Raw genomic sequence first — 144,179 nt, forward strand, 5'->3', positions numbered from 1 at the left:
TAGAGGTGGAATTACACCTGTAAGTCTGGGTTAAAAAATGAAAGACAGAGACTTGTATGTGTAGGTAGAGAACCAGATTAAATGTATAAGGATGGGTTAGAGGAAGGAACGTCTAAGCCTAAGTGGAAGAAGGGATTGGAGAAGACATAAGCATGGAGGGATTGGAGAAGACATAAGCATGGCTGGAGAAGACATAAGCATGGCTGGAGAAGAAAAGGAGGGACTTGTAAGTCTGTGTAAGACGGATGGAGGAAGAGAGGGGAGGAGATGAGCATGGTTGATAAATACTTTGTGTGCGCGCATATGATTTACTGATCAAGGAATAACTTCTGTACTGAATCATTCCCCCCAGTAACTTGTGTAGACACCGGCGAGACAGTTGATACTTGTAAGGACGCTCGCTGTATAATTTCCTCCACTGCAGTTAAAGGCTTATTTAAATAATGTTATCACTGGAATATTATAACTAATTAAAATCTGACTACACAGCTCATAATATTATACAAAAAATAGATAAATACACTTTAAAAAGTTTTTGGGGGCATTTAAATAATCACATCACCTGGCTGTCTGCTGAGCGCTCAAACTTCCAAGGAGCAGCTTTAAAAATATGTATATTTCATGTAAGTGCGGGAGGATCAATTAAAGAATTAAAGTTAATGCGCTTCATTTTCATCTCACATAATGAATATATTATCCAAACGAACCAATCTGTTTTCCAGAGAAAGGCATTCATTATATTAGCAATCAAAGTGTATACACACAAAATTCAAATTTATGAGTTTTAACATCCAGGCAATAACCGCAGAACTGGATTTGGAGGGCATTACCCGTCTCCCAAATGATTCACCGCTAACATGGAGGAAGGAATTTTTTTTTTCATGACTGTCATTGCCGCCAGAAAAAAATAATAATTAATATTAGTAATAATAAGGATGTTAGGAAGAGATGAGCACAAATATAAGTATTAATAGCATTGTAAGGGTTGTTCATATTTTAAAGAGATGAATTCATAGATGTGTAAGGAGTATGCCATTATTTCAATTATTTTATATTAATATTTTGTATTTATTATGTACATTTATTTTAATTTTATTAGGGTTAGTGTTGTTGGAAATATGCATCAAATTGATACTGAACTTATAAAGTATTTTTCCAGAATTTCCAATCTTCTCTTTGTTGGTCACTCTCTTCCAAGCATTAAGGGTTAAACATTGTGCTAATGAAAACTGTTATATATCATTCATGAAATACATTCTGTACTGAATGTCCACCTGTTAACTCTGCTTCATTTTTAAGGTCCAAGTTTCTGAACTGATTCCTGTGCATACAAGGCAAGCCAAAGATAGGTGTGGGAGGGAGGAGGCATACACGCTGCAGCTTAGCACCTCCTCTACCACTCTTAGTTTAGAAGGAAAACATGATTTTATAATTTTGCATATGTTATATATAATTTTGCAATAGCCATCCAATCATTTGTTTTATCCCCCTATGAACTAATTGGCCATGTCTGCATCTGATATTGAGCTAGCAGATTACATTTTAAAGGCTGGATGACCCCTTTGACAGAGTTCAATGTCTAATCTGTATGTAGTAAGCTCCGTGTAGTGGCAGTTGTGGGCAGCCAGGTTTTATCTCTGTGTATGTGGAATTTTGTGTCAGAAAAACACTATACACACCCCAGGACCCCATCTCCGCAAGCCCATTATTTCACACCTGCTGTCTTCCTTTTCCTCACTTTCCAACCGTGACCGCCATTAAGATTTCTCCTGGCCAAGACAAGTGTCCACAGAATGTGCCCATGACAAACATTTCAGGTTCCTTTCTCCAGCACAATGCGCACCTTTTTACAAACTACATGTATATTGCCCCACAGAGTAATAGTGTCTGGTTTGTGCCCCCACAAAGTAGTTAGGCCTCCTCTGTGCCCCCTAACTACTTTTATTCTCCCCAGCTTCGGTGCTCCACTGCTCCTCTGGTCCGGGAGCTACTGCAGTGGCCCATAGCAGTAGGTCCCCGGTCCAGAGGAGCGCAAAAGCTGATGCAGTAGTGCCCACCTTTCTTCTCTGCTCTCTTCCTGCTCCGCTTCTCAGGGCAGCAACATCAGATAGTATCAGCAGCCACTGCTCGCTTCTCTTAAAGTAGTTACTTCACTTTAGAAGCAGTGGCTGCAGACACAATTATGAATTTTTTTTTTTAGCACGTAGCCCCAAGAAGAACTGCTAGTATCTTTAGGAGCATACGTACCCCAGGTTGGAAACTGCTGCATTAGGAGGTTCTAAATCTTACTATATTTGCTCCTCTATGGAGGCCAGTGTATTGGGAAAGAGCTACAAGATGGAAGCATTCCCTTACTTGTGTCTCTTTGCAGCAACCGATGCTTGTGTAACTCCTTCACAGCCTGGCAGGTCCAGACAGAGGGAGCAAACATCAAGAATGCATATTTTCTTAAAATGGCCAAAGTCTCTGACACTTAACCTCAAAACTTGTGGTGGAACAACCTTAAAACTGAGGCCTTACAAAAGGCTTATTTGTGTGCATTTCTAACACTAGGCAACTTACTCCCTCATGAGTATAGGATGTAGCTGTGGTGTGAATGGGTGTTCAGCAGTATTTTGCACCTATATGAATGCCTCTTCGCATTCTACAGTGAACCAGTGTTATAATATTGTAGCAATAAGTATGGCCTTCTTTAGTGACATGTTAGAATGAGGCGTTTTCCAACTTCCCAACAGACTTTGGAAGGAATTTACTAAGAGCAGTGTATTCTCACGCTGATTTTAAAGGGGACGTCCCTTGTGGAATAAATTTATCTATCTATATATAAATAAATAAAAGGGGTAAGTATTCTCCTTAGGGAGGAGCACCACTTCCGGTGTAGAACAGAGATTCAAAAAAGCCTTTAGCACTGCGCAGGCTTTCTGGGTAAGGAATATGCAAAGCAGCTCATCACACCACCTTCTCAGGTAGCAGCCCTAAGATCAGCTCTGGCTCCAGTTACAAAGTCTCAGAAACTGATTGGGATTTATGCAAAGCCAGAATTCTCCCCAGAAGGGAAGAAGACCCATCTGCAGACAGCTGTTTCGGGGTACTCAGTTCTGGCATAAACATTTAAAGGGGTACTCCACTGCATCAGCGTTCAGAACATTTGGTTCCGAATGCCAAGTGCGGGCACCGGGGCTTGTGACATCACGACCACGCCCCCTTGTGACGTCACGCCCCCTCAAAGCAAGTCTATGGGAGGGGGCAGGGCATAAAGTCATGAGGGGGCATGTAGCCGTGACGTCACAAGCCCTGGCGCCCGCAGTCAACATTTAGGACAAAATGTTCTGAACGCTGAGGCAGTGGAGTACCCCTTGAATAAATTTCCCCTTCGTGTTTAAATTCCACCCTATTTCAGGATCTCTGCTTTTTGTCAGAGAGAAGGATCTTTCATGTTTAATCTCCTCAGGACATAGGGCGTATGGATACGCCCTGCATCCCGAGTCCTTAAGGACCGAGGGCGTATCCATACGCCCGTGGGAATTCCGGCCCCCACCGCTAGCCGGTTGGGGACCGGAGCCGGATGCCTGCTGAAATCGTTCAGCAGGCATCCCGGCATATCGCCCAGGGGGGTCATTATGCCCCCCCATGTCGGCGATCGACAATTCAGTCCAGCGATCTGCGGCGATTCCGGGTCAATCGGGTCTCCAGTGACCCGGTGACCCAGAATTACTGGCTGTTCGGGGCCGTCTCTGACGGCCCCGAACAGCCAGAGCCTGCAGGGGTGAGGTGGCACTGGTACCACCTCACGATCGCCCTGATTCGTCAGCCGGATTACCGGCCGACCAATCAGGGCGCCTGCTGCGGGTGTCACTCCCGCACCCGCTCCGCCCCTCTTCCGGAGGACGTGAGCGGGTGCGGGACGTGCACCCCGGGTGCTGGGGACCCCGATCCCCGGCATCAATGTTGGGATCGGGGCCCCAGGAGCAGCGGCGGCGACGGTGACGACGAGGGACTGACTCTACGGCGTGGATCGTTGGAGGTGAGTGACAGCCTCCTGCTGTTGCTTAGCAACAGCTCCCAGCATGCAAAAAGGGCATGCTGGGAGCTGTAGTTATGCAACAGCAGGAGGCAGACCACCACAACTCCCAGCATTCCCTTATGGGCATGCTGGGACTTATGGTTTTGCAACAGCTGGAGGCACATTTTTTCTATGGAAAAGTGTACCTTCAGCTGTTGTATAACTACAACTCCCAGCTTGCACAAACAGCTAAAGTGCATGCTTGGAGTTGTAGTGGTGCATCTGCTGGTTGCATAACTACAACTCCCAGCATTCCCGTTGGCTGTCGGTGACTGCTGAGAGTTGTAGTTTTGCAACAGCTGAAGGCACACTGGTTGTGAAACTCAGAGTTTTTTTTACCTAACTCAGTGTTTCACGACCGGTGTGCCTCCAGCTGTTGCAAACTACAACTCTCAGCAGTCACCGTACACCATGCACCGTACATGCTGGGAGTTGTAGTTTTGCAACAGCTGGAGGCACACTAGTTGTGAAACACTGAGTTAGGTCACAAACTCAGTGATACATAACCAGTGTGCCTACAGTTGTTGCATAACTACAACTCTCAGCAGTCACCGACAGCCAACGGGCATGCTGGGAGTTGTAGTTATGCAACAGCTGGATGTCCCCCCCCCAATGTGAACGTACAGTTTACACTCACATGGGCGGAGGATTACAGTAAGTATCTGGCTGCAAGTTTGAGCTGCCGCAAACTTTCTGCTGCAGCTCAAACTGCCAGCGAGAAACTACTGTGAACCCCCCGCCCGTGCGACTGTACCCTAAAAACACTACACTACACTAACAAAAAATAAAATAAAAAGTAAAAAACACTACATATACACATACTCCTACACAGCCCCCCTCCCCTCCCCAATAAAAATGAAAAACGTCTGGTACGCCACTGTTTCCAGAACGGAGCCTCCAGCTGTTGCAAAACAACTCCCAGTATTGTCGGACAGCCGTTGACTGTCCAGGCATGCTGGGAGTTTTGCAACAGCTGGAGGCACCCTGTTTGGGAATCACTGGCGTAGAATTCCCCTATGTCCACCCCTATGCAAGTCCCTAATTTAGGCCTCAAATGCGCATGGCGCTCTCACTTAGGAGCCCTGTCGTATTTCAAGGCAACAGTTTAGGGTCACATATGGGGTATCGCCGTACTCGGGAGGAATTGTGTTACAAATTTTGGGGGGTATTTTCTGCTTTTAACCTTTTTAAAAATGTAACATTTTTGGGAAAACAAGCATTTTAGGTTAAAAAAATTTTTTTTTTTACATATGCAAAAGTCGTGAAACACCTGTGGGGTATAAAGGTTCTCTTAACCCCTTGTTACGTTCCCCGAGGGGTCTAGTTTCCAAAATAGTATGCCATGTGGTTTTTTTTTTGCTGTCCTGGCACCATAGGGGCTTCCTAAATGCGGCATGCCCCCAGAGCAAAATTTGCTTTCAAAAAGCAAAATGTGACTCCTTCTCTTCTGAGACCTGTAGTGCGCCAGCAGAGCACTTTTCACCCCCATATGGGGTGTTTTCTGAATCAGGAGAAATTGGGCTTCAAATTTTTAGGGGTATTTTCTGCTATTACCCTTTTTAAAAATTAAAAATCTTTCAGAAAACAATTTTAGGTAAAAATTATTTTTTTTTTTTTACATTTGCAAAAGTTCCCCGAGGGGTCTAGTTTCCAAAATGGTATGCCATGTGTTTTTTTTTTGCTGTTCTGGCACCATAAGGGCTTCCTAAATGCAACATGCCCCCCAAAAACCATTTCAGAAAAACGTACTCTCCAAAATCCCCTTGTCGCTCCTTCCCTTCTGAGCCCTCTACTGGGCCCGCCGAACACTTTACATAGACATATGAGGTATGTGCTTACTCGAGAGAAATTGGGCTACAAATACAAGTAAAAATTTTGTCCTTTTACCCCTTGTAAAAATTCAAAAATTGGGTCTACAAGAACATGTAAGTGTAAAAAATGAAGATTGTGAATTTTCTCCTTCACTTTGCTGCTATTCGTGTGAAACACCTAAAGGGTTAAAACACTTACTGAATGTCATTTTGAATACTTTGGGGGTGTAGTTTTTATAATGGGGTCATTTATGGGGTATTTCTAATATGAAGACCCTTCAAATCCACTTCAAACCTGAACTGGTCCCTGAAAAATACTGAGTTTGAAAATTTTGTGAAAAATCTGAAAATTGCTGCTGAACTTTGAAGCCCTCTGATGTCTTCCAAAAGTAAAAACACGTCAATTTTATGATGCAAACATAAAGTAGACATATTGTGTATGTGAACCAAAAAAAATGTATTCGTAATATCCATTTTCCTTACAAGCAGAGAGCTTCAAAGTTAGAAAAATGCAAAATTTTCAAATTTTTCATCAAATTTACGGATTTTTCACCAAGAAAGGAAGCAAGTATCGACAAAAATTTACCACTATGTTAAAGTAGAATATGTCACGAAAAAACAATCTCGGAATCAGAATGATAACTAAAAGCATTCCAGAGTTATTAATGTTTAAAGTGACAGTGGTCAGATGTGCAAAAAACGCTCCGGTCCTTAAGGCCAAAATGGGCTCCGTCCTGAAGGGGTTAAATCCAGAGCTAAAATCCTGTACATACCGAATGCTTCTCATTGCTGAGGGTCTGCACCCAGTCTAGGCATGACCTTTGCCTGTACTCAAACATAAAAAAGGCTACAGAAATGAGATAAACACTGTAGCAGATTAAGTTAGTATTTTAACCAAGACCAGGAGTGGACTTGACACATAGGAAAAACTAAAGTGGATTGATTTGCACCTTTCTCATTGTTTTGCACCCACTCCTGGTATTGGTAAATATACTGATCAAACTACTGTGTGTGAACCCAGCCATACACTACACTGGTAATTTGCCATCATGGAGCCGGAGAGCGATTCCGCTGCAGATGTGTTCAGTTCAGAGGATTGTATAATATAAAAAAAATAATAATAATGTCAGCTCTTAGAACTATTAAAGGGGTTATACAGGAATAGAAAAACAGAGCTAATTTCTTTTTCAAAAACAGCTCCACGTTTATCTCCAGTTGTGTGTTGTATTACAACTTGGCTCTATTCACTTCAATGGAACTGAGCTACAGAACCACTCCCAACCTAGAGACAGACTGGGTGCGATTTTAAAATAAATTAGCTCTGTTTTTCTATTCTGGATAACCCCTTTAAGTCTATGGGGCTTTTTATTTACATTCACTGACTGGATGCAGAGATTTTGAAAATGGTAAGGAACTAGGACTCGGCTCTGCTCACATGGTTTGTAGCAATGTAACAGTACTCTTTTGTAAATAGCCAGATTCCTAGTCATTGGTTTGCAGTCGTTACCAATAATGTTCACCATATTCACTATACTGGCTTGCTGGCAGTGAATGAAAAGTAAACGAAAGTTGAACTTCTCATTGCACAACGATTGGTTTTGTCTCCCATTCCCTTCTACATAGTCCAATCACACATACAACAAGTCTATACTTAAATAAACTTTCCCAAACAGCCATCTAGGTGCAGGACCCGGATATACATTTCCCATAAAGCCCTTTACGGTTCTTTAGGAAACTCAGCCACTCTCTTATCACTAACACTAATATTTCGGGTCCCATTAAAAATAAATAAATAAATAAATACAAAAGAAATCGACCCATAAAATGTTTTACACCATCATTCAGCCGTGGTAATACTGGCCGAGATGTAGAATTTGCATTTTTATAACCCAATTTGGTGGTAAGAAAGGCCCCGCGTCGGTGCTCACTGGGTCCTTTAATCCCAGCCAGGGCTTTTTTTATGCCTGAGAACACCTTATGATGCTGTAACTAACCTCAAACCCCGAGCAGCGGGAGGCAAGCAGACCTCCAAATCCAGCAATGTCATGCTTTACAGGCTCACTCTCTGCAACAGCATGAATGAAGCATAAAAAAAAAAATGTGGTTGCCTTGGAAACACTGGAGTCTTGGTAATTATTACTGTAACTGTGTCTGCACACCCCACCTATAACAGAAATTAATAATAAATTCTAATCACTGAATGGCAGCTTTCTGTTCTTTCACTGTGCTCTCTGCTGCACCCTCCTGGCCAGATGTGGAAGCTGCAGCCTAGAAATATTTGTGTTTTTTTTTCTGACCCTACTCAAAAAAAGAAAGCAGCTTTGTAAAATGACCAATAAATAGGACACATGATATGGAGCAGTGGGCTCCAAGCTGCAGAGAAACTACAGCTCCCACCATGTCCAGACAGCCTGCAGCTATAACACAACAGGTTAGAAGTGACTGATACAGAACATAATAATCATGATCTTCTTGCTCTACTTTACCAATATCTGTATATCTCAAACAGCAGCAAATGACAGATGAGATATAGCAGAGCAGAGTAATTTTACAAACACACACAAACTTTTCGGCATGTGTCTCAAGCCCTTGATTTATTTTTATTTCCAATTGCACTTTCTGTAGTTTGTAACATTTTGTACATACAGTGGTCCCTCAGGTTACAATATTAATTGGTTCCAGGATGACCATTGTATGTTGAAACCATTGTATGTTGAGACCATAACTCTATGGAAACCTGGTAATTGGTTCTAAAGGCACAAAAATGTCATCCAAAAATAGGAAAAAGTGAGAAATAAAGAAAAATAAGTAGATAACTAATATAGATAAAGCAAGTCCTTACATATAATAGTAAGAAAGATCTGCTGGGAGCTGTAATCACTGTCTATGTCAGTGTTTCCCAAGCAGGGAGCCTCCAGCTGTTGCAAAACTACAACTCCCAGCATGCCTGGACAGCCAACGGCTGTCCGGGCATGCTGGGAGTTGTAGTTTTGCAACAGCTGGGGCCACCCTGCTTGGGAAACACTGGTCTATGTAGAGGACAGGATCTTCTTCAGGGTCCTGTACAGTACACTATGTCCTAAAAAGTAATGGAGTCACCCTCACCTGTTGTCCAAAGGAGCAGCTAACCCTGGTACAGGTAAAGAGTACAGAACATGTAATACCTCCCTGTACTGTAGGGGGCGCTACTAGACACTCTCAGTGCATACGCTTCAGTAATACAGATGTTTTACCAGTGAATGCCCATTCTGATTGGTCGGTTCTTCCAGCCATTGACAGGTATCACAGATCTGGGCTGTCTGTACATTGTATGTTGAGTCTGGTTTCAACTTGTATGTTGAAACTATTGTATGTTGAGACCATTGTAAGTTGAGGGATCACTGTACATGTTTCCCAGACTTCTCTGGACACCAAAAACTTTTTTGCTTAGATTGGCAAACTCCTAAAGAGTCATGGGAGTTCAGCAATAAAAACAGAAAATACATGTTGAAAAAGATAAAAAGTGAACACACCCTACGAAATGATACCTGGCAAAAACACCCCCTTTTAAAAAAAAAAAAAAATGTAACAAAAATACCAAAAATCAAAGCTGTGTGTGTAGACTATGGGACATTCCAGTATGGGCTGTGTAGAAAATGGAAGAAAAAAGAAAAAGTGATACTCACCTACCCTGGTCCTTTGCAGCTCCTTCAGATTCCTTGCTGATCATCTCTTCTCCCTGCTTTCAAGATGACACATCTCAGCAGGGCCAATGACTGGTCGAGACCTTCTAAAGGAGGGAGATGAGATGAACATTTCTACAACAGCAACCTATAAAGTTCTCCAGAATACCCCATTTTCACTATAGATTTGGAAACAGCATTTCTGAACAAATCAATTGTGAGCAAAACAGCACCATCAAAAACAGAACAACCCTTTTCTTCCTGTGGTGTATGGTATTACAATTCAGCTCCATCAAGATCAATGGAACTGAGCTGCAATACCTAACACAAACTGAGGACAAGAGTGGCACTGTTCCAGGAGGAAAACAACTATATTTCCTCTAATCCTGGATGTCTTTAAGGGGTTATACAACAAATAAGCTCCTGTAGATTCCTGACAAAGAAATTCTAACATGGCTAAGAGAGATCTGCCATAGAAAGAAAGCATACCTTTGTGCATGCTTATCCATAAAATACAATTACTGGTGGGCCTAACTTTTTGCTAAAACAATATATTTGAAATGTTTATTTTCCATGAAAAGGAGAGATACCTTGGATTGAAGGAATATCCCTTTAAAAGGTAATGCAGTAGGTTTACCATGTCACGATGTCACCACAAATGCCAAAGTCCTCTCTGCTGCATTTGAAATGACTGTGTATTCTGAACTAAAAATCTTATTGCTGGATAATCAGACATTAGCGCTTCTCCGTTTTCTAGGAATATGTAATACATGTCTACTACTGTAGTGGAGATTTGATGTTATGTTTGCTCTTACACAGGACTGCAGGTAAACACACTTCTTGATCGGTATCATTATGTTGTGGAAGAGGACAAAAATGGAGAAAAGTTTTTAAATGGGTACTGTCAGATTCAAACACTTTTTATAGGTTGTACATCTTGGCAAAATATTAACCTTTTTAATATACTTCATAAGAAGCACAGGTATGGACAAAGTCCAGTACGTGAGGGTGGGCTAGTACTCCTCTGTGCTCTCTCCTATCTGATAGTACTCCTCTGTGCTCTCTCCTATCTGATAGTACTCCTCTGTGCTCTCTCCTGTCTGATAGTACTCCTCTGTGCTCTCTCCTGTCTGATAGGACTCCTCTGTGCTCTCTCTTGTCTGATAGTACTCCTTTGTACTCTCTCCTGTCTGATAGGACTCCTCTGTGCTCTCTCCTGTCTGATAGTACTCCTCTGTGCTCTCTCCTCTCTGATATGACTCCTCTGTGCTCTCTCCTGTCTGATAGTACTCCTCTGTGCTGTCTCCTGTCTGATAGTACTCCTTTGTGCTCTCTTCTGTCTGATAATACTCCTCTGTGCTTTCTCCTGTCTGATAGGACTCCTCTGTGCTCTCTCCTGTCTGATAGGACTCCTCTGTGCTCTCTCCTGTCTGATAGCACTCCTCTGTGCTCTCTCCTGTCTGATAGCACTCCTCGGTGCTCTCTCCTGTCTGATAGCACTCCTCTGTGCTCTCTCCTGTCTGATAGCGCTCCTCTGTGCTCTCTCCTGTCTGATAGCACTCCTCTGTGCTCTCTCCTGTCTGATAGCACTCCTCGGTGCTCTCTCCTGTCTGATAGCACTCCTCTGTGCTCTCTCCTGTCTGATAGCGCTCCTCTGTGCTCTCTCCTGTCTGATAGCACTCCTCGGTGTTCTCTCCTGTCTGATAGCACTCCTCGGTGCTCTCTCCTGTCTGATAGGACTCCTCGGTGCTCTTTTCTGTCCTGTCTCAGGTGGACTACTATTTTTTTTTGTGAGAATCCCATCGGGTTTGATTATGGTTGTCTAGTTTGTACAGATCTCCAAATGATAGGGTGCCTGCAAGCCCTCACTTCAGAAGCAATGGGTTGTGCTGTTTTCTGCTCTAGAAAAATGAGGCCCTAAGTGAGAACCCATTTCATTCACCAAGAAAAGGAGGATTCAGTCTTTGGGCACTATGTATAAACTACCATATGCAGATGGGCTTCTATTTCCCTGATTTACAACCCCATCAAATATTCTGGAATTCCCACACTTTGCAGAGTAAAAAAAGCTGTCTGATTCTCACAATGGGGGAAATAATAATGATTGGCTAATTCTTACAAAGTCTAAACTCAGACTAGGACGTCTAAGATTGCACCAGATTTTTAACAGTGGCTCACACTATTTAAAAAATCTGAAGCTCCTATACTGACTGTACTCTGAGGCTGGGTTCACATTACTGAACCTCCAAGGGCATCAGATAAAGACTGAATCAGTCGGTTCTAGGACGGCACAGAGATTGCCACCCCCATAGATGGCAATAGATAAATTTTAGCAATGGAACATTCTGCCACTGAAGTTCCATTGTGTGCAATGTGTTAGTGTGCAACAGAATCCGATTTACATTAATGGGACTCTGCTGCATCAGAAGTGGAATTTCAAAGCAGAATTCCACTCGAAAATTCCGTAGTATGAACCCTGCCACTCTTAAAAGGGAGTGCTCCTAATCTCAGCTTGTTACCTGTATAAAAAACACCTGTCCACAATAACAATTGGATTCCAAACTTTCTACCATGGCAAGGACCAAAGATCTGTCCAGGGATGTCAGAGACAAGACTGTTAAACCACAGACTGCTGGTATATGCTACATGACCATCGCCAAGCAGCTTGGTGATAAAATTGAAGAAAACCCAGAATACAGTGGATATAAAAAGTCTACACACTTTTAAAATGCCAGGTTCTTGTGATGTTAAAGAATGAGCCAAAGATAAATATTGTCATAACTTTTTTCCAATTTTAATGCGACCTATAATATAAGCAATTCAGATGCAAAACAAACAAATGTTTTTTGAGGGACAAAGAAAAACAAATAACACACTATAACCTGGCTGCATAAGGCTACGTTCACACGACAGAGCTTCTGCACATAATTCAGCAGAAATTAATTGCCCATTCACTTCAGTAGCAGAAATTCTGAAGTGAATGGGACAGAGGAATCCTATTAAAGTGTATTGGCTATAAATTCATGCAGATGTTTTTATGCAGAATTCCATGTAGAAATTCTGGCATGTGAACATAGCCCAAGTGTGTAAGTGGGTAATGACTTTAGGAAACGTACCTTGTTTCGAATTCTACCTAGCCTTTTAGTCGTGATAGAACAGCAGGGAAAGCGTCAACCACCTCACTAGAAAAAGATTTCTTTTTATGCCAGGCTCTAAGAATGCTAGAGGACAACAACTCCTGTGTAAGCCATTATGGCAGCCTTATAACTAAGCTTTCCAGAAACACATCCTAAAAGATAACATGGTCTTCGTATCTTTGTAACAACTTGACAAAAGGGGTGTGGGTGACAGAACGTTTTATGGTGGTGGTGCAATAATAATGATCAGCAGTAATGGTTAATAGATAATCTGACTGGTTGTAGAAATACACGGTGCGCCCCTTGGTTGCTGTTAGATTGATGGAGACTCCTATTAATGTGTTGGCTGAGAGTGAACAATTAGCCCAGGCATCTCCCTGGACGCAGCACACGCGTTTCCATCCAGCACAGTTTATTTAGAACTAAGGGCACTTGCAATGATTTAGTGGCCATGATGGAGGAGGCTCAGCAGGAACAGGCAGTGTTCACGTATCAAGGGTTAATACGGGTGACCAGGCAGCCATTTATAAGGCAGATATATAGCTGTGATCAGAAACTCTATAGCCCCGCAAGTTCACCCATCAACTAGAACACTAGGCCCATCGCTGCCAAGCGTCCCCACTAATTAGACAGTAGTTCTCAAGAGATCCATACACTGACCTGTAGTCCATATATGTTCTGTTCATCTCCTGTATTCCCTACCAAAGAACTGCAGGGCCCAAAACTACAAGGTGGTAATGAATTTGTCTCCACGTTCCAGTCTGCTGTAAAGAGCTGGTTATAGAATGAAATGTTTTGCAACATTTTGTTATACTGTGTGCTATATCCTCATATTTAAAATATCTGCTTACAGTTAGTGAGGATAGGGGATAAGTGTTTGATCGCAGGGGGTCCGAACGCTGGGACACCCCGTGATCTCCTGGAAGGGGCCACGGCCTTTCCGCAGCCGACACGCCTCCTCCATGTATCTCTATGGGAGAGGTGGGGAGGCAGCGTTCCTGCCTCGCCGCCTCTCCCATAAAACTGTATGGGGAGGGGGTGTAACCGTCGACCTCTCTAGGTCGATGCTACGCACATTAGCGCTCTCACTGAGCGCTAATGCGGGAGCCCCATTCAGGAGATCACGGGGGTCCCAGCGATCAGACCCCCCGCGATCAAACACTTATCCCCCATCCGGTGGATAGGGGATAAGTTGTATAACGCTGCAGTTGTCCTTTAAAGGGGGACTCGGATACTTAATTTCTCCCATATCCACAGGAGGATAGGGTGTCCAGTTCTTGGATCACTTATCCCCTATCCGATAGGAGATAAGCAAGTACTGGAGTAGCCATTTAAATTCACAGAGGTAAGAGTTCTCACAGCTGCTACATTTGTATTTACCTCACAGAGGATCGTTTAGACAGGAAAAAATCAGCACCACAAATCTCTCCCGTCATAATTTGGTTAAATGTACAGTATCAGCTTATCGTCCACAACATTCAGCTCAGAGGATTTTCCAAAACTTTAACAGAATCCTGAGTTGTGTATCTAAAGGACACAGCTCCATGGCTCTATTACAGTGTGTAGGACAAGTGCCTCATTCACTCATAGCAGGTGAGAATTCTATTATAAAGTTGTTAAATATATTTATTTCTCTCTCTAGCAAAGACTTGGAGGTCCCTTTATTGAATTCTCCCCAAAAGAAAATGTAAACCTTTTTGTAGCCCTCACTTAGTTTATGTTTTACAGTACCAAAACTAGTCGATCAGATGTTTTATATCGGTGGTCACAGGCTGCCAGGGTATGCTGAGAGTAGTAATTTCACAAAAGCTGAAGAGCCACAGGCTTCAGACCCCTATGAAGACAAAAAGTATTCTGATCTTTAGCAGGACCCCGTCAGATACTGGTACACTGTATTTCATTGCCTGCAGTAAAGGTCAGGCAGGGAAGGAGTTAACCAGGCCACATGTTTATTATAACCGAACACCCAAATTTATCGATCATCAATCATCCATACATCACAGGCCGTCCTGCCTGGCATTTGCTTCTCGCTCAATTTCTCCAAATATTCAAAATGTACCTGCAAATAAAATCCGCTAAGTGCTCGAGTCAAGATTATCGAAGTGTTAAAGGTCGTCATTTCCTCGAAGAAGGAATCAAAGCTCGGCCACAACATCTCCTGACGAAGCCTAATTGGTCTTGTTATTTTATTGAAAACAAAAATGCTTTCTGCAGCCGCTCGGGGTACGTGACTTCTGAGGAAGTGACGGGAGGTGACAACTTTTGTCAGTCAAATGTGGGTCGGAGTAAATGGGATATTAACATCTCGCCGCTTGTTTACTAGAACCCGCCACTGGGAAGCCAGTGATTTGTTTAGCAATGCAAGAAGCAAATACTTAAAGAATTGTCACATTTCCCTTTTCCTTCATGGGGTATTCCACTTTCAGCAAGTAAATTATATTCATTGTATTAATACAATTTATTCAATTTTCCAATAAGCTTTCTGAATCATACATTCTGTTTTTAACCTGTTTAGGACGTGGGGCGTATGCATACGCCCTGCATCCCGAGTCCTTAAGGATGTGGGGCGTATAGATACGCCCGTGGGAATTCCGGTCTCCGCCGCTAGCCGGTTGGGGACCGGACCGGGATGCCTGCTGGAATCATTCAGCAGGCATCCCGGCACGTCACCAAGGGGGGTCCTGAGACCCCCCCCCCCCCATGTCGGCGATCGCAGGAAATCGCATGTCAATTCAGACATGCGATTTTCTGCTATTCCGGGCTGATCGGGTCTCTGGTGACCCGATCACCTGGAAAATAGGGATGATCGAGCTGTCAGTGACAGCCCCGATCATCCTGAGGCATAGGAGCGAGGTTGCAGTGCTGCAGCCTCCTCCTATCCCCTGCCATTAGTCAGCAATGAGTGCTGACCAATGGCAGTTGAAGACGGGGGGTTGCCATGGAAACCCCCACTCTGCCCACCCCTGGATGTCGGGCAGAACGGGGGGAGAAGATGGCGGCCGGTACCTGCAAGGAAGATGCCGTGGGGACCGCCGATCATCGGTGGCATCAGCGGCGCAGGTAGGGAGGCGACGGTGCGGAGCATCAAGGAATGTGGCAGTAAAGCGATCTTTACTGCTGCATTCCTAGTGGTTGCCAAACTACAACTCTCAGCATGCCCAGACAGCCAAAGGCTGTCTGGGCATGCTGGGAGTTGTAGTTTTGCAACATCTGGAGGGTCACAGTTTGGAGACCACTATTACAGTGGTGCCCAAACTGTAGCCCTCCAGATGTTGCAAAACTACAACTCTCAGCATGCCCAGACAGCCTTTGGCACACAACGTCCACTCATCACATGATACTTTAGTTAACGTTAAACTGGAGAAACCCTTAAAAACTGATTTTTTTTTTTTAGGACAGAGATTCAACTGGCTACCTGGACCCACATAAAAGGTAGGACAGGAATGATCTCGAATTATTAAGGCCTAAAACTCCACTTGATAAAATATATGTTGCATGCCTCCAACACAAAACACACACACACACACACACAAGAAAGGTCCCTGTCCCTGTTTTTGCTTCACCCTCACATGGAGTAAAGGATTTCAAGTAACAAGTAGAAACATTCACAGTAAAAACTTTATTTTTTTTACACTTAGACATTGTTTGTGAAAATAGAGGAGAAACAATTCACAAGAAAATTTTCTTTGGAAAAAATACTATTAAAAATACTAATTTCCCCTGACAAGCTTCTTTGTGACTGTCTGAGATGCAGAAAAGAACATTACAGAAAGCTCCATTACCGCATATTGGGGGAGTGAGGTTGGTGTAAGGGGAAGAAAAAATTATATTCAATGGTCTGCAATCTGTAGGACAAAACAAAAAAAACTAAACCGGAGTTTGCAAACATGTATACAAGCACAAACTTTTAGTACCCTACTGTTAAAGTCCTAAAAACCCACCCCAAAAATCAGACATTGCTTTAGAATTGTGGTTTAACAGAATCCTTTAAAAAAAGAAAATAATGAAACTGTCCTGGACAAGTACCTTGAATTTATATTTTGTTGTACAACCTTTTGAGACAGTCACTACAGTCCAGTGATTTCTGACACTCTCAATGAGACTTCTGCACTTGTCTACAGGTATCATGACCCACTCCTCATAAGACACTTCTCCAGGTTTCAGCTCCTTTTATAGGAATCAGATCAGGGCTTATAGAATAGTCCAATATTTAGCTCTTAGCCATGATTTTAGCTGTGTGTTTCGGGACCCATGGCCTGTGACCAGCCTTCCTGACACTGGGCGGCACATTTTGCCTTGATAATCTTGATATTTCATTGTATCCTGTACAGGCTCAAGACACCATGTACCAGATGCAGCATAACCAGTAGGTACACAGAAGAAACTTTGTCAAAATCTGTACAGAGGAAAAGTGGTGCAGTTTCCCATAGCAACCAGATGTTTGTTTCTAATTTTTTAAAAGGCCTCTGAAAAATAAAAGAAGCAATCCAATTGGTTGCTATAGGCAACTACACCCCTTTTCCTTTGCAAAAGATTTGAAAAATCTCCCCCTTTTCCTTGTAGGCTTCATTTTTGTGTCTGCAAACAGAATTGATGTAAATTGCCAAAAAGCTTGGTTTAGCTCAGCTGTCCAAAAGGACATTCTCCCAGAAGCCTTGTGGCTTGCCAATAAGCATTTTGGCATATTTCAGTCTAACTTTTTATGATTTGCATTCAGCAGTGTTTTCCTCTTCCATTGAGTTCACTTCGACTCAAACAGTGACGGACGGTGCGATCTGATACCTTGACCAAGGAGTTCACCATTAACGTCTTTGGAAGTTGTTCTGCGCTCTGTGGATACCATTAGTATTTTTTTGTTTCTTCGTTTTGTCATCAATTTTCCTCTTGCGGCCAAATTCAGTGAGGTTGGCTACAGTCCCGTGGACCCTAAACTTCTGAATAATATGTGCAACTGTAGTCACAGGAACATCAAGCTGCTTATAGCCTTTACCTTTAACATGCTAGTCTATAATTTAACAACTCCCTACTTGGCTTTATGTGGTCCATGTACAATGTGGTACACACTACGATACCAAAACAGCATAGTGACTACTTTCACCCTTTTAGGCAGACTGACTTATTACTAGTTTGGAGACACCAGTGATGCCAATTGCAGGACACATCTTCGTTTAACATGTTCCTATTGTCAAATTATTTCTAATCATTATCTAAGGGGGTACCACAGTTTCATTATTTTTTTGTTTTTATAACGATTCTGTTCTACCACAATTCGATTTTCATCAGTTAATTTTCAGTATATTTTTACTCATTATTACTTTTGCCAGTTTTATGTTATTTCAGGCAGCATTGTGGGTTTTCTGTCTAATCAAAGGGTACCAACAATTTTGTGACTGTTTGGTCTACAGTTATTATTCTATGTTAGAACTTGTAGATGCCACAGTCATTGGTCTAGGGAACAATGCAAGGAGGACTCTTTAAAGGGAGTCACATACCACAGGATGGTGCTTACTGCTTATAATAGCCTTTCTCCAAAGCTTCTAAAAGCAGGCAGAGTTTAGTTTTACTGCCCTTGGATATGACATAGGCAGCTGTATGGAAGCTGCTGGACCCAACAGAACCCAAAGTTGTGTTCAAGGTCAACAAACAACTATGTCTATGATTAGGACTATGTCATGGGCATTACTATTAAGCTGGACTTGTAAGAAATAGTCTAACGTAGTTTTGTAAAGAAACAGAAAATTCCAATTTCTTAGAGATTACGAATACAGCAGCAGTGAAAACTAGTACCCTAAAGGATGATTTTGGTGATAGCAATGCTGCTGAGCTGGGGTGTGCTGCCATAAGAGGGGGTGATGCTCAAAACAACCAATATTTTTTGTAATAAAGTCTGAAAAAAAAAAGCTTAAAGTCAACAGAAAATTAACTATTGTTTAAATTGTAAAATAAAACATTTTAGCAATGTTCTGTCATTCTGTTTTCTAATTTTCCATGTTACTATGTGGCCACTGAGCCTTACAGTAGGCAGACTCTCTCACCACAGGCAGGATTACAACGAAAAACAACGCCTATAAAAGAAGTGACTGGATAAATTATTCACAATAGGTGATGGTCACAGCTCTCTCCTCCCCATCTATGAACAGGTAACATAGCATGGCTAGAACACACTCCCATAAAAATAAATGGGGCAGCTCCAACCTATAGGTTAACTTGGCCAATGTGGCTGCTGTAAAGCATATTAATAGTAGATCTCAGGTTCCATTGTGAGAGGAATCAATTTGCTCATCAATAAAAAAGAAGCGCTGTTATATGGAGCTGAATGATAATATACACAAATACATCTAGAGAACTCAAAATGTGGCTGCTTAAGCATTAACAGATATGTAAATCTGTAACCAGGAATTTATAGCATCATTTTACATAAGCTAAAGCATTGTCATTAAAACCAACTTTTGACATGTCGAACAGAGATGTCAAGTGTGTCGATTGCACCGGGTCTCACTGCTGATCTCAAGTTATTAGCCAGGGAAGCAGGTGGCATTGCCCTCCGCTTCCTGGCTGGTTGAGAGATCTATACATTTCTATGCATAGACTATGCAGAGAAATGGGGGATCTCTCGGGCAGCCGGCGTGTGGAGCACAATTGCTGGCCGCTTCCCTGGGCTAATAACGAGTCTCAGGAGTGAGACCTGGTGGGATCAACAACTTTTGACTGACATGTCTGAGCGACATGTTAAAGGAGTACTCCGCCCCTGGCATCTTATCCCCTAACCAAAGGATAGGGTATAAGATGTTAGATCGCCGCGGTCCCGCTGCTGGGGACCCAGGGGATCGCCACTGCGGCACCCCGCCATCATTACTGCACAGAGCGAGTTCGCTCTGTGCGTAATGACGGGCGATACAGGGGCCGGAGCAGCGTGATGTCATGGCTCCGCCCCTCATGACATCACGGCCCATCCCCTTAATGCACGTCTATGGCAGGGGCCGTGACGACCACCACGCCCCCCCCCCCCCCCATAGACTTGTATTGACGGGGGTGGGCCGTGACGTCACGAGGGGCGGAGCCGTGACGTAACAATGCTCCGGCCCCTGTATTGCCTGTCATTACGTGCAGAGCGATCTTGCTCTGCGCAGTAATGATAGCGGAGTGCTGCAGCAGCGATCCCCGGGGTCCCCAACAGCGGCACCGCGGTGATCTGACATCTTATCCCCTATCCTTTGGATAGGGGATAAGATGTTTAGGGGCGGAGTACCCCTTTAAAAGTTATCTTAATGATCGTAACAATTTAAGCCACTTTGGAGTCTACTACAGGCTGTAATTCAGCATCAGTACAGGGGCAAGTATTTTTATGAATTTACAGACCTGCAGCCACAATTCTGCAGGCTTTAAAGTTGAAACCTCACCATAGTTGCCGGATGTTCAGCGTCTGCTTACAGCTTACTCTGGAAATTTACTGACACAGAGAGTGGTTCGTTTTTCTTACATTATAAGATCTCTCCGCTAACCTGGTAAAGAGTGTGTCAACTAGTGACTGTGTTCAGTCTATTACCCAAATTTATACACGTTCAAGAAATAGACCAAACATAGTCACTACCAGACTACATTGGGTAAGAGACCAATGCTGTATGCGGAAGAATACTTTGTGCCCCAAAATATGTTGTAAATGGGGAACAAGTTATATAATATGTGCTCACATTGACTCTACCAGCACAATAGTGACTATAGTTGAAGTACAATGCAGACTAATTTAAAATCAATACAAGATAAGAAATTTATTTACACAGCGACATTTAACCTGCAGAAGTAGTTACATTTATTCTAAGCATATGTATTAAAGAACCTTAGGAAAAGTTGGCACTACTAAGGCAAGGAATGGATGGTTACTTTTGCTTTGCTAGCTTATATAAAAGGCACTACTGATGGGTGACAAGTTACCTTTCTGAGGGAAGCATGTACTATATTCATTCTACTTAGGAGTCATTCTTTAAAGTGAAATTCCCCCCTAAGGGCACACAGGGCGTATCCACAGCGTATTACATGCTGTGGATGTGCCAACGGCAGTCACAGAGGGGCCGAGTTCCCGGCTGTGGACAGGTAGCTGGGTGTCCGCTTGTAGTGGCGGATTTCCCGCTGTATAAATTCGCCTCTAAGAGCGGACACACAGAGCTACCTGGCTGCAATTCAGAATGTATGAAAACCTGATCCTTTGCTGCAATTATGTTTGGAGACAAAGCACATTTTACATGTGAGAAATACTATACTATTGTCCCAAAAGCATCGACTTCTACACCTGCTTGTAGTGTACGAAATGTTTTTGGAACAATAGCCTTTTCTATCCCCCTTATCTTTCTTAAAAGGAAAAAAAAATACAGAAAAACCTGAGAGTTCTGTAACAATGATTTTAGAATTCACCCTTTCCTCATTGGTATACGGCTCTAAACATGGCTGTACATGCCCATCTATTGCATTAGTTTAGGGAACAATAAAGTGTCTGCACTGTCCTTTGGTGTTGCCATTGGCACAATGCATCTCCTTCCTCCATTATGGAAATCCCTGTTTTAGTGCAGGTGTGTCACTATAAATGACTGCACCTATAAAAGATTCTCCTGAGCTGAATAATCCTAAAGGATTCAGGTCCAGGCAATACAAATGAATGACAAAAAAAAATACCTCTATACAGGTCTTAAGAAACGTTTGACTAAAACCTCTATGATTGTGTGCAGAATAGGATGTAGAGGGAGAACGAGGGGAATGGGGTCTCCTCTCTGCCACTTCACATGTAAAGGGTTCAGACAGTACTACTCAAACTAAAAACCGTGAAAATTGCATATTTATTCCAAAAGAAAAAACTTCTCAAAGTGATTGTGAATTCACCTCAATGATTAAAAGTTAACGAGCAAATTATCCGGCACAGAGCGAACGAGTAAACGTGATCCAGACCTAAACACTTGCTCAAGAAGCAGGATGAAGGTTACTTTTTTTGTTGTATTCTGGCTGCTTTGAATTTTGAGACTCTTTTTGGTGCTTCCTCAATTAATTCTGTTGTGACTTCTTCAGATTTTACTTCCTGGATGGTGGGCAGACCTGGGTGGGCAATTCCGGTCACTGGCACAGATATAGAGAAAGGCTCCTTTTCTATTACAGTTCCAGAAAATGGCTGCAAAATAGTAATATTGATAAAGTTATTGTAGGCAGAGAACCTTAACTCTTGGTAACATCTACTGTACATTTATGACACTAGCACAGAGTGCCTGGCATGCAGCACTGTCTCTCCACAGTCAAAGCCTAGTAGGCAGAAGAGAGGGGTGCTTCACAAACCCTGTATCACATGGGGTGAGATACATGGACAGATTTTCTTTGTCTTCTGGGGAGACCGGAAATGTACATTATCATAGTAAAAGACTGATGCTTTGCTGGGACCTAGGGCTGGGCGGTATGACCAAATGTGTGTATCACGGTATTTTTTACCGGTTTCACGGTATATAACGGCATTTCCTAGCCTCCACCCCCCATATTAATTATCAGCCCACATCACCATCGGGGTAAATACTCACATGTCACCCGCATGCGCTGCTCTCCTCGTCCTGTTTGTTGCGGCCGCCGGCGTTGACACTCTATATTGTATCCCTATGCCCGGGATGCAGAAGGTAAACAAAATAAACTTTTAACGCACCTACGTTGGCCTTACGCTGGGGACGGGAACGTCGGAGAGCTGTCAGCCTATCACCGGCCACAGCGATGTTTTGCCTCGGCCGGTGATAGTCTGAGCCCACTGTCATGTAAGAAGCCGGACAGAGCTTCTTACATGACAGTTGGCTCAGCCTATCACCGGCCGAGGCGGAACATCGCTGCGGCCGGTGATAGGCTGACGGCTGTCAGACGTTCCCGTCCCCAGGAAACAAGTGAGACCGGTACCGAACCAATGGGAGGTGAATTAAAGTTTATTTTGTTTATCTTTTTGCAGCCCGGGCATAGGGATACCGCACAGTATAGAGCAGTGGTCTCCAACCTGCGGACCTTCAGATGTTGCAAAACTGCAACTCCCAGCATGCCCGGACAGCCAACGGCAACATCTGAAGGTCCGCAGGTTGGAGACCACTGGTATAGAGTGTCAGTGGCTGCAACAAACAGGACGAAGAGGGCAGTGCATGCGGGTGACATGTATTTACCCCGATAGGGACAGCGCAGTGCCGGGCTAATAATTAATGGGGGGGGGGGGGGGGGCAGAACAGCGCTTGCGGGTCACATATGATTAGTTCCCCGATGTGGGGACAGCGCAGCACTGGGTTAATTCATTCCCGAGGGGGAGGGGCCAAACCAGTATTGCGGTATGGGTTAAAATTCATATCGTGCAGCACAAAAATGTCGGTGTTCGGTATGAACCGGTATACCGCCCAGCCATACTGGGAATTGTTACTCTTTTGTTTAAATACACATTTATCATAGTATAATAGCATTTAACATCTTTCTATACTTGCCATTAGGAACATTCTTGTTTACATACAGAGGCTAAAATCATAGGTAGACACCTGTCTTGCTTGCTCGGCTGCTTGAGCTGTTTCAAAACTAAGTTTAGATAACTCTTTAGGATGTGGATATTAAATGGTCACTGTCAGATCAAAGACTTTTTATGTCGTACATTATGGCAAAACCTTTTTGATATACTTCATAAGAAAATTTTCTTTTTATAGAAATAGACTACTTTGGGTTCCCATACTATCCAGAATATAATCCTGTCCAGCTGCAGCATCATCTTTGTTCAAGCTAAAGCACAGGCTGGGACAAAGTAAGTAAGTAATGGTGAACTAGAACTTTTCTGAGCTCACTCCTGTTCTATCAGACTGCATGAAAACAGAGAAGATGGGGTTACATAGCAGCCTGCAGAGGTTGCAGCGATTGCCACCTCTAAAGCATGAAAAAACAAGTAATAAACAGAAAGAAGGTATTTATAAGAGAAATATAGATGCCAGGCAAAAAATCTTATGTGCATGGTCAGAATTATGTAATGGGTAACAACATTTTTTTTGTGGAATGATTCCTCCCTATAATTAGCAAGCAGAGATCTTGAAAATGGTAAAAACAACGTATATTTGAAAGCTGTAAAACATTTAATGATACAATGGCTAATTATATATATTATATATATATATATATATATATATACACATATATATATACAGACTAGATATAAAATCCCAGTGACATCTGCCTTCCAATTATTGTAAAAGAAAGCCGCACAGTAGTTTGCATGGTGCAGATTTTTTCTATTGTGGATTTGAAATTTGCATCACGGAAAAACTAAAAAGTACCATGTCCCTTATTGACTTGAGAACAATGGCGGATAGCTATACATGGATTAGCCCCATTGAATAGGGGTAATCTGCATGCAAATCCACAGTATATCAAACTGCAAATCCATTGCAGATATCCAAAGATCTGCCTCCGATTTAAGCCACAGATTCTTTTCCACATCTGCAACATTCCATCATTTGAACATACCCTAAAGACAAGAACACTTAGAATTTACTATAACTTCTAATACGGTCACGGATGGCTAGGACTACAATGAACTCCTGGATCAGGCCTCCAGCCCTGCCCCTTAAACAATAGGTATTTTATGTCTTATCAACATATCATAAAATATAGAGGCAATGACTAAATGATAACAGGTTATAATGTAGAAGACTCATCTGGTAAAGGTGTGGCTTCTAGAGATGAGCGAACTTACAGTAAATTCGATTCATCACGAGCTTCTCAGCTCGGCAGTTGCTGACTTTTCCTGCATAAATTAGTTCAGCTTTCCGGTGCTCCGGTGGGCTGGAAAAGGTGGATACAGTCCTAGGAAAGAGTCTGCTAGGAAAGAGTCTGCTAGGAAAGAGTCTGCTAGGAAAGAGTCTGCTAGGAAAGAGTCTGCTAGGAAAGAGTCTGCTAGGAAAGAGTCTGCTAGGAAAGAGTCTGCTAGGAAAGAGTCTGCTAGGAAAGAGTCTGCTAGGAAAGAGTCTGCTAGGAAAGAGTCTGCTAGGAAAGAGTCTGCTAGGAAAGAGTCTGCTAGGAAAGAGTCTGCTAGGAAAGAGTCTGCTAGGAAAGAGTCTGCTAGGAAAGAGTCTGCTAGGAAAGAGTCTGCTAGGAAAGAGTCTGCTAGGAAAGAGTCTGCTAGGACTGTATCCACCTTTTCCAGCCCACGGAAGCACCTGAAAGCTGAACTAATTTATGCAGGAAAAGTCAGCAACCAACAAGCCGACAAGTTCGTGACGAATCAAATTTACTGTAAGTTCGCTCATCTCTAGTGGCTTCATATAAAGCTCCAATCTTCACCTCTCCAGCTGTTGCAAAACAACAACATGTGGTGAGCGTTCATGGTATGTCTGTAGTGTTCACATTACAAGAGCAAGAGATCCAGCAATTGGAGATCACTGATCTAGAGAACGTACATTAGAATGTAAATGGAGAATAGTTATGTCTAGAGCTTCCTTTTCTCCACCTCTATTTAGAAAGCAGACTGTCTCACCTCTAATGGTTCAGACACAGGGGAAATCTTTTTATGGCCCCGGTCATCATCTTCACTGTAGTCACTGAAGGGGTTGTCCTCTAGGCTTATGTTCCTTATAAAACCTCTTCTTTCCTCAAATTCGTGGGAGCTGTGATCACTGGCGTCACTGCACACGCTGTTCTCACGGCTTCGAGACTTCATGATAGATTTCCGGGGCACATATTCTCCATTTACAACATCCACAAACACTCTGCAATGCAAAGTTCATGGCTCAGGCAGGGTTAAAGACCAATAAAGTCATAACATTCCGTTTACCCAAAATCTCTACAAGGGTAGGTTAACATCAAGATTAAGGCTCTGTTCCCACAGTGTTCTGGGCAGTGTTTCTAATCCCTAAATGGCCGTAACAATCATTAAAACATCTTATATAAAACCAAAGCACAATGTGTGAACATAGCTTATACAGCACTCACCAATTTCTGCTCAAGTCATTATCCGTGAGCTAAAAGTCTCCTTTATGATTTTCATATGCTCTAGTAAGGTACGGTTACAGGTGTTGTTGTATTATGTGGGGATAAGAGAAAACTGTACCGTGATGGGATGAAAAAGGAGATTTTTTTTTTAACACATACCGTAAAATCTCTCGAAGGATCCATTGGGGAACACAGACCGTGGGGTGTATCTTGCTGTCTCTAGGAGGTGTGACACTATGGTAAAAAATTAAGGCAGCTCCTCCCAGCAGGATATACCCGCCTTCAGGCTCTGAGCTAGTCAGTTTAAGTTCCAGAGCAATAGGAGGAGACCAATAAGTCAAAGAAAGACCCAAAAACTGTCCGAGAACCAGAAGAAAAAAAACATAACAGAACACACCCTCGGACAGAGAACCAAAGGGAAAAAAAAACAAAAAGGGCGGGAGCTGTGTCCCCCAATGGATCCTTTGAGAAAGAGATTTTACGGTAAGTGTTAAAAAATCTCGTTTTCATTGGGGGGACACAGACCGTGGGATGTACCAAAGCCTTCCCTTGGGTGGGCAGATAAGTAATCAGGCAGACGGCCAGTCCACTGCCGCATGCAACACTTTACGGCCCAGACTAGCATCAGCCGATGCGAAAGTATGAACTCGGTAAAAACCTCGGGAAAGTATGCAAAGACGACCAAATCTGCGAGGCCGAGGCTCTATTCTAGAGAGCCCAGCATGCCCCAACAGAACGTGTGGAATGAGCCACAACCCTGAAAGGAGGAATCTTCCCCTTACAGCGAAGGCTTCCGAAATAGCGGACCGAATCCACCGAGAAATGGTGGCCTTGGAAGCAGGTTGTCCATTGCGATGACCTTCCGTAAAGGCGAAAAAGGAATCACACTGACAAAACGAAGAAGTGATGGAGAGATAAGACCGAACAGCCCGAACTACGTCCAGCTTGTGTAGTAAGCGCTCTTAAGAATGAGAAGAAACCGGACAAAAGGACGGGAGGACAAGGTCCTCATTGAAATGAGAGGCTGAGACCACCTTAGGTAAAAAGGAAGGATCTGGCAGGAAAACGACCTTGTCCTGGTGGATCACCAGAAACTGAGAACAGCAGGAAAAAGCTGCCAATTCAGACACCCTCCGGATGGAGGTGATAGCCCCAAGAAACGCCACTTTTCAAGAAAGGAGGCGGAGAGACACCTCTCTAAGGGGCTTAAAGGGTGCACCCTGGAGGGCACCCAGAACCAAATTCAAGTCCCAAGGGAGAGAAGGTGACCGATAAGGAGAAACAGCGTGCGCCACTTCTTGCAGGAAGGACCGGACATGAAGATTAGAAGCCAGGGGCTGCTGGAAAAGAACAGTAAGTGCCGAAACCTGACATTTAAGAGAACTGAGAGACAACCCCAGTTCCAACCCCGACTGCAAAAAGGAGAGAGGACGGGGAACCAAGAAGGTCACCGGGGAGAAGTCCTGAGCTTCACACCAACGAAAATAAGACCGCCAAGTACGGTGGTAATTCTTGCGGAGGAGGGCTCACGAGCCTTGAGCATGGTGTGAAAGACTTGGGAAGAGAACCCGCGGGCCCTCAAACCGCCACGCCGTCAAATACAGCGAGTGTAAATTAGGGTGGCAAAGAGGACCCTGAGAGAGTAGATCCGGGCGGGGTGGAAGGCACAGAGGAGCGTCGTCCAGGAGGTTGACCACGTCAGCGTGCCACGACCTTCGGGGCCCATCTGGAGACGTCCTCTGCCTTAAGCTTCCTCAGCACCCTGGGAAGGAGCGGAAGAGGAGGGAACAGATTAGGTAGGGCGAACCCCGCCCAAGGAATCACTAGGGCGTCCACGGCCAAAGCCTGAGGATCCCTGACTTGGACACAAACGGAAGAATTTTCCAATTGTGCCGAAACGCGAAGAGATCCACGTCAGGAATGCCGCAGAGCTGCGTGAAGACCTCCGGATGAAGAGACCACTCGCCGGGGGCGGGCGAGGACCGACTGAGGAAGTCCGCTACTCGGTTGAGCACTCCCGGTATGTGAATTGCAAAAATGGCCGGAACCTTGGTCTCCACCCAGTTGAGAATCTTGGACACCTCGGCCATGGCTGCCGAGCTGCGAGTGCCGCCCTGTAGATTTATGTACGCCACGGCCGTAGCGTTGTCCGACTGAACACGGACAGGACTGGACTGAAGACGTGACTCCCAATGAAGAAGACAAAGAAGAATCGCCCGTAATTCCAATATGTTTATCGGAAGAAGGGTCTCCGGAGGAGACCAGAGTACCTGAACCTTCCAATCCCTGAACACGCCGCCCCAGCCCGACAGACAACCTGCCAGTGAAGGGGAAGAAAGGAGCGAAGCCACCAGAGCAGAGACTGACGGACCCTGAGAGGGAGAACAATCGGACGATCGAGGGACAGAGGAGACCTGTTCCATCGAGAGAGAATCGCCAGTTGAAGGAGACGGTAATGAAACTGTGCAAAGGGTATGGCCTCCATAGTTGCCACCATCCGACCCAGGACTTCCATACAAGTGCGGATGGAGACTGATACCTGGGTCCGAAGGGAGCGGACCCCCGCCCGTAGCGCCAGACATTTGTCCGGTGGAAGACAAATTTGGGCAGAGGCAGAGTCAAATTGAAATCCCAGAATGGTTAGAGACTGGGTAGGACGCAGGACTGACTTGTCCCGGTGGACCATCCACCCGAAGGGAATCAGAGTGTGGAGAGTGACGCCCAGATTCTCCAGAGTCTGGGCTCTGGTTGGAGCCTTGATGAGAAGCTCGTCCAGATAGGGTATCACCGAGATACCCCTCGACCGTAACAAGCCCATCACTGGTGCTAGACCAAAGGGGAGGGCTACGAATTGAAAATGCCACTCCGGAACCGCAAAGCAGAGGCACCGATGATGGCCCGGAAATATTGGCACATGGAGGTAGGCATCCCTGATGTTCACCAATGAAGGAACTCCCCTTGTTCCAGGGACACCACCACCAAGCGGAGAGATTCCATTCTGAAGTGGCGGATGAGAAGGAGACAGTTGAGACGCTTGAAGTCTAGGATTGGTCGCACAGAACCGTCCTTCTTGGGGACCACAAAAAGATTTGAATAGAAACCCCGAAAACGTTCCCCCGAAGCGATGGGAACGATAACCCCCTGGAGAAGCAGAAACTGGAGAGCCGCACCAAATTGCTTCGCCAGAGGAGGAGACCGGGGGGCCCGGGATAGAAAAAAGCGATCCCTCCGAAGGGAAGCAAATTCGATCCGGTAACCGTTGGACACCACGTCCCTGACCCAAGGGTCCTGAATGTGTGAGGTCCAGATGTCTCGGAAAAAACAAGAGATAACCTCCCACCCGAAAAGAAACAGCGGGTGGGGGGGGGTCTCACTTCATGCAGAAGTGGGTTTGCGGTTGCCCGATTTGGGCGGTTGGAGTCCGACTTCCAAGACGGGCGTGCCCGGAACGAGGGAGCCTTCTTGTCCCGCGAGGGTGCCTGCCCGGACCCTTTACTGGGGCCAGAGGTCCGAAAGGACCAAAAGGAAAAGGACTTCTTTTGGGAAGTAGGGAGAGTCTTATATTGAAGTAACAAGGAACACTTACCTCAAAGATAATCTCATCAAGGCGTTTGCCAAAAAGACGGCCGCCCGTAAGGGGAAGCTCAGTGAGAGACCTTTCGGAAGCGGCATCCGGATTCCAAGCTTTAAGCCACATAGAGCGGCGGAGGGCCGCTAGGTGACCCACAGCAAAGGCAGAACAACGGGCTGACTGCACGGAAGCTGCGCACAGAAAGTCCATAGCTTTAGCGCATTGGAGAGCCAGAGCAGATAGATCCTCCAGGGGGGGGGGGGGGATCCCGCTAAGATATCCTGATGGAGCCTTTGGTACCACTCCGACAGGGCCTTGGACACCCATGTCGAGGCGAAGATGGGAATAAGAGAAGAGCCAGCTGCTTCAGAAGCGTACTTCGCTAAAGATTCTACCTTCTTGTCCGCAGAATCCTTGAAGGCAGCGGCATCTGCCAGAAGCAGTGTAGTCGCCTTAGAGATCCGGGAGATTGGTGGATCCACAGAGGGAGGGAAAGCCACCTTAGCGACAAAGTCCTTGTTAAATGGATAATGTTCTTGAATTGTCTTGATTCCCGGGAATCTCTTGTCTGGATATTTCCATGCGGATTCCAGAATGTCATCAAAGTCAGCGTGAGAGCTGAACCTTTTAGGTGCTGGCTTAGTATGATGAAAGGATACTTCTGGATTGACATCCGTAGATCCTGGGTCCTCCAAGTGAAAGGTGTCTCTTATGGCAGTCACCAATGAGTTCACCGTTGCAATTGAGTCAGAGCGGTCCTCTGGATCAGTTGCCGGTTCGGAAGCCTCGCCCACTAGTTCACCAGGGGAAAGTGAATGAGTAGAGGCAGACCTGGAGGGGGGCTACCCAGACCGGGTACACGGCTCTGGCGTGGCAGAGCAGAGACTCCAAGAACGTTCTCTGGAGGAGCGACGTTTGTGCCCAGATGATGGGGGGGGGAGCGGGACCCGCGAGGGGAATGCTCAGGTCTATCTGAAGACTCAATGGAAGAGTCAGACGAGGCACCCCTAGCACACTTGTGAGAGCGTGAAGTACGAGGAGACAGAGCGGGCCCTCTCAGAGGTCCTGCGCAGGGAAGACCCCTTCAAGGTGGACACCATTTCCCGGGAGGCCTCAGCCACCGAACGGGAGACTTTGGTCAAGTCATCCATATACTGGGTCAGGGAAGAAACCCAGGCTGGAAGAGCGGCTGAACCCACTGGACCAAAGGGGCATCAGGGGGCATCGGGGGGTCTGGGGGAGCAGTAGAGCAGGCAGGGCAAGTGGGCTCAACGGAGCCAGACATCTTGGTATTACAGTGCTTTCAGACATAGTAAGTCACTGAGCTTCCAGGTTTCTGAATAGAGGGAGGAACAGCCCTGGGTACGGACATAAAGAGAAGAGGAAAAAAAAAAAAAAAAAAAAAAAAAAAAAAAAGGTTGTGTCCCCTGTCAGCTGCAGAGAGGAGAGCTCGCTCCGTGCAGCTATAGTGGAGGAACAGGCCAGCCAATAGGAAGAGAGGGGCGTGCCCGAAATCAGGCACTAACTGACCCCTTCATACTGAAATTGGCGCCCACGGCGCTGATTGGAGGCTGCTTCGGCGCCTCAGAGCTCCCAGCCCTGTGGGCGGAGCTATAGACCGGCCTAGAAGAACTGTCATGGCGCCTGCTCCTCATCCCGAGCGCACCTGTCGGTCGCATATGCACTCGGGGGGGAAGAGTGGGCGGCCTAACGCCGGCAGAGACTGCCGGAACAAGAGAAACTAAGCCGGTGCTAAAGTTCGTACCAGCGCCGCGGCCGTCAGCCGCATATAAGGCGCTGTGAACAAAGTGAAAGTAAAGCCGGCGCTGAGAGCGTCCGACCCGTAGCAGCGCCGCGGCAACAGCCGCATATAAGGCGCTGAGGACATAGTGCCCTAACACACACACACACGACAGATATAAAGTGAAGAGCCCCAATTTAATGCCCCCTTAGTGCTACTGCTCCCCCAGAATAAAAATGAAGCCCTTGTAAAAGCCAGCTCCATAAGAAGGGTGGGCCAAAAACAGGGGGTCTCCAGAGGTTGCAAGTCCGTACCTGTGGAGAAACGTACTTACCTCAGTCAGAAGAACTTACCTAATGGAGTGTTCAGTGAAGACTTCAGTCAGCTTTTTATCCCTGCATCACGCCTAGCTGCTATGCGCGAGCGAGGCGAGCAGAGAAAAAAGGGGGACCCGGACCCCTAAGGTACCACCCAGACGCTGACCATTGGCGAGAGGGGGTTAACAGCGCATATACGCAATGTCTGTGCCCCCTTACTCGCAATGGGGAAACAGTGAACCGCAGTTCCTGAGTCCACACCTGAAAACAGAAAAGAAAGGGAATAAAAAAAAAAAAAAAAAACTAACACATCCTATATTAGGAAAATAAAAAACAGAAGACCTGGACTGGAGAATCCAGCCCATGTCCACCTCCTTCAGACACTAAGCTTAAACTGACTAGCTCAGAGCCTGAAGGCGGGTATATCCTGCTGGGAGGAGCTGACTTTTTTTTTTATTACCATAGTGTCACACCTCCTAGAGACAGCAAGATACACCCCACGGTCTGTGTCCCCCAATGGAGCCAATAGAGAAATAACTCTTAAGCCAAGCGGCTCGTGCTAAGTGGGTAATATTGCCCTCAGAAATGGTTCTCACATTAATTCAGCAGTAACGGCAGCCTGTGGCAATATAGTCAGCTCTGGCATAGACTTGGGCACGTCTACATAGCTATCTTCCACCATGTGTCGCATAAGTATTGTATGTACACGTAAACAGTCTGCATATAGGTCACATACACACAACCTCTACCTGTAAATATCTGCCGGAGTCTTTATCACTGGCAGATCTGGTACAGAGTGACCATTTCCGTTGCTGTTTTTCCTTTTTCGTTTTGCTTCTTCTTTCTTTTCACTATATTTCAAAGTTGTATTTTTTCCAGTGTTAATTCTCACCTGATAAAATTGATATTTTGCACATTTACTGATAAAACAATCATTAAAGAATAAAAAATTCTGCATCATGTTCATAATTTGTTTGCCATCAGTGAATGGACTTTTTCTTCAAAACCTAAAGCTTGAAAACAAATGGTGATCTAGTTTTGCTCCCTAGATTTGTTGGCATGCATTTATGAAATAGGGCAGGATTTCAATATAAAAATGCCAGTGAATGAAAACCAGAGGCTTAGGGCTCATTCACACTGCGGTCATTTCACTGGCAGAAACATAGGTGGTGTCGGCAGATATGAACCATTTGGCCCATCTAGTCTGCCCAATAATCTGAATCCTATGAATAGTCCCTGGCCCTATCTTATCTAAAGGATAGCCTTATGCTTATCCCATGCATGCTTAAACTCCTTCATTGTATTTGCAGCGACCACTTCTGCAGGAAGGCTATTCTATGCACCCACTACTCTCTCAGTAAAGTAAAGCACTACTCTCTACATGCATCCACTACTCTCTCAGTAAAGTAATCCACTACTCTCTCTATGCATCCACTACTCTCTCAGTAAAGTAATCCACTACTCTCTCCATGCATCCACTACTCTCTCAGTAAAGTAAACCACTACTCTCTCCATGCATGCACTACTCTCTCAGTAAAGTAAACCACTACTCTCTCCATGCATGCACTACTCCGTTATGTCCGCAGTGTGAACAAGCCCTTAAAGTTTGTAGAATCCCAGTCCTGCTTTTACAGGTGCATAGCTCAGTAGAGCAATTTAACCACGTGATCAGATGTATTTTCAAAGTTATAAAATGTTAAAAGTGAGAAGATGAAACAAACCACGGAGAAGTTGCAGAACTGTTCATTACCTAATCTTTGTTTTAATAAAAATATGTTGGTTTGTTTAGACTAGGGCTGCTATTGGAGTTGAACGCGCTCACCCTTTTTGGTTCAACCGTATGAGAAAATCGGATTGTCGCCACAGAATTTTTTCCACTTTCCAAATAATCTTCCTCATCGCTGTGATTTAATATTATTGAGCCATTGACTTGAGCTTTGTTCTGAGTGGACTCAAACTTTATGCAATTGCCTTGAGCTTGATAGTCGTGATCTACATTCAGATCGGTCTTTAGATTTTCTTTGTTTTCTTCATTACCAAATAGAATCGTTTCACGTATTCTGCAAAGATACAATAAAAAAACAAACATTACCCTATAACCTACATTTCTTTAATCTCTTCATTAATAGTTTATGTACATGCAGCACAATAATTGTGTAATGAAACTATTCCAACATATTTTGTGCTTCAAATCCTCCTCAAATACTTATGTATCCAGTCTAGATTATATCTTTCCTGATTGATTGGATGCAACTGTAACAACCCCTCAGTTGTGAGAAGTTATAGATATGTACAATGGTTAAGAGCTCCATGCTGGAAATATGAATGTCCTATATCACTATGAAAAGCAAAGCTTTTGAAAATGGTGAGGTAAACAAACACACTGTTTATTAGAGAGTTGTACATCATTTACCTTTACTATGATTAAGTCTTGTGAATAAATACTTTTTAAAACCCCTCTGACCATTGAGTTGGTTGCTTCAGTGAACCCCTGTACTAATATGCCATTCCTACCCGTATAACCCCCCTAAATTCTGAAGTCAATAAACTTTATATAAAATGAAATAAATTGATGCCACTTCATCTGCAACAACTTGTACTATAAAAACAATAAACAAATAAACAAATTGATGCCACTTCATCTGCAACAACTTGTACTATAAAAACAAAACATAATTTGTACACAGTAAAAAAATTAAAAAAATTGTCATTTGCAAAAAACTTCTAAGGGTATGTTCACACTACGGACTCTCCACTCACAGAATTCCACGAGCGGAGATTCCATTCTGGCGGCCGCAATACTTGGGCGGTAGGACCCCGCGGCACTGCACTGTCACCATTGACGGCTATGCAGTGTTCGTGGACTTCCACGCAAAGAATGAACATGTTCTTTCTTTGCGCGGAACAATTTCACCGGCGGAATTGTCCGCCGCTGAAATTCTGCAGTGTGAACAGGTCTATCGGAAGACCCATTCACACTGATGTTTATGTTCACAGCACATAATTCCATTCGCGGCATTCCGCTCCCGGAATTCCATGGGAATTACGTAGTGTGAACATAGCCTAAGTGTTCAGACCAACAACCCCCCCCCCCCCCACCCCGATTGGTGCCATTATGGGGAAAAAAAAGTGTCTTACTTCAGGAGAAGGGTCCAGAAGTGAGACGGAGATCACAGCAAGCCGGAGGGTGAAGCACACAGCTGCAAACTTCTCCCAGGTCATTTTAATATTTTTTGCATGATTTGAATGAAACAAACAGAAGAAACTATGGGGGAATTGCTGTTTTATTCCGATTACACCTCCTGCTGGATAATCACTATAAAGTTGTTAAACACATATTTCTGAACACCGTGATGGAAAAAATGTTTGCCTCTTGCATAGCCCAGTGCCAGCAAAGCTTCCGAATAAGCTGATATACATACAAGTATGGCTGTCACAGATTTCCCCCACCACCATGAGGGCATGCACAGGACACTTACTCTTCCAGCTCTCCTCGTATTTGTTCTTGCTTCTCTAGTTCCTCCAGCCTTGCCCACAGCTCTGCATTGTCTATAAAGCCATCTTTATGTTCTCCTTCCCGGAAATCCACCTTGGTGCTGTCTGCAGCCTTTGGTTTTGAGTGAGGTTTGTGAGCTGTACGGTGTTTGCCTGAGTAAAAATTGACCACCATTAGCAGAAGATCTGTAAATCTAAAGTGTATTCCAATCACCAAGACACTTTGGAGTAGTACAGAATAGGTCATGTATTTACAAGGTAACAGTCTGTATTATACTCCAGAGCTGCACTTTCTATTCTGCTGGTGTATGCATTACCTTACTTATCCTACACAGGATCTTGAGTTGCATTTACTATTCTGCTAATCCTGACTTCCAGCCTGTAGTCATAGTTTTGTTGGTTTTGTTTGGATCCCCCAAGTATGTCCCCACATCTAACAGCTGAACTGAGCTATTACATTGTTTTATGAAAAACGATTTCGCAAACCAGCACTGTACCATCTATTATAAACTGTAGGCAACTCTCCTCGTATGTACATATGACAATTTCAAAACTCCTGTCAGCACTGTGGTGCAGTTGTCCTATTTGCTTTATTTTGTACATTAGGCTACCTTAACATTTTAAACTCCGATCACATCTAAAGCAGCATTTATAGTTTTCCTGTTTTGCAGCATACTTGTGCTTTTATAGTGCACCACAACACTGCATGTTTTGTGACAATGAACCAGCACTGCAGTCTTTCAGCTGAATGTAGACCGCAACATTTTTAACTAAGCTTTGAATGTGACAAGAGGATGCGACATGACTGAACAGTACTACACACATACATCAGTACTACACACATACATCAGTACTACACACATACATCAGTACTACACACACACATCAGTACTACACACACACATCAGTACTACACACACACACACATCAGTACTACACACACACACACATCAGTACTACACACACACACACATCAGTACTACACACACACACACACACACATCAGTACTACACACACACACACACACACATCAGTACTACACACACACACACACATCAGTACTACACACACACACACACACATCAGTACTACACACACACACACACACATCAGTACTACACACACACACACACACACATCAGTACTACACACACACACACACATCAGTACTACACACACACACACACATCAGTACTACACACACACACACACATCAGTACTACACACACACACACATCAGTACTACACACATCAGTACTACACACATCAGTACTACACACATCAGTACTACACACATCAGTACTACACACATCAGTACTACACACATCAGTACTACACACATCAGTACTACACACATCAGTACTACACACATCAGTACTACACACATCAGTACTACACACATCAGTACTACACATATCAGTACTACACATATCAGTACTACACATATCAGTACTACACATATCAGTACTACACATATCAGTACTACACATATCAGTACTACACACACACACACACACACATCAGTACTACACACACACACACACATCAGTACTACACACACACACACATCAGTACTACACACACACACACACATCAGTACTACACACACACACATCAGTACTACACACACACACACACACACATCAGTACTACACACACACACACACACACATCAGTACTACACACACACACACATCAGTACTACACACATCAGTACTACACACATCAGTACTACACACATCAGTACTACACACATCAGTACTACACACATCAGTACTACACACATCAGTACTACACACATCAGTACTACACACATCAGTACTACACACATCAGTACTACACACATCAGTACTACACACATCAGTACTACACACATCAGTACCACACATATCAGTACCACACATATCAGTACCACACATATCAGTACTACACATATCAGTACTACACATGTAAAGCAAATGTTGCTACAGTAACTGTTTAGATTTAACATATATAACTGTAGTCACCAACAGTGGTTCTCTAAAGGTAGGTTAAGCTAGAATGCTATAATAACCTATAGAGCAGCTAGGAAAATGGAGGACATAGTAGAGAGACTGCACTGTATGTTGACTTAAGTAAAGATTGCGAGGTTGTGAAGAGAACACAAACCGGTCTCCTGCCCTCCTCCTCCAACATGATTATGCAACTCGTTTATTTCTATTGCCATCTGAAATCTTTACTCTCATTACAAGTATCCTGCTCTGGTAATAGAAGATGCAACACAGAATCTTCTTTCGGCTCCGCTATGAATTTTAATCCCTCTTAAAACAATCGGCCTTGATGGCAGAGAGCAAGAGATCAATGCGGTAAACAGCAGCGGCTGACATCAGAGCAGGCGGTGGGGAGAGGAGTTACCAGTCTGATGATGTACATGTGTGTGTTCTACAATTTTATAGGGGGGGTGTATACTGGAGCAACTTCCCCCCCCCCCCTGTTCCAACATATCTTAAAGGATACCTGCTGAAAATTATTTTTTCAGTCCTATGCAGAGGGAAAAAATGGAGCAGTTTCCTATAGCAACCAGATTGCTTCTTTAACTTTTAAAAAGACTGTTTGGTTGCTATGGGCAACTGCTCCATTAGTGCCTTGCTAAAGAATGGTAAAGGTGATTGCCTAGCCAAGCATGTCTTCAGACATGAGCATCTGTAGGGCGTCCTCAAACGGAAGGTGGGGGAACAAAGGTCTATAACATCCACCAGCTCTGTAAAGTTGTCCTAGAGGAGGGAAGAGGACTCCAGTGGCAACACGTGAAGTTCTGGTGCCCAGCTTTTTGAACAAACTGTTCTGAACTGCTGTCACGCCCCTGCCATAGACTTGCATTGAGGGGGCGGGGCAATGACATCAAGAGCTCCCGCCACTGACTCCAGCATTCGGGACAGTTTGTTCCAAACGCTGAACAGCGGAGTACCCCTTTAAGGCAGCGCTGGAAAATAATGGGGCCACACAAAATATTGTCACTTTGGGCCCAATTGGAGCATTTTCACTTAGGGGTGCAGTAACTTTTGTTGCCGAGTTATTGACATTAAAGGGGTTATCCAGGAAAAAACGTTTTTTTAATATATCAACTGGCTCCAGAAAGTTAAACAGATTTGTAAATTACTTCTATTAAAAATCTTAATCCTTTCAGTACTTATGAGCTGCTGAAGTTGAGTTGTTCTTTTCTGTCTAAGTGCTCTCTGATGACACCTGTCTCGGGAACCGCCCAGTTTAGTAGCAAATCCCCATAGCAAACCTCTTCTACTCTGTGCAGTTCCTGAGACAAGCAGAGATGTCAGCAGAGAGCACTGTTGCCAGACAGAAAACAACAACTCAACTTCAGTAGCTGATAATTATTGGAAGGAATAAGATTTTTTTATAGAAGTAATTTACAAATCTGTTTAACTGTCTGGAGCCAGTTGATATATAAAAAAAAGTTTTTTCCTGGAATACCCTTTTAATGGCTGTGTGTTGAATTATTTTACATTAAACACTGTTATACAGGCTGTGCACTCACTACTTTACATTGTAGCAAGGTGTAATTTCTAGAGATGAGCGAACTTCCAGTAATTTGATTCCTCACAAACTTCTCGGCTCGGCGGTTGCTGACTTTAGACTGCATAAATTAGTTCAGCTTTCAGGTGCTCCCGTGGGCTGGAGACTCTCTCCTAGGACTGTATCCACCTTTTCCAGCCCACCGGAGCACCTGAAAGCTGAACTCATTTATGCAGGATAAGTCATCAACTCCCGAGCCGAGAAGTTCGTGACGAATCGAATTACTGGAAGTTCGCTCATCTCTAGTCATTTCTTCAGTGCTGTCATATAAAAAGATATAATAAAATATTTACAATAATGTGAAGGGTGGACTCATTTAGCAACACTCTCTCTCACTGGAGGAAGTAGTAATGCAATGATTAAAATGCATATCACAGTCAAGAGGATTGCAGGTAGGATACCTTTGGTGCACACTGTGTCCATGTTCACTTCTTCCCTGATATCAAAGAACTCGCTGGATTCCTGAAGTGAAAGCAAGCGACTGCAGATCAGTAATATCAGATCTTCATGTACCCCTCCCCCCCTCCCTCCACCCGGCTTTCCCTGACCCTTACATTGCTCATTCTTTGCAGGTCCTTAGTGAACTCCACCCTGGACTCAAAGTTCTTCATGGTCTGCTGAAATTCTTCCAAGGCTTTCCTGACATCTGGAATACAAGAGTCACTCGTGTCACACATACATACAGATGACAATTACAAGTCAAGTGCTTTTATATGGACTTTTGGGTTCCCCAACATGACGCTTTTCAGTGGTTGAAAAACTACAACTCCTATCATGCCCTGACAATTTTAGGATGGAATTTATTTTGACACAGCTAAACCACATAAACAACGCCTTGCTCAAGTGAACCCAAACATATAAAGTAGAGCAAAGATTAGCATCACTTCTTCATTTTGCAAGACATTCTTACAAAGGGCTAGTTTTGATAATTCTTATTTAAAAAAAAAAAAAAAAAAAAAAAAAAAAAAAAAAAAATTGCTCCCATGGTACTCTGCTGCTTTTTCAATTGCTTATTTTTAAACCCTCTGCTTGATGTCAGTGAATATGAGCAATCACATTTACATGCAGATTCTCATAAACCCATCCAGATCTACTCTAGTTCATACAGCTGAGGATTTTATTTCTGGTCTTAATCTTCTGGAAACTAAACAACAGCACAAGTAGGTCCCCTGTACAGTGATCCCTCAACTTACAATGGCCTCAACATACAATAGTTTCAACATACAATAGTTTCAACATACAATGGTCTTTTCTGGACTATCGTAAGTTTAAACCAGACTCAACATACAATGTACAGACAGCCCAGATCTGTGAAACATGTCAATGGCTGGAAGAACCGACCAATCAGAATGGGCATTTTACTGGTAAAACATCTGTATTACTGAAGTGCATGCACTGACTGGTGTCTGGTAGCGCCCCCTACAGTCGGGGAGGTATTACATGTTCTGTACTCTTTACCTGTACCAGGGTTAGCTGCTCCTTTGGACACCAGGTGAGGGCGGCTCCATTACTTTTTTAGGACACCGTGTACTGTACAGGACCCAAGAAGAAGCTCCTCTCCTCTACATAGACCAGTGTTTCCCAAGCAGGGTGCCCCCAGCTGTTGCAAAACTACAACTCCCAGCATGCCCGGACAGCCTTTGGCTGTCCGGGCTTGCTGGGAGTTGTAGTTTTGCAACAGCTGGAGGCTCCCTGCTTGGGAAACACTGACATAGACCATGATTACAGCTCCCAGCAGATATTTCCTACTTTTATATGTAAGGATTTGCTTTATCTGTATTAGTTATCTACTTATTTTTCTTTAATCCTCACTGTTTCCTATTTTTGGATGACATTTTGGTGGCTTCATAACCAATTATCAGGTTTCCATAGAGTTATGGTCTCAACATACAATGGTTTCAACATACAATGGTCGTCCTGGAACCAATTAATATTGTAACTTGAGGGACCACTGTACTTATATATTACTACAAAGTATCTGTCTGTAGTCCAGGCTTATATGGCCACGTCCACACGTTGCTGCAGGTAATGCTAAAGTCAATCGGCAGTAGAACTACTCGGACATGCAGTCTCCATAGACTGCAATACACTTGGGAGGCATTCTGCCCAAAGTATGAACATGCTTATTCTGTGGGCGTTCATCCTTTCCCCGGCGGAATTCTGCTACAGAAATTCCACAGTGTGCACAGAGCAGCAGAAACCCATTAAAAACAATGGGACTCTGCTGTGAGTGGAATTTCACCGGCTGAATGTCTGCAGTGTGGACAACGTCTAAATCTCACAAAAGAATTGTCTAGTTTGGACTGCGGCAAACATTTAGCTGTTAGAAGTATTTGGCAAGACAGGTTCTCAGTCTCTGCACATAAACACTGATCCCATTGACAGACAGTAAGCAGGGATTTAAATTTGATAAGTAACCGAAAACACAAAATATATTAAGGTGTATGCAAAAAAAACAAAAACAAAAAAAAAACAATGTTTTAGAAACTTGAGACCCATACTAGAGCTCAGTTCTCTTCTGTGTTGGAAGCTCCTTAAAGTTTAAAGGGGTTATCCAGGAAAAAACATATATATATATATATATATATATATATATATATAAACTGGCTCCAGAAAGTTAAACAGATTTGTAAATTACTTCTATAAAAAAATCTTAATCCTTTCAGTACTTATGAGCTTCTGAAATTAAGGTTGTTTTTTTCTGTCTAAGTGCTCTCTGATGACACGTGTCTCGGGAACCGCCCAGTTTAGAAGCAAATCCCCATAGCAAACCTCTTCTAAACTGGGCGGTTCCCAAGACACGTGTCATCAGAGAGCACTTAGAAAAAAACAACCTTAACTTCAGAAGCTCATAAGTACTGAAAGGATTAAGATTTTTTAATAGAAGTAATTTATAAATCTGTTTAACTTTCTGGAGCCAGTTGATATAAAAAAAAAGCTTTTTCCTGGATAACCCCTTTAATTCTTTAGGGCTAGGTTTCCAAACAGGCTTTTTTCTGGTGTTTTTTGGAATACTGCCACTGCAGTTTTTGAGCCAAGGCCAGAAATGTATTCAAAAGGAATAGGACATATAAGGGAAGGAATTCTACTTCTTATGGGATCCACTTCTGACTTTGGCTCAAAAACCACACTGGCAGTTTTCCAACAAATGCCAGAGAAAAGCCTGTGTGGAAGGTTATCCACCATAAGGTGATTTTAGTACTTACCTGCCAGAACTGGGTATTTCCTGTTGGATTTTGTTCTCTAAACTACACATCCCACAGTTCCAAGCTTACAGGTATGAGGACACTTTCCTTCCTTTCACACATCTGCCACCATACCCATTGTTTTCTAACCAGGGGGCCTACAGCTGGTGCAAAATTGAAGCAGGACAGGCTCCCTCTGATCACTTGACTAGGGATTAGGGCTGGGCGGTATGGCCAAATGTGTATGGTGGTATTTTTATGGCGGTTCCACGGTACCGGTACCGGTATCCCCCCCCCCCCAAAAAATAAATAAATATTTTTTTTATTTTTTTTAATTATTAGCTGGCACTGACACTCTATAGCTGTATCCCTACACCCGGGCTGCAAAAGGTAAACAAAAATAAACTAATGCATGTTCCTACGTCGGCCTTATGCTCTTTCTGGGGACGTGAACGTTTGACAGCAGTGAGCCTATAACCGGCCGCAGCGATGTTCCGCCTCAGCCGTGGATAGGCTGAGCCCACTCATGTAAGAAGCCAGACTGCTTCTTACATGACAGTGGGCTCAACCTATCACCAGCCGAGGCAGAACATCGCTGCGGCCGGTGATAGGCTGACGGCTTTCAGATGTTCCATTGCCTAGGAAGCTGGTCCGGACCGACGGGGAAGGGGAGTTAAAGTTTATTTTGTTTACCTTTTGCAGCCCGGGCATAGGGATACAGTATAGAGCAGTGGTCTTCAACCTGCGAACCTCCAGATGTTGCAAAACTACAACTCCCAGCATGCACAGACAGCCATCGGCTGTCCGGGCATGCTGGGAGTCGTAGTTTTGCAACATCTGGAGGATGAAGACCACTGGTATAGAGTGTCAGCGCCGGCGGCCGCAACAAACAGGAGGACGAGGAGGGCAGCGCTTGCAGGTGACATATGTGAGTATTTACCCCGATGAGGATAGCGCAGCGCACGGCTAATTAATTAATTGGCGGGAGGGGGGCAGAACAGCGCTCGCGGGTCACATATGATTAGTTCCCCGATGTGGGGACAGCGCAGCGCTGGGCTGATAATTCATTCATTCCTGAGGGGGAGGGGCTCATATTGTGCAGCACAAAAATTTCGGTATTCGGTATGAACCGGTATAACACCCAGCCCTACTGGGGATGTCAGGTCTCGGCCGCATTGCAACCTGGGAAATCCTGAGACAACAGTTATTTTGTATGCTGTTAAAAATATTGGGGCGAAAAACACATTAGAATTGCGAGAAAACAGTCACAGGTACAGACACTATATTATGAACTACACTAACTTTACAGCCCCTGTATCATAGTCAAATAAAATAAAAAATCCTGGAATACCCCTTTAAAAGGCCCATGAAATGATAGACAACTTGAGGCAACCCAATAAGCCCCATTATCTGTCAGCAGAGTCTTTTGCCATGGCATGGCTTCCATTTATAACATAAGCCACAACATAGATGTTAAAGCCTAACCCACCCTGTGCAGTAGTTTTATACTGACACTTCAAAGCCATGATCGAACAAAGATCTAACAAATTTATTTGGGGGGGGGGGGGGTATAACAGAGCTGGTCTACCTTGCACCTACTCTGCTGAGCCATTTCTCGTCTATCTTTGGTTGACAACCAGCACAGCAGCCGCCATAGGTCCCATAAGGAGTTGTCACATAGCTTTCCTAGTCTCCTGAAAAGGACATCCGTAGCCATCCAGAGAATGGTGGATGTGTGACTTTATATGAAACATTCTGAATAGACATATTACATACACATTTGGTTTTCACAGTTGCAGATCTATATAGAGCGGTTCAGGAGAAGAGCCAAATAAAATGTACATAGAAACCTGATTAGCAGGCGACGTTATTGGAAGGAGTTGGGAGTTTGCAGCGACTGCTCCCCAGACGGAGGATAATGTGTCACTTTACAAATACATTTCAATTGAGCATTTGCAAATTTTGTGTAAAATCTACAATTTTCTCAAAAATAAAGCACAATCTAATCTCTTTAGCTGGGCGAATGCAGCATTTGTTCCTACAAAGTAATCAGTGGTTCAGGCGCGTTTCAGGCCCTTCAATTAGATTTTTATGCTACACAATGGAACTTTTTTGTCGCTGGTTTTTCCCCTGTGTCATGGATTGAAATGGAAATATTTTGTAACTTGCATCCGGTAACTTTCTATTTATTAATGTATGGGAAAATTTCTAAGAGTTTGGGGAGGTTATTTTACAACCTGTTGAGTTGCAAACTTTGTACAAGGTAATAACATGGATCAAAGAAGCCGGTGCATACTACAGCAATATAAATAGAGAAACATGTAAATCCTGGAGCTGTGTTTTACCTATCTACAACTGCTAATACAAGTGTAGATGTTAAATTATATTTGTATTAAAAGCGTTAGACTGAATTACAAAAACATCGCTGCTTTTGTTCTGGGGCCGACGCCACACAACCACTTAAGTGAATGGAGTCTGGTCGTAATACTACAGAAAAACTGAGAACAAAAGTGGCACTGTTAGCAGCTATGCGTTTCTAATCCTAGATAAACCCATTAAAGGGAGCATTTCATCAGCAAAACCGTGGGCAGCATAACACTGGTGCAGGTCTCGCAATGCCTGGACGCTTAAAAGGGGTACTCCGCCCCTAGACATCTTATCCCCTATCCAAAGGATAGGGGATAAGATGTCAGATACCCACGGTCCCGCTGCTGGGGAGCCCGGGGATCCCCGCTGCGGCACCCCGCTCTCATTACAGCACAGAGAGAGTTCCCTCTGCACGTAATGACGGGCAGTACAGGGGCCGGAGCAGCGTTACGTCACGGCTCCGCCCCTCGTGACATCAAGCCCCGTCCCCTTAATGCCCCTTTCAATACAAGTCTATGGGAGGGGGTGTGGCGGTCACCACGCCCCCTCCCATAGACTTGCATTAAGGGGGCGGGCCATGACATCATGAGGGGCGGAGTCATGACGTAACGATGCTCCGGCCCCTGTACTGCCCGTCATTACGTGCAGAGCAAACTCGCTCTGTGCTGTAATGAGAGCGCGGTGCCGCATTGGGGATCCCGGGGGTCCCCAGCAGCGGGACCGCGGCGATCTGACATCTTATCCCTTATCCTTTGGATAGGGGATAAGATGTCTAGGGGCGGAGTACCCCTTTAAGTGCCCAGAGGGCATTCTCCATGAGCAACAAGAGCCAAGGCTAGTCCAGCCCATGTTCACTTGCATCTTCCTACCCTGTAATAGAGATAATCACTAGATAAAGAGGAAATGGGCTGGATTTAAAGGGGTATTCCAGGAAAAAACTTTTTTTTTTATATCAACTGGCTCCAGAAAGTTAAACAAATTTGTAAATTACTTCTATTAAAAAATCTTAATCCTTTCCGTTGTTGTTTTCTGTCTGGTAACAGTGCTCTCTGCTGGCATCTCTACTTGTCTCGGGAACTGCACAGAGAAGAAGAGGTTTGCTATGGGGATTTGCTTCTAAACTGGGTGGTTCTCGAGACAGGTGTCATCAGAGAGCACTTAGAAAACAACAACTCAACTTCAGCAGCTCATAAGTACTGAAAGGATTATGGTTTTTTTCATTGAAGTAATTTACAAATCTGTTTAACTTTCTGGAGCCAGTTGATATAGATAAAAAAAAAAAAAGTTTTTTCCTGGATAACCCCTTTAACTGGGCACTTGGGGGCTTATTTACATATTAACAAAAATGCTTATATCTTACCGAAAGAAAAAAAGTATTCCTAGCATCAGCATGTCTAGCCCTTGTCTTATTTACACCACTGTTTTTCTGCTGACAGGTCCACCTTAAAAGCCAAGAAGACATTAAATGGGTTATTTCAAAAATAGCGCCACACCTGTCCTCAGGTTGTGTGTGGCATTACAACTCTGTTTTCAACTACCAGCATGCTATTGGACTTTATGTAAAACCTCCCTACTTTTCATTTCCTCATCTTAATGAAGGTATTTAAAGTAATGCTTTTTCAGAAAGCTCTTTAACCCCAATTTTTCCAGTTTAAAATGTAATACCAATGCGATATGTAACGAATAATGCTAATGCACTTTAACTCCACCAATAAAGAACTCCTCTTAGACATATAGGAGCTTACAGGCAAAGTGGGTCCTAAAAAAATAACAAAAAAATGAGTAAAAGAGCGGATCTCTCCTCGGGCACAGGACAGTGATCTGCGGCATTCAGAAAGAGACCTTCTCATCGGCTGTGTTTTCTTTCCCGTCTGGTGCACTAATTCCAGCCATTGTTCTACTCTATTAAAGACTCTGTCCCCACATACACTGTGAGACTGGCATGTCATTGCTGATAACCTGCAAAAATGCCACCAGACACTTCCTAACCGCAGCTCCCCCCTTATTCATCTACTGCTCCCCATTACATTTCTAATTAAGGGGCATTAATGCAAAATAATCCGTAATGGTCAAGAGGCAGATTCAGCTCTTTTTATTTCTGGAAGAATCTATTTTTTTTATTTTTTTTCTTAAGTAAGGCACTCAGGGCTTTTCGGTATCGCCTCTCCTTAATTAACATTGCAAAAACCTAAGCGTTAATAATATCTGGCAGCAGAAAGCGCTCCCAAAATACACCCACTCTGCAATCATCTCAATAAAGCCACAGCTGATTTTTTTATTTTATTTTTTTTTTTATCTCCCCCCCCCCTCCACTTATCCTATGCACAGACAGCTGTTGCTGTGATAGAGACGAACGGGTTACAATAAGGGGAGAAAAAGAAGGAGAAAAAAAAAATGGCATTAACAAAATGAAAATTACGGTGTAAACAGTTCATAAAATCTCACAGCCCTGATGTCGCTCTAGATCATTAAATTTCTGCAACAATTAGACCTTTTCTCACGGCAGCAAATTGGACCGGTTGCCATGGCAAATCTGAGCCCTTAAGTCATATATCTTTGATTGCAGAAAGGTCAGACTCAGACAGCCTAATAACTCAAGAAGCTGTTTGACAGATTTCATCGGTGCATGGTCACATAACAGCACAAAACTGTGTCGGCAGTTGTTAAAAGCGGAGGGTCAGGGAAAAGGTTGAGGTTGTGGAATGTTTTTGCTTCACTGAACCCAGCAAGATAATGTGTCTAACCAGCTTTAGATCTAAAGAACATTATTTTAGGTAGGAGGTCAAATCAATAACTTTTTTTCCCCTCGCTTAAACACCCCCCCCCTTTCCACCACCACCTTATTCGAGACAGTTGCTAAATATTAATACACGATGGATGACAAGTAAAGAGTCGGCATGTATTGGTTTGTATGGAGTTTTTGTGCGTTATTTGTAGATTACATTTTTTGCTTTATAGATATTTTTTCCTGCTTATAAAATTTTTAGGGGCTGGTGGGAGTTATGGGGGGGGGGGTCCCCCTAACTTTCTCAAGATATTAACAACACTTTATTCTGATGTCTTACACAATTCTGTATGTATCACAAGAAAAGGTTTTACTCCTTACTTTTCCCTACTGTAAAGCTATGGTTAGAGGATCAATGCACCCACTTTACCCAAGACAAATGGAAATAAAATAAAAACAAACAGACTTTCCTTTTCTAATAATGCACTTTTTTTGTCATTCAGGAGATAGGATCCTGATCACAGCAGTTACAGGTAGAAATGTTTTTTTTTTCTTTCTTCTACTCCACCTTTTTGGTAAAGAATGGAGAGTAAGCAATTTGTGAAGAAAAAGTATATATTAAAAAATCCGGATGAGGTCAACCTGTTTATAAAACTGTGGATAATCTGCAAGGAAGAAGAAGATGTCTTAAAGGGGTACTCCAGTGGAAAACTTTTTTTTTTTTTTTTTTTTTTAATCAACTGGTGCCAGAAAGTTAAACAGATTTGTAAATTACTTCTATTAAAAAATCTCAATCCTTTTTAGCTGCTGAATGCTACAGAGGAAATTATTTTCTTTTTGGAACACAGTGCTCGCTGCTGACCTCTCTATCCATAGCAGTATATTTCTATGGGGATTTTCTCCTATTCTGGACAGTTCTTAAAATGGACAGAGAGGTCAGCAGAGAGCACTGTAGTCATGATGTCAGCAGAGAGCTCTGTGTTCCAAAACAAAAAGAAAATTTCCTCTGTAGCATTCAGCAGCTAAAAAGTACTGGAAGGATTAAGATTTTTTTTAATACAAGTAATTTACAAATCTGTAACTTTCTGGCACGAGTTGATAAAAAAAAAAAAATAAAAATAAAAATAATAATAATAATAATAATAAAGTTTTCCACCGGAGTACCCTTATAAATTGTAAGGAGTAAGAAAACCAAAAAGGGTCTGCAACTACGTTTTAAAAAATTTCGGATTTTTTTTTTTTAGGCCTGCCATAATATGTCTAACATAAAAGTGTACCTAAACTTTCACACAGTTTCTAACATGTCACAGAGACCTGTCAAAAGTTGTAAGAAGAGGGGGTTCAGTTACTGAGACCGACACATAGGACTAGAGCGAATGGAGAGAAGCGCCTGCCTGAGTGTTGTGTCCCTATTTTATCCAGAAAGCAGAGTGTATGGAGTATGGATGTAGTAGTGAAAGGCTCAGGCTTACACTATCCATACACCACATGCTCAGCTTTCCAAATAAAGCAGAGGAGAGACGAATGTAACACAGAACTTCTGTTCCGTCTTTCTAGTGATCAGTGGGGCACTCAGCAACTGGACTGCCACTGATCACAACTTCAGACATGTCAAAAGTTGTGTGGAAACTTAGGTAGGCTTTAAAGGGGTATTCCAGGCCAAAAACTTGTTTTTATATATCAACTGGCTCCGGAAAGTTAAACAAATTTGTAAATTACTTCTATTAAAAAATCTTAATCCTTCCAATAGTTATTAGCTTCTGAAGTTGAGTTGTTGTTTTCTGTCTAACTGCTCTCTGATGACTCACGTCCCGGGAGCTGTGCAGTTCCTATGGGGATATTCTCCCATCATGCACAGCTCCCGGGACGTGACATCATCATTGAGGAGTCCTTGCAGTACTTATGATCTGCTGAAGTTAAGGTCGGTATTTTCTGTCTAAGTGCTCTCTGATGACACGTGTCTCAGGAACTGTCCAGAGTAGAAGCAAATCCCCATAGCAAACCACTTCTTCTCCGTGAAGTTCCTGAGACAAGCAGAGATGTCAGCAGAGAGCACTGTTGCCAGACAGAAAAGAACAACTCAACTTCAGCAGCTGATAATTATTGGAAGGAGTAAGATTTTTTAATAGAAGTAATTTACAAATCTGTTTAACTTTCTGGAGCCAGTTGATATTTAAAAAAAAAAGGTTTTTCCTGGATAACCCCTTTAACTCTCAAAGCAGGCGGGGAGTGGTAGTTTACCAACTGGTAAGCAAATGGAGGTTACAAACCGCTAACCGAAGCCAGTGTTGTGGAAGGGAGCATACACAGACCAGTTAAATAAAAACCCAGTATAAGGTCTTCACCTACAAGATGAATTTGTCCCGTATGCGGTGCTCACAAGGGGCCGTCACTGTAACAGGGGTGTACTGTAATTTGTTTCCTACTGAATGAAGTCACTAGGTAGCAAAATATGCAAAAGGATTTTGCTACCCGTTGGCTTCAAGTAGGAAAATACGCAGCAGCAAATACGGCACACATGACCCTACCCCAGTGTTTCCCAACCAGGGTGCCTCCAGCTGTTGCAAAACTAAAACTCCCAGCATGCCCGGACAGCCTGTGGCTGTCCGGGCATGCTGGGAGTTGTAGTTTTGCAACAGCTGGAGGCACCCTGGTTGGGAAACACTGCCCTATCCTAAAGGACTTACACTGTAGCAGGCTATTTTGTGCTAGCACTTTATTTTAGACTTCCTGAATGTTCACTATCCACAATCGATTTTATATACTATTGTACGGCAACAGTTATTCAGAATATCTAATATTCAGAATATCTAATAATCTGGCACCAGTTAGGACCCTTTGGATTAAAAGGAATTATTTTGCTCCAAATACTTGCGGTGACCCTGGACCTCTGGTGACTCTGAAGCTGCAGCCGAGGAAACCTCTGTACAACTGCTGCACTTAAAATGTACAGGGTAAAATATTGCTGACCTATCCGATTCACCTCTCATTAAGCATAACCTGGGGGTAAAAAGTTGTGCAACAGTCAATGATACGACAGTTCGAGATCTGCAACCCACCTGTATGGTCAGCCCCGGTCTGAGTTAAAGGGGTTATCCAGCATAAGGTGATTTTAGTACGTACCTGGCAGACAGTAATGGACATGCTTAGGAAGGATCTGCACTTGTCTTGGGCTAAATGGCTATGCTGTGAGATTACCAGAACACTGTGGCTAGCTTTTTGTGAACTTGTATTTCCTGTTTGACTTATTTTTTTACCCACAATTCCATCTTCCTCCCTCCCACACATCAGCCACCCTACCCATTGAACATAAATGAGCTGCATCCATTCAAAAGACCTGTTGTTTTCAATCAGGGTGCCTACAGCTGTTGCATTAGTTGCAGACTAATCCCTCCACCCATTGAAGCAGACAGGCTCCCTGTCATCAGCTGACTAGTGAGTCAGGTCTCGGCCGCATTGCAAACTGGGAAAAATCCAAGACAACAGTCATTTTGTATGCTGGTAAAAATAAACATTGGGGTGAAAATCACAGAAGAATTGTGAGAAAACCGTCACACACAGGTACAGAGACTACATTATGAACTAAACTAACTTTACAGCCCCTGTAGCATAGTCAAAAAAATAATAATAATCCTGGAATACTCCTTTAACTACTCACACTAAACAGGATAACAAGTAGACTGCAGTGATATTCTGAGATCATGTCAGTGCTGTGATTTTAAGAAAAAATCAAAAGGAAAACCAGCCAGCACAACAACCTAATACACAGGTGCCCGCTGCTGTGGCAAATACAAAATGTACAGGAAAGAAAGGTGCAACAGTACTCTAGGTCAAAAAATGGAGGCTCTTAGCGCACTTTTTGATCAAAATATGAGGCCACCTCCGCGTGGTGGATGGGGGGGGGGGGGGGGAACACATTTTGATCAAAAAGTGCGCTTAAGAGCCTCCATTTTTTTACCTAGAGTACTGTTGCAACTTTCTTTTCTGTACACTGTGATTTTAAGTGTTGCTTTCCAGTTAAAATGCAACTCCAGAGTCGGATTTGTGACGTCTCACTATCGTAAGGGAGAGACTTAGCAGGGAGTATCTCATTCATCAAAATATACAGAATAATGTTACGTCTCATAATAATTCACCCTACATTAATACAGAGCATACCAAGCACCAGCCTGCAACATTTATCGCACATGCAACTTAATAAGTGCTGAATTTTATCTATTTTTCTTCCACCATTGTCTTACAAAAAAAAAAAAATCTATAAAATTAGAAGCTATGGCAATTTACATACTTTAAGCTCTTCTCTCCCCACCCCTTCTGGCAGATCTATCAAAAATATCAATACTTGAGCTGCAGAAGCCTTGGCCTGTTCTAAACGGAGAGGTTATTAAATAGGCCGTCTCGTGGCCGCACGCTGCAGCTGACAGCTGTTTAGCATTACCATTTAACCTTTTCCCTGCTGGTGAGGCTTGGCGTCAGGGGGCGGTCTATATTTATGCACAAGGATAAAGTGGCCAGGAGGGTTCTGCAATGATTATCAGCAGAATATTGTCACGTCCAGTGTTTGGTTTCCAATTAACAGAATGTGGTGGAATGGTGCGAGGTTGTCTTGTTATGATTCCTCCGCGATCCGACACAGGAAAGCCGCTGAAGAGTCATCTGCGATTCTCAAGATCAAACCACAAGTGTCTGGCAACAGCTGGGAATTCTCACGAGCCTCAAGTGTGGATATTAGAGCGGCAAGGTTTAGTTTCACATCCAAAAGAGTGCTTGATGCTAAGGACACCTTGAAAAGGGCTCTCCCTCAAAAAAAACGGATAGTTTTACCAAGCTAGGCAGGCTCTGGGCATGCAAGGGTTCACAGCAAATACAATCATTGGGGATACATAGAGGAGGATCTGAAAAGAGCACCAGTCAGTTTCAAGGAAAGCTGAGTGAGAAACCACAGTTACTTTTAGTCAGGGCTGCCACCCAGCTCTCCTTGACTTTAGCACGGAAAATACTTGCAAGAACATAAGAAATTATACATTGCAAAACTATGGAAGTGGCTTCTCACACCTCATATAGCCACAAAGATCACACATTTCATGCTGAATTTCACACAAAAAAAAGTAACCTCCCATTTATTCAGCAACACAGTGCCATATACTTCCAGGGCCAGGGCCTCTTGTATGCTAAGCAGAATCATGCTCCTGTCTCAAGCTTGCGACATGTAAACTAAGTGGCCCGTTTTAAGCCAATGCATAAGCGGAGGTGCCTGGCTCTGAAAAGTGGAGCACTGCACATGATGTAAGAGCACATGCTGGACAGACATGCCATTAAAGCTACCAGGATTTTGGCTGCTCTAAAAAGAATTTCATAGCGGAGGTTTCCTGGCAAATCCTTCTGCAATGATAAAGACAGCGATATGTGACATTCCTGGTGTCTTAATATAACTTAAAGGGGAGGAGAGTAGTCCTGACTCTCTAAGGGTGGCCCCACTCACAGCTGTATACAAAAGCACCAAGCATAAATATACACTGTGTTAAAGAAACCGTATTATTAGTTCTGAATGAAATGGGTGCCAGCTGTTAATACTGCAACAGCACCATCCCTGTGAAAATGTATTTCCAGTGCAAAATAACTTGACATATGGCCGTCCTTTGCCATGCAGAGATCCTGGAAAGCTGGGTGACAACTCCTGTAGGTGATGTATAGGATTGGCCACGTTGATTCCCATCCAGCTTTCCCCAAATTTGAGCACTTGAGGAGTAGAGTTTCATTTCTTCTCCACAATCACTGCTCCCATGTGGATTATCATCCATGTTGCCTTTAGAAATGTAGAGGACAAGACAAAGATGTAACTAGGGGAAGGCTCATTTTGTACTGGCTTCTTGAAAAACTGTTTGACAACCAATATAGCTCAAATACTGGACATTATTCAGCTTTTCCAGACCACTATCACTGTCCGATCACCCCATCACAGGGACAACATCTACTGGATGATCATGAATTCCATATAATGGGGTTCCAGATTGAAAGGTACTTGACTATATATCGAGCCAAAAGAACTGATTTGAAGGAGGACCTTATATTCGTGTTTATCAGCGCTGCCGATTACCCTTCCAAATGATTCTGGTTTGTATCTTATATCAATCAATGAAGAAGTGCGAGCGCCTTGAGATCCCTTATTTCAATAATCCTGATAATTTGCTCTTTTATAAAAAAGGTCCCCCCCCCCACCCATCTCTTCTCCCAATGATTTCTTTTCTTATGCTAAGCAGCTCTGAATACTTTTTTTTGTTATGCCAGGATATTTATGCCGCCTTGTGAGACGCATTATTGCTATTTTTGGTGAGTAAAAAATCAAAGTCTTTTACAGAACTTAAATGGCTTAATATGTGCAATGCGTTTTGGAAAGCAGCACAATGGAAAGGAGGTAATTATGACCCCCCCCTCCAATCCCCCCCAAGTTTATTATTGCCAGGCAAGAGGAAAGAGACAAAAAAAAAAAAAAAAAAAAAAAAGATATAAAATAAGACAATGCTGAGATATTAGCAAATGTCTTCCAGATAGACCTGGGAGTGCCAGGACGCCTGAAGAAGTGAGCTGTATACGCTGCACAATCAGGATTCTGAAGTTGGAGCGATGTACCGGAAACGCTACAAATAACCTGTGATCTGCCGTCCTGGTCCTTCTGTCACTATGATCATCCAGCAGAGGAGACTGGTTACCTCAGAGCCTGGCCTTGTATCATGGCCCAGCAAACACAGCGGCCACTGTTCAATACAATTCCCCTCACTGTACGATGAGAGAGCAATATGACAAAAAACTCCATGCCGATTGTTTCTCCGTCAAGGAAGCAATAGTGAGAATTTCCCCACAAAATGAAAACAAGGCTTTGTTGTCCTTCATTCAAAATTCTGTTAAAATCATTTATTAGCGCCATTTGTTTGAAAGCTGGGTGACGGCCGCCATTACAGTTCCAACAGCGGGCTGTTTCTTAGACTAGTGAACAGCAAATATGCCAGGCAGATATTATGGTATGATAGGTATGATACTAGCAAGAGGCAGAATGGTACTCAGGACAGTAGGAAATATGGCCAACATGTGTTACCACTGTTACAGTTCTGACTGGGAAGGGGGGGGGGGGATCTCCCTGTAGTGCAGAAACAACTAGACAAACCCGGGTATTGAGGACTGTGACAAACTATATTGCTTGGTAATTCCACAGAAATGTCCCACATGACTGTTCCCACAGTCTTAACCCTGTATTGTAAAAAGGCATTAAAGGGGTACTCCGCTGATCAGCGTTCGTAACAAAATGTTCTGAGCTCTTAGAGCCGTCGTCGGGGGCCTTGTGACGTCACGACCTGCCCCCACAATGCAAGTCTATGTGAGGGGCGTGACGTCACAAGGGGGCCCTCTCGTAGACTTGCATTGAGGGGGCGGGGCATGTCATGAGGGGGCGTGGACTTGACGTCATGAGCCCCCGGCACCGGCTCTAAGTATTTGGAACATTTTGTTCCTAACTCTGAGCAGCTGAGTACCCCTTTAGAACTACCTAGAACTGTCTTTTGGAGAAGACCCTAGGGATCCAAGAGGAGAGTGCAATGGCAAAAGAAAATGACCTTATGGTCCAGTACATTTAGGGTAAGGACCTAAAAGTACTAAGTAACAGCAAAGGAATAAGTTACACTGAGCATTACTATAGTGACCAGGCAACCATCTGTGAGCTCCATACAACCTCAGAACAAATCTTAGGCTGGGTCCACACCACGTTTTGTTAAATATGGTTCCCGTATACGCTGGGAGTCGGGGGGGGGGGGGGGGCTTAATCGCGGCGCCTGCACTCAGCCGTATTCGGGAACCGTATTTAATGTATGTCTATGAGCCGACCGGAGTGAACCGCAGCCTCCGGTCGGCTTCTTTTCGGCCATATGCGGTTTCCCGACCGCAAGCAAAAACGTGGTCGACCGTGTTTTTGCCTACGGTCGGGAAACCGCATACGGACGAAAACGAAGCCGACCAGAGGCTGCGGTTCACTCCGGTCGGCTCATAGACATACATTAAATACGGTTCCCGAATACGGCTGAGTGCAGGCGCCGCGATTAAGCCCCGCCCCCCTCCTCCCAGCCGTATACGGGAACCATATTTAACAAAACGTGGTGTGAACCCAGCCTTACTTCTGTGCGGACTGTTACAATGTATTAGTGCAGGCAATTATTAAACATATCCGTTAGCTCCCATTCACCCAATGGGAGCAAAAAGTGGGTTCTTGTAGCCGCTGTTGGGCTGGTATAACTTATTTGCTAGGTAGAAGACAATGGTTGACTACGCATTTCAATGGAGAGAAGAAAAGGATGCTACACGATTTCCACCTCTGGATATGAACTATAATGTTTCCATTCATTGACAGCAAGCAGTGTTTATTCTTTGTATCGCCACATATTTGCAGGTACATGCTGTGTGGAATTGGTCCTTAAGCAATTCACCACCAGGGAATAGAGACAATACAAACAGCATCTGTGTGACAGAGAGCAGGATAAGGAGCGGCTGGGTGCGCTGCATGCCAAGGTGGAAGACGACAAAGAGAAATTTCAATCCCAGGAGAATTCTAAAATACAAGTCATTCATCGCAGAGGAGAAAGCAACTTCAAGCTGAATGGAAGAGGCGTCCGTGCGTGTCTGGGGATTACGTTACAGAACTGCTCATATCATTCTAACCTGAGGGTCCCCTGAGGCGCCTCCAGCACATCTCTCCAGAAACACAGTTAAATATCATTTTCTATTACAATGTAACTTAAGTCTAATCAATTGTGCTGTGAAAATGTCAGAAGTGATGAGAGTACAGGCAGTGTGGGTCTTGGGAGCACCAATGAGGGCACATGACAACCCAAAACTAAAACATCACCAGCAGGTTCTCAAGAAAGCTGGGTGAAAAACAGATCTCATTAAAACTCATACCAGGCTGTCACTCAGCATTGTCTGAACTCCTGAACTGGCAAATCAGTTTAGTTTTGCAGCTATGTGGCAGCAGGGGTGATCTTGGTTACCGAACTTCTCAGTCACCTGGATGGCAAATCTGCCAACCTTACTTTTTTATGGGAGACAAGGCTGTATCATTACACTGCTAGGCAGATTTGCCATTCACATAAAGAAAGTTAAGTGACAGCAATGTATCCCATATACTTCCTTTGTTACCACCCGAATAAACAGAGGTGCTATTTGGTAGTATGAGAAAGCTCTGTGAAAGCACCGTTAAGAACTGTAAAAGCCACAATATTGTTCATCACCCAGCTTTTCTAAACTGTAATTCTGTCTAATCATATAGTTATTTGGAAGAGGGGAATGAATCACTGCATAACAAGGTAGATTAGCCATTTAGTCTAAACCACACTGGGGTCCTGTTTCAACCAGTGACTGACTGACAGCAGGCAGGTGCTGCCCACTAAGCCAGCCACTCAGAAGGACCGAAGCTGCCGCAGAACCAGTGGTAGGCAAGTATATGTTTTGTTTTTTTTGTTTATTACCATTTTTGTACAGCAACAAAATGACATACATTTTTATTTAAACGCCAGACTACCCCTTTCAACTACATGAGAAAAACACACGCACACACACGCACACACATGCGCACACACGCGCACACACACACACACACACGCACGCACACACGCACACACGTGCACGCACACACACACACGCACAACTTACATCTTTTACGCACACGCACATTTTACATCTTCAGAATGAGTCCAAAAAACAATGAGTGTGAACATAACTAAAGACATCTGTTTCTTCAGGGTTTTTCTTCATTAAAGAGGTACTGCCCAATAAAAACATTGTATGTTCTCTTTCAGTACAATTTACCCCTTTATCTCTACCTTGCTAGGCTATGGAGGTCTCACTGCAGAGAAGGATAACTCCAGTTTGTAGTTTATTAACATATGACAAAGTCAAGACCTTAAAATAGCAGTAAAACAAATCCGAGTCCTGACATCGCATCAGCAGAGCCCTCCGAGTCTAACTTTAGTTGGGAGATAAACTGTGTATTCCCTGGTGCCAGCTCCATCATTGGCAGTGCCGGATAAGGATTGAACGTGGAGAATTTAGGCTCCTGATTAGCATCTCCCCCCAATCAGTATGGGAAGGTGAAGTGCGGGCAGTGCCATTCCTCAGCAGACTTTCTATGCCATCTGTAATGACTGCTCCTTCAGAAGGTGTGTAGACTGCAACCATTTTATTACTTACAGGCATTTACATTTAATAACATTTTTTTTTTAAAAAGCAGCTTTACAAAAAGGTTAAAAAAAATATATATTGTACTGTACTGTGTCTACAGCCAGGCTCCACAGAAACAGACTGGTCTGCAGTCAGGTGTTACTCTTGTCCGTGTACCATATACATACTGTCTGTAGGTTAGAGGGATAAGAGAGTAAAACCTGACTACAAGAAGTGTGTTGGTAGTCTGTAACCATGGAGACACACAGCTTTACACTAGAACTTTAGACACTGAACAGTAGAAATTTTTAATTTGCAATATAATATAATTAAAAATAATTAGCAAATATGCTGTATTTTTTTGGTTTCCTATGCATTGAATGATGAAAAAATGGTTGCAAAAATGTACAGACTTATGTTCTTCATGCTATTTTACATTGATTATCTGAGAGCAGAAAAGGCATAGCTTTTCCACACTTCCCAGGGTCCACTTCTGCCATGATGTCATCTCAGAAATAAAACTTCCAAGATGTTGCAGCAACATCGTGTGGCCGTTAGCTACCTCGTGAAGGCTTTGTTTCGCCTACATATGATGACTGCAATAGAATAGACATTAAAGGGGTACTCCGGTGAAAACCTTTTTTCTTTTAAATCAACTGAAAGTTAAACATATTTGTAAATTACTTCTTTTAAAAAATCTTAATCCTTCCAGTACTTATTAGCTGTTGAATGCTACAGAGGAAATTCCTTTCTTTTTGGAACACTGATGACACCACGAGCACAGTGCTCTCTGCTGACATCTCTGTCCATTTTAGCAACCATGCATAGCAGATGCATGCTAAGGGCAGCATGGTGGCTCAGTGGTTAGCACTGCTGCCTTGCATGGGTTCAAATCCCACTAAGGACAACAATAAATAAAGCGTTATTATAATAACGTCAGCAGAGAGAACTGTGGTCGTGATGTCATCAGAGAGCATTCCAAAAATAAAATAATTTCCTCTGCAGTATTCAGCAGCTAATAAGTACAGGAAGGATTAATATTTTTTAATAGAAGTAATTTACAAATATGTTTAACTTTCTGCCACCAGTTGATTTAAAAGAAAAAAGGTTTTCACCGGAGTACCCCTTTAATATACACAACCAGGAAGACAGTATTACCCAACCATCAATAAATAAATCAAACTTCTCAAAAAATTTCCACAATCTAGCTCCGATTCTGAAGGGCTAAAAATGACAATGAAAAACTGCAGCTCATGCAGAATCCCTGTAACCCCCTAACTGCCATAAGACTAACTGCAGACCAGTGGGTGATGACTCCAAGTAACAGCCAGCAGTATTGGAGTGTGACACCAGGACCCCATACCACTCCACTAATTTAATGTTGATGTATCCGTAACAGTCGGTATAATAATATAATAATGGAGAAATATTTTCACAATAACAAAGTTGTGGACTTCCCCCCCCTTAATTTTCCTCCAGAGAATAAAAAGCTAAAAATGTTAAAACCAATAAGTTACATGTAGCTTGAATGGTAACCAATGAAAACTATAACTTGTTCTGTAATAAACAAGCACTCACGAAACTACGTCAATGGAAAAATAAAAATGTGGCAATGGAAAAATGTTTACCTAAAATGCTTTTATTATGCACAAGAGGCAAAGTATAAAACAAAACTGTAAAATATAGTAAGACAAATGTACAGTGGTCCCTCAACATACGATGGTAATCCGTTCCAAATGGACCATCGTTTGTTGAAACCATCGTATGTTGAGGGATCCGTGCAATGTAAAGTATAGGACAGTGGTCTACAACCTACAGACCTCCAGATGTTGCAAAACTACTACACCCAGCATGCCCGGACAGTGGGAGTTGTAGTTTTGCAACATCTGGAGGTCCGCAGGTTGAAGACCACTGGTGTTGGAGGTTATACACACGTGTCCCCACTGCTCCGGACCGTCACCGCTCGTCACCGTTGCCCTGGATGTCGCTTTCCATCGCTGTCGCCGACGCTCCAGCAAGGCCTCTGATTCCCCAGGATCCTCGCTCTCCATCATGTCGCTACGCACGCCGTTTCTATTGGATGACGGGACGGCGTGCGCAGAGACGGGATGATGACGATGGAGAGTGCGACGATGCAGCTGATCCTGAAGAGGACGCGCCGGAGCCCCGAGGACAGGTAAGTGATCGTCTGCGGACAGCAAGGGGCACCGTAAACGGCTATTCGGCGGCAGCTGAAGAAGTCTGCGCTGCCCGATAGCCGTTTATGCGATGGCCCCGACATACAAAAGCATCGTATGTTGATGCTGCCTTCAACATTTTCCAATGATAGCCTGCAGAGGGAGCTACACAGGAGTGATGTCTAACAACTTGTAAAAGGAATAAGTGATGGTGTAGTCGCGTGTCCCTACTCTCCTATGTTCTATATTTTGCCATAAACATCTGTGTATTTATAAAAATTTATTTTATTAAAAGTGTAGTCCAAAGTATAAACAAAATGTAATACTTCAAGTTATATAATTTTGTAATATGACTTTTTTTTGTGTTATAGTTATCACGCCCCCTCCCGTCGGCTTGCATTGAGGGGCGGAGCATGACGTCAAACGGGGGCGGAGGCGTGACGTCACACGCCGCCGGCCCTGTAGCCGCCCGTAATCAGACCCGGAGCGAACACGCTCCGGGGACTGATTACAGACGGGGTGCCGCGTGCATAATCGCGGGCATCCCCAGCTGCGGGACTCCCGCGATCAGGCATCTTATCCCCTATCCTTTGGATAGGGGATAAGATGTGTAAGCACCGGAGAACCCCTTTAACACTCAATCTAGAATATTGATAATCCAGTACCTGTCACATTAAAGGAACTGTACTATACACATAATGAAAAATTCTATTCCATGGATATTTCACTACAGATTGGTGTCAGGGTGGGGCAGAGGGGGTGCAGTTAAGTTAAGAGTAGTTACAGTCATGGCCGTAAATGCTGGCATTTTTCAAGAAAATGAAGCATTGCTCACAGAAAAGGATTGCAGTAACACATGTTTTGCTATACACATGTTTAGTCCCTTTGTGTGTATTGGAACTAAACCAGAAAAAGGGAGGATAAAAAAAGCAAATTGGACATTATGTCACACCAAACTCCAAAAATGGGCTGGTCAAAATTATTGGCACCCTTAACTTAATATTTGGTTGCACACCCTTTGTAAAAAAAAAAAAACTGAAATCAGTCACTTCCTATAACAATCAATAAGCTTCTTACACCTCTGAGCCGGAATGTTGGAACGCTCTTTCTTTGCAAACTGCTCCAGGTCTCTCTTATCAGAACGGTGCCTTTTCCCAACAGCAATTTTAAGATTTCTCCACAGGTGTTCAACAGGATTTAGATCTGGACTCATTGCGGGCCACTTCAGAACTCTCCAGCGTTTTGTTGCCATCCATTTCTGGGTTATTTTTTACGTATGTTTGGGGTCATTGTCCTGCAGGAAGACCCAAGATCTCGGACGAAAACCCAGCTTTCTGACACTGGGCTGTACAGTGCGACCCAAAATCCATTGGTAATCCTCAGATTTCATGATGCCTTGAACACATTCAGGCAGCAAAAGAACCCCAAAATATCATTGAACCTCCATCATTTCTTTGTAGGCCTCATTCCATTTTCGATAAACAGTAGAATGATGTGCTTTACCAAAAAGCTCTATCTTGGTCTCATCTGTCCACAAGATGTTTTCCCAGAAGGATTTTGGCTTACTTAAGTTCATTTTGGCAAAATGTAGTCCTGCTTTTTTATGTCTCTGTGTCAGCAGTGAGGTCCTCCTGGGTCCCCTGCCATAGCGATTCATTTCATTTAAATGTCGATGGATAGTTCGCGCTGACACTGATGCTCCCTGAGCCTGCAGGACAGCTTGAATATCTTTGGAACTTGTTTGGGGCTGCTTATCTACAATCCGGACTATCCTGCGTTAACACCTTTCATCAATTTTTATCTTCCGTCCACGCTTAGGGAGATTAGCTACAGTGCCATGGGTTGCAAACTTCTTGATAATGTTGCGCACTGTGGACAAAGGCAAATCTAGATCTCTGGAGATGGACTTGTAACCTTGAGATTGTAGATACTTTTCCACAATTTTGGTTCTCAAGGACACAGACAGTTCTCTTCTCTTTCTGTTGTCCATGCTTAGTGTGGCACACGCAGACACACAATGCAAAGAGTGAGTGAACTTCTCCGTTTATCTGCTTTCAGGTGTGATTTTTATATTGCCCACACCTGTTACTTGCCCCAGGTGAGTTTAAAGAAGCATCACATTCTTGAAACAATCTTATTTTTCCACAATTTTTAAAGGGTGACAATTATTTTGTCCACACCATTTTTGGAGTTTGGTGTGACATTGTGTCCAATTTGTTTTTTTCTCCTCCTTTTTTGGTTCCGTTCCAATACAAACAAAGGGAATAAACATGTGTATAGCAAAACATGTGTTACTGTAATCCTTTTCTGGGAGAAATACTTAATTTTCTCACAACATTTACGGCCATGACTATACAACCTTCGGGTCCAAAGCAGAAAGGAACAATTTTTTGTCCATTGGGGAAAAAAAATAATAAAAAAGAGAATGGACTTGCCCCCTCTTCGATGATGGGAGGGAATGCAATCTGTGTACAGTGCTGTGGAATATGTTGGTGCTATTATTAGTTTTATTTTTTTAAGGTTTTAAATTTTTGTACTCACGTTTTTTCCTGTGATCCACTAAACTCATTGCTTGTTTTGCTGAACATTTGGCAAACCAGTTATCCCCGAGTAGTACGGTAACTTCATTGGTGTGGACGAGACGCCCTGGCATGAAAGCCAAAGGGCCAAAAGGTACCTGAGAGAAGGAGGAGATTTAAAAACAATGTACGATGTAGCAAAATACAAAAAATTATAAAATGTAAACACATCCCATTTATACACTCGCTGCCCACTTTATTAGTTACACCTTGCTAGTACTGTGTTGGACCCTCTTTTTCCTTCTTTCTTTGGGACATACTTTCTTCACGGTGCTGGAAATCTTCCGCAGAGATTTTGGTACATATGGACAGGATGGCATTACACAGATGTAGCAGATTTATTGGTTGCACATCCAGGACATGAATCTTCTGTTTCACCACATCCCAAAGGTGCTCTACTGTATTAAGATCAGGTGACTGTGGAGATCATTGAAGTACAGTGAACCCATTGTTATGTTCAAGAAACATGTATGATATGATGTGAGCTATCATGAGGTTAAACATATTTGATATTGTCGCGTGCATAAAAGTCTGATCAAAATATAATGTTAATCTTGTACAGTGAACGGCGTAAAAATTTAGAAAAAATAAATTAAAAATAGTTCACAATTGCTGCTTTTTGGTCAAATCATATTGCCCAAAAAATTTGGGCAAAAAAAAATTTAAAAATTAAAAAAAACTACAGGCCATGGTGCAAAAAAAATTAGCCCTCCAACAGCCATGCATACAAAACAAATTTAAAGTTATAGGTGATCAAAATATGGTGATTACATACTTTTTTGTTTAACTGCTTTTTTTTGACGCACACACAAAATAAGTGTTTGAAAACACGGGTATCATTTTAAAGGAGTACTCCGGCACGCACTTTTTTTTTCCCTTTTATCCCGTCCGGGCTGCAAAATATAAGAAAAAAACACTTTCTCTTACCTGCCAACGAGCCCCCGGAGCTCCGGTACAGGTGTTCGGTCCCCGGGCTGTATTCTTCTTACTTCCTGTTAGCCCGGCACGTCACACGGAGCTTCAGCCTATCACCAGCCGCAGCGATGTCCCGCCTCGGCCGGTGATAGGCTGAAGCTCCGTGTAACGTGCCGGGCTAACAGGAAGTAAGAAGAATAAAGCCCGGGGACCGAACACCTGTACCGGAGTGTACAGGAGCTCCGGGGGCTCGTTGGCAGGTAAGAGAAAGTGTTTTTTCTTTTATTTTGCAGCCCGGACGGGATAAAAGGAAAAAAGTGTGCGCCAGAGTACTCCTTTAACCCCTTAAGGACATAGGGCGTATCCATACGCCCCCGTTTCCAAGTCCTTAAGGACCGAGGGTGTATGGATACACCCTGAGCATTTCCGGCCCCCGCCGCTAGCCGGAGGGGAGCCGGGGCCGGATGCCTGCTGAAATCGTTCAGCAGGCATCCCGGCATATCGCCCAGGGGGGTCATTATGTCCCCCCATGTCGGCGATTGCCGCAGATCGCTGGACAATTCATTCCAGCGATCTGCGGCGGATTCCGGGTCAATCGGGTCTCCAGTGACCCGATGACCAGGAATTACTGGCTGATCGGGGAACAGCCAGAGCCAGCAGGGGTGAGGTGGCACTGGTGCCACCTCACGATCGCCCTGATTCGTCGGCCGGATTCCCGGCCGACCAATCAGGGCGCTTGCTGCGGGTGTCACTCCCGCAACCCGCTCAGCCCCTCTTCCGGAGGATGTGAGCGGGAAGACGACCCCCGGTGCTGGGGACCCCGATCCCCGGTGTCCCTGTTGGGATCGGGGCCCCAGGAGCGACGGCCGCGGCGAGGGACTGACCTGTGCGGCGGCATCGTGGAGCAGCAGCAGGAGGTGAGTGACAGCTCCCAGCATGCAAAAAGGGCATGCTGGGAGCTGTAGTTATGCAACAGCAGGAGGCAGACCACCACAACTCCCAGCATGCCCTTATGGGCATGCTGGGACTTGTAGTTTTGCAACAGCTGGAGGCACATTCTTTCTATGGAAAAGTGTACCTTCAGCTGTTGTATAACTACAACTCCCAGCTTGCACAATCAGCTAAAGTGCATGCTGGGAGTTGTAGTGGTGCATCTGGTGGTTGCATAACTACAACTCCCAGCATGCCCGTTGGCTGTCGGTGACTGCTGAGAGTTGTAGTTTTGCAACAGCTGAAGGCACACTGAGTTAAGTAGCAAACCAGTGTGTCTCCAGCTGTTGCATAACTACAATCCCCAGCATCCCCAGCCAATGTAGTATGCCTCCGGCTGTTGCATAACTACAAGACCCAGCATGCCCTTCCGCTGTCCGTACATGCTGTGGGTTGTAGCTTTTGCAACAGCTGAAGGCACACTGGTTGCAAAACACTGAGTTTGTTACCAAACTCGGTGTTTTACAACCTGTGTGTCTCCAGCGGTTGCAAAACTACAACTTCCAGCATGCACTGATAGACCGTACATGCTGGGAGTTGTAGTTTTGCAACAGCTGGATGTTCCCCCCCCCCCCCCCCCCCCCAATGTGAACGTACAGGGTACACTCACATGGGCGGAGGATTACAGTAAGTATCCGGCTGCAAGTTTGAGCTGCGGCAAATTTTCTGCTGCAGCTCAAGCTGCCGGCGAGAAACTACTGTGAACCCCCGCCCGTGCGACTGTACCCTAAAAACACTACACTAACACAAAATAAAAAGTAAAAAACACTACATATACACATTCCCCTACACAGCCCCCCTCCCCAATAAAAATGAAAAACGTCTGGTACGCCACTGTTTCCAGAACGGAGCCTCCAGCTGTTGCAAAACAACTAATCCCAGTATTGCCAGATAGCCACTGACTGTCTAGGCATGCTGGGAGTTTTACAACAGCTGGAGGCCCCCTGTTTGGGAATCACTGGCGTAGAATACCCCTATGCAAGTCCCTAATTTAGGCCTCAAATGCGCATGGCGCTCTCACTTCGGAGCCCTGTCGTATTTCAAGGCAACAGTTTAGGGTCACATATGGGGTATCGCCGTACTCAGGAGAAATTGGGCTTCAAATTTTGGGGGGTATTTTCTGCTATTACCCTTTTTAAAAATGTAAAATTTTTGGGAAAACAAGCATTTTAGGTAAAAAAAATTTTTTTTTTTTACATATACAAAAGTAATGAAACACCTGTGGGGTATTAAGGTTCACATTACCCTTTGTTACGTTCCCCGAAGGGTCTAGTTTCCAAAATGGTATGCCATGTGTTTTTTTTTTTTGCTGTTCTGGCACCATAGGGGCTTCCTAAATGCGGCATGCCCCCAGAGCAAAATTTGCTTTCAAAAAGCCAAATGTGACTCCTCTTCTGAGACCTGTAGTGCGCCAGCAGAGCAATTTTCACCCCCATATGGGGTGTTTTCTGAATTGGAAGAAATTGGGTTTCAAATTTTGGGGGGTATTTTCTGCTATTACCCTTTTTAAAAATGTAAAATTTTTGGGAAACCAAGCATTTTAGGTAAAAAAAATAATTTTTTTTACATATGCAAAAGTTGTGAAACACCTGTAGGGTATTAAGGTTCACTTTACCCCTTGTTACGTTCCCTGAGGGGTCTAGTTTCCAAAATGGTATGCCATGTGTTTTTTTTTGCTGTCCTGGCACCATAGGGGCTTCCTAAAGGTGACATGCCCCCCAAAAACCATTTGTCGCTCCTTCCCTTCTGAGCCCTCTACTGCGTCCGCTGAACAATTAACATAGACATATGAGGTGTGTCCTTACTCGAGAGAAATTGGGTTTCAAATACAAGTAAAAATTTTCTCCTTTTTACCCCTTGCAAAAATTCAAAAATTGGGTCTACAAGAACATGCGAATGTAAAAAATTAAGATTTTGAATTTTCTCCTTCACTTTGCTGCTATTCCTGTGAAACACCTAAAGGGTTAATACACTTACTGAATGTCATTTTGAATACTTTGGAGGGTGTAGTTTTTATAATGGGGTCATTTATGGGGTATTTCTAATATGAAGACCCTTCAAATCCACTTCAAACCTGAACTGGTCCATGAAAAATAGCGAGTTTGAAAATTTTGTGAAAAATTTCAAAATTGCTGTTGAACTTTGAAGCCCTCTGGTGTCTTCCAAAAGTAAAAACTCATAAATTTTATGATGCAAACATAAAGTAGACATATTGTATATGTGAACCCAAAAAAAAAAATATTTTGAATATCCATTTTCCTTACAAGCAGAGAGCTTCAAAGTTAGAAAAATGCAAAATTTCCATTTTTTTCATCAAATTTGGGGATTTTTCACCAAGAAAGGATGCAAGATACCACAAAATTTTACCACTAAGTTAAAGTAGAATATGTCACGAAAAAACAATCTCGGAATCAGAATGATAACTAAAAGCATTCCAGAGTTCTTAATGTTTAAAGTGACAGTGGTCAGAATTGCAAAAAATGCTCTGGTCCTTAAGGTGAAAAGGGGCTCGGTTCTTAAGGGGTTAAGCGTACCAGAATAAAGAAAACATGTAAACTGTACAGCGTGAAAACTAAACCCTCAAAAATTTGCTAACATTGTGGTTTTCATTTAAAATTTACTCACACAAAAATGTTTGGGGGTTTGTCGTACATTTTATGGTAAAATGAGTGATGGCATTACAAAGTACAATTGGTCACACAAAAAACAAGCCCCATATATGGGCCTGTGGATGGAAATATAAAAGTTATGGATTTTAGAAAGTGAGGAGGAAAAAAAGAAAATATTAAAACTGGCCTGGTACTTAAGGCCAAAATGGGCTTGGTCCTTAAGGGGTTAAAACGTGTGTGTATTTTCAATAAAGCTTGTGGGTTTTTAGTATATGGAAACCAAGGGTTCTTTTGGATCCCTCATAGAAGTGATCTAAAGGTGATAAGAAAATGTCCCCCACACCATTACACCACTACCACCAGCAGCCTGAACCATTGATACAATGCAGGATGGCCCATGCCTTCATGTTGCTTACGCCAAATTCTGACCGTGTCATCTGAATAGAGCAAATGAAATACAGATGTGTTGTATGTTTAGAGATGTATTCTCTATACCGTGGTTGTAATGAGTGGGTATTTGAATTACTGTCATCTCAAACCAGTCTGTACATTCTCCTCTGACATAAATAAGACATTTTTGACCACACAATATCTGCTTACTGAATATTCTCTCTTTTTCAGATCAGTCTTAGTAAATCCTAGAGATGGTTGAATGTGAAAATCTGAGTAGATCCACAGTTCCTGAAATACACAGCCCAGCCCACCTGACACCGACAACCATGCCAAAGTCAAAGTCACTGAATTCCATTTCTTCCCCATGCTTCTGCTCGGTTTGAATGTCAACAAGTTGTCTTGACTACACCTACATGCCTAAATACATTGAGCTGCTGCCATGTGATTAGCTTTATCTGTTAACAAATGATTGAACAGGTGTACCTAATAAAGTGGCTGGTGAGTGTATATAGTTATGAGAGTTTGTAGGTATTAGACAATCAGCTGTTAAGCTGAGAAGGGTAATATTGGGGTATTAGGGGGTAGCTATCCTCAAACACCCATAATACATTTAGAACATAACAATTATGTTCACTAAAAAGTGGTCATAAAAGCCACAAACAGAAAGGTCGCTAGAAAATCAGTCAGCGACAACTTTTCTGCTTGATGATTATTTCTATGCAGTAGGAAAAAAATTAGCATTGAAACAAATGGAAACCTCAGCTTTCATTTTATCAGAGCTTGTTAGGATACGAAAGCCAAGCTGTGATTGGTTGTTACGGGCAAAGTCTAAGAGTTCAGATCTCAGGCAGAATGATGAATCTTGGCCTATACGTGAGATTTTTCAGCACTCACCATAATATCATAGGACAACTTATCAGGCAAGGTTCCCAGTCGTTCTTGAAGTGCATCATAGTCTTCTTCTACCTTCTTCCTGGAAAAAAAATAATAAAAAAAATAAGAAGAAGATCAGCAATGACCTGTTTGCCTTCTCAAAATCTGATTAGCTCCTTTAAGAATGTCTGCACTATATAGTATCAGTAATGGAAAATACACGTTCGGTATTAGTTTGTGATATTTATTATTTGGCTATTATAAGCATCTTTTGTTACCATTGTAACTAAGGTTATTATTGGCGCTCTTACATGATTATTTTATGATTATTGTTACAGCTTTTCTGGTAATTGGCATTGCTGTGGCTTTATTATTATTTCTCTCTTCTAACTATTATTATACAGATATTTTATTAAACTATCCTTTAATATATTATATTTGTTGCTATGACATATTTATTTTATTTTTATTTTTTGTTTTATAATTATTTCCATCATAGGTATTTTTGCTAGTATTATTGTGCTCTGTGTACATTATGGTTATTTATGGTTAACAAAATGCTTGCCATATACATTGGGAAATGGTCACAACTGAATCCGCTTATATTTTCCTAAAATGCATTAAAAATAAAAATGGTAGACACCTTTAACTGTACAGACAAAATGAATAAGTCTACAGCTTTATGTATAGCATAGCTGACTTGAAACATTTCCCCTAAAATATTTTTCTCTCATTGCAGTTTTTATTTGAAAGGGATTATCTACAATAAGGTGATATTAGTACGAACCTTCCAGATAGTAATGGATATGCTTAGGAAGGGTATGTGCTTGTCTTGGGGCTAAATAGCTGTGTTGTGAAAATTACCATTTCTTTTTGTGAACTGGGTATTTCCTGTTGGAGTTTGTTATCTCAAACTACAAATCCCATAGTTCCTTGTTTTTAAGTGTGAGGTCACATTCCTCCCTCCTACAAATCAGCGACCCCACTTATTGAAACACAAATGAGTTGAATTCCATTCAAAAGACCAGTGTTTTCTAACCAGGGTGCCTACAGTTGTTGCAAAATTATCTCCCACCCAACTGACGCTCCACCCATTGAAGCAGGACAGGCTCCCTCTGCACACCTGACTACTGATTTCCTGTATTGACGCACTGCAACCTGGGAAAACCCAAGACCTGAGTAATTTTGTATGCTGTTAAAAATAAATATTGGGGCGAAAATAACATAATTGTGAGAGCACAGTCACACAGGTACAGACACTAAATTATGAACTACACTAACTTTACAGCCCCTATAGCATAAATAAAAAATAAAAAAATGGAATACCCCTTTAACAGAAGATACAGAGGGATTGTGAAAGTCCTTCTCAAAAATAATGACGCCATATCCTCTTCTCCTGCACTTTAGCATCATTTCTAGGAAAACACATATGGTGCCGTAAATGTTGGCACCCTTAAATTTTTCAAGAAAATGAAGTATTTCTCACAGAAAAGGATTGTAGTAACACATGTTTTGCTATACACATGTTTATTCCCTTTGTGTGTATTGGAACTAAACCAAAAAAGGGAGGGAAAAAAAGCGAATTGGACATATTGTCACACCAAACTCCAAAAATGGTTTGGACAAAATGATTGGCACACTTAATATTTGGTTGCACACCCTTTGGAAAAAATAACTGAAATCAGTCGTTTCTTATAACCATCAATAAGCTTTTTACACCTCTCAGCCGGAATGTTGGACCACTCTTCCTTTGCAAACTGATCCAGGTCTCTCTTATTGGAAGGGCGCCTTTTCCCAACAGCAGTTCTAAGATGTCTCCACAGGCGTTCAATGGGATTTAGATCTGGACTCATTGCTGGCCACTTCAGAACTCTCCAGCGCTTTGTTGCCATCCATTTCTGGGTGCTTTTTGACGTATGTTTGGGGTCATTGTCCTGCTGGAAGACCCAAGATCTTGGACGCAAACCCAGCTTTCTGACACTGGACTGTATAGTGCGACCCAAAATCCGTTGGTAATCCTCAGATTTCATGATGCCTTGCACACAAGGCACCCAGTGCCAGAGGCAATAAAACAACCCCAAATCATCATTGAACCTCCACCATATTTCACTGTAGGTACTGTGTTACTTTCTTTGTAGGCCTCATTCCGTTTTCGGTAAACAATAGAATGATGTGCTTTATCAAAAAGCTCTATCTTTGTCTAGTCTGTCCACAAGACATTTTCTCAGAAAGATTTTGGCTTAAGTTCATTTTGGCAAAATGTAGTCTTGCTTTTTTTTATATCTCTGTGTCAGCAGTGGGGTCCTCCTGGGTCTCCTGCCATAGCGTTTTATTTCAATTTAATGTTGACGGATAGTTCGTGCTGACACTGATGCTCCTTGAGCCTGCAGGACAGCTTGAATATTTTTGGAACTTGTTTGGGGCTGCTTATCCACCATCCGGACTATCCTGTGTTGACACCTTTCAACAGTTTTCCTCTTCTGTCCACGCCCAGGGAGATTAGCTACAGTGCCATGGGTTGCAAACTTCTTGATAATGTTGCTCACTGTGGACAAAGGCTAATCTAGATCTCTAAAGATTGACTTGTAACCTTGAGATTGTTGATATTTTTCCACAATTTGGTTCTCAAGGCCTCAGACAGTTCTCTTCTCTTTCTGTTGTCCATGCTTAGTGTGGCGCACAAAGACACAATGCAAAGACTAAGTGAACTTCTCTCCTTTTTATCTGCTTTCAGGTGTGATTTTTATATTGCCCACACCTGTTACTTGTCCCCAGGTGATTTTAAAGGAGCTTGAAACAATCTTAATTTTTCCACAATTTTGAAAGGGTGCCAATAATTTTGTCCAGACCATTTTTGGAGTTTGGTGTGGCATTATGTCCAATTTGCTTTTTTCCCCTCTTTTTTGGTTTTGATCCAATACACACAAAGGGAATAAACATGTGTCTAGAAAAACATGTGTTAGTGCAATCCTTTTCTGTGAGAAACGCTTTATTTTCTAGAAAAATTTCAGGGGTGCCAACATTTATGGCATGACTGTATATACATTTCACTTACCAGTGCTGGATTTTCTCCTGGCAGCCACTGACCACCTGTCAAAAAAAAAAAAAAAAAAAAAAAATGTAGATTTACATAAAACAGAAGCAGGTGACACTGTAATATCAATATATCAGCAACATGTACGGGGAACCTCACACCTTGTGTGTAAACATTTGTATCTGTCACAGTAAAGGCTGCAGAACATGTGTTCCCAACCAGAACAGCTTATCACAGCTAGAAAGGAATAGTGGCAAAATATTTATTATTTTCCACTTCAAATTATGAAATGACAAACAAGGTGCTTGTTGGACACCACAACCCATCTGAGATGAAGCCAAATGCCACATTTTACCTCTACTGTTAGAACCATGGGGGAATATGCATCATTTACCCCTTTTCTACACCCACTTCAAATATCTCAACACTACTTATCCTGCCTCCCTTTCCGCCTTTCCTTACTTCGTTTTGTTTGAGAAAAAAAACATTGTGCTATTCATGTCAATATTCACATACAGCACATTTTATATATACTACCATGTGGTAGGGTCAAAATAATAAAAGTAGTGATACTTGTCTACCCCGTGCCCCAGTTTTCACTCACCACCGATACTTCCTGGTGATGTTTTGCCCCCATGGCAATCCCCAATCACCGGCCATGTCTTACCTTCGTTGATTATTGGATAAGCTGGGAACTTCTTGTAGGGACTTGTGCAGAGGAAGAGCTGAACAGTTTTTTTTAGAGGCCTTTTAAAAAAATTAAATAAAGCTATTTGGTTAGTTGCTATGGGCAACTTGTCAACTTTTCCTCAGCACAAGCTTTTATGAATCTCCCCCTCTGCATAACTAGAAGGTAGTGGCGACAAGCAGAAACCGGGGTGTCGGTGCAGCAGCTGTAAGGTTTCAGGGTAGGAGACCCCAAGTTATACATAAAAATGGTTTTAAAGGGGTACTCCACTGGCCAGCGTTAAGAAGTAAATGTTCCAAACGCTGTTTTCGCGATGCGGTTGTCGGCGACGGGAGGGGGCGTGACGGCAGTGTTTGGAACATTTACTTTCGAACACTGGCCAGTGGAGCACCCCTCTAACCCCAGACAACCATTTTAGGTCTTATAAGTTGTGATGTGGGGCCCCCTGAATCGGACTCTAACTTAGCCTACAACACTGTTTAGTTAGGTGTTAAAGGGGTATTCCAGGCAAAAAAATTAAAAGTCTTAATCCTTTCAGTACTTACGAGCTTCTGAAGTTAAGGTTGTTCGTTTCTGTCTAAGTGCTCTCTGATGACACCTGTCTCGGGAAACGCCCAGTTTACAAGAGGTTTGCTATGGGGATTTGCTTCTAAACTGGGCGTTTCACGAGACAGGTGTCATCAGAGAGCACTTAGAAATGAACAACCTTAACTTCAGAAGCTCCTAAGTACTGAATGAAAGGATTGAGATTTTTTAATAGAAGTAATTAACAAATCTGTTTAACTTTCTGGAGCCAGTTGATATATATAAAAAAGTTTTTGCCTGGAATACCCCTTTAAGTGTTAAAGTAACGCTATGTTCACATGAAGTTCTTTTTCCTTACATTGAATGTAGCCATGGGACCCTATTGACTAAGGGTCATGCCACTTCACTCCCAGAGAGCATCCTGGTGCCATCATCCAGCGAGTGCCACACAAGCACCTGGCTGTTTGCATCATGTAGAAGAAAATGGTTGATCTGACCAGTGTGCCTTCTTTGTTCCATGTTCCAGTTGTGAGGTTCATTGTAGTCACTTTTGGCAGCGGTTAGCAAAAGAACTCGACAGCTCTGGGGCCCCACACACAGCAAGCTGGGAAGTGCAGTTTGTTCCCAACACCTTTCTATCATGGCCAGCAGTAACTTTAACAATTTGTGCTTCAGTGTGACTGGACCAGAATGGCTAGCCTTTACTACCCGACCCCATCAATGAGCCATTGGTGCTAATGAGTTACAGGTTTAACAGATTGTGTTTCCTTGGAACACTTCACAAGACCTGCCATTTTAAGATGCACTGACCCAGTCATCGAACCATCACAATTTGGCCCATCTCATAGTCACTATAGTCACAGATTTTTACACTTGCCCATTTTTCCTGCTTTCAATCCATCAAAGTCGCTGCTAAAATAGATCTCACCCCTTGACAGGAGCCAATGTAACAAGATAATGTTGCTATCCACTTTAATCTTATGGCTGGTGGGTGTTTATAGCACTGTTATTCCTCCTTATATTTTGGCAAATTAATAACATATTTTTAATGTTCTAGTAAATAAAAGCGAGCAAAGTAAAAAATCATAAAAAGGTTAACTCTGTTATTAAAATACAAAAATAAATAAATAAAATAAAAAGGAATTCTATAAATATTAACCACCACAGACCTATTAGAGAGACATACGGCCTAATTATATCTTTATAGAGGAGATTTTGGATAAACACTTCCAAACAAATGAACATAATATCTGCAGCGAGCAAAACAAGACTGTGCCTCCAAAAACAGCAGAGGGATGGGGGAGGGATGGGGGTTCCCATTTTTATCTAACTTCAAACTTTACAGAAAAAGAAATGCTTTTTGTAGTATTAGAATTCTCTAGTCAAGCTCGCTAAACTGCTCTAAAAATGTTGACCGTGCCTCCAACTGGAAGACCTATCAGGGATTCCTTTAAAAGGTCATGTCTTGGTTTTCAGTAGCCATACAGATGCCATAGTCAATGGAAAATTCATGGAGCCTTTAGTGAAATGACGCCTGCTTTTAGGCTCACTCTGGGCCAATCAACTCCATTCAGCTTCTACCAGCACATATTTCTTCATAATATTACTGCAAACAATACACATCAATACATAAAATACTACTACAGCTTGTCTGACATAACATTCCAAAATCACCTGGTATCAGATTCTTCTGACTATTAGACAAATCCACATAAGAGTTATCTAGTGCACTCAACATCCTTTTAGCTTCACATTCCTTTTAGCCACTCTAGAAAAACATTGGCCCATGTTGGCAGGATAACATTTCGCAAGAACTTCTTCAGATGCTGTAAATGGCCCATTTTACCTTAATGCAGGTAAGCTCCCTAAGATTAAAGGGGTACTCCGCACCCAGCCATCTTATCCCCTATCCCAGCGATGGGACCCCCACGATCTCCCTGCTGCACCCGGTGTTAGTTTAGAACGTCAGGTGCAGCACCGGAGGCTTGTGACGTGATGGCCATGCCCTCAATGCAAGTCTATGGGAGAGGGGGTGACGAAAGTCATGTCCCCTACCATAGACTTGCATTGAGGGGGCATGGCCATGATGTCAGGAGCCTCCGCCGGTATCGCCAGTCATCCGGCATGGAGCGAAGTTTGCTCTGCGCACCGTATGTCTGGGGTGCCTTTAGCCATGATCGCGGGGTCCCTGGCGGCGGGATCCCCACTATCAGACACCTTATCCCCTATCCTTTGGATAGGGGATAAGAGGTCTCAGGGCCGGAGTAGCCCTTTAAAGGGGTTCTCCACCATAAGGTGATTTTAGTACGTACCTGCCAGACAGTAATGGACATGCTTAGGAAGCATCTGTGCTTGTCTTGAGGCTAAATGGCTATGTTGTGAGATTCCCATTACACTGTGGCTAGCTTTTTGTGAAACGGTATTTCCTGTTTTCATTTTTTCTTTTTTTGCCTACAAATCCCATAATTCCATTTTCCTCCCTCCCACACATCAGCCACCCCACCCATTGAAACATAAATGAGCTGCATCCATTCAAAAGACCTGTGGTTTTCAATCAGGGTGCCTACAGCTGTTGCATTAGTTGCAGATTAATCTCTGTCCCACCAAGCGATCCCTCCACCCATTGAAGTAGACAGGCTCCCTGTCATCAGCTGACTAGTGAGTCAGGTCTCAGCCGCATTGCAACCTGGGAAAAATCTGAGACAACCGTCATTTTGTATGCTGTTGAAAATGAATATTGGGGTGAAAAAACACATAATTGTGAGAAAACCGTCACACACAGGTACAGAAACTATATTATGAACTTCACTAACTTTACAGCCCCTGTAGCACAGTCAAATAAAAAATATTCCTGCAATACGCCATTTAAGATCTGGGGACTACAGATGCCAGAAAAATGAGAAAGCATCATGTCTTGTTCCTGGAACCAATCCATAGGTCATTTGACCTATAGCCTTTGAGAAAGCCATTGCTTGTGGGGAAACTTGGGAGGGCGACGCGTTATTAAGTTTTAATAATCACCTGCTAGTCTCTTATTAGGTAGTTGTGGTTTAAACTAACCCTCCATACATAGGTCCTGTAGTAGTGTAACATGCCAATTTCCACACAGGGAAGTGGCCATTGTCTTTAATAAAAAAAAATAAAAATTTTTTTTTATATATATATATATATATATATATATATATATATATATATATATATATATATATATATATAATAATAATAATAAATAATAATAATAAAGTTACCATTCATTGCATAAGGGGCACTGCTCCTTCTTGCAGCACTGGGAAGCAGGTTTGTATCCGATCAGTGGCATATGCCTGAACCATGTGCCATTCCTATAGGGCTCCAAAAATACTGGTGGGCTAACTGACTGCCTAAGAAACTGACCCAGGAGGGTGCAAATGAGGTGCATTAAAATGAGCTCTAAGGCTGGGTTTATATGTTGGCATAGCACTACTAAAGCATGACATGGAACTGTATTTGCTGCAAGACTGTGGCAATTCACAATAATCTATGTTTATATTCGCGCCACAGTTCTCAACTGTACACCACACTACAAGACCGCAGCCTATCAGTGAACTCAGCCACAGGGAATGAATGATAAGCAAGATTACATGTGCACAATGCTGTGTAATATGGCATTTGACACATAGCATACAATGAGTCCAGCTCCCCTCCATGTCTCTGTGCGCCCGGACCAGTGTGGACTACACCGTGGAGTAGATAAGAAAGCAAGAAAAGGTGTCCAGCGCAGCTCCCTTTAAAAGATATCTTTATTGCATATTCATCCACAGGTACACAGAGAGCATAGACAGGTGACACGTTTCGGTTCAACAAGGAACCTTAGTCATACAAAGAGTGCATAGTGAATCTTTATATAGGGAGAGCGGGAAGAAAAACTCCACCTCTGTTTCCAGAGGGATAGTTAACGGCCACTTTCTCCAAGTCTCCGTCTACAGGTGTAATCCAGGGGTGATCAACTCCTAGACTTAACCCTGCACAGCAGGGACTTACAAGACTCGGGCATCCTCTAACAGACATAGGTAAAGAATGAACGTGTACATATAAAAATAAGAGTAATTATAAAAACAATTCAGACAACATTGATTATAATGCGTGCATATATTCCTCTGATGGCCATCAACAGAGGAGCAATGTATGTTCAGACCTATAACGGTTATTGTAGCATATATTATATATTAATGACAAACGCATAAATATATAATATATGCTACAATAACCGTTATAGGTCTGAACATGCATTGCTCCTCTGTTGATGGCCATCAGAGGAATATATGCACGCATTATAATCGATGTCTGAATTGTTTTTATAATTACTCTTATTTTTATATGTACACGTTCATCCTTTACCTATGTCTGTAAGAGGATGCCTGAGTCTTGTAAGTCCCTGCTGTGCAGGGTTAAGTCTAGGAGTTGATCACTCCTGGATTACACCTGTAGACGGAGACCTGGAGAAAGTGGGCGTTAACTATCCCTCTGGAAACAGAGGTGGAGTTTATCTTCCCGCTCTCCCTATATAAAGATTCACTATGAACTCTTGTCTTTGTATGACTAAGGTTCCTTGTTGAACCGAAACGCGTCACCTGTCTATGCTGTCTATGTACCTGTGGATGAATATGCAATAAAAGCTGCATTTTAAAAAGGGAGCTGCGCTGGACACCTTTTCTTGCTTTCTCAGCCACCATGTTGTATGTAGTTAATAAACAAAAAAGCTCCAGACCTTTGGAAGCTGGACAATAAAGGGGAAGGCTCAATAAAGACTAGTGTTCCATTGCAAGTATTTATAAGGTAATTGGGAGGTGCTTGATGGGAACTATGGTTTGCAAGAGGTATAGAACCATAGGTTGGTAAAATCTGCATAATGCTAGGAACACGCATTGTAGATATGATGCAGAAGCTGCCAAAGGCAAAAGTGGATCCAGCAGGAAGGGGAAATCTAAAAAGACAGGTTATTCTTCACCCTTCCAGCTGGATCCACTTCTGCCTCTGGCAGACACACAGAAATTCTGCAACGAACATACAACACAAGGCCCTACCCTTAGGACATCTTTTATAGTGAAATAATATGGCTTTTAGGTGCCCCCTAAATAATGAAAATTGACCACAGTAATGAAAAATGTCACCACAGTGGATCTCCAAAGTTGCACGGACATTATTGTCATGGTCACCTCGCACGTAATGGTAAAAAGTTCCGATAAGTGAATAGAACCCTATGCAGGAGTAAATGGCCTTTAGTCCTGCTGTCCCATGCTTTCCTTCAAACCAACAAAATTCTGGTCCTTTACTTAAATTTACATGTATATAAAGTTAAAGTCTGAACAGATCAGAAACTTTACAATTTCTACTCTGCAAGGAGGGGGAGCACTCCATTCTTCAGGGGAATGATCCATATGTGACAGTGGCGTGCCGTGCCACACATGCCATAAATCTACATTGATCTTTGAAGCTGCCATTTTACTCCGGCACAAAATGATGCTCCGGTGCCCATTTCACGTCACAGAGCAGAGATTTATGTGCGGCTGGCGCAACATCTGCCGGCACATTTGTACTTGCATCCGAGAAAGTACACAAAGCTTCCACAGCTAAACAAACACTTTCCCGCTTCCTAGAGCAGAGCTGGAATAATGCAAGGAGACGACAGGAGGGGCCAACAGAACGTCACCCTCTTTCATCTTGATTAGAAGTCGCCCCATCATGAAATATAGTGTACTCCACTCTGATAAGGGGATATGGTAATACAACCTTGAAGAGTGCAGGCTGCGACAGTTACCTGTGTGTGAGACGGTGTATTCATCTATCATAAGACGGCGGGCAATGGAAATGAAATGTTTTTGGCACTTATTGATCAGCTGCTTTTTTCAGTATATACTCAATGGCATTATCAAAAACAAAGACCAGGAGTATAAGAGATGGGGGAAAAGCAAAGTGATTTGGGACGTAGCCATTTCCCCCCACGACCCTGTCTCCCCAAACACATGCATGTTAAGATTGGCAGTAGACCATCTTCCAGGAAAACAAAGGCAGATTAACTTTAAACATGTTTAATTTCAGATGTTAATAGATGTGAAGGGACAATTGTCCCAATTCCCCAATATATTTTCTGCTCATCTTTAAACAAACATTTGTCATTGTGTAATATAAATGGGCAATGGTAGATGGCATGAGAGGGCGCACAAGGGGGTGGTACTAGGGGAGAGTGGTAGTGGTCAGACTCACACACACACACACTAGGGCTGGGCGGTATGACCAAATATGTGTATCACGGTATTTTTTTAACTTACGGCGGTTCCACGGTATATAACGGTATTTTCACCCCCCCCCCCAATCATGTGACCCGCGCGCAGTGTTCAGCGCCCCCCCCCCCCCAAATCCTGTTACCCGCCATCACCGTTCTGCTCCCCACAGTTAATGATCAGCCCAGCGGGTTACTACTCACAGATGTCAAGCACTGCCCTCCTCCACTTTGTTGGGGGCCGCTGGCACTGGAACTCACTGTACGCCAGTGGTCTCCAACCTGCGGACCTCCAGCTGTTGCAAAACTACAACTCCCAGCATGCCCGGACAGCAGTTTGCTGTCCGGGCATGCTGAGAGTTGTAGTTTTGGAACATCTGGAGGTCTGCAGGTTGGAGACCACTGGCGTACAGTATAGAGTTCCAGCACCCGGCGGCCCCCAACAAAGAGGAGGAGGGCAGTGCTTGAAGGTGACATCTGTGAGTAGTACCCCGCTGGGCTGATCATTAATTGGGGGGGGGGGGGGGGGGGGGGGGGCAGAACAGCACTGGCGGGTTACATAGGATTAGTTCCCCGATGTGGGGACAGCGCAGCGCTGGGATGATAATACATTCCCGAGGGGGAGGGGCCCAACCGGTATTGCGGTATGGGGGAAAATTCATATTGTGCAGCCCAAAAAATTTGGTATTCGGTATGAACCGGTATACCGCCCAGCTCTAACACACATTATATAATTTTACTTCTTTTCTTTATAAAATTATATATATATATATATATATACACATACACTTTTTATTCTCTTTTTTTATTATTTTTTTTTTTTAAACATGGCAGGAATAAGAAGTCAGAACTAATCTTCAATATCAGCTGGTCTCCAGACATGAGGCAGGACCAGAAAGGCTGCAGCTATAGGTAGATTTCTGTCTCATGTCTACAGACACCTGGATAAGGATATACTGTACAATAGGAGATGCATTTCGATCCTTTAGGAGCCACTGGGTGGTTGGATCACGCGATACACATTAAGCACATACATTGCACATGGGTTGTAATGAGTATCTGTCTGCTCATGCATGAAGCGACTTCTCCTGCATCCTCTAAGAGCAGCACATTCATTAACCTCAACATGATAATCCTTTCACGGCTGCATATTAACTAGTTACATATTCATAATCATTTACATTATTTAAAGGGCCGTCTATGAGATTTGCTCGACTATATCCATTAACTGCGGTGATAAAGGTTACAGAAGATATTTTACTTAATGTTTCCAAGAAGCTACTTTAATTAGCAAATATGCAAATGAAGCATATTTTTTGACAGATGGGGCCAATGCCACCAGTTCATATGTTCATTCTAAAAGCCATAGTCACACAAATAAAAGCTTAGGATCAGCCTCTGTTCACATTCTGGGCACATAAAAAAGGAATAACTACTAGAAGAGGATGTCCACTGCTCCTCACACCCACACTGCTTGGACCTGGAGGTTATATAGTCTCCCCGACAAACAATGCTAGAGGACACGCGGTCCTTGAAGCGTTGCCCAGTGCTCTTACACTGTGGCCCTAGAAGGACCCTTGGCTGTTTATGTTCAAAAATGTACCACACTTCTCGGCCTTTTGGCTAAGATCAAGTGTAGTATCTGTTCTTATCAGTTTTTCATGCCGGTGTACAGTAACGCCGGTATGGGGCTGGTGGGGATGGGTGCTGCATGGAGGATGCAGGTGTACCAGGGCTTTCCGGGGCTGGTTCTGAGGAATCAGCTCGACTGCTGCCCCGATGTGACCTGTTCCCTCCGGGTCTCGCCATGAGGCTGAGAGGGTCTAGAGCCGAGGTACTTTTGTGCCTCGGGGAGTGGTGAAACTCACTGGGAGGATAGACTCACTGAGTTGAAGCACGGGCACCATAATCTCTTCACCTTGTGGCACTCACCTCTTGATTCCCGGCCTTCTGGCTAGGATCAGAGAAATTTTTATAGATCCGGCCGGATGTCCGGGCAGTATATCTGCACACATTCACTTATTTATTTCTTTTTTGTCTCACTGTGTCACTTTTTGCGTGTTGTGTGTTCACAGGATTTGTCAGGATGCGGTAGCCCTTCTGGGTGTCCCTCCTGGCGGTCTAGGGGAGGTGTGTGTGGCCATTAGGTTCCGCACCTCCCTGCAAACACCCCGGGTACTCCTGCTTTGGCAGGGTACCTACCGTAATCGGCTCTGCGGGCAGATACCTTGGCTAACGCCAAGGGGGATGCCGGGAGCATTTGTGGTCCCCTAGTAGCTTCGGCGAAAAGGGACATCGAACCTGGAACCTCGCAGGTACCTTTTGGTCCGGAGGCGAAGGGTAAGGTTTGTTGGGGGGCCTCTCTCCTATCGGAGAAGGGCTTGCGATAGACCGCATCCTTTGTGCACGTTTTTTTAGTGTAACACGTTTGCACTTTTTCTTGCACTTTGGGTGAATCGAAAGCACGTTCCTCGGCTTTAGATAAAAAAAAAAATGTACCATCGCTGAAAGGGTTCAGCACTGCAGATCCAATGGTTTGGGAATCCCACAATCCTGTCTATCTCTTGTCTGATATAGATTTGCAAAGTACACAGGTAACTTCCCATCCCGATAACAAAAGCACAGTCTCTAGTAGAGGGGAGGATTGTTTCAACAACATACAAAAATGGAACTTAAAGAGTACCTGTCACCAAATAAAACTTTTAATATTTTATTCCTTGAGTAATTAGCAGACACTTTCCTATTAACTTGCTTTTAAAATTGTCAACATAAAATACAGTCATGGCCGTAATTGTTGGCACCCCTGAAATTTCTCAAGAAAATTAAGTATTTCTCACAGATAAGGATTGCAGTAACACGTTTTGCTATACACATGTTTATTCCCTTTGTGTGTATTGGAACTAAAAGGAAAAAAAAAGCAAAATAGGACATAATGTCAAACCAAACTCCAAAAAATTATCTGGACAAAATTATTGGCACCCTTAATATTTGGTTGCACACTCTTTGGAAAACATTACTGAAATCAGTCACTTCCTATAACCATCAATAAGCTTCTTACACCTCTCAGCCGGAATATTGGACCACTCTTCCTTTGCAAACTGCTCCAGGTCTCTTGTTGGAAGGGTGCCTTTTCCCAACAGCAATTTTAAGATCTCTCCACAGGTGTTCAATGGGATTTAGATCTGGACTCATTGCTGCCACTTCAGAACTCTCAAGCGCTTTGTTGCCATCCATTTCTGGGTGATTTTTGACGTATGTTTGGTTTCATTGTCCTGCTGGAAGACCCAAGATCTCAGACTCAAACCCAGCTTTCTGACACTGGACTGTACAGTGCGACCCAAAATCCGTTGGCAATCCTCAGATTTCATGATGCCTTGCACACATTCAAGACTCAAATATGTAAAAAAAGAACAGAAAATAAGCACAACAATGTGCCGTTATTCGGGTGGGGGTATATAGAGTTAGCTGTGAGTATAGGTATGCTCACCTTCTCGTATTGCGCTCGGGGCACAACACCACACTTGGCTTGGATCCTTAGTATACCAAGATCATATGGTTCAGGAAGGGCTGCTCGCACTCTGCTGCCTCAAGGAGAAGGATCCTGGGCGTCTGGTATGCTGAGAAGAAATAGGTAGGATCTCCGATCTGAAAAAAGTTGGTGCTTTGGAGCGCTCCTTTCCAGCAGGATGAGTGGGGAATTAGTAGCCACACAATCGGAAGGTAGGTAGAAAATGAAGATTTATTCCGGTATAGTACAAACATAGGATAACGCGTTTCGAGGGGTGGGGCCCCCTCTTCGTCCGATCCTCAAATCTGACGAAGAGGGGGTCCCACCCCTCGAAACGCGTTAACCTATTTTCTACCTACCTTCCGATTGTGTGGCTACTAATTCCCCACTCATCCTGCTGGAAAGGAGCGCTCCAAAGCACCAAATTTTTTCGGATCGGAGATCCTACCTATTTCTTCTTTGCACACATTCAAGGCACCCAGTGCCAGAGGCAGCAAAACAACCCCAAAACATAATTGAACCTCCACCAAATTTCACTGTAGGTACTGTGTTCTTTTCTTTGTAGGCCTCATTCCGCTTTCGGTAAACAGTGGAATGATGTGCTTTACAAAAAAGCTCTATCTTGGTCTCATCTGTCCAAGACGTTTTCCCAGAAGGATTTTGGCTTACTCAAGTTTATTTTGGCAAAATGTAGTCTTACTTTTTTATGTCTCTGTGTCAGCAGTGGGGTCCTCCTGGGTCTCCTGCCATAGCGTTTCATTTCATTTAAATATGGACGGATAGTTTGCACTGACATTGATGCTCCCTGAGCCAGCATAACAACTTGAATATCTTTGGAACTTGTTTGGGGCTGCTTATCCACCATCCGGACTATCCTGCAAAGGATAGGGGATAAGATGTCAGATCGCCGGGGTCCCTGCACCCCGCTATCATTACTGCGCAGAGCGAGATCGCTCTGCACGTAATGACGGGCAATACAGGGGCCGGAGCATCGTCACATCACGGCTCCGCCCCTCGTGACATCATGGCCCGCCCCTCGTGACGTCATGGCCCGTCCCTGTCAATACAAGTCTATGGGAAGGGGGTGTGGGGGTCGTCACGCCCCCTGCCATAGACTTGCATTAAGGGGACGGACCGTGATATCATGAGGGGCGGAGCCATGACGTCACGCTACTCCGGCCCCTGTATCGTCCGTCATTACGCACAGAGCGAACTCGCTCTGTGCAGTAATGATGGCGGGGTGCCGCAGCGGCGATCCCCGGGGTCCCCAGCAGCGGGACCGCGGCGATCTAACATCTTATCCCCTATCCTTTGGATAGGGGATAAGATGCCAGGGGCGGAATACCCCTTTAAGACCTTTCATCAATTTTCCTCTTCCGTTCACGCCCAGGGAGGAAAGCTATAGTGCCATGGGTTGCAAACTTCTTGATATTGTAGCGCACTGTGGTCAAAGGCAAATCTAGATCTCTGGAGATGGACTTGTAACCTTGAGATTGTTGGTATTTTTCCACAATTTTGGTTCTCAAGTCCTCAGACAGTTCTCTTCTCTTTCTGATGTCCATGCTTAGTCTTTGCATTGTGCGTCTGTGTGTGTCACACTAAGTGAACTTCTCTCCTTTTTATCTGCTTTCAGGTGTGATTTTTATATTGCCCCAGCTGAGTTTAAAGGAGCATCACATGCTTATTTTTCCACAATTTTGAAAGGGTGCCAATAATTTTGTCCAGCCCATTTTTTGGAGTTTGGTGTGACATTATGGACAATTTGCTTTTCTTCCTCATTTTTTGGTTTTGTTCCAATACACACAAAGGGAATCAGGGATGTGGAACTTCTATCGCCCAACACCCGGGACATGCAGTTTCGGGCGCCGGGCAGGTGAATTTTTCCGGCCCTTAGCCTGGCTTCGGGCAAGCAGGACCGGACCTGACAAGCGCTACGGCGCTCTGCAGTCTGTATGGAGCGGGCTCCCGACTCGTGCCCGCTCCATACTCTGCAGCCCTCGGCTGTGGAAACTTGCGTCCTCCGAAGCAGAGCAGGGGGGATGAGAAGCTGTCTCTCCCCTGCTCTGCCTTCTTAGAAGTGCGAGGGGGAGATGAGGTGACGTGGCTTTTGCTCCCTGTGCAGACCTGCGTCCTCTGCCTTCACTCCCCCCAGCTCTAGCTGAGGAGAGCTGAGGAGAGCTGAGGAGAGGTCACACGTCTGCACGGGGCGCAAGTTTCACACCGCCGATAATAACTAGCATGGGGCGCTCAGAGGGGTGTATGGAGCGGGCTCCGGACTCCTGCCCGCTCCATACTGTACAGCCCCCGTCTGTTCTTAGTAGCCGGGAGCCGCTGAGGTGAAAAATTTCACAGGTTTGAATTTTTCACCTCACACCGCCGCTAATAGCCAGCATGCGGCAGTGATTCCTCCTATAAGTCTAATGAAGTGTAAAACAAAAAAAAAAAAAAAAAAGTTTTAATAAAAGTTTAATAAAAACACACATTAACCCTTCCATGTTAAAAGTTCAAATCACCCCCTTTTTCTATATAAAAACATGCAAACATAATAAAAATAAACATTTGTTATCGCTTCGTGCATAATTGTACGACCTATTACAATATAACATTATGTATCCTGTACAGTAAATGTAAAAAAATAAAAATAAAATGTAAAAAAATCGCAGAATTTGCAATTTTTATAATATCCCAGAAATTTTTTTTTAAAAAGAGATTAAAAAGTCAGATCAATACCAAAATGGTACCGATACAAAAAACAGATTATGGCGCACAAAAATTAGCCCTCATACAGCCTGGTATGTGAAAAAAAAATAAAGCTACAGGGGTCAAAAAATGGCAATTAAAAAAAATTCTAAAAAGTTCAGATTTTTTTTAAATTTGTAAAACATGACGTAAACTATACAAATCTGGTATTGCTGTAATCAGGCCGGCCTATAGTAACAAAATAACATGTTATCTCATCCACAAGGTAAATGGCGCAGAAAACCACCAAATCTGCAAAATTACACCACCTATTTTTTGGTTCAGAGAATATGTTATTGAAAAATTCAAAAGGAATCATAGTAGGTAGTTATGGCTATTATAGGGCGAGGAAGAAAAGAAAAAAAAAAAAAAAAAAAAGAGCGTAAAAGCAAAAATTGGCCCGGACAAGTGGATCGTCATGAGGGACAAGTAGATTTTGCTCCATTTTAGTCCCGTGGACAAGTAGTTTTTTTTTAATAACATTTCCACACCCCTGGGGAATGAACATGTGTATAGCAAGACATGTGTTACTGCAATCCTATTCTGAGAGAAAAATTTACTAACATTTACGGCCATGATTGTAACTTATCCCCTATCCAAAGGATAGGGATTAAGTTATAGAGAACGGGGGGAGGGGTTCCGAGTGCTGCCCCCCCATGATCTCCTGGACAGGGCCGTGGCAGTCTGCAGGAGGTGCAGTGTCGTCCCCAGCAAAAGCTGCGGCAGACTTGCCCCCTCCATGTTTCTCTATGGGATACATGGAGGGGGCTTGTCAGCCGTCGAGTCATGCGGGAACGGAACGCCCCCTTTCCAGCAAACTGCCACGTCTTTGTCCAGGAGATTGCTGGGGGCCCCGGCGCTAGAACCCCCCGCAATCTATAACTTATCCCCTATCTTTCGGATAGGGGATAGGTTGTATTGCACTACAGGTGTCATTTAATACAGTATGTCTGGGTCAACATACCCAAAATGGCCCAGAGTGGATCACAAGGGTTGAGGGATGTTAAGTGCGAGGTAGTGAAGTTTATGGCAGATTTGTAGTGACATTTAAATAAATACTACAGAGGGGGAAAAAAAAAATCTAACATGGCATGTAGAATAGGTTTGGGGCAGCTCACACAGAGAGGTTTTGGTGAAAGAGCCAAAACTGCTGAATTTCAGAACGCAAACTGCAAGCAACTTTTCCAGTATAGAGTTTGATGCAAGTCGTGTAAAATGGTGATTCACCTGCAATATATCCGCCATCAAAATGCAGCAGCAGTCAATCCATTTACGGTCTATAGAGTCAGTCAAGTACCAGACTTGGCTATGCTCCGCAGTGCACAGGAATGACTGCTATTATACTTGAACAGGACTTAAATGGATTTTGACAGAAATTAAGAACTGAAATTTGTATGAAACCCTAAATACCATGTCCGTAAACAGGTTTGACTCAACCCGGTTTACAATGCAACAAAAATTTTTCTTGCAGATTTCTTTTTTGTGCAGCATTATGTAGTTTAGTGCTGCCTGTTAGCAGCCATATTTGAGACTGGTGGGAATTTACTGGCCCTTTAAGTGAACAATAGCTGAATCAGTACCTTACTGAATAAAGAAATGGATACAGGCCAACAACTCCGTCCATCTTACTTCTCAAAGTCACCCACAGAGCTGCGGCAACATTCATTTAGGTAAAAATATCATTAGCCGGATTCTCCAGCAAAGCAGGGGTTAATGCAATACTGCAGAGCAGCGCAGTCTAAATCTAGTCCAGAAAGACCTTGACAAGTCCATCTTTTCAAGGCGAAACTTACCAAAAGCCTTTCCTGAGCAATAAGTGCAGCAAAAGATAATTGATTGACTGTTAATTAGAAAAATTAGGAAGCATTGGCAGGTCAGTGGCCCCTGAGAACGAAGCTGGACAAGGCTGGGGAGAAAAAACAAATGGCTTTAAAACGTGATTACTAGAGCGCTCTATAATGTGATCATTCATCTTCCCAGCCCTCTCAGTCTACTAAAGCCACAATTATCCACTGCTTCCTGGGCCTGAGCGTGAAAAATCTCTCTGTATGCTAGATTATCCACATGTATTACCACAGCCAGCCACCAGGGGGAAGCAGGAATTCCTCTTCATAACCATGCTTAGAATTCTTGTGAAGATCTCATATTCCGATCAACCATAACATTCTAACTCAGTGGTTCTTAACCTTGTTGGAGGTACTGAACCCCACCATTTTCATATGCGCATTCACCGAACCCCTCTTAATTGGAAAAATAAAATAGGATTTTTTTCAAATTCAAAACATAGGAGGTTTATATTTAAGTATATATTTATACATAGGTGCACAAAATAAACAAATCCATTAAGACAAATTGGGCAGACAGTGTTCCCCCCCACATTAGGGAGGCAGTGTTCCCCCACACATTAGGCAGGCAGTGTTCCCCCACATTAGGCGCAGGCAGTGTCCCCCCACATTATGTAGGCCAGTGATCTTCAACCTGCGGACCTCCAAATGTTGCAAAACTACAACTCCCAGCATGCCCAGACAGCCAACGGCTGTCCGGGCATGCTGGCAGTTGTAGTTTTGTAACATCTGGAGGTCCACAGGTTGAAGACCACTGATGTAGGCAGTGTTCCCCCCCACAGACATACAGACTCCAGCCATATACAGTGTATGCCTGTGTACTGCCCACTTTAGTGCTCCGACCACTGCTCCGGCTATAGCAGTAGGTCCCGGAACCGATGGTTGGAGCACCGAAGATGACGTGCCGCTGGTCACTTACCAAGCCAGCACATCTTCCTCCTTCTCTATCTTCCGGTCCTCGGCTCCTTCATTTCCATGGGCGCACGCACGGGACGTCAGTGACGTCCCGACATGGGCTATGTTCTGGCAACCCTGTATTTTTTAACTTAAAAAGGACATCTGCAGTGTGATTAACACTTATCTCCTATCCACAGTATAGGGGATAACTGTTTGATCGCGGGGGGGTCTGACCGCTGGGACCCCCTGTGATCTCCTGTACCGGGCCACGGCTGTCCCGTGCAGAAGGCGTGCCGGCCTGCTGCCTCCTCCATACATCTCTATGGGAGAGGCAGCGTTCGTCGCCTCCCCCAATAGAACTGTATTGGGACGGGGCGTCACCATCGACCTCTAGGTCGACGCTACGCGCCATAGCGCTCACTATGAGAGCTAATGGCGGTGCCCCGTTAGGGAGATCGAGGGGGGTCCCAGCGGTCGGACCCCCCGCGATCAAACACTTATCCCCTATCTTGTAGATAGGGGATAAGTGTATATTGCGCTGCAGTTGTCCTTTAACGCGGGGCCGCAGGGAATTAATAGTGATGGGGGGGGGGGGGGGGGGGGGTAATTGCCCCATCACTACAGAACGGGCAAACACCAGCTCAGCTCGGGGTCCCAAGCAATTGCTTGGTTTGCCTGTCCTGTTGCGACCTCCCCCGCCGAACCCCCGGGACTGACTCACCGAACCCCTGGGGTTCGATCGAACCCAGGTTAAGAACCACTGTTCTAACTACTGACAGAGGTGAATAAAATTGAATGTCTGGTGACAAAGGCTCCCGACAGGGGGACGGATATATTTAACAGTAAGTGAATGGTCAATTCTTGAAGTTTACGAGTTGGAAACAGAAAATCAGGCAAGAGTTAAAAGTAACATGTCACTGTAAAATCTAAGAGAACCTTGTTATAGAGCAGGACAGATATGTAGATTTATGGGAAAGATTCTATGCAATAATTCATGGAAATTATTTTGGGCTTCCAGTTGGCGGTCTCACTAAATGATTGACAGCCTGCCTGATAGGAGCATGCATATAGAGATAACTGTCAGTCACTAATTAGGACAGCCCACTGGACTCCTAAGTGCAGAGTTAACTAGAGCTGGGCGGTATGGCCAAATATGTGTATTGTAGTATTTTTGTAACTTATGGCGGTTGCACGGTATATAGTGGTATTCCCCCCCACCCAAATTAATTAATACCCCAGTGCTGCACTGTCCCCATCGGGGTACTACTCACATCACCCGCAAGCGCTGCTCTCTTCGTCCCCCTGTTTGTTGCGGCCGCCGGCGCTGACACACTCTATACTGTGCGGTATCCCTATGCCCGGGCTGCAAAAGGCAAACAAAATAAACTAACGCATGTTCCAACATCGGCCTTACGCTGGGGACATGAACGTCTGACAGCCGTCAGCCTATCACCGGGCGCAGCGATGTTCCGCCTCGGGTGGTGATATGCTGAGCCCACTGTCATGTAAGAAGCCGGCTTCTTACATGACAGTGGGCCCAACTTATCACCGGCCGTGGCGGAACATCGCTGCGGCCGGTGATAGGCTGACGGCTGTCCGACGTTCCATTCCCTGGGAAGCAAGTCCGGACCCACGGGGGAGGCGAGTTAAAGTTTATTTTGTTTACCTTTTGCAGCCCAGGCTATAGGGATACAGTATAGAGCAGTGGTTTGCAATCTGCAGACCTCCAGATGCTGCAAAACTACAACTCCCAGCATGCCCGGATAGCCAACGGCTGTCCAGGCATGCTGGGAGTTGTAGTTTTGCAACATCTGGAGGTTGAAGACCACTGGTATATAGTGTCAGCGCCGGCGGGCGCAACAAACAGCAGGACCAGGAGGGCAGCGTTTGCGGGTGACAAATGCGAGTAGTAGCGATGGGCTGATTAATTGGGGGGGGGGGGGGCAGAACAGCGCTCGCGGGTCACATATGATTAGTTCCCCAATGGGGACAGCGCAGTGCTGGGCTGATAACTCATTCATTCCCGAGGGAGAGGGGCCAAACCGGTATTGCGGTATGGGTTAAAATTCATATCGTGCAGCACAAAAATTTCGGTATTCGGTATGAACCGTATTATACCGCCCAGCGCTAGAGTAAACATGAATAAAGTTAGATTACATTTTTCATCATAAAACTATGGGAGAGATTTATCAAAACTTGTGCAGAGGAAGAGTGCATAGCAACCAATGAGATCACTTTCGTTTTTCAGATTCGATTGGTTGCTATGGACAACTGCACCACTTTTTCTCTGCACGTTTTGATAAATCTCCCCCTCATCAATTGCCTGAGCTCCTCCAACTATATAACATGCTGAAGGTGAGAACTTATAAAATCATGATTTTCTTCTCAGCTCAAGCATCCAGGAGGCAGAGTTAAGCTGCCAAAGAGCCACAATATCACACACCTCCTGGCTTCCCCTGGCTTTGTTGACATACATACTTCAGCATCTTTGCTGCACCTCCTGGACAAGTGATCTAGGAAAAAAAGTAAAAATTTTATACTAGAAAGAAAAAAAAAAAGGTATGAATGAATTCCTAGCCATCACCTATTCGCCATGTCTGCGGATTATACAAATGAGGCAAACTTGTAGAATGGGTATACCAGGCACTGCTCTGACTACTATAGATAGTCCCGTAGAACTGCTCAAGATGGCTAATCGGTGCAAACAACAGCTGAACACAGTCTTCTGGGTGCAAACATTCCAATATAGGTATAGCTTCCACATAAAATAATGTATCAAGACAGAAAGAAGTTGCGCTCACCCGGACTGTAGTATAAATGCAAAGAGATTTATTCTTGGAACATACAGCTGTGAAGGTACGAAGGATTACAAATCCATAGCGGGGAGTGAGAGCCGGCACAGCTCTCAGACGCTGGGCACACCACTGAAGGCTACTAATTGCGCGTCACTGCAGGTACACCTGGGCCGGAAGAAGCGTCCGCAGTGACGCGCAACTAGTAGCCTTCAGTGGTGTGCCCCGCGTCTGAGAGCTGTGCCGGCTCTCACTCCCCGCTATGGATTTATAATCCTTCGTACCTTCACAGCTGTATGTTGCAAGAATAAATCTCTCTGCATTTATACTACAGTCCGGGTGAGTGCAACTTCTTTCTGTCTTGATACATTGGATTATACAAATGAGCTTACAGACTTCCCTTCATTGCCGGCTCTAACAGAAATATCAAAACACATAGGGGGATTTATGAAAACCTGTGTGAAAGAAGAGTGGTGCAGTTGCCCATAGCAGCCAATCAGATTGCTTCTTTCATTTTTGAAAAGGCCTGTGAAAAATGAAAGAAGCAATCTGATTGGTTGCTATGGGCAACTGCAGCACTCTTCCTCTACACTGGTTTGATGAATCTCCCACATGGAGCATCACAGATTTTGCATATAAAATGTGTGGCTACAAACTAGTCAGAATGCCCACGCTAACCTCTGTCCACAGCTGAAAGCGCACACATTGGACACATGAACATGAGCAACCGGACCATGAAGCAACGGAAGAAAGTGGCCAAGCTAATCATCACGAGTACAGCTGGGTGAATCATCTCTAACCTGGGTAAGAGATGATACCAGAATGCACTATGGGAAGAAGACAAGCAAGTGGACACCTGTCACACCTCCACCCATAGACTTGCATTGATGCGGGCGGGGCATCACAAAGGGGGCGGAGCCGTGACGTCACAATACTCTGACCCCGTGATCGTTAGTTATCAGACACTGAGTGATCTTTGCTCCATGAGGCTGATAATAGGGGGTGCTGCATGAGAGATTGCGGGGGTACCCAGTAGGGATCTACCGATTATCGGTATGGCCGATAATCATGATTTTGGGCATTATCGGTATCGGCAAATACCTTGCCGATAATGCCCCGCCCCCCCTGACCCGCCGCACCGCGACCGCCCCCCCCGACCCACCGCGTCGCACCCCCCACCGTAGTGCTGGGCGGTATACCGGTATGGGGTTTTGGCCCATACCGCTATACCGTTCGGGCCCCACCCTCCGAGTCAATAAATAAAATAAAATTAAACTTCCCCATAATGGGGGGTGGTCCAGGCCATCCATCCTTCCTTCCTGTAGTGTCCGGCCCCATTCCGGGTGGAGGGTGCACCGGTACGGGCTGTCCTTCTCCGGGGGTCCTCTTCTCCACTCCGGGCAGGCTCCGGCCTAGTACGCTGCATAGACGCCGCTACGCCGTGACGTCAGGAGCGCCGCTGCGCACGGGCGTCACTGCGCAGCGGCATCTATGCTGCGCTACTAGGCCGGAGCCTTCCCAGGTGGAGAAGAGGACCCCCGGAGAAGAAGGACAGCCTGGACCGGTTCACCCTCCACCCGGAATGCTGCTGGACACTACAGGAAGGATGGATGGCCCAGACCACCCTGACAGGTAGGGGAGAGAAGCGGGTGGTGGCGGTGGCGGCGGCGGCGGCCTATGGCACCGCAAAAGCCACTGCAATGCATTGATTTAAGGCGCCCGCTTTAAATCAATGACCTGCAGCGGTGTCGAGGGGGGGATAAATAGCCGATAACTTATACCGGAATATCGGTATAAGTTATCGGCTATCGGCCCTAACCTCAACCGATTATCGGTATCGGCCCTAAAAAAACAATATCCCTAGTACCCAGTGGCGGGACCTCCGTGATCAGACATCTTATCCCTTTAAGGGTTTAGCTGAGTTTAGGGTGGATTAGAGAGGTGTAAGTGTTTGCTATGTAAAGGGAAGTCATGTTGTGAACCCAGCTCTGATATGTTGGCATGCTGTTGAAATGGGATGCCCAAGTATGTGCCCACAAATAGGCACAGGCTCCATAGACTTCAATGGCACGATCACTTTCTGAATGTATAGCTCTTGGCAGTAAACCATGCTTTAGTGTCCAAAGTTTAAACATGACTACATTCAGGCTGTTTTTCTAAAGTAAGAACCATCTGACTATACCCAGGCCATCAAAGTAAGTGGGGCTAGCCCCTATCTGTGCACGGATATGTAGGCATCCCATTTTAATATTTTGCAGACATCTGTAGAATGCAACGGCAATTCATGGGGTCATAGCACCCTTAGATGGGTGGCCGCAGAGAAGGATGGCGTAGTAGCCTAGGTTTAAGATTATGAGAAACTACATTAGCAATTTTGCTGACTTGAGGTTGAAAAAAAACAAGCAGATCCAAAGGTTTTTGAGGCAGAGGCAGCAGGAGGTTCTACATGGTCGGATGTGTGGTTTTAAAGGGGTACTCTGGTGGAAAACACATTTTATTTTAAATCAACTGGTGCCAGAAAGTTAAACAGATTTGTAAATTACATCTGATGAAAGGTCACGACCTGAAACGCATCAAGTTGCTTATCCAGGAGGAGGTTTCATTGTTTGTATTTTGAGACGCCATGTCGAAGTTTTATATGGATTACGAATAAAGGTGAAGTTTATTATACCGCTGGCTCCTGCACTTTTCTTCCAGATTTTTCAATTACTTCAATTTAAAAATCTTAAATCCTTCCAGTACTTCTCAGCTGCTGTATGCTCCACAGGAAGTTCTTTTCTTTTTAAATTTATTTTCTGTCTGACCACTGTGCTCTCTGCTGACACCTCTGTACATATTCTATTCAAAAGAATAGGGGATAAGATGTTAGATCGTGGGGGTCCAGCCGCTGGGCCGGCAGCTGTGGCGTCCAAAACACGAAATCCTGCAGCTTCTGCATTCGTGATGTCACGCGATGCCCCCTCCATGTCTAGAGCCGTCACGACTCCTCCCATAGATTTGAATGGAGGCCTGCATCGCCAGTCATCAGGCATGGAACAGAGTTCGCTCTGTGACCCAAATGACAGGGGTGCCGTGCCGGAGATCGCGGGGGTCCCCAGCGGCAGGACCGCTGCGATCTAATATCTTATCCCCTATACTTTGGATAGGGGATAAGATGTGTGCAGCAGAGTACCCCTTTACTGTAAAGGTAGAGCAGAATAAAAGGATATCCTGATGCAGCAGACTTGTTAAAACCACTAACTAATGTATAGTTCAGGTGTGGGCGGCTGGGTCGTGAAAAGGGGAAATGATGATTCAGATTCCTGCATGTTGGTTTATATAAGATAAGAAAAAAAAGAACAGAATTTGGACACTCTGGCTCATTTGTTACCCATCCACTATTCAGAATTCTAGAGCAGCAGCAGATTCCTTTAGCAAACATTTCCTGTTCTAAACAGTTCCTGAAATGGACAGAGGTGGCAACAGAGAGCTGACTGGAAAGACTACACAACTTTCTCCAGTGCATTCAGCAGCTGATAAGTATTTTTTTGTTTCTAAGTAGATTTTGTGGTAAAAGGAGTCATTTATTTACAAAGTATAAATTGGTCCCCCATAAAACAAGCCCTCATATGGTACTGTAGATGGAAAACTAAGTTATCGATTTTAAAGGAGGAAAACATTTTTCAAAAATTTGCTGCATCATTGAAAGACAAAAGGTTATGGACACCTTTGAATACATTTTTTTTTCTTTGTAGTTATGGTAAAAAAAAAAAAAATTCATATAAAAAAAAATGCTTTTTGCTTAGTTTTTTCAGCCTCCTGGTTTTCACATGCAGTACAGGCTGCTGTGTCCTGTTTCCAGCAAAATCAGTCAGAGAAGCAGCCTGATGATCCTATCTCCCCTAAACTGATCTAGGACCACTGTTGACCTTAGACAGTTGTTGTCATATCCTACCTTCTTCATTGCTGACTATTGTGTGCGCTTACCTTTAGGTGACAGGACATGCAAAGTGTCTGCAGATACTTTAATAAAATGATTGATGCTGCTGGAACCATTGAATCAATGTCTGATAATCTAAAACTGGATTTGACAGATGCTCAATTGTAGAAATTTTAGATATTCTGGTTTCAGGTTGATGAGTTACTGGAAAGGATATGCTGTTATATGACTGATGCTGATCTGCCCCTGTGGTGCTGTAGATCAGCATTTTAATAGCACAAAGAAACTTTTTATATAAGGCAGAAGGATCCAAATCCCATTTTGTGACAGATTACAACTTTTCTCAACTTGAATAGTCCTTTAATAGAACATTTATGCAAAAGTTGTTTAGTATTTACTTCTATTGGGATGTGATTTTTAAAGGGTAGCTCCAACCATACATTTTTTTCTGTCCCTGCCTATTGCCCATCTATCCCTAACCCCCTCCCTGCCTTTACAATTTTTTTTACTATATTAAAAATGCTTTTTTGTCTGCCTGGTAGTGTGCTCACTACCAGGCAGACTTCCCCAGCAGGTGTGACGTCATTGATGCCAGCTGGGGCCAACACTTCAGCCCTTAGTTGACTATACAGGGTGCCTCCAGCTGTTTCACCACTACAACTACCAGCTTGCCCTGACATCTACTGGCTGTCAGGGCATGCTGGGAGTTGTAGTGGTGAAACAACTGGAGGCACCCTGTGACGAAAAAAAAAACTTTATTAGCACCGCGGCGCAACCCCGAACCCCCCTCTGTTGAAATTAATAGTTGCCGCATGCTGCGACACTACCCCGAACCCCACTCCCCTCCCCTGTTGAAATCAAAAGTTGCCGCACAGCTACCCCCCCCCCCCCCCCCCCCAGCCATACCCGAAGTGCAGAGCAGCAGCGGCGGCATGTAGATTCCGGGGGAGGCGGGGCCGGTGTGTGAAGCAAGGGAGCAAATGCGCTCTCAGCACTCGCTACCCCCTGTCTGATTGACCGGCATCGGTCCGAATTCAAGCCTGCAGCCGGCCACTAGGAGGGAGACCCCTAGTGGCCGGTTTTCAACATTAAAATAAACTCTTTTAATGAACAAAAAATGTAATACATTTATATTAGAGATATGTTGTAGTACATAAGTACTACAACATATCAAAAAAAAAAAAAAAAGTTTGGCGACAGTGCCCATTTAAGTTCTTATAAGTCACATCACAGTTATAGTCAGATTAATAATGCACTTTGTGCTACAGTTCTTGAGCACCAAGCCTTCTATTCATGTCATTTATAGGGGTTGCTTCTCGGCCATCACCAGCCTGTTTGCAGCCAACAGAGATGGTTGAGAAGGAGAAAACAGCCATGTTGGCTGTCTTACACAATGGGGGAGATTTATCAAAACCTGTGTAAAGGAAAAGTTGCCCAGTTGCCCATAGCAACCAATCAGATTGCTTCTTTCATCTTGCAGAGGTCTTGCTAAAAATGAAAGGAACAATCTGATTGGTTGCTATGGGCAACTGGGCAACTTTTCCTCTGGACAGGTTTTTATAAATCTCCCCCAATATGTGTAACTCCCAAATTGCACAGAAACTGGAGCGACTTCATTTAAATTTCTCCTGTAGGCATCTAAAAAGGGACCTTGAACCAGTCCCTGGTGGTGGGGTGGATCGCCCCCGTGCAACGCGATATGGGGGGCATCCACTGTGGAGGTAGCCAGAGGGCTGTGGAGGTAGCACACAGATCTATGTAGTTCTATGGAACTACATTGATCTGTATGAGGAAACTAATGATTCCTAAGAGTCCCCTATGGGAACTAATAAAGTGTAAGAAAAACATTTTTTTAAACACCCTTTATCCCTTTTATATTAAAAATTTGAATCACCCCCCTTTTCCCACATTCCATATAAAAAAAAAAAATTTAAACATAAAAAACAAACATGTGTTATTGCCATGTGGGCAAATGTCCGAAGTCTAAAAATAATAATAATAATAATGTTAATTAAAACGCACAATGGTGTTTACGTAAAAAAAATAAATAAATAAAAATGTCCAAAATTGCATATTTTTGGTCACTTCACTTTGTATACAAATTTTTTTTTTTTTATAAAAACGATTAAAAAAAAAAGTCCCATCAAAACAAAAATGCTACTGATCAGTGAGGCCTCATACATCCCTGTACATGGAAAAATAAAAAATAAAGTTATAGTGGTCAGAAGAGGACATTTTTAAACACACTAATTTTTGTGCATGTACTTATTTATATTTTAGGTAGTAAAATAAAATAAAACCTATTTAAGTCCAGTATCCTTGCAACCGTATGGACTAGGGATCAACTGATTATCGGTATGGCCTCTAATCACGATTTTGGGCATTATCGGTATCGGCAATTACCTTGCCGATAAGCCGATAATGCCCCACCCCCCCACCGACCCGCCGCACCGCGACCGCCCCGGCCCCATTGCCTCCCCCATCCCCGGTTTTATAAATTACCTGTTCCCGGAGCCCACGCTACTTCTTGCTCCTGCTGCGTCCTGCGTTACGCTGTGCGCAATGACGAGTGACGTGACGTGCGCGACGTGATGTCACCGTCAGTGCCCGCAATGACAGTTCAGGAGGACGCCACCGGAGCCAGATGTGGAGTGGACCCCGGGAACAGGTAATTATAAAACCGGGGATGGGGGAGGCAAGGGGGGGGGGGGGGGGGTTCGAGGGGCGGTGGCGGTGCGGCGGGGGGAGCGGTGGTGGTGATGTCTCAGGACCCCCGGACAGCCAGGGGGAGAGAAGCGGGTGGCGACGGCGGCCTATGGCACCGCAAAAGCCACTGCAGTGCATTGATTTAAAGAGCCCGCTTTAAATCAATGATCTGCAGCGGTGTCGCGGGGGCATAAATAGCCAATAACTTATACCGGAATATCGGTATAAGTTATCGGCTATCGGCCTTAACCTCCACCGATTATCGGTATCGGCCCTAAAAAAAAAAAACAATATTGGTCGATCCCTAGTATGTACCTACAGAATAAATATAAGGGGGACATTTATCATTGTTTCTTTGGTAAGCAAGTTCTGTAGTCATTTTTTTTTGCTTTGGTTTTGCTTATGTATGACATATTTATCATACTATCACAGGGGGTTGATACATTTGGCTCACATAAGCAAAAAACAATAAATCACTTTGGAATACCATTTTTTACGACACATAAGCAAAAAATGTATATGTGTTTATTAAATTTTTTTACCACTTTATGTACTAACTAATGTTTTTGTGTGTTTTTCTTCTCGTCTCAGATCTGTGTATGCACAGGACTACTTTGGATTCGGTGGACTACAGACATCAGCTTTTTTTTTTTTTGAATATCAAGAAAATGGTTAACGAGGGCTTGTGGGGGGGGGGGGGGGGGGGGAGTGTTTTTTTTTTTCTTTGGAATAAAAGTTTTTTAATTTACTTGACAGGCTTAGTAGTGGAAGCTGTCTTATAGACAAAGTTCATTACTAAGCCAGGGCTTAGTGTTGGCTCCAAAAACAGCTAGCGCTAACCCCCAATTACTACCCCGGTAAACAACGTCACAGGGGTGCCGGGAAGAGCCAGTACCAACAGGCCCGAAGCATCAAAAATGGCACTCCTGGGCCAAGATGGTAACAGGCTGACGTTATTTAGGCTGGGGAGGGCCAGTAACAATGGTCCTCACCCACCCTGGTAATGTCAGGCTGTTGCTGCTTGGTTGGTATTTGTCCGAGAATAAAAATAAAAGGGAACCATGAGGACATGCTGTAAGTTGTAGTTGCACCAGCTAGCGGACGGGAGGTAGATGTGGGCAGGTGGCCGGGAAGCGGAGCTGCGCAAAAAGTCGCAAAGTAAAATTGATGGCGAAAAAACAAGCCCTCATATGGGGTCTGTAGGTGGAAAATTTAAAGTGTTATGGATTTTTCGAAGGTGAGGAGGAAAAAACAAAAGTGCAAAAATAAAAAATGGCAGGTCCTTAAGGGGTTAAAAGAGTACTGTGGTGCTGTACAACTTATCCCCTATCCAAAGCATAGGAGATAAGTGTCTGGTCGCAGGAAGTCTAACCTCCTCCCCCATCTCCTGCAGCTCAGAGGCTACAAACCGGTAGGTTTCGCGCAGTTGCACTTCTTTCCTCATCTGATGAGGCAGGAAGAAGCGCAACCACACGAAACCTACCGGTTTGTAGCCTCTGAGCTTCCTGCACCTTCCCAGACATCCATGGCGGCCGCACCACGCTGAAGCACCTATGTTTGCAGCGAGTTGCTGGATTTCATTTTCTTCATTTATCTGCTTATTTGTGTTTCTGGATTTCTGGAACCGTTTCATTCCATGGACTTCCATTGCACATATTAAGCTTCCGGTGTTAGTCAGGTGCCTCCTACTTTTTCTATTCTTGTTTATTGTGGTAAGCCAGTGTTTCACAACTAGGGTGCCTCCAGCTTAGTGCTGGGCGATATTCTGGTTCATACCTAATAACGGTGTGTTTTTTCTGTACGATATGAGTTTTTCCCTATATCGCAATACCAGTCATCAGCTGAGCCGCAGCGCTGGAAATGAATGAGTTGTGAGCCGCGGGCGCAGGACTTCTGTTCGGAGAACGGAAGCTGTCCCCTCCCCTGCAAGCGCAGAAAGCCAGTGTGCCGCGGGCACTGCAGGGCTTCTGACCAGAACTACAACTCCCAGAATGCCTGGACAGCCTTTGGCTGGGAGTTGTAGTTTTGTGACAGCTGGAGGCACCCTGGTTGGGAAGCACTGCTGTAAGCCCTTATTAACCTATTTACAGGGAATCAGCTAAGTGCAGGTGACGACAGATCCCTGGAGATTATTCCACACAGATCACATCCCTGCTGAACACAAACAGCCCGTATAGAGGGAGTGATCAGTGCTGGGGGCAGAAACCAGGAAGTGCAGCTCCACGAAGGCAACCTACCTGGGAAAAACAGAGTAGGGAAAGTTCTGCACCTTTATGATCAACTTTGTTCTTTAATTGCTTCCATGTTAAAGATCTCTACTCGAACAGTGAAAGGAGATCTATTTGTCTCTATATAGAGCAGTGTTTCCCAACCAGGATGCCTCCAGGTGTTGCAAAACTACAACTCCCAGCATGCCTGGACAGCCTTTGGCTGTCCAGGCCTGCTGGGAGTTATAGTTTTGCAACATCTGGAGGCACCCTGGTTGGGAAACACAGAGAGTCTAAGGGTGTATTCACACGGCCGTCAGTCCCCGTTTTTTTTATTCCCGTTTCGGTTCCGTTCTTGCAGGCTGTAAATGGATTTAAAACGTTTTTTTTTTTTTTTACAATCCATTTACAACCGTTTGTACCCGTCTGCACTCATTTCCGTTTTTTTGACGTCAGAAAAAGCGGCACATGCAGTGTTTTTTCTTCCATCAAAAACAAAAACGGAAGAAACAACGGTTACAATAAATTTTACATTGAAGTCTATGGAAAACGGATGAGCCTATAATGTGATCTGTTTTGCATCCGTTTTTTTCAACCCGTTTTTACTTTTGAGCATGCTCAGAACAAAAAAATAAAAAAATTAACGGATCCAAACGGATAACATACATTTGCATCCTTTGTTTTTGTTTTTTAAAGGGTACCTCTCATCAAAAAAACTTTTGATATATTATAGATTAATGTATGCAGAATAACTTTACAATTGCATGTTATTAAAAAATATGCTTCTTTCTATTTAATTTTCCACTTTGAAGAAATGACCACTAGGGGTCTCCCTACCAGTCCTGGCAGCAAGAATTTCAGACTCATGCTGGAGTCCTAAACACTACGAGCTGCCAGTCTGCTTTGTTCACAAAGGAGAACACTCAGAGCTGCCAGCCTGCTTTGTCCACAGCCTGTTTGGCTGTGAACAAAGCAGGCTGGCAGCTCTGAGTGTTTAGGACTCCGTTTTTTTTTTTTTTTGATGGGAGAACAACGGGAGGGGTCTAGACGGCCGTGTGAATGCAGCCCAAAACCTGTACAGACCAAATACTTTTCATAGCTGAGGGTTTGTTACATTGTATCCAGCATTAGCAATCCTCTGTAAGATTTTACCTGCACCGATATATGGTAAACTATTAAGGGTGCATTCACACCACGTTTTTGCAATAAATAAATAGCCGATAACTTATACCAGAATATCGGTATAAGCTATCAGCCTGAAAGACCACAGATTATTGGTATCGGTCGATCCCTAGTTTTTTATGAAAAAAATGTAAACGTTTTTAACTTTTCACTCTATTATGAATAAAGTTTCACTTGTTTGATTAAAATTCCAAGAAAAAAAACTGTGCAAAGTCAAAAACCGTATGGTGAAAATGTTATACGTTTATATTTAAATCATTGCTACACCAAAGAAGAAAAAGAAATACACAATATAATGCACACATACAACCTGAGCCTTCATATATAGCACAGGGGACTAGCAATGGAGGACAATAGATGGAGGAGTAGTACGGCAGGTGCCCCCCCTAGAGACCCCACGCGTTCCGTTGCCCGTCAGCAACTTCCTCAGGGGTGACAACACAATAGATGGAGGAGTAGTACGGCAGGTGCCCCCCTAGAGACCCCACGCGTTCCGTTGCCCGTCAGCAACTTCCTCAGGGGTGACAACACAATAGCTGGAGGAGTAGTACGGCAGGTGCCCCCCTAGAGACCCCACGCGTTCCGTTGCCCGTCAGCAACTTCCTCAGGGGTGACAACACAATAGATGGGAGTAGTATGGCAGGTGCCCCCCTAGAGACCCCACGCGTTCCGTTGCCCGTCAGCAACTTCCTCAGGGGTGACAACACCCCTGAGGAAGTTGCTGACGGGCAAGGAACGTGTGGGGTCTCTATGGGGGCACCTGCCGTACTACTCCTCCATCTATTGTCCTCCATTGCTAGTCCCCTGTGCTATTTATGAAGGACACTCAGGTTGTATATACATTATCAGTGTTGTGGGGATAGGACTGTATTGATTTAACATTCTTGTTACATGATAGGCTAACAACCTATTTATCTGTGGAGGCAGGTGCCCTGGGTGGGGTTCCCCCCCCCCCTTTTTTTAGGGGGTCCCCCCTTGTTTGTGCAGTGGCCACTTGGGCCTTTTTTAATTGGTTTTAATTGTATTGTCTGCGTTTTGTAATACTTGTGTGCAATAAAGATAATATTTTTGGGATTATAGTCATTGTGGGTGTGCATTATATTGCATATTTCTTTTTCTTCTTTGGTGTAGCAATTGTTGTTTGGTACGCTTAATAGCACCCCTTTCTATATGATGCTGAGCCCGCCTGTCTCTTATATACATATATTTAAATCATAACCGCTATGTCAGATAGGAGCCACAAGCGACAATGGGGCAAGTGTCACATACCTCTCAGAAAGTATCAAAATGTGTCAATGACAAGGTGATCAGTCACATGACTAGATTACTGGGATAACAGATCACAGGAGTGAATGCACATTACTGGAACCACAGATACGTGATGAGGCGGCAGGGGATAAAATAGTTAAGGACGAAGGTTATTCAGGGACATTTTGGGAATGGGCTGCAAGTTATGGTGCTCAAACAGGATTCATTAGTCCACAATCCAGAATTAAAGGGGTACGCCGGTGGAATATATATATATTTTTTTTCATTTTTTAAATCAACTGGTGCCAGAAAGTTAAACAGTTTTGTAAATTACTTCCAGTAAGCTGTATGCTACAGAGGAGATTATTTTCTTTTCGATTTTCTTTTTTGTATTGTCCACAGTGCTCTCTGCTGACACCTCTGTTCGTGTCAGGTATTGTCCAGGGCAGCATAGGTTTGCAATGGGGATTTTCTCCTCCTGCTCTGGACAGTTCCTGACACGAAAAGAGGTGTCAGCAGAGAGCACTTTGGACGAGACAAAAAATAAATAGAATTTCCTCTGTAGCATACAGCTGCTAAAAAGTACTGGAAGGGTAAAGATTTTTTTAATAGAAGTAATTTACAAATCTGCAACCAGTTGATTAAAAAAATAAAATAAAGAAAAACATTTCCACCGGAGTACCCCTTTAAAGGCTCCATTCACACAACGGAGACAATCAGCTCAGAAATTCCAGTGCAGCAGCCTCCTACTGTCTTCCATGAGACTACGATGCTCCGTGAACACTGCAGAATTTTCTCGGAAATTCAACTTCTGCACTTCGCCGAAAGAATTAACACTCATTCTTTTAGTAGAAATCCAATGGTCAATGGTGAAAACGCATTCAATTTAAATGGAAATGTTAAATATCCACTTCTGGTAGTTTTTCTTTTAGCGTCATAGACATATAGGGTCTGGCTGCAAGATATTGGGGTGTCGGGGATATACTGGCTGCTCGATATTGGGGGTGTCGGGGATATACTGGCTGCAGGATATTGGGGTGTCGGGGATATACTGGCTGCAGGATATTGGGGTGTCGGGGATATACTGGCTGCTCGATATTGGGGGGTCGGGGATATACTGGCTGCTCGATATTGGGGGTGTCGGGGATATACTGGCTGCAGGATATTGGGGTGTCGGGGATATACTGGCTGCAGGATATTGGGGTGCCAGGGGATATACTGGCTGCAAGATATTGGGGTGTCGGGGATATACTGGCTGCTCGATATTGGGGTGTCAGGGGATATACTGGCTGCAGGATATTGGGGTGTCAGGGGATATACTGGCTGCAGGATATTGGGGTGTCAGGGGATATACTGGCTGCAGGATATTGGGGTGTCAGGGGATATACTGGCTGCAGGATATTGGGGTGTCAGGGGATATACTGGCTGCAGGATATTGGGGTGTCAGGGGATATACAGGCTCTGGCTGCAGGATATTGGGGTGTCGGGGGATATACTGGCTGCAGGATGTTGGGGTGTCGGGGATATACTGGCTGCAGGATATTGGGGTGTCGGGGATATACTGGCTGCAGGATATTGGGGTGTCGGGGATATACAGGCTCTGGCTGCAGGATATTGGGGTGTCGGGGGATATACTGGCTGCAGGATATTGTGGTGTCGGGGATATACTGGCCGCAGGATATTGGGGTGTCGGGGATATACTGGCCGCAGGATATTGGGGTGTCGGGGATATACAGGCTCTGGCTGCAGGATATTGGGGTGTCAGGGGATATACTGGCTGCAGGATATTGGGGTGTCAGGGGATATACAGGCTCTGGCTGCAGGATGTTGGGGTGTCGGGGATATACTGGCTGCAAGATATTGGGGTGTCGGGGGATATACAGGCTGCAGGATATTGGGGTGCCGGGGGATATACAGGCTGCAGGATATTGTGGTGTCGGGGATATACTGGCCGCAGGATATTGGGGTGTCGGGGATATACTGGCTGCAGGATATTGGGGTGTCGGGGATATACAGGCTCTGGCTGCAGGATATTGGGGTGTCGGGGGATATACTGGCTGCAGGATATTGTGGTGTCGGGGATATACTGGCCGCAGGATATTGGGGTGTCGGGGATATACTGGCCGCAGGATATTGGGGTGTCGGGGATATACAGGCTCTGGCTGCAGGATATTGGGGTGTCAGGGGATATACTGGCTGCAGGATATTGGGGTGTCAGGGGATATACAGGCTCTGGCTGCAGGATGTTGGGGTGTCGGGGATATACTGGCTGCAAGATATTGGGGTGTCGGGGGATATACAGGCTGCAGGATATTGGGGTGCCGGGGGATATACTGGCTGCAGGATATTGGGGTGCCAGGGGATATACTGGCTGCAGGATATTGGGGTGCCAGGGGATATACTGGCTGCAGGATATTGGGGTGCCAGGGGATATAATGGCTGCAGGATATTGGGGTGTCAGGGGATATACTGGCTGCAGGATATTGGGGTGTCGGGGATATACAGGCTGCAGGATATTGGGGTGTCGGGGATATACAGGCTGCAGGATATTGGGGTGTCGGGGATATACAGGCTGCAGGATATTGGGGTGTCGGGGATATACTGGCTGCAGGATATTGGGGTGTCGGGGATATACTGGCTGCAGGATATTGGGGTGTCGGGGATATACTGGCTGCAGGATATTGGGGTGTCGGGGATATACTGGCTGCAGGATATTGGGGTGTCGGGGATATACTGGCTGCAGGATATTGGGGTGTCGGGGATATACTGGCTGCAGGATATTGGGGTGTCGGGGATATACTGGCTGCAGGATATTGGGGTGTCGGGGATATACTGGCTGCAGGATATTGGGGTGTCGGGGATATACTGGCTGCAGGATATTGGGGTGTCGGGGATATACAGGCTCTGGCTGCAGGATGTTGGGGTGTCGGGGATATACTGGCTGCAGGATATTGGGGTGTCAGGGGATATACTGGCTGTAGGATATTGGGGTGTCAGGGGATATACAGGCTCTGGCTGCAGGATGTTGGGGTGTCGGGGATATACTGGCTGCAAGATATTGGGGTGTCGGGGGATATACAGGCTGCAGGATATTGGGGTGCCGGGGGATATACTGGCTGCAGGATATTGGGGTGCCAGGGGATATACTGGCTGCAGGATATTGGGGTGCCAGGGGATATACTGGCTGCAGGATATTGGGGTGCCAGGGGATATAATGGCTGCAGGATATTGGGGTGTCAGGGGATATACTGGCTGCAGGATATTGGGGTGTCGGGGATATACAGGCTGCAGGATATTGGGGTGTCGGGGATATACAGGCTGCAGGATATTGGGGTGTCGGGGATATACAGGCTGCAGGATATTGGGGTGTCGGGGATATACTGGCTGCAGGATATTGGGGTGTCGGGGATATACTGGCTGCAGGATATTGGGGTGTCGGGGATATACTGGCTGCAGGATATTGGGGTGTCGGGGATATACTGGCTGCAGGATATTGGGGTGTCGGGGATATACTGGCTGCAGGATATTGGGGTGTCGGGGATATACTGGCTGCAGGATATTGGGGTGTCGGGGATATACTGGCTGCAGGATATTGGGGTGTCGGGGATATACTGGCTGCAGGATATTGGGGTGTCGGGGATATACAGGCTCTGGCTGCAGGATGTTGGGGTGTCGGGGATATACTGGCTGCAGGATATTGGGGTGTCAGGGGATATACTGGCTGTAGGATATTGGGGTGTCAGGGGATATACTGGCTGCAGGATATTGGGGTGTCGGGATATACTGGCTGCAGGATATTGGGGTGTCGGGATATACTGGCTGCAGGATATTGGGGTGTCGGGGATATACTGGCTGCAGGATGTTGGGGTGTCGGGGATATGCTGGCTGCAGGATGTTGGGGTGTCGGGGATATACTGGCTGCAGGATGTTGGGGTGTCGGGGATATACTGGCTGCAGGATGTTGGGGTGTCGGGGATATACTGGCTGCAGGATGTTGGGGTGTCGGGGATATACTGGCTGCAGGATGTTGGGGTGTCGGGGATATACTGGCTGCAGGATGTTGGGGTGTCGGGGATATACTGGCTGCAGGATGTTGGGGTGTCGGGGACATACTGGCTGCAGGATGTTGGGGTGTCGGGGATATACTGGCTGCAGGATGTTGGGGTGTCGGGGATATACTGGCTGCAGGATATTGGGGTGTCAGGGAACATACAGGCTCTGGCTGCAGGATATTGGGGTGTCGGGATATACAGGCTCTGGCTGCAGGATACTAGGGTGTAAGGGGATATACTGGCTGCAGGATATTGGGGTGTCGGGGATATACTGGCTGCAGGATGTTGGGGTGTCGGGGATATACTGGCTGCAGGATATTGGGGTGTCGGGATATACAGGCTCTGGCTGCAGGATACTAGGGTGTAAGGGGATATACTGGCTGCAGGATATTGGGGTGTCGGGGATATACTGGCTGCAGGATGCTGGGGTGTCGGGGATATACTGGCTGCAGGATATTGGGGTGTCGGGATATACAGGCTCTGGCTGCAGGATACTAGGGTGTAAGGGGATATACTGGCTGCAGGATATTGGGGTGTCGGGGATATACTGGCTGCAGGATGTTGGGGTGTCGGGGATATACTGGCTGCAGGATATTGGGGTGTCGGGATATACAGGCTCTGGCTGCAGGATACTAGGGTGTAAGGGGATATACTGGCTGCAGGATATTGGGGTGTCGGGGATATACTGGCTGCAGGATGCTGGGGTGTCGGGGATATACTGGCTGCAGGATGCTGGGGTGTCGGGGATATACTGGCTGCAGGATGCTGGGGTGTCGGGGATATACTGGCTGCAGGATGCTGGGGTGTCGGGGATATACTGGCTGCAGGATGCTGGGGTGTCGGGGATATACTGGCTGCAGGATGCTGGGGTGTCGGGGATATACTGGCTGCAGGATATTGGGGTGTCAGGGGATATACTGGCTGCAGGATATTGGGGTGTCAGGGGATATACTGGCTGCAGGATATTGGGGTGTCAGGGGATATACAGGCTCTGGCTGCAGGATATTGGGGTGTCGGGGGATATACTGGCTGCAGGATGTTGGGGTGTCGGGGATATACTGGCTGCAGGATATTGGGGTGTCGGGGATATACTGGCTGCAGGATATTGGGGTGTCGGGGATATACAGGCTCTGGCTGCAGGATATTGGGGTGTCGGGGGATATACTGGCTGCAGGATATTGTGGTGTCGGGGATATACTGGCCGCAGGATATTGGGGTGTCGGGGATATACTGGCCGCAGGATATTGGGGTGTCGGGGATATACAGGCTCTGGCTGCAGGATATTGGGGTGTCAGGGGATATACTGGCTGCAGGATATTGGGGTGTCAGGGGATATACAGGCTCTGGCTGCAGGATGTTGGGGTGTCGGGGATATACTGGCTGCAAGATATTGGGGTGTCGGGGGATATACAGGCTGCAGGATATTGGGGTGCCGGGGGATATACAGGCTGCAGGATATTGTGGTGTCGGGGATATACTGGCCGCAGGATATTGGGGTGTCGGGGATATACTGGCTGCAGGATATTGGGGTGTCGGGGATATACAGGCTCTGGCTGCAGGATATTGGGGTGTCGGGGGATATACTGGCTGCAGGATATTGTGGTGTCGGGGATATACTGGCCGCAGGATATTGGGGTGTCGGGGATATACTGGCCGCAGGATATTGGGGTGTCGGGGATATACAGGCTCTGGCTGCAGGATATTGGGGTGTCAGGGGATATACTGGCTGCAGGATATTGGGGTGTCAGGGGATATACAGGCTCTGGCTGCAGGATGTTGGGGTGTCGGGGATATACTGGCTGCAAGATATTGGGGTGTCGGGGGATATACAGGCTGCAGGATATTGGGGTGCCGGGGGATATACTGGCTGCAGGATATTGGGGTGCCAGGGGATATACTGGCTGCAGGATATTGGGGTGCCAGGGGATATACTGGCTGCAGGATATTGGGGTGCCAGGGGATATAATGGCTGCAGGATATTGGGGTGTCAGGGGATATACTGGCTGCAGGATATTGGGGTGTCGGGGATATACAGGCTGCAGGATATTGGGGTGTCGGGGATATACAGGCTGCAGGATATTGGGGTGTCGGGGATATACAGGCTGCAGGATATTGGGGTGTCGGGGATATACTGGCTGCAGGATATTGGGGTGTCGGGGATATACTGGCTGCAGGATATTGGGGTGTCGGGGATATACTGGCTGCAGGATATTGGGGTGTCGGGGATATACTGGCTGCAGGATATTGGGGTGTCGGGGATATACTGGCTGCAGGATATTGGGGTGTCGGGGATATACTGGCTGCAGGATATTGGGGTGTCGGGGATATACTGGCTGCAGGATATTGGGGTGTCGGGGATATACTGGCTGCAGGATATTGGGGTGTCGGGGATATACTGGCTGCAGGATATTGGGGTGTCGGGGATATACAGGCTCTGGCTGCAGGATGTTGGGGTGTCGGGGATATACTGGCTGCAGGATATTGGGGTGTCAGGGGATATACTGGCTGTAGGATATTGGGGTGTCAGGGGATATACAGGCTCTGGCTGCAGGATGTTGGGGTGTCGGGGATATACTGGCTGCAAGATATTGGGGTGTCGGGGGATATACAGGCTGCAGGATATTGGGGTGCCGGGGGATATACTGGCTGCAGGATATTGGGGTGCCGGGGGATATACTGGCTGCAGGATATTGGGGTGCCAGGGGATATACTGGCTGCAGGATATTGGGGTGCCAGGGGATATAATGGCTGCAGGATATTGGGGTGTCAGGGGATATACTGGCTGCAGGATATTGGGGTGTCAGGGGATATACTGGCTGCAGGATATTGGGGTGTCGGGGATATACAGGCTGCAGGATATTGGGGTGTCGGGGATATACAGGCTGCAGGATATTGGGGTGTCGGGGATATACAGGCTGCAGGATATTGGGGTGTCGGGGATATACTGGCTGCAGGATATTGGGGTGTCGGGGATATACTGGCTGCAGGATATTGGGGTGTCGGGGATATACTGGCTGCAGGATATTGGGGTGTCGGGGATATACTGGCTGCAGGATATTGGGGTGTCGGGGATATACTGGCTGCAGGATATTGGGGTGTCGGGGATATACTGGCTGCAGGATATTGGGGTGTCGGGGATATACTGGCTGCAGGATATTGGGGTGTCGGGGATATACTGGCTGCAGGATATTGGGGTGTCGGGGATATACAGGCTCTGGCTGCAGGATGTTGGGGTGTCGGGGATATACTGGCTGCAGGATATTGGGGTGTCAGGGGATATACTGGCTGTAGGATATTGGGGTGTCAGGGGATATACTGGCTGCAGGATATTGGGGTGTCGGGATATACTGGCTGCAGGATATTGGGGTGTCGGGATATACTGGCTGCAGGATATTGGGGTGTCGGGGATATACTGGCTGCAGGATGTTGGGGTGTCGGGGATATGCTGGCTGCAGGATGTTGGGGTGTCGGGGATATACTGGCTGCAGGATGTTGGGGTGTCGGGGATATACTGGCTGCAGGATGTTGGGGTGTCGGGGATATACTGGCTGCAGGATGTTGGGGTGTCGGGGATATACTGGCTGCAGGATGTTGGGGTGTCGGGGACATACTGGCTGCAGGATGTTGGGGTGTCGGGGATATACTGGCTGCAGGATGTTGGGGTGTCGGGGATATACTGGCTGCAGGATATTGGGGTGTCAGGGAACATACAGGCTCTGGCTGCAGGATATTGGGGTGTCGGGATATACAGGCTCTGGCTGCAGGATACTAGGGTGTAAGGGGATATACTGGCTGCAGGATATTGGGGTGTCGGGGATATACTGGCTGCAGGATGTTGGGGTGTCGGGGATATACTGGCTGCAGGATATTGGGGTGTCGGGATATACAGGCTCTGGCTGCAGGATACTAGGGTGTAAGGGGATATACTGGCTGCAGGATATTGGGGTGTCGGGGATATACTGGCTGCAGGATGCTGGGGTGTCGGGGATATACTGGCTGCAGGATATTGGGGTGTCGGGATATACAGGCTCTGGCTGCAGGATACTAGGGTGTAAGGGGATATACTGGCTGCAGGATATTGGGGTGTCGGGGATATACTGGCTGCAGGATGTTGGGGTGTCGGGGATATACTGGCTGCAGGATATTGGGGTGTCGGGATATACAGGCTCTGGCTGCAGGATACTAGGGTGTAAGGGGATATACTGGCTGCAGGATATTGGGGTGTCGGGGATATACTGGCTGCAGGATGCTGGGGTGTCGGGGATATACTGGCTGCAGGATGCTGGGGTGTCGGGGATATACTGGCTGCAGGATGCTGGGGTGTCGGGGATATACTGGCTGCAGGATGCTGGGGTGTCGGGGATATACTGGCTGCAGGATGCTGGGGTGTCGGGGATATACTGGCTGCAGGATGCTGGGGTGTCGGGGATATACTGGCTGCAGGATGCTGGGGTGTCGGGGATATACTGGCTGCAGGATGCTGGGGTGTCGGGGATATACTGGCTGCAGGATATTGGGGTGTCGGGGATATACTGGCTGCAGGATGTTGGGGTGTCGGGGATATACTGGCTGCAGGATGTTGGGGTGTCGGGGATATACTGGCTGCAGGATATTGGGGTGTCGGGGATATACTGGCTGCAGGATGTTGGGGTGTCGGGGAACATACAGGCTCTGGCTGCAGGATATGGGGTGTCGGGGATATACTGGCTGCAGGATATTGGGGTGTCAGGGAACATACAGGCTCTGGCTGCAGGATATTGGGGTGTCGGGATATACAGGCTCTGGCTGCAGGATACTAGGGTGTAAGGGGATATACTGGCTGCTGGATATTGGGGTGTAAGGGGATATATTGTGCAGATTCTCGGGGTGCATGTGTCTTCTGGGGGTGACATGAATTAGGTCGTCACTGGAGTGACAAATAACACACGGTTGTTTCGCAGGGCTGTACCCCTCCCCCACACACAGCCCGTGCAGCGGGTCGGGTCACCCGTTCTTTGGTCGCCCTGTTACCTTGTTCTGCTCCTCCTCAAATCGGGCAACCTCCTGGGTGTTGTAGTGCAGCTGCCGCCCCCCATCCCTCATCTCGTCCATGCTTCAGCGCTCAAACACCGCCCCTTTTTTCCTCATTGGTCAGCAGAGAGCAACTGCTGACGTCACACTCTCGCGAGACAGACTCAAGACCTCAATTCTCACGTGGAGAAGGGGGTGTGTCTGTATCGCCATGACAACAGGACACGTGACTCCCCCTCCCCTTCTTACAGTGCAGTGTCATGTGATTTCCAGAAGTCACAATATCAGAGTAAGTGCAGAAGTAGCAGCCGTCCATATCAACCTAATAAGTCCGTGAGTGTAACCAACTGTATGCATCGCCGCTCACCAAGGGGGCAAGCAGGATTTTATAAAGGGTCAGGGTTTAAAATGAAAACATTAAACAACAGGACATATTACTACTGCAGTTTTATTAGGCACACTACTAAATAAAAAAACATTACGAGACATCCCCTCTTAAGGACGCAGCGATTTTTCATTTTTGCACTTTCATTTTTGTGAATTTATAAACCGGTTTAAACTGCTTTTTCATCTAAATTTGTTGCGGGAAAAGTAGAAGGCTGGCCCAGTGGGACTATTTCTGCGACATTTCATTTAGGTTGTTTAAATGGGCACTGTCAGATACAAAAACTTTGATATGTTGTAAAGCACGCAAAACCAATAGGTTTTACAATTGTTTTAGTTAGAACATTTTCAGTATTTCATAGTGAAAAAGCCAGTCAAACAATTGTCCCCCTGCCTGCTTGGACACATACTAGTCCTGCTGTGTCCATGCGTCATCACCTATGTCATGGACACACTTCCTTGATTGACAGCTGTGAGCGCAGGGTTCATAGCTGGAGGAAAAATCCTCCCACTGTCAGCTTGTGTCCCGTTACTGTCAGTGAGGACAAGCTGGGAGTTGTAGTTTTGCTAATGCTAGGGGAGATGTGAGCAGACAGCATACTGAGGGAGGGGGCGGAGACCTGCACAGTGAGGCCACGCCCCCTCACTTTGAGAGGAATTCAGACTAGTGAGCTAAATTAAAAGTGTAATAAAAAAAAACGTTTTTAGATGTGCATGGTCAGGATTAGGTACTGAGTGATATATTTAAAAAAAAAAATTTTTTGTTGGATCTGACGGGTACGCTTTAAATTTCCTGACCGTGAAGTGTTCTGATTTAAATCACTTTGTGCAGTGGTCACTAATTTAACGTGTAACTTTTTTGTGAAAAGTCATACAAAAGTCACACGGGCTAGCTTTAGAAGTTATCACAGGGCAATTCAACCCTGGACTATATAACTCTATGTGACAATTGTATTAAGGTCCGTGTGCCATTTCATACATTTGGCACAAGACCATCACTTATTCCGCAACTTTTCAGCAAGAAAGTACAGAAACATAAATTTTTAAACATAACTTTTGGTAAGAAAATGAGTATGCTTAAAATTGTCTTGGTTCAAGGACCATGTGATATACCCATAGTTCCCTAGATCAGGACTGACAGGTTTGCAGAACCAATGAGCTTTGTACCTGCCCCCTTAATATATAAGGGGCTGCTGCCACTAGATTCGCTCTCTTTTTCTCTTGGTCCCTGCACTTCAAAGCAAGCACATCTGTATCATCTACTACAGTTCAAGCCAGGCCTGAAGCCTATTCTTCAGCAGCCACAAAACATGAGTTACTCCAGCTCAAAACCTACAAATCCTGTGTGACTACTGAACCCAAATTTCCCCTAAATTCAGTAGCACAGTTGCTAGCTAAATCCAAGCTCATTCAACTCAGAAGTCCCAGCAAACCTGTGAGGAGCCTGTACCATGGTCCTCCTACAAAAGACTGTCTGTTATTGCATAAAATCTGCAGTAAAGTTATTCCTGGTTTACTCCACCTGTGGACATTCCTTTATTCCTCCCTATCGTTTGTGGGACGGGTGGCGGTAGGACTATTGCATTGAGGAACCCGCACCCTGATGTCATGACAACAAAGGGTTAATACCAGCACCCTACATCACTACCACTCGCAACACCCCATTGCATCCTTCACCCCAGACTACCACACCTGGAAAACATTATTATATATTTTTTTAAAATCAACTGGTGCCAGAAAGTTAAACAGATTTGTAAATTACGTCTATTTCAAAATCTTAATCCTTCCAGTACTTATCAGCTGCTCTATGCTCCACAGGAAGTTCTTTTATTTTTGAATTTCTTTTCTGTCTGACCACAGTGCTGTCTGCTGACACCTCTGTCCATTTTAGGAACTGTCCAGTGCAGAATAGGTTTGCCATGGGGATTTGTTCCTGCTCTGGACAGTTCCTAAAATGGACAGAGGTGTCAGCAGAGAGCACTGTGGTCAGACAGAAAGGAAAAAAAAAAAAAAAAGAACTTCCTGTGGAGCATATAGCAGCTGATAAGTACTGGAAGGATTAAGATTTTGAAATAGAAGTAATTTACAAATCTGTTTAACTTTCTGGCACCAGTTGATAAAAAAAAATGTTTTCCAGGGGAGTACCCCTTTAATATCACATCTACTATGCTATTTTATCATGCAGATAAAACGCTCACTGATGTGAAACAGACCAAATGTAGACACAGTCACAAGTAGACTTTTTTAGGTCTATTAAAGCCTGTAGCCATGTTGTGCTTTACATTGCAATACCCTTTTATAGTATTATATATGGAGGAGGCATAAATATGTTAGAGTGCATATATAAATATATATACCGTATTTATCAGCGTATAACACCCATTTTTTAGGCAAAATTTTTTAGCCTAAAGTCTATGTGCATGTTATACGCCGATACGCCGCTGCAGTTCAATGATTTTTAAATCAATGAACTGCAGCGGCTTTTGCAGGTGCAGAGACCTACCGTCGCTGCCGGCTTCTCTCCCCCTGCTATCAGTGCCGCTGCCCCTTCTCTCCCCCTGGCTATCAGTGCCGCGGCCCCTTCTCTCCCCTGGCTATCAGTGCCGCTGCCCCTTCTCTCCCCTGGCTATCGGTGCCCAATTGCCAACGCCGATAGCCAGTGGGAGAGAAGCAGCGCCGGCAATGGGGCAGCGGCGCCGACAGACAGTTGCCTCCCCCATCCCCGGTTGTATAATTACCTGTTGCCGGGGTCGGGTCCGCGCTGCTTCAGGCCTCCGGTGTGCAACCCCTGCGTCGTTGCTATGCGCTGCGAGACTTAATGACGAGTGACGTCACTCGTCATTGCGCCGCGCCGTGCAGCACATAGCAACGACGCAGGGAACGCACACCAGAGGCCTGAAGCAGCGCGGACCCGACCCCGGCAACAGGTAATTATAGAACCGGGGATGAGGGAGGCAACGGGACAGCGGCGCCGGCAATGGGTGCCGCTGCCCCTTCTCTCCCCCTGTCTGTCGTCGCCACTGCCCCATTGCCGGCGCCACTTCTCTCCCTCTGGCTATCGGCGCCGGCAGTGGGGCAGCGGCACCGATAGCCAGGGGGAGAGAAGGGGCAGCGGTGCTGATAGCAGGGGGAGAGAAGCGGCGGCAGCAGGGCTCTAGACCCCAGGAAAGGCAGGGGGAGAGAAGCAGGCAGTGACGGCCTCTCTCCCCCTGCCTTTCCTGGGGGCGTATCGGGGTATACACATGCACACACGCATTATTATTTTTTTAAATACTCTAAGGCCCCTTTCATCCGTTAAAAGATCCGTTATAAACGTCCGTTAGAAAAGCTTTAAAAACGGATGTGAAACGTCCGTTACAAAATCCCATTCAAGTCCATGGGATTTTTTTATTATCCGTTATGACTCGTTATAGCCCATCATGAATAACGGACATTAGTTGTGACGGGAAAAAAAACGGCACATGCGCTAATTTTTTTCTTCCGTCACAAGAAACGGGTAAATTAAAGGCCATTATTTTTAACATTGAAGTCTACGGCATACCGATGAGCCTGTATGTCAGCCGTTTGCACCTGGTTTATAATATCCGTTATTACTTCTGAGCATGCTCAGAAGAGGTGAAATTAGCAGACTCCTGCAGTGCTGAGGGACTACTACTACTCCCATCATGGAATAGACTTGTTTCCACGATGGGAGTAGTAATTCCCCGGCTGCGGGAGTCTGCCGGTGGCTGGGGAAGCAACATTAGTGTTTAAACCACAACCCCCATCATGGAACAGAGTCTTTTCCATGATGGGGGTTTAGTACAGGGGCTGAGGGATTGATCGCACCGATTCTCACATTCTGAGACCCGATGCGATTAGAAGTTATTATTATATATTATTATTATTATATGTTCCCCCGCAGCGCATTTATATATGTTCCCCCCGCAGCGCATTTATATATGTTCCCCCCGCAACGCATTTATATATGTTCCCCCCGCAGCGCATATATATGTTCCCCCCACAGCGCATATATATGTTCCCCCCGCAGTGCTATCATAAGCCTATCATATCATATTGAAAAGTATTCTACAAGCAGCGCATCTAGCCGGCGCGATGCACTGCTGTTAGAGTACTTTTCATTCATAGCGCTGTAAAGGCATTAAGAAGCGCTGTGCGGGCCAGACATATGTATTTATGTCTGACCCCTGTAGCGCATCTATTTACAGATGCCGCTGCAGCGCTATGAATGACAAGTATTCTTTCAGTAGCACATCGCGCTGGCCAGATGCACTGCTGTAGAATACTTTTCATTCATAGCGCTGCCGGGGGCTTATGATAGCACTGCGGGGGGAACATACTGTATATATGTGCTGCGGGGGGAACATATATAAATGCGCTGCAGGGGGAACATATATAAATGCTCTGTGGGGGGAACATATATAAATGCGCTGCGGGGGGCAAGATATATAGAAGCGCTGTGGGGGCCAAATATTTCCCCCCCCCCCCCCAGTGATTCTATATATCTTTCCCCACCGCAGTGTTTCTATTTGAAAACCCCGCCGGGAGCCCTGAATGGCTCCTCAGTACCGGCCATTAAGGGCTCCCGACGGGGAATTTAAAGATGAAAGAAAATACATCGTACTTCGCAGGGGAGTGGAGCATGCCGCCCACACCACCTGTTTAATAACTTTTAATCGCATCGGGTCTCAGAAGTGAGACCCGATGCGATCAATCCCTCAGCCCCTGTACTACAACCCCCATAACGGAACAGAGTCTGTTCCATGATAAGGGTTGTAGTACAAACACTAATGTAGCCTTCCCAGCCACCGGCAGACTCCCGCAGCTGGGGAATTACTACTCCCATCATGGAAACAAGTCTTTTCCATGATGGGAGTAGTAGTAATCCCGGCTGTGTACATAAGGGATGTTATAACGGGTCTTAAAGAGGTACTCCACCCCTAGACATCTTATCCCCTATCCAAAGAACCCCGAGATCTTTTGTCAAAAGTCGCTATTTTGTGAGCAAAGGTACTTTTTTAGGCGCAAAGCTACACCACCTAACAGTAGGCTTGAGAATCACTTCTACCTTCCACAATTCAACCTTTAACCCCTTCAGGACGGAGCCCATTTTGGCCTTAAGGACCGGAGCGTTTTTTGCACATCTGACCACTGTCACTTTAAACATTAATAACTCTGGAATGCTTTTAGTTATCATTCTGATTCCGAGATTGTTTTTTCGTGACATATTCTACTTTAACATAGTGGTAAATTTTTGTCGATACTTGCATCCTTTCTTGGTGAAAAATCCGTAAATATGATGAAAAATTTGAAAATTTTGCATTTTTCTAACTTTGAAGCTCTCTGCTTGTAAGGAAAATGGATATTACGAATACATTTTTTTTTGGTTCACATATACAATATGTCTACTTTATGTTTGCATCATAAAATTGACGTGTTTTTACTTTTGGAAGACACCAGAGGGCTTCAACGGTCAGCAGCAATTTTCCGATTTTTCACAAAATTTTCAAACTCAGTATTTTTCAGGGACCAGTTCAGGTTTGAAGTGGATTTGAAGGGTCTTCATATTAGAAATACCCCATAAATGACCCCATTATAAAAACTACACCCCCCAAAGTATTCAAAATGACATTCAGTCAGCGTTTTAACCCTTTAGGTGTTTCACACAAATAGCAGCAAAGTGAAGGAGAAAATTCACAATCTTCATTTTTTACACTCACATGTTCTTGTAGACCCAATTTTTTAATTTTTACAAGGGGTAAAAGGACAAAATTTTTACTTGTATTTGTAGCCCAATTTCTCTCGAGTAAGCACATACCTCATATGTCTATGTAAAGTGTTCGGCGGGTGCAGTAGAGGGCTCAGAAGGGAAGGAGCGACAAGGGGATTTTGGAGAGTACGTTTTTCTGAAATGGTTTTTGGGGGGCATGTTACCTTTAGGAAGCCCTTATGGTGCCAGAACAGCAAAAAAAAAACACATGGCATACCATTTTGGAAACTAGACCCCTCGGGGAATGTAACATGGGATAAAGTGAACCTTAATACCCCACAGGTGTTTCACGACTTTTGCAAATGTAAAAAAAAAAAAATATTTTTTTACCTAAAATGCTTGTTTTCCCAAAAAATTTTTATTTTTAAAAAGGGTAATAGCAGAAAATACCCCTAAAAATTTGAAGCCCAATTTCTCCCGATTCAGAAAACACCCCATATGGGAGTGAAAAGTGCTCTGCTGGCGCACTACAGGTCTCGAAAGGGAAGGAGTCACATTTGGCTTTTTGAACGCAAATTTTTCTCTGGGGGCATGCCGCATTTAGGAAGCCCCTATGGTGCCAGGACAGCAAAAAAAAACCCACATGGCATACCATTTTGGAAACTAGACCCCTCGGGGAACGTAACAAGGGGTTAAGTGAACCTTTATACCCCACAGGTGTTTCACGACTTTTGCATATGTAAAAAAAAAAAAAATTTTTTTACCAAAAATGCTTGTTTTCCCAAAAATTTTACATTTTTAAAAAGGGTAAAAGCAGAAATTACCCCCCAAAATTTGTAACACAATTTCTCCCGAGTACGGCGATACCCCATATGTGACCCTAAACTGTTGCCTTGAAATACGACAGGGCTCCAAAGTGAGAGCGCCATGCGCATTTGAGGCCTAAATTAGGGATTGCATAGGGGTGGACATAGGGGTATTCTACGCCAGTGATTCCCAAACAGGGTGCCTCCAGCTGTTGCAAAACTCCCAGCATGCCTGGACAGTCAACGGCTGTCCGACAATACTGGGAATTGTTTTGCAACAGCTGGAGGCTCCGTTCTGGAAACAGTGGCGTACCAGACGTTTTTCATTTTTATTGGGAAAGGAGGGGGGCTGTGTGGGGGTATGTGTATGTGTAGTGTTTTTTACTTTTTATTTAATTTTTTGTGGTAGTGTAGTGTAGTGTTTTTAGGGTACAGTCGCACGGTCGGGGGTTCACAGTAGTTTCTCGCTGGCAATTTGAGCTGCAGCAGAAAGTTTGCAGCAGCTCAAATTTGCAGCCAGATACTTACTGTAATCCTCCACCCATGTGAGTGTACCCTGTACGTTCACATTGGGGGGGACATCCAGCTGTTGCATAACTACAACTCCCAGCATGCCTGTTGGCTGTCGGTGACTGCTGAGAGTTGCAGTTTTGCAACAACTGTAGGCACACTGGTTATGTATCACTGAGTTTGTGACCTAACTCAGTGTTTCACAACCAGTGTGCCTCCAGCTGTTGCAAAACTACAACTCCCAGCATGTACGGTGCATGGTGTACGGTGACTGCTGAGAGTTGTAGTTTGCAACAGCTGGAGGCACACCGGTCGTGAAACACTGAGTTAGGTAAAAAAAAACTCTGAGTTTCACAACCAGTGTGCCTTCAGCTGTTGCAAAACTACAACTCTCAGCAGTCACCGACAGGCAACGGGCATGCTGGGAGTTGTAGTCATGCAACCAGCAGATGCACCACTACAACTCCCAGCATGCACTTTAGCTGTTTGTGCAAGCTGGGAGTTGTAGTTATACAACAGCTGAAGGTACACTTTTCCATAGAAAGAATGTGCCTCCAGCTGTTGCAAAACCATAAGTCCCAGCATGCCCATAAGGGAATGCTGGGAGTTGTGGTGGTCTGCCTCCTGCTGTTGCATAACTACAGCTCCCAGCCTGCCCTTTTTGCATGCTGGGAGCTGTTGCTAAGCAACAGCAGGAGGCTGTCAATCACCTCCAACGATCCAGACGCTGCAGGTCAGTCCCGCCGCTGCAGCTGCTCCTGGGGCCCCGATCCCAACAGGGGCGCCGGGGATCGGGGTCCCCAGCACCCGGGGTGCACGTCCCGCACCCGCTCACGTCCTCCAGAAGAGGGGCGGAGCGGGTGCGGGAGTGACACCCGCAGCAGGCGCCCTGATTGGTCGGCCGGTAATCCGGCCGACGAATCAGGGCGATCGTGAGGTGGCACCAGTGCCACCTCACCCCTGCAGGCTCTGGCTGTTCGGGGCCGTCAGAGACGGCCCCGATCAGCCAGTAATTCCGGGTCATCGGGTCACTGGAGACCCGATTGACCCGGAATCGCCGCAGATCGCTGGACTGAATTGTCCAGCGATCTGCGGCGATCGCCGACATGGGGGGGCATAATGACCCCCCTGGGCGATATGCCGCGATGCCTGGTGAACGATTTCAGCAGGCATCCGGCTCCGGTCCCCAACCGGCTAGCGGTGGGGGCCGGAATTCCCACGGGCGTATGGATACGCCCTCGGTCCTTAAGGACTCGGGATTCAGGGCGTATCCATACGCCCTATGTCCTGAAGAGGTTAAAGGGGTTGTGCGCTGTGAGCGGAGCTCCGAACTGCAGGGCAGCGCGTGAAAGTGTCCCACTCCCCTTCTATGACACACGCTCAGGAGCTAAGCGCGGGTCATAGCTGGGTGGTCCTGGCGGCTATCTGCCACCAGGACCCATCTCTAATGCCAGACATCACTGATCATGGTGATGCCCGGCTTTAACCCCTTAGACACCGCAATCAAATTTGATTGTAGCATCTAAGATGCAAGTAAAAATGTCCAGGCAGCTCTGTGAAAGTAAGTAAAAAACACCTAACCTTCCAAATTCAGGACCTGGGAAATTGTCTACTTCCCTCCCTCACAAGTGTCTAGAAATAGTGTATGTGGTAGAGCTTTTCCCACCATAGCAGAGCTGCGCAAAATTCATCATCCTGCTGCACCTTCTTGATAAATAAGATGCACGCTAGTCAAACCCACCACCCAAATAAACATGGGAAAATAGCTCTACCGTAGACATTCTTTGATAAATCTGGGCCATAGTGTGAAACGAGTCTAACAGTTATCCAATGATGTCTACAGCTCTTAGCGAATAGAGCAGACAGATTCCCTTAAACTCCATCCAAATGTGTGCAGGTTCAGAATGTGTCCATATTAATGTGACTGAAACATGGGTCATGCAAAAACATACACTACAAAAATATAGATTTGAGCATAGTGTGGCTATTCTGCAGTAGATGGGTGGATAGCAGGGGGGAAGGGATTTACTGAAGTAATGCTATCCACTCACCCACTGCTACATAGCCACGCCCAGTGGAGACCATGTGACTTAATATTAAATATTGTCTCTGGTCACATGGAATGCTGGGAAAGGTCAGAAACAAGAGTAAAATAAAAAGACTTGCACTACAGCCTTTCCGGGTGTGGATCCTGTGCATGAAAACAGAACAAAGCGGTGCACAGAGGTAATATAAGGATAATACACAGATTATAACTTGGGATCATAGGCTCAAAGGCTGAAGGAAAAAAAACTGAAATACCCCTTTAATTGTAGATGCAAAACTGGGTCATTTTAACCCCTTAAGGACACAGCTCATTTTCACCTTAAAGGGGTACTGTGGTGGAAAACTTTTTTTTTCTAAATGAACTGGTACCAGATAGTTAAACAGATTTGTAAATTACTTCTATTAAAAAATCTTAATCCTTTTAGTACTTTTTTGGCAGCTGTATGCTACAGAGGAAATTCTTTACTTTTTGAATTTATTTTTTGTGTTGTCCACAGTGCTCTCTGCTGACACCTCTGTCTGTATCAGGAACTGTCCAGAGTAGCATAGGTTTGCTATGGCGATTTTCTCCTGCTCTGGACAGTTCCTGATACGGGCATCAGGTGTCAGCAGAGAGCACTCTGGACAATACAAAAAAGAAATTAAAAAAATAAAGATTTTCTTCTGTAGCAAACAGCTGCTAAAAAGTACTGGAAGGATTAAGATTTTTTAATAGAAGTAATATACAAATCTGTTTAACTTTCTGGCACCAGTTCATTTAAAAAAAAAAAAGTTTTCCACCGGAGTACCCCTTTAACGGACGCAACCCTTTTTTGCAATTCTGACCACTGTCACTTTATATATATTAATAACTAATGCTTTTACCATTCATTCTGATTCCAAGATAGTTTTTTCATGAAATATTCTACTTTAACATAGTGGTAATTTTTTGTCGTTACTTGTATCCTTTCTTGGTGAAAAATCCCCAAATTTCATGAAAATGTAGAAAATTTTCCATTTTTCTAACTTTGCAACTCTCTGCTTGTAAGGAAAATAGACATTCCAAATAAATTATATATTGATTCACATATACAATATGTCTACTTTATGTTTGCATCATAAAGTTGACATGTTTTTACTTTTGGAAGACATCAGAGGGCTTCAAAGTTCAGCAGCAATTTTCAAATTTTTCACAAAAATTTCTAAATCTGAATTTTTCAGGGACCAGTTCAGTTTTTAAGGGGATTTGAAGGACTTTCATGTTAGAAATACCCCATAAATTACCCCATTATAAAAAACTGCACCCCTCAAAGTATTCAAAATGACATTCAGAAAGTTTGTTAACCATTTAGGTGTTTCACAGGAATAGCAGCAAAGTGGTTGAGAAAATTCAAAATCTTCATCTTTTACACTCGCATGTTCTTGTAGAGCCATTTTTTTAATTAAAAGTAGAGAACCCCCCCCCCCCCAAATTTGTAACCCCATTTCTCTCGAGTAAGGAAATACCTCATATGTGGATGTAAAGTGCTCCGTGGGTGCCCTAGAGGGCTCAGAAGGGAAGGAACAACAATGGGATTTTGGAGAGTGAATTTTGCTGAAATGGTTTTTGGGGGCCATGTAGCATTTAGGAAGCCCCTGCCACCTCACTCCTATCCCTTCAGGGGGATTGGGGGTGTCTTTTACACCACTGATCCCCCTTATTTTCCAGGTCACCAGATCACCGGAGACCCGTATTTCCCAGAATCGCCGCAGATCGCCGTTCTGAATTGACTCAGGACCCCCCCTCGGCGATGTGCCGGAATGCCTGCTGAATGATGTGTCCTGAAGAGGTTAAAGTGAAGCTCAGTGGGATATAGTTATGTGATATGAAATTTGCAGAGGTCCCATAATGCAACCGCAGTGCAGCTCCCTTAAATGTGACACAAGACATCACCTTAAAGAAAAGCTGATGTTATAGTGACAGGACAGATCTTTGGCTCAGTTGAGTCAAGTATACTTTTGGGCCTCTATTCCCTGACACTGACATTTAGATACATGTGACCTGCAGAACAGATGTGTTGTGCACTCAGAGGCTCAGACGCTCACTGCACTGACTCCTGTGCACGTTCCTAAAGTTCACTGCATTACTGAACAGAGCCTGTGATTTGTAATGTCATTTATCACTGTGGAAAAAAAAGCTGTAAATTTCTTTCTGTTCCTTCCATATGTTCAATCCCGTGGGAGCCGACACATAAAGAAGCCATTTCTATTCCTTTTCTAAAGAGTGTACACTTAAAGGGATACTCCGGAGGGAAAAAAAATGTTTTCAAATCAACTGGTGCCAGAAAGTTATACAGATATGTAAATTACTTCTAATTAAAAATCTTAAAGTGACTATTTATCTCTTTTGCCTTGGCTGCATAATGCAGAAGACCAAGGCCGAAGGACTGGAGACCGAGCTCGGCACAACAGCGGAGTGGTGGAAGGTAAGTTAAGGTTCTTTATTTTTCTTTTTGCAGCCTGGGCAGAATGGAAAAATAAAGAAAATCATTGGAAATCCCCTGTAGGCCTTCCAGTACTGCCACCTCTGTCCCTGTCAGGAACTGTGCAGAGCAAGAGAAACTCCCCACAGCAAGCCTCTCTTGTTCTTGACACAAAGATGGCAGCACAGAGCACTGTAGTCAGACTGGAAGGAACTACACAACTTCCTCTGAAGCCTACAGCAGCTGATAAGTACTGGAAGGATTAAGATTTTTATATAGAAGTAATTTAGAAATCTGTTTAACTTTCTGGCACCAGTTAATTTTAAAACATTGTTTTTCTCATGAAGTACCCATTTAATATACCCCTTTAACCACGCCCCTTCCATAGACTTGCATTGAGGGGGCAGAGCGTGACATCACAAGGGAGGTGGAGCCATGACGTCACAATACTCCGGCCCCTGTATCACCGTCAGGCACGGAGCGAAGTTTGCTCTGTGCAGCAGATCGCACAGGGTACTGCAGGAGAGATCACAGGGGTTCCTAACGGGGGGTACGCCTGCGATCAGAGATCTTATTCCCTATCCTTTCGATAGGGGATAAGATGTCTAGGGGCGGAGTACCCCTTTAAACAGACTCTCAGCTATCCTTTATAGGTAAAACAGTCCTGACTATGCGATATCAAGGGCACCTTCAACAGTTGGCTTCTGGTGGGTTGACCTAGTAAATTTCTGACCCCCGTCCTAATACGTCATCAGAATGTATACACCAAAGTAAATCAAACGGAGCCATGTCAGTTTTAACCACTTAAAGGGGTACTCCGCCCCTAGACATCTTATCTCCTATCCAAAGGATAGGGGATAAGATGTCAGATTGCCGCGGTCCCGCTGCTGGGGACCCCCGGGATTGGGGGACGGAGCAGTGTGACGTCATGGCTCCACCCCTCGTGACATCACGGCCCGTCCCCTTAATGCAAGTCTATGGGAGGGGGCGTGATGACCGCCATGCCCCCTCCCATACACTTGTATTGAAAGGGGCGGGCCGTGACGTCACAAGGGGTGGAGCCATGACGTAACGATGCTCCGGCCCCTGTACTGCCCGTTATTACGTGCAGAGCGAACTCGCTCTGTGCTGTAATGATAGCGCAGTGCCGCAGCGGGGATCCTGGGGATCCCCAGCAGCGGGACCGCGATGATCTGACATCTTATCTCCTATCCTTTGGATAGAGGATAATATGTCTAGGGGTGGAGTACCCCTTTAAGGACTCAGCGTTTTTCAGTTTTTTGCATTTTTGTTTTTTCCTCATTACTTTTAAAAATCTTTAAATTTTCCACCTAAAAATCCATATTATGGCTTATTTTTTGTCATCTTCTGACCCCGATAACTTTTTTATTTTCCGCATATGGGGATGTATGAGGGCTAATTTTTCTTGCGCCGTGATCTGAAGTTTTTATCGGTACCATTTTTGTTTTGATTGGACTTTTTGATTGCTTTTTATTCATTTTTTAATGGTATAAAAAGTGACCAAAAATACGCTATTTTGGACTTTAGAATTTTTTTGCGTGTATGCCATTGACCGTGCGGTTTAATATATAATATATTTTTATAGTTTGGACATTTGCCCATGCGGCGATACCACATATGTTTATATTTATTTATATTTACATTGTTTGTTTGTTTTTGGGGGGGGGAAAGGGGGGTGATTCTGACTTTTATTAGGAAAGGGGTTAAATCATATTTATTCATACTTTTTTTTCACTTTTTTTTGCTCCCATAGGAGACTATAACATTACACACACTGATCTCTTACACTGTTCACTGCCATGTATTAACAAGGGATTGATCAGTGTTATCTCCACTCGACTGCTCCTGCGTGGATCTCAGGCACTGAGCAATCAATCAGCGATCGGACATGCAGGAGGCAGGTAGGGATCCTCCTGGTGTCCTGCAGGCTGTTCGGGATGCCACGATTTCACAGCGGCGGTCCCGAACAGCCCTTCAGACGCGGCGGTCAACTTTGATCACCGCTTCTGAAGGGTTAATACCGGGCATCACCATGATCAGTGATGTCCGGTATTAGCCACGGGTCCTGGCCGTTGATGACCGCCAGGACCGACCCGATATGGCGTTATATCGCGGGAGCCAGCGCAGGACGTAAATATGCATTCTGCGTTGTTAAGGAGTTAAATACTTAATTCTTCCAGCTTTATTAGGCAGTAGAACAGAACATCTAGCAGTAGAACTGTGTGGATTAAGTTAAGCATATAAATGTAACATTTTTATTTAATTTCTGTAAAGTTTATCAATGCAATTTTTCAAGAAAAACAAACTTAAATATTCTCCACCTACTCAACGCACTCAAGTGACCCTAACGGCCAACTGTCTAGTTTTCAGGTGACACAAATAACAGGGGAAGTGAGCTCTGCCAGTCAGAGAAACAAAGGGAAATAAGGATTTTAATAAAACATAAAACAGCACCATGGAAACAAGGATGTAATCAGATAATTAAGCCAAAATTATAATGAAACCAGAGACAAAGAAAAAATCATAATTACAATAATGCATCTTCTCTTGTTGACTTGCAGTCAGAACCAGCTTTGTAAGAAGCCACAAAATCCATTGCATGACAGTCCAAGTCAGCAGCAAATTACTTTCCCTTAAAAAACTGGTAGAAACACAGCTAGTGGTACTGCCTATGTGATCAAAGGAAGTACTAGGGAGCAAGCAGAGGAGACATTGGTAACTCCAACAGCATAGCTTGAAGAGCTATGTTCCTTGGAAGTATACTGTGGTCCCTCTATTCTAGCAATCACAGGGATCCCAGTTTGTAGACCCTATAGTGCTATAATTGCACAACTTGCATTTTTGTTGGCTAATGCTGAATGGAAACTTGACCCATGTCCCATTCATCCTGCCCCTGCTGAATTGAATGGCGGTCAGACATGCACGCTCCCTCTCCTCCTTTGACTATATAGTCCAGATAAAGATAGATGAGAACAATACTTGGCCATCTTTGTCCAGTCCATAAAGTTCAATAGTAAGAGTGCGCCTGTTAGACTGCTTCTCCATTTGAATAAGTGACATAGGACCTACATTCTCATAATGGGTGGGGGACACATCAGTCAGACTCTCAACTCTCCCGATCAGGCACTCATTCCCTATCATGCGGAAGAGTGTCTTTGATGGGAAAACCCTGGTGCCCAGTACTGTACACAGTATTCTATGTGTGGTCTGACTAGTGATTTGTGCAGCAGTAGAATTATTTCCATGTCGTGGGCATCTATGGCCCTATTGATACACCCCATTATTTTATTTGCCTTGGCAGCAGCTGCCAGACACTGGTCACAGCAGCTAAATTTACCATCAACTAAGACTCCTAAGTCCTTTTCCAGGTTAGTCATCCAAAGTGTGCTCCCATTTAATACATAATCCCAGCCTGGATTTTTCTTCCCCATGTGCATAACCTTACATTTATCAGTGTTGAACCTCATCTGCCACTTCTCAGCCCAAACCTCCAACCTATCGAGATCCATTTGTAACAGTGCACTGTCCTCTATAGTGTTTACTGCTTTACAAAGTTTAGAATCATCTGCAAAGATTGCTACTTTACTATGCAACCCCTTTACAAGGTCATTAATAAATATATTAAATAGAATAGGACCCAAGACTGACCCCTGTGGTACCCCACTAGGAACAGTCACCCAATCAGAATAAGTACCATTAATACCCACCCTCTTTTTCCTATCACTGAGCCAGTTACTTACCCACTTGCACACATTTTCCCCCCAGTCCAAGCAATCTCATTTTATGAACCAACCTTTTATGTTGCACCATATCAAATGCTTTGGAAAAATCAAGTTATACAACATCCCACGATTGCCCCTGGTCCAGTCTGGAGCTCACCTCCTCGTAAAAGCTGATCAGGTTAGTTTGACAGGACCAATCCCTCATAAAGCCATGCTGATATGGGGTCATACATTTATTTTTATCAAGATACTCCAAAATAGCATCTCTTAGAAAACCCTCAAACAATTTACATACAACTGAGGTTAAACTAACAGGCCTATAATTCTCGGGGCCACCTTTTGACCCCTTTTTAAATATTGCCACCACATTTGCCATGCACCAGTCCTGGGGAACAGTCCCTGTTATTATAGAGTCCCTGAACATTAAAAATAGGAGTCTGTATATTACATTACTCAATTCCTTTAGAACACAGGGGTGAATGCCATCTGGACCTGGCAATTTGTCTATTTAGATTTTTTGTAGGTGGCGCTGTAATTCTTCCTGGGTTAGACAGGTGACCTGTACTGGGGAGTTTACCTTATCTTGCTGTATTTTACCTGGCATTTCATTTTCCTCGGTGAATACAGTGGAGAAGAATTTGTTTAATATATTTGCTTTTTCCTGATCTCCGTTTATAATTTCTTCTTTATCGTTTTTTAAAGGGCCAACACTTTCATTTTTAACCTTTTTGCTATTTATATAGTTAAACAACATTTTGTGGTAAGTTTTACTTTCTTTGGCAATGAGTCTTTCTGTCTTTATTTTTGCGGCTTTTATCTGTTTTTTACATATTTTACATTTTTCTCTATAGCTTTTTAATGCTTCTTCACTGTCGTCCTGTTTTAGTAGTTTAAATACTTTATTTTTGTCGTTTATTGCCCCCCTTAACATTTTTATTCATCCATATTGGTTTTCATTATTTCCTATAAGGTATATACATCTTACAGTGAAAATTTAAGATATTTTTAAAAGTCTCCCATTTAGTGCCAGTCTTCTTGTTTTTGAGGACATTATCCCATTTTATATTGTTGTTCACAGTTTAGACACACAATGCTGCGGTAGGGACAACAGTGACGCGTTTCAGCGGAACATGTCCACCTTAGTCATACAAAGAAACAAGTGGCTGACTCCATCTTTATGTGCCCGCTCCAGGGCCACACCCCCTCCAGGTGAATCAAGTTCACCTGGTGGGTGTTACCTGTGTGAGCACAGAAAAAAGGAGAAGTCAGCTAAGACCAAGTTCACATTCAAACAAAATCTCAGAAAACATATATAAATGTATAAAGGAGTATTAAAAACAATGTAAACATGAGTCTTTATCCAATAATATTGTATAGTAAATATATCAATTGTATACAAATATAATGAATTATACAACATATAATAATGTGACATAAAGATACTATACAAATATTGTATTAGAAAAATGGAGGAAAATTATAGCAGCAAAAGGACAGATAATAATAATAATAATAATAATTTGTCACTTATAATAAAAACATATGTAAACCAAGCTATCCTTTTGTAGCTAAAGGTAGTATAGAAAGGAGACGAGTGGGAAAACAGATTTATATGTTGGACTGTTATATCTATTTCTTTACTTCAATTACTGCCGTTATTAATATACCATTGGCTCATTATATTCTGAGCCAAAAAAATGTACTGTTTGACACGTAGAGTGACTCAAAAGAATTTTCTCTGATATATCTACTGCAATTTTTATTAGTCATCATATCATAATAAATAGAGTCACTTCTACATGTCAAAAGTACAGAAAATAAAATTGAGATCCGAACAAGGACCTTGCATCTAGAAAACCTGGTCAAGATAAAGCAGAATAACATGAAATGATATATCGGGGAAGGGAGGGTGTGAACAGGAGGCAAGACGCCCATAAGGAGAAAAGATTTTTTCAATAATGTAAGATGACGTCTTGCCTCCTGCTCAGACCCTGCGGATATCTAGTCCCCAACTGCATGATCCAATAGACCTCACGATCCAAAAGTTTTCTCCTATGGTCACCTCCTCTTACAGGGGCAAGTACTTTTTCAATCCCCTGCAAGCTGAGGGTCCCATAGTTTCCACCATGGCGGTCTGCACAGTGCTTACTTACCATCGACACGTGCCGCGAGTTGAAGTGAGGAATGTCAGAGAGATGCTTACATATACGGGTCTTAAGGGTATTTGTTGTGCATCCTATATACTGTACTTATACTCGCGGCACGTTATGAGATAAATTACATAGGGGGTATTACAATTCACAAAGTGTTTCATCTTATAAATTTCCCCATTCAATGTAGATTTAAACTCCTTGCTATTCTGCATAATGCCGCAGCAGATACACCGGGTGTGTCCACACTTAAAGGATCCATTCTGAGACAACCAATTTGTTCCACCAATTCTTTGGGTGGAAAAAAGGCTAGGGGAAATTTTAGATGCAATTGTAGCAGCACGTCTAGAGACACATTTAAATCCATGTTCAAAAATCTCTGAATAAGCCGGGTCACCACTAATCATAGGTGGATATTTATTGATGATCTTTTTAATGCTCAGAAAATCATCGCTATATTGTGTAGAGAAAATAATAGGATGATTCTCTTTAGCTGGTGCATTATCACCATTCTCACTTTTGTGTCTAGAAGTATCTAGGAGAGCACATCTTTCTTTTTACTGGCTATCTCAAGGCCTCTTTTGATGTGCTCCACTCTATAGCCCCTAGACTGCAGGCGCGAGGCAATATCAAATGCCTCACGTCTGAAATCAGAATCCAAAGAACATTTGCGTCGCGCTCTAATCATCTCCTCCATGGGCAAATTTTTTGTCACGTGGGGGGGATGACGAGGATGCATGAAGAACAGAGTTGACTGCAGTCTCCTTGCGATATGTCATAGTAGTGACCTTCCCATGTATGGTATCACCAACAAGTTTTAGATCAAGAAAAGGCATAGTGTTTTTCTCACAGGTGACAGTAAACTTCAAACATAAATCGTTATCATTTAAGAAATCAGAGAATCCAAGCACGGCCGCTACACTTGAATCCCATATGAATATGAGATTGTCTATGTAGCGTCCGTACCATCGGATAGAGTGAAAGTAGGAGTTGTGGGGAGCAAAAAGTGTACGCCTCTCCCACCAACACATATATATGTTGGCGAGAGAGGGGGAAAATTTTGCCCCCATCAAAGCTCCCGTCACCTGTAAGAAAAATCTCCTGTCAAACATAAAGAAATTATGAGTCAAAAGATAATGAACTACCTCAATGATGTACAACTCTAAATCTTGAGTATATGTGGAATATTTAACAAGAAACCATTCCAAGGCAATTAACGCCTTGGAATGGGGTATTACAGAATATAGGGATGTAACATCCGCCGTGATCCACATATACTCAGTTTGCCACACAATATGTTGCATCATGGCTAGTACATGGGTGGTATCCTTAATGTATCCTGGCATCTTGCCGATCAATGGTTGTAATAGGTTATCCACCCATGCACATAGCCTTTCGTTTAGGGAAGAAATTCCTACGACAATTGGTCGCATGGGCGGAGGAAAGGTGTTCTTATGTACCTTGGTTAGGGAGTGGAAAATGGCCACCTGAGGATGTTGGATAAGTATGTAATCCTTTTGTTTCTGAGTAAGGTGGCCATGTTCCACTCCCATATCAACCAAGGCACTCAGTTTTCGTGAGAAGGGCACAGTGGGGTCACCGGACAGGGGCCTGCATGTACTCAAATCAGACAACATGGCTATATTGAGATTATAGTACAGACCCCTGTCCAGGACCACCACTGCGCCGCCCTTATCCGCCTGGCGGACGATTATATCGTCAGCTTCTTCTATTGCTTTTAACGCTGCTCGTTCAGAGGTTGACAAATTATGCTTATGTTTAATATTAGTCTTGGACAGCGATACAAGTTCGCGTTCCACTGTCTAGGGGGTCCTAGACATAACTGGATAGAAGGTAGGGTTAGTAGTATTAAAGGATGGTACACACATATTTATGTATTTTTCTTGTAATTGTTGGAGTTCCAAAAGCGTACGGAGGTCTCGAAAGGAGAACCCCAGGGCACCTCCAGATCCCACAGACCCTACATCGTGTATTGGAGAATCAGACATGATAGCTGAACCATTATGCAAATTACGTGTATTTAAATCAGAAGCATCACCATCATGTACAAAATATTCCCCCCAGTCTGAAATGTCCTCCCTATCGTCATGGGCAATATGTAAGAAATGTTTTTTGATGGTAATATTGCGTACAAGCTTGTTCACATCGAGTAAAGTCTTGAATAAGTCAAATCGAGTACTGGGAGAAAAAGGAAAGTCCTTTTGATAGCAGAGACAGCTCAGCATAGGATAATATCTTTGCAGATAGGTTGTAAACCGGTATTGTTCCTACCTCTTTTTCCTCTGCCTGGCATCCTGCCGCTGGCCTCCGGTGTTTCCTCCCTGCCCGGCGCTTTTTGATGACGTAGAAGCACGGGTACTCACTGAGCCAGATGACGTAGGCATGGGGGAGGAGGATGCAGTTGGAGTACCAGCGGCAGAGATAGCAGATCCGTCACAAACATCCGTGGCAGAATCGGCCGATTCTGGATCTGTTAAGGTGAAGCTAACTTTGGAATCTTTGTGAGAAATGTTTTTATAGCGACGTCCACGGCTCTTCTTCAGTATTGATCTCGGGGTTGGGCGAGTATTAGTTTGAGGCCACTGATAGACTGTTTTTGTCTGGTAGTCCTGCATATCCCTTAGGAATTTTGTTTGTTTTGTTTCAGTTATAGTGGTTTCCAGTTTGGCCAAATTCTCCTTGATTTTTACATCATACTCGATGAAAGTCAGATGCAACTCATACTCTTTGACCGTTGCCAAGTGCTGGACGCCTCCTTCTTTTCCTATTGACAAGTATGTGTTGGTCTACACGTGTCCGAGACACGGCGGTGTTGGTGGTGAGCTGGACATACCTGCTTCTTCTATTTTATATTGTTATATTGTCTCTGAGTTGATCGAACTTTCCCTTCCTAAAGTTCATTGTTTTTGTGGCCCCTCGAGAGATTCCCTTATTGAAGAACAAGTTATAATGTACAGTATTATATTATGATCACTATTTCCTAGGTGTCCTTCTACTTGCACATTAGTTACTCTGTCAGGTCTGTTGGTTAATGTTAAGTCTAGTAGGGTGCCCCCTCTGGTCGGGTCCTGCACCATTTGGGACAGATAATTGTCTTCAGCTATAGTCAGAAACCCTTTTTCCTTTATGAGATTCACAGGTCTCAGTCTCCCAGTTTATATCAGGATAGTTAAAGTCTCCCATTATTATCACCTCATTTTGATTTGCTGCCTTGTTTATTTTCCTCAGTAATTGATCTTCCTATCAGAATTTTTTATTTTCATCTCCATATATTTCTACTCATAATGCCTCCACATTATCGGTTCCCTCCCATATATCCTCCCACTGTGCGGCCTTCAGACTCGATTTCACATAAAAACGAACTCCTCCCCCTTTCCTTTTTGGCCAATCCTTCCTGAATAGACTATAACCCTGTATGTTGATCGCCCAGTCACAGCTATCGTCCAACCAAGTCTCTGTTATACCCACTATGTCATAATTTTCCTCAGACATCAACCACTCCAGTTCCTCTGTTTTATTGGACAGACTTCTGGCATTAGTCAACATGCAATTCAAAGTAGGGATCAACCGATTATCGGTATGGCCGATATTATCGGCCGATAATCATGATTTTGGGCATTATCGGTATCAGCAATTATCTTGCCGATAAGCCGATAATGCCCCGCCCCCCGCACCGCCCCCACCGCACCGCGACCGCCACCCCCCGACCCGCCGCACCGCACCCCCGACTCACCGCACCGTGCGCACCCCCCACCATGATGCTGGGCGGTATACTGGTATGGATTTTTGCCCATACCGCTATACCGGTCGGGCCCCTCCCCCACCCTCCGAGTCAATAAAAAAATTAAACTTACCTGTAATGGGGGTGGTCCGGGCCATCCTTCATTCCTGTAGTGTCCGAGGGCGTTCCGGGTGAAGAGTGAACTGGTACGGGCTGTCCTTCTTCTCCGGCGGTCATCTTCTCCACTCCGGGCAGGCTCCGGCCTAGTACACTGCATAGACGTCGCTACGCCGTGACGTCAGGTGCGTCGCTGCGCACGGGCGTCACTGCGCAGCGGCGTCTATGCAGCGTACTAGGCCGGAGCCTGCCCGGAGTGGAGAAGATGACCGCCGGAGAAGAAGGACAGCCCGGACCGGTTCACCCTCCACCCGGAACGCCCCCGGACACTACAGGAACGATGGATGGATGGCCCGGACCACCCTGACAGGTAGGGGGAGAGAAGCGGGTGGTGGCGGCGGCCTATGGCACCGCAAAAGCCACTGCAGATCATTGATTTAAAGCGCCCGCTTTAAATCAATGATCTGCAGCGGTGTCGCAGGGGGTTAAATAGCCGATAACTTATACCGGAATATCGGTATAAGTTATCGGCTATCGGCCCTAACCTGCACCGATTATCGGTATCGGCCCTAAAAAAACGATATCGGTCGATCCCTAATTCAAAGGTGTATGTTTTTTCTCCCTATGAAGCCTATCCCTATTAACTATTCTAACCCTTCCCTCCGCTCCACCCCCAGGTACATTAATAAGTCCCCCCTCTCTATCTACACTATCTTCCCCCTCTACATTGTAGGTTCCCTCCCCCAGTCCCTAGTTTAAACACTCCTCCACCCTTCTAGCCATCTCCCCAAGCACAGCTGCACCCTCCCCATTGGGGTGCAGCCTGTCCCTACGGTAGAGCCGGTATCCGACAGCAAAGTCGGCCCAGTTCTCCATAAACACAAACCCCTCCTTCCTACACCAGCTTCTGAGCCACTTGTTTACCTCCCTAATCTCCCGCTGCCTTTCTGGTGTGGCTCGTGGTACAGGTAATATTTCAGAAAGTACAACCTTGGAGGTCCTTGCCTTAAGCTTGCGGCCTAAGTCCCTGAAATCATTTTTAAGGACACTCCGCCTACCTCTTACTTTGTCATTGGTGCCAATATGTAACATGACTGCTAGGTCCTCTCCAGCCCCACCCAGCAACCTGTCAACCCGATCTGCGGTGTGCCGAACTTGAGTGCCAGGAAGACAGATCGCCCTGTCTGTCCCCCTTATAATAGAGTCCCCCACTTCCAGTACCTTTCTGGCCTGCCTTGCACTCCTCCTTTCCTCCTTACTGGAGCAGTCACCCCCCTGCTGCAAAGTCCTGCTGCAGTACTACTTGCTCTGAAATGGAATCCCCCTCATCTGCCAACCTGGCAAACTTATTGGGGTGTGCCAGATCAGGACTAGCCTCCCTGACACTTTTCCCTCTACCCCGTTTTCTAACTGTAACCCAGCTAGCTGCCTGACTGTCCTGCACCTCCGTCCCACTATCCTCCCCCACTTCTACCCCAGAGAGTACTTGCTCAGTGAGCAGGAGACTCCTCTCCAAGTTTTCAATGCATCTCAGTGTTGCCAGTTGCTCCTCTAGATCCAGGATCTGGGCTTCCAAATGAACAACTCGCGCACAACAATATGCACCCTCAAACTGCTGTGCAAGGATTGCATACATTTTGCAAGATGCACACTGGACTGCCTTTTCCAATATGGAGGCCATACTAGATTTGGGGATTGCAAAAATTAATTTTAAGTCCCTCTCACTTTTATACTTACACTCACTTTATACTTCACACTCTTGTATACAGACATACAGACACACAATCACTAGCTCAAACAATCGCTTAGTATACTTTCTTTTATAGTTACCAGACACCACCTCTCTTCCACTGCCTGGAAGTGAATGCAAAGGTTTTCACGCTCAAAATCAAAGTGGAAAACCACACTACAGGCTGATCCAACATTGATGTAATGTCCTTAAAACAAGTCAAAATGAGGCTCAGTAGTGTGTGTGGCCTCCATGTGCCCGTATGACCTCCCTACAATGCCTGGGCATGCTCCTGATGAGGTGGCGGATGGTCTGCTGAGGGATATCCTCCCAGACCTGGACTAAAGCATCCGCCAACTCCTGGACAGTCTGTGGTGCAATGTGGCGTTGGTGGTTGAAGCGAGACATGATGTCCCAGATGTGCTTAATCGGATTCAGGTCTGGGGAATGGGCGGGCCAGTCCATAACATCAATGCCTTCCTCTTGCAGGAACTGCTGACACACTCCAGCCACATGAGGTCTAGCATTGTCTTGCATTAGGAGAAACCCAGGGCGACCCACACCAGCATATGGTCTCACAAGGGGTCTGAGGATCTCCTCTCGGTACCTAATGGCAGTCAGGCTACCTTTGGCAAGCATAAGGAGGGCTGTGCGCCCCCCCCTCCCCCAAAGAAATAGTACCCCACAACATTACTGACCCACCCACCAAATCGGTCATGCTAGAGGATGTTGCAGGCAGCAGAATGTTCTCCATGGCATCTCCAGACTCTGTCACGTTTGTCACATGTGCTCAGCGTGAACCTGCTTTCATCTGTGAAGAGCACAGGGCGCCAGTGGTGAATTTGCCAATCTTGGTGTTCTCTGGCAAATGCCAGACCTCCTGTACGGTGTTGGGCTGTAAGAACAACCCCCAGCTGTGGACGTCTGGCCCTCATACCACCCTCATAGAGTCTGTTTCTGACCATTTGAATGGACACGTACATTTGTGGCCTGCTGGAGGTCATTTTGCAGGGCTCTGGCAGTGCTCCTCCTGCTTCTCCTTGCACAAAGGCAGAGGTAGCAGTCATGCTGCTGCGTTGTTGCCCTCCTATGGCCTCCTCCACGTCTCCTGATGTACTGGCCTGTCTCCTGGTACCGCCTCCATGCTCTGGACACTGCGCTGACACAGCAAACCTTCTGGCCACAGCTTGCATTGATGTGCCATCCTGGATGAGCTGCACTACCTGAGCCACTTGTGTGGTTGTAGACTCTGTCTCATTCTACTTCTAGAGTGAAAGCACCGCCAGCATTCAAAAGTTACCAAAACATCAGCCAGGAAGCATAGGAACTGAGAAGTAGTCTGTGGTTACCACCTTCAGAACAACTCCTTTATTGGGGGTGTCTTGCTAATTGCCTATAATTTCCACCTGTTGTCTGTTCCATTTTCACAACAGCATGTGAAATTGATTGTCAATCAGTGTTGCTACCTGAGTGGACAGTGTGATTTCACAGAAGTGTGATTGACTTGGAGTTACATTGTGTTGTTTCAGTGCTCCCTTTATTTTTTTTGAGCAGTAGTATATAAAACTCAGTGGCCCAGATTTATCAAACTGTTTGAGAGAAAAAGTGGAGGGATTTTCCAGCAGCAACCAATCACAGCTCAGGTTTTACTTTACCACTGCTCGTTAGCTGAGCTGTGATTGGTTGCTGTGGGGAAATCACTCACACAGTTTGATAAATCCCTCCCCCCATGTGTGTGTGTGTGTATGTTCCAGCATCAATTCCAAACGGCTAAAGATATTAACATGAAACTTGGTACACATGTTACTCATATGTCAACAACAAGCATAGGATAGGGTCAGGGGTTTTGTTTAACCAGTTGCCGACAAAGGACGAGCCGGCTCGTCCTGAGACGGCAAGCGGTGTATGATGCGGGCTCCCGACTCGAGCCCACGTCATACCGCGCGGCCCCCAGCCGATTCCTGTACCTGGGGTCCGGCGTTAATAGCCAACATGCGGCAATTGCCAGCTATTTACCTTTTAGATCGTCACTGTCAAAGTTGACAGTGGCGTCTAAAGGAACATTTAACGCTCCCTGGTGGTCCAGTGGGGTGGATCGCCCCCCGCAGCGCGGACGCGCCGGGGGGGGGGGGGGGGGATCCACTGCTGAGGTAGCCAGAGGGCTTACCTCTCCTTCACTGCCGGCTCCTGCGCTCTGAATGATAAAGCCTGGCAGGACCAGGCTTTATCAATCGAGCGCAAAGCACACAGATCAGTGTGGTTTTATGAAACCACAGTGATCTGTAGGAGGAATCTAATGGTTTCTCCTAAAAATCCCCTAACCTGTTAAGGACCCAGGGCGTACCTGTACGCCCTGAGTCCGCTCCCGATCTATAGCGGGTCGGGCCCGGCCTCTAACAACGGCCGGGACCCGCGGCTAATAGCGCGCGGCATTGATCGCGCTGCCGCGCGCTATTAACCCTTTAGGCGCGGCGTTCAAAGTTGAACGCCACATCTAAAATGAAAGTGAAATCATGCCGGTTAGCTCAGGGAGCTGTTCGGGATAGCCGCGGTGAAATTGCGGCATCCCGAACAGCTTACAGGACAGCTGGAGGGTCCCTACCTGCCTCCTCGCTGTCCAATCGCCGAATGACTGCACAGTGCCTGAGATCCAGGCATGAGCAGTCAAGCGGCAGAATCATCGATCACTGGTTTCCTGTGAGAAACCAGTGATCAATGTGAAAGATCAGTGTGTGCAGTGTTATAGGTCCCTATGGGAGCTTTAACACTGCAAAAAAAAAGTAAAAAAAAAAAAGTGAATACAGATTATTTAACCCCTCCCCTATTAAAAGTTTGAATCACCCCCTTTTTCCCATAAAAAAAAAAAAAAAACATTTTAAATAAAAATAAACATATGTGGTATCGCCGCGTGCGGAAATGTCCGAATTATAAAAATATATAATTAATTAAATTGCACGGTCAATGGCGTGTGCGCAAAAAAATTCCAAAGTCCAAAATAGTGCATTTTTGGTCACTTTTTATATCATGAAAAAATGAATAAAAAGTCCTAACAATGCAAAAATGGTACCGCTAAAAACTTCAGACCACGGCGCAAAAAATGTGCCCTCAGAAGATGACAATTTTAAACGTATAAATTTTCCTGCATGTAGTTTTGATTTTTATATGATACTGCATAACTTCTAAACAGCTGGAGATATTTTGATAATACTTTGTCACATGTTACTTGTATGTTCACTAAAAATATAGGATAGTTAATTTAACCCTTAACTACCCCCATTTGTGAGGGTCGGGGTTTTTGTTTAAAGTCTAATGCAAATTTATGGGAAATGTATGTTCCCACATAACTTCCGTACAGCTATAGATATTTTGCTAATACTTGGTCACATGTTACTTATATGTCAAATAAAAATATATAATACTTAAATTAACCCTAACCTACTCCCTTATGTGAAGGATGGGGTTTTGGAACTTCCGTTACAATACTCCACAAGCTCTGCATCTCCTGGTGAATGCGTCAGTCCAGCTGGCAAGCCACACTCTCCACGGATTACATGCCCCATCTTGCAAAGACATGCCCACCCTTTAAGCCACACCCTTTTATTTTCAGTTTACAATATCTTCATCACAACCCAGCCCCACCTGAGGACGGGATATGAGGATTAGAAATGGGGATTAGATATGAGGACAGGATATTGGGACGGGATATTACAATGGGATTTGAGGATGGGATATGAGTACGAGATATGGGGACAGGATATGGGGACGGGATATGAGGGCAGGATATGGGGACGGGATATGGAGTTGTGATATGAGTTCGGGATATTGGGAAAGGATATGAAGATGGGATATGAGTACAGGATATGAGGTTGTGATATGAGGTCGGGATATGGGGACAGGATATGAGGACGGGATAGGAGGACTGAATGTGAGGATGGGATGACAACAGGATTTGAGGATGGGATATGCAGACGGGGTATGAGGAAGGGATATGAGGAGGGGATTTGGAGTCAGGATTTGAGTAAGGAATATGGGGTCAGGATTTGAGGATAGCATTTGAGGACAAAAGCTTCCTCCTTTGTTGCTTTTCCTCCCCCATAAGGATTAGGTAGGAAAAACCCGCCGGGTACTCAGCTAAAAAATTAGCACAGCTAATTTCTTTCAAAAACAGCTCCGTGTCTGTCTTTAGGTTGGGTGTGGTTTTACAAATTGGCTCTGTTCACTTCAATGGAACAGAGCTGGAGAACCACACCCAACCTGGAGACAGACAAGGAGCTGTTTATGAAAGAAAGTAGCTCTGTTTTTTTTTTTTTTTTAATTCCTGGATAACCCCTTTAACAGTGTCTGAACATATACCAATAACCTAAAGCCTTAGCAATTGATTTGGGGAGGGGTCTACCATATGGTGACTTGGTGCTCACTGTATTGAACATGCTTCTAGTGAAGAATACAGCATACAATTGATCATGGCATAATTTATTTCCTGTTGATTTTCATCATAGACCCATACAAGTCTATGGGTAGTATATTATGGCTCCATGCAACCCACAGCCATAATACCCTTGTGTAACATGCCTAAATTGAGCTGTTATGTTTGGAAGGCAGCCCTCTGCTTGTCTTTTTGATATAATTGTTTTGCATTCAGCCTATGCTGGAGTTTCAAGGGTTAACTCTTTCCTAAAGCGTTTGGATACCTGACTTGTATATTTATGTGACTATTGTTAGAAATCACTAATTGGGTTTGATTAGCTCTAGTCATTAATATTCTGTCCATAATTTCACATGCTTCAATAAAAGACCCTAAAGTTGTATAGTGATTAGATTTCAGGAATATGTGTTTTGCAATTACCTTCCTCTTGATTTTGATATGCAGATTAAGGAATGGTGGTCTCATTTAAGGGGGAAAAAATTGCCCTTATTAACTCAGCAGCAGACTCTGAAGATTAGCGACAAAGCCGCCGTTTTGCTCTCTGTATATGTGTTTCAATCAAGTCTATGTGGGCAAATCAGATGTGATTAGTGGAAGTTCACCGTCATCCCATCTGAATGAATAATGTGTCACCTAACATTGAAAAAATGTGATTAATAGTTTATCAGTTAATTAAAAAGAGCGTTTTTTATTTTTGCTACTTTTTTTGAGAAATGTAGCGCAGGTATACTACATGTAATCATAAATGCTAATAATTTTTTTTGTAGCAAAATGCAATATATATTACAGCTGCCTGATATGTGGAGAGAAGTGAATGTTATTCCAGGAGTTCTATAGTAGTACTGTATATATTTGATTTTTAACCTATTTTTAGATTTTACATCCAAGGATTTTTGATAATACAAACATAAATGTTAAAATGAGTATTCTTTAATATAATAATTATTTTATTTAGTTACTTTGAGTATTAATGCTGGTGGTTACTATATTACTAAACATACTGTACCTCTGTGCACTTCTAATATAACAGTTTTTGTTCTATATTTATGCAGATTTTTTTTAAACTTTTTGTCTTTTTTTTTTTCGAGCTGTCTACAATGTGTTAGGCTACTTTTGTTTCTAGCGTTTTTTTTGTTTTTTTTTTGGAAAGCTGCCACTGCAGTTTATGAGCCAAAGTCAGAAGTGGATCCAGTATGAAGGAGAAGTGTAAGTCCTTCCATTATATTTGCCATTCCCTTCCAAATACACTACAGGCTTTGGCTAAAAAAAAAAAACACAGCAAAATACATGTCAATATACTATACGAAAAATTTACTTTAGACAGAAATGGCCCAAACCTTGTCTCTTAATTTTACTGCTGTAATATTTACAGCTGTAAAATTAAACTTTATGAGTATGATCACACACAGTTTTTGGTCTCCTCTTCATACCCATAAAAAGTCAGCATTTCTTTTGCTTAAAAAAAAATGTCTGTAAGTCGTTTCTGGGTTTCGGTCACATGTTGGTCATCAGCAATGGTGGTGGATCACCCGGAGTTTGAGAAGGTGGGCCGGGAGCCGGGGCTGAAGATCTGGAGGTTGGAGAAGTTTGATCTGGTGGCCGTGCCGCGCAATCAGTACGGATCGTTCTTCACCTGAGACGCTTACCTGGTCCTGAACACCATAAAGCAGCGCTCCAGCATCCTGCAGTATGACCTCCGATACTGACTGGGTGATGAGTGCACACAGAATGAGAGCGGATCGGCTGCCATCTTCCCAGTCCAGATGGACGATCACCTTGGCGGGAAACCCATCCAGAACCGCGAGGTCCAGGGCTACGAGTCACACACTTTCCTGGGATACTTTAAATCTGGCATCAAATACAAGGCAGGCGGCGTGGCCTCTGGATTCACCCACGTGGTCCCCAACGACGTGAATGTGGAGCGACTGCTGCAGGTGAAGGGGCTGCGCCTGGCGAGGGCCACAGAGGTGCCAGTGTCCTGGGCGAGCTTCAACCAGGCGACTGCTTCATCCTGGACCTGGGGGATGAGATCTACCAATGGTGCGGATCGAAGGCGAACAGATCATCTACACCTGGCAGGGTCTGGATTCTTCTAAGGATGAGATTACGGCGTTGGCCTTCCTGAGTGCCCAACTGGACGAGGAGCTGGGGGGCGGCCCGATGCAGGTCCGCGTGGTGCAGGGGAAGGAGCCGACCCATCTGCTCAGCTTGTTTGGGGGTAAACCTCTGATCTTGTACAAGGCCGGCACCTCCCGAGATGGCGTGCAGACCCCCGACGCCGACATCCGCCTCTTCCAGGTCTGGGCATCGTCCTCCGGCTTCAGCAGAGCAGTGGAGGTGGACGCCTCTGCCGCTAGTCTCAACTCCAATGATGCCTTCGTCCTGAAGATGCCGTCTGATTCCTTCCTGTGGGTGGGGCAGGGCGCCAGCGACCCCGAGAAGCAGGGAGCGTGCCAATTGTTACAGGTGCTCGGAGCCTCGGGCCCCCGAAATCGCAGAAGGAAGAGAAACCGATGACTTCTGGACCGCACTGGGTGGGAAAGCTCCATATCGTACGTCCTCCCAGCTGAAGGACAAGATGAACGCTCATCCCCCGCGCCTCTTCGCCTGCACCAACAAGACCGGCAGATTCATTATCGAGGAGGTTCCCTGTGAGATCACGCAGGATGATCTGGCAACTTATGATGTCATGCTCCTTGTTACGCCGAGCGCTCCGGGTCCCCGCTCCTCCCCGGAGCGCTCGCTTCTCTCTCGCTACCGCAGCGCTCCGGGCAGCTCCACTGACCCGGTGCGCTGCGATACCGTCTCCAGCCGGGATGCGATTCGCGATGCGGGTAGCGCCCGCTCGCGATGCGCATCCCGGCTCCCGAACCTGACTCGCTCTCCGTCTGTCCTGTCCCGGCGCGCGCGGCCCCGCTCCCTAGGGCGCGCGCGCGCCGGGTCTCTGCGATTTAAAGGGCCACTGCACCGCTGATTGGCGCAGTGGTTCCAATTAGTGTGTTCACCTGTGCACTCCCTATTTACACCTCACTTCCCCTTCACTCCCTCGCCGGATCTTGTTGCCATTGTGCCAGTGAAAGCGTTTCCTAGTGTGTTCCTAGCCTGTGTTCCAGACCTCCTGCCGTTGCCCCCGACTACGATCCTTGCTGCCTGCCCTGACCTTCTGCTACGTCCGACCTTGCTTCTGTCTACTCCCTTGTACCGCGCCTATCTTCAGCAGTCAGAGAGGTTGAGCCGTTGCTAGTGGATACGACCTGGTCACTACCGCCGCAGCAAGACCATCCCGCTTTGCGGCGGGCTCTGGTGAAAACCAGTAGTGACTTAGAACCGATCCACTAGCACGGTCCACGCCAATCCCTCTCTGGCACAGAGGATCCACTACCTGCCAGCCGGCATCGTGACAGTAGATCCGGCCATGGATCCCGCTGAAGTTCCTCTGCCAGTTGTCGCCGACCTCACCACGGTGGTCGCCCAGCAGTCACAACAGATAGCGCAACAAGGCCAACAGCTGTCTCAACTGACCGTGATGCTACAGCAGCTACTACCACAGCTTCAGCAATCATCTCCTCCGCCAGCTCCTGCACCTCCTCCGCAGCGAGTGGCCGCTTCTGGTCTACGACTATCCTTGCCGGATAAATTTGATGGGGACTCTAAATTCTGCCGTGGCTTTCTTTCCCAATGTTCCCTGCACTTGGAGATGATGTCGGACCAGTTCCCTACTGAAAGGTCTAAGGTGGCTTTCGTAGTCAGCCTTCTGTCTGGAAAAGCTCTGTCATGGGCCACACCGCTCTGGGACCGCAATGACCCCGTCACTGCCTCTGTACACTCCTTCTTCTCGGAAATTCGAAGTGTCTTTGAGGAACCTGCCCGAGCCTCTTCTGCTGAGACTGCCCTGTTGAACCTGGTCCAGGGTAATTCTTCCGTTGGCGAGTACGCCGTACAATTCCGTACTCTTGCTTCAGAATTATCCTGGAATAATGAGGCCCTCTGCGCGACCTTTAAAAAAGGCCTATCCAGCAACATTAAAGATGTTCTGGCCGCACGAGAAATCCCTGCTAACCTACATGAACTCATCCATCTTGCCACTCGCATTGACATGCGTTTTTCCGAAAGGCGTCAGGAGCTCCGCCAGGATATGGACTTTGTTCGCACAAGGCGTTTTTTCTCCCCGGCTCCTCTCTCCTCTGGTCCCCTGCAATCCGTTCCTGTGCCTCCCGCCGTGGAGGCTATGCAGGTCGACCGGTCTCGCCTGACACCTCAAGAGAGGACACGACGCCGCATGGAGAATCTCTGCTTGTACTGTGCCAGTACCGAACACTTCCTGAAGGATTGTCCTATCCGTCCTCCCCGCCTGGAAAGACGTACGCTGACTCCGCACAAAGGTGAGACAGTCCTTGATGTCTACTCTGCTTCTCCACGTCTTACTGTGCCTGTGCGGATATCTGCCTCTGCCTTCTCCTTCTCTACTATGGCCTTCTTGGATTCCGGATCTGCAGGAAATTTTATTTTGGCCGCTCTCGTCAACAGGTTCAACATCCCAGTGACCAGTCTCGCCAGACCCCTCTACATCAATTGTGTAAACAATGAAAGATTGGACTGTACCATACGTTACCGCACGGAGCCCCTTCTAATGTGCATCGGACCTCATCACGAGAGGATTGAATTTTTGGTCCTCCCCAATTGCACTTCCGAAATCCTCCTTGGACTACCCTGGCTTCAACTCCATTCCCCAACCCTGGATTGGTCCTCTGGGGAGATCAAGAGTTGGGGGCCCTCTTGTTTCAAGGACTGCCTAAAACCGGTTCCCAGTACCCCTTGCCGTGACTCTGTGGTTCCCCCTGTAACCGGTCTCCCTAAGGCCTATATGGACTTTGCGGATGTTTTTTGCAAAAAACAAGCTGAGACTCTACCTCCTCACAGGCCTTATGATTGTCCTATTGACCTCCTCCCGGGCACTACTCCACCCCGGGGCAGAATCTATCCTCTGTCCGCCCCAGAGACTCTTGCTATGTCGGAGTACATCCAGGAAAATTTAAAAAAAGACTTTATCCGTAAATCCTCCTCTCCTGCCGGAGCCGGATTTTTCTTTGTGTCCAAAAAAGATGGCTCTCTACGTCCTTGCATTGACTACCGCGGTCTTAATAAAATCACGGTAAAGAACCGCTACCCCCTACCTCTTATCTCTGAACTCTTTGATCGCCTCCAAGGTGCCCACATCTTTACCAAACTGGACTTAAGAGGTGCTTATAATCTCATCCGCATCAGAGAGGGGGATGAATGGAAAACGGCATTTAACACTAGAGATGGACACTTTGAGTATCTGGTCATGCCCGTTGGCCTGTGCAACGCCCCTGCCGTCTTCCAAGACTTTGTTAATGAAATTTTTCGTGATCTCTTATACTCCTGTGTTGTTGTATATCTGGACGATATCCTGATTTTTTCTGCCAATCTAGAAGAACACCGCCAGCATGTCCGTATGGTTCTTCAGAGACTTCGTGACAATCAACTTTATGCCAAGATAGAGAAATGTCTGTTTGAATGCCAATCTCTTCCTTTCCTAGGATACTTGGTCTCTGGCCAGGGACTACAAATGGATCCAGACAAACTCTCTGCCGTCTTAGATTGGCCACGCCCCTCCGGACTCCGTGCTATCCAACGTTTTTTGGGGTTCGCCAATTATTACAGGCAATTTATTCCACATTTTTCTACCGTTGTGGCCCCTATCGTGGCTTTAACCAAAAAAAATGCCAATCCCAAGTCTTGGCCTCCTCAAGCGGAAGACGCCTTCAAACGGCTCAAGTCTGCCTTTTCTTCGGCTCCCGTGCTCTCCAGACCTGACCCATCTAAACCCTTCCTATTGGAAGTTGATGCCTCCTCTGTAGGAGCTGGAGCGGTCCTTCTACAAAAAAATTCTTCCGGGCATGCTGTTACTTGTGGTTTTTTTTCTAGGACCTTCTCTCCGGCGGAGAGGAACTACTCCATCGGGGATCGAGAGCTTCTAGCCATTAAATTAGCACTTGAGGAATGGAGGCATCTGCTGGAGGGATCAAGATTTCCAGTTATTATTTACACCGATCACAAGAATCTCTCCTATCTCCAGTCTGCCCAACGGCTGAATCCTCGCCAGGCCAGGTGGTCTCTGTTCTTTGCCCGATTTAATTTTGAAATTCACTTTCGGCCTGCCGATAAGAACATTAGGGCCGATGCTCTCTCTCGTTCCTCGGATGCCTCGGAAGTTGAACTCTCTCCGCAACACATCATTCCTCCTGACTGCCTGATTTCCACTTCTCCAGCCTCCATCAGGCAAACTCCTCCAGGAAAGACCTTCGTCTCTCCACGCCAACGCCTCGGAATCCTCAAATGGGGTCACTCCTCCCATCTCGCAGGTCATGCAGGCATCAAGAAATCTGTGCAACTCATCTCT

The 144,179-nt window shown here is 44.8% G+C and overlaps 1 protein-coding gene, 1 non-coding gene and 1 pseudogene across 5 annotated transcripts; 2 read left to right on the forward strand and 1 right to left on the reverse strand.

Moving 5' to 3' along the window:
• Positions 1 to 19,891: 19,891 nt before the first annotated feature.
• Positions 19,892 to 110,090, reverse strand: URI1 (URI1 prefoldin like chaperone). 4 transcript variants are annotated; one of them, XM_056525670.1, is made up of 12 exons: positions 109,952 to 110,090; positions 89,279 to 89,348; positions 70,397 to 70,431; positions 67,363 to 67,437; positions 61,524 to 61,659; positions 38,883 to 38,974; positions 38,730 to 38,790; positions 34,742 to 34,910; positions 33,085 to 33,322; positions 32,012 to 32,154; positions 25,179 to 25,410; positions 19,892 to 21,827 (listed from the first exon to the last, which is right to left on the reverse strand). In XM_056525670.1, the coding sequence occupies exons 1-12, from the start codon at positions 110,030 to 110,032 to the stop codon at positions 21,642 to 21,644; spliced, it is 1,518 nt and encodes a 505-aa protein (XP_056381645.1). In that variant the 5' UTR covers positions 110,033 to 110,090; the 3' UTR covers positions 19,892 to 21,641. The 4 variants fall into 4 exon arrangements, with proteins under 4 accessions (XP_056381645.1, XP_056381648.1, XP_056381647.1 ...); XM_056525673.1 differs by having other exon boundaries at positions 19,893 to 21,827; positions 67,363 to 67,441; positions 109,952 to 110,076; XM_056525672.1 differs by lacking the exon at positions 89,279 to 89,348 and having other exon boundaries at positions 19,894 to 21,827; positions 67,363 to 67,441; positions 109,952 to 110,089.
• On the forward strand, positions 79,451 to 79,638 carry LOC130277938 (U2 spliceosomal RNA). The gene has a single exon (XR_008845644.1). It is a non-coding gene; the product is annotated as a U2 spliceosomal RNA (small nuclear RNA).
• A 29,164-nt stretch (positions 110,091 to 139,254) lies between the features above and the next one.
• The window catches only part of LOC130276388 (gelsolin-like), a 7,082-nt pseudogene continuing 2,157 nt past the window's right edge, over positions 139,255 to 144,179 (forward strand).

Source organism: Hyla sarda, chromosome 6 (genome assembly GCF_029499605.1).
Source record: "Hyla sarda isolate aHylSar1 chromosome 6, aHylSar1.hap1, whole genome shotgun sequence".
NCBI lineage: Eukaryota > Metazoa > Chordata > Amphibia > Anura > Hylidae > Hyla > Hyla sarda.

Coding starts and splice junctions, on each gene's coding strand:
- URI1 (XM_056525670.1), bottom strand. CDS start 110,032: ATGGACGAGATGAGGGATGGGGGGCGGCAGCTGCACTACAACACCCAG. Junction 89,349..109,951: donor TTGAGGAGGAGCAGAACAAG/GTAACAGGGCGA, acceptor TTTTTTTCCTAG/ATCACTTGTCCAGGAGGTGC. Junction 25,411..32,011: donor ACTCCGGCAGATATTTACAG/GTAGAGGTTGTG, acceptor TTTGCATTGCAG/AGTGTTTGTGGATGTTGTAA.